We start from the raw sequence: 135,435 nt of genomic DNA, 5'->3' as shown, positions 1-135,435 counted from the left end.
TTTATCTTAACACCTATCCTCGCCTTACTAACAGAAAACCAGAATTAATACATATAAATATGATCCGAGGGTTTTTTTTATAAAAGGCTTGTTATTGCTGCCTCGGAACATAGACCTAATAATTTGGCCGCTCCTATCCTAAGGTTACATCTAATTGTCTCTTTAATACACAAACACGGACAGTGTCGTCTCATTAAATCCGTTTGGAGTTCTTGAGTTTCGGGACTGAATGAATTATTCCTCGCCTCTCAATATGACCGCGCACCCTTTGCCAGTTCAAAATGAGGGTATGGTTACATGCAGCCTATATTTCTACAAAGGGCTGAAGCAGCCAGACTTATGATGACAGTTTGCAACACAGAAACAACATTGTAATGGGTAATTGGCAACACAAAGACTAATCAAGCACGGGTGATTGCCGGTTTTTTTTTTTTTCTATCGCAGTGCTTGTATCAATTTGCAACTTAATGGAAAATCCATTTGCATTGGAATCGGTAATGTGTGCTTTCTCTCTTTCTCTATGGGTCAGTGGCGATCCCAAGGTCAGGGCTGGTTTTCAGCGCTGGGACTGAGGGAGTGGTAGTGTATAAAAATATAAAGGCCTTGCGCTTTGATTCCTGCGAGGACCGGTCAAGAATAACAATGCATTACAGCTCACAACAGACACTGAAAGTTGCCACATGTCGTAATATCCCACTGGAGACTCTCTGAGCTTCAGTGTAATAGCGCCCTCTATGGATCTTATTTATAAGTGCAATCAAATAAGAAACTGAGCCAAACCCTAAACTTTGAGAGCGGGGAGAATGTAAATTGTTTACACTGCATACATTAAAACGCAGATATAACAAAATATATATTATATACTTATAATAACAAATAAAACTACAGGTCAAGGGCAGGCAGACCTAGAGAAAGGAAAAGAAGAAAGTTTGTCCACTGCACTGGTGCAGGTGTTTGATGTCACAGCAGCTGGTGAGGTGGGCCACCTGTCTTCCGAACTCCTGCATCCCCCCCATCCTCTCTGCTGTCTCCATAGTGACAGATGGAGTCCAGAGGTTCTGATGTATTCTCAGCGCTCCTCCTCACGGTCTGGTCCATTCCAGCATGCTCATTTGGACTCGACAAGGTAGCAAAGGTTAACTGCTTACAGGAAGGGTCAAGACCGAATGAATGAACACAGAGACCCACACTTGAGCAATTAAGGAGCATAAATTGATTTATGGTCACGTCTAGCAAAGGGAAGAAATGTCTCCTTCACAGCATGTTTATAGCTGTTCTTTTCTATCGAGTAAAAACATCACTTCTTTTCCATACAATTTCTTTACTTTCTTTCAGGAGTAACATTTTAAATAAGGTTGATATATAAATTATGATTAGGAATGTGTTTTAGTTTATTCTTTCTCTTTCTGAATATGAGTAGATCCAAAATGCAGGCAGCATGTAGAAATCAATGTGTCGGTGGTCTTTTTTCTCCTGGGACTAATATGTGTGTCACAGTGCAGTAGACTTTACATCCTCAAAGCTGATTGGATTGTTGCTCGTCCTGAGGATGATCGGTCACAATCCTGTAAATCACTCAAATCCATGTATCCTATAGGATTTAATAACGTTAATTTACTGGTCTTCAACCAAAAACCGAAAAAACCTTATTGCATGTTCATTTGAACCCACCGCATTCATGTCGACTAATATCTACTAGCTCGACATGTGAGGGAAGACACTCAACAGCAGCCAGATGAACATCAATGACTGCTGCCTCTGTGGGGAGAAAACAAGTGCATACAGATGAGGCAATAGAAAGCCCTTAATAAACAAGGAAATAAATAAATAAATATCCAGGCAACCCTAAAGGGTCTGCGAGACCTACATCTGTCTCATTGTCACAAGTATCTCAGTTCAGCCCCGTTCCAGTTTTTTCCAAACGTGTTTGGAAGAGCCTTTGTTACCGATAGGTCTGAGTTATAACTAAGGCGGCCATCTTTGCAATGGCTATGGAACTGCTTCACTTCTCCTTGCGTCCATCAACACGGCTCCCCCCGGATCCAAAATGGCACATTAACCAATCCCCACCCGTCCTATAAAATAGAAATACTGCAGTACCGGCCGAAACAGCTAGACAATTTTTTCATAAGAGCTGTGGGTTTGCAGCCAAAAGCAGAATACCCTTAACCCCTTTATGACAATAAAACCAGATAGTCAGCCATTTTGGATCAAATGGATTCATGTTTACCAGGCTCGAACCGATTCAACTAGCTAAGATTCCCATTGTACGGAATGTCAGTCTGTGAGAATGGGAATGACCACAGGGCCTTACAGTCAAGGCCATATCTCCATGACAACAGTCAGTCGGGGCCACTGCAAGGCATGATGGGAGATCAGCATATGACTTGTTTTTAAAGGTTGAGAGAGATAGTTGGAGACCAGGATATCACGTACCTAAATCAAATTTCTACGGACGGTTCCAAAGCAACAACATAAACTAAAAAGTTACTGCGCATGCACACGTTTGTGGACAGAACTTAACTTCCGTTACACATCCGCCAACAATCGAGTGCTTGTAGATTATTTCTGATAAGCAAAAGAACCCGAGAAGAACCATTACTTGGCTAAACTTGCCTCTCCAATATTTTGAATTTAGACTGTGATACCAAGCTCATCCGTCACATATGGTTTCTTTAAATGCGACAAAGATACACGACCAAATCAACAAATAGTTTTTTTTAAATAAAATTAAACTACAACATAATTCAACAAATCGTTAATTTAAAACAATTATTATACAATAAAATAAAAATGTAAATTAATATTCATATAAATAAATTTAAATATAAATAGTTATAGTTATATTATTAGCTACTAGCCAGACCGATAAACAAACACAGATCAGAAGTTAAAGGGGTCATTTGACATGGCTAAAATGAATATTATCGTTTGTTTTAAATGTAATGCAATGTGTATACACGATTTAAGGTTTAAAAAATGCTGTATTTTCCACATAGCGTGCATGTTTGTACCTCCTCTTTGCCCCGCCTTTCTGAAACGGATTTTTACAAATCTCATCGCTCTGAAAAACGAGGTGTGCAATGATTGGCCAGTTAACCAGTGCGTAGTGATTGGTCGAATACTCCAAGTGTGAAGGAAATGTAAAATTCGTCATTGCTGTGAGATTGTGTCGAAAAAAAACATGCCAATGTATTTCTATGCATTCATACGATCTCATTATTATGTTTTGGTGCGATTTGCTATCACACGAGTGACGGTTATGTTTAGGGGTGGGGCTTTAGTGTTGCTTCTTCTAATTGTTACAAATTCATACGAATGAGCTACCTCGTAAAGAAGTTACGAACTTCGTGAGATCGGACTGGGTTTTTTCATGTTGCATGTTAACTTGAACACCGGTTGAACTTGACTTTGCAAAAAGTATGTGCACACCTAAACCAAACTAGTTGTTAAGCATTTAATTTCCAACTCATAGTGAAATGTTTGTCACCGTGGCTCTAAAATCGTTTAGGAAATGCTGTGCATGAAATCTATTTAAAATGGGGTGTCTACATACCTGTGCCCATTTAATCTAAATGGTGAACACAGAACTGCATAATACCTGTCAAAACGTACTGTACAATCACTCTTCAGCAGCCTTCTGAAATCAAATGCCAACAGTTCAGCGTTCCTGGCAAACCATTACTTAAAAAAACATCACAATCAACTGATTTAGAAAGAAACAAGTATGTTGTAATTATAAAGCTGGCAGAGACACTTTGTAACCACCGTCATTTCTGTTTTTTTTTTCTTTTTTTCCCCGTGTAAAGAGTCAGGGGACTCTCCCACACACCGACGAGTGTGTAATAAATCCACAGAGATAGTTTGGACAAATAATTGAACCGTTATCATTCACAACTTAATTACACGCTTAGGGAGTAACAGTGAGCGCAGAGAGAGAGAGAGAGAGAGAGAGAGAGAAAGTTTCATAGTCACTAAATATAATGCATGACAACGTAAGACATATGATCAGGCTATTTAAAAGCTCACAAACACACTTACTGGCAGACAGGATCAATTTCAGGTGAACTGTGAGTTTGTTAGCGGGCACCACACTCAGGTGAATGCAGGTGCACGGCATCGCTACAGCGTGACGCTAATCAGCTGTTGGCAACGCTGGCCAAACGGGTGGTCTGAGTCTGGCACGGCAGCATCTCAGGACTGCGGAGCTCGGTTTGAAGTTTAATGATGCCAGCTGCCGGCGCTGCCAGCCTAGAGGCACTAACGATCAGGCGGTGCCAGCGCAGAGGCACCTGGACGCTCGGCACCACGCAGCACGGACGGGGAGGCGGGGCCGTCACGAGCCCATGATGGGGCCGTACGGCGCAGAGGGGCCCGTGCGCTCTTTGAAGAGTAACCCCCCTCTCCATTTCCATATTTCATTACACGCAGCTGAGCGACAGAGCCCAAGCCAGATGTTCTATTTTGGGCTATTTAAATTTTGACTTGCTTTTCCCGACGTCTGTTTGTGAAGAAGAAAAAGATGGAGGCATTTCAATCAGCAACAACAGCACAGATGCCAAGTCACTTGGAAGGATGTTGGGGTGGATGACTATTTCTGTTTTTCACACAATCAAAGTTGATTTTAATCTAGGAACAGACTGACAAAGCAGAGAGAAATTTAACCCTGTTTAACTTTATCGGTCTGTTTCCCAAAGTCTGTGGAGGGGTGTTTTCACGTGTAACACACACACATTCATTTAGTAACTTATAAAGGATATCTCATAGATTGCAATGCAATACCATTTCTTTTTCCTCAGATCTAAACATAACCCTTTATGAGACATGTGAATAACAAGATGAGCTGATTAAGGAAAAATTGAAATATCAAAAATTCTCTCATAATTTACTCACCCTTATGCCATTTTAGCTGTACTGACTTGTGTTTTTCAACTCATCATTTTATATGAAAATGTTATTATGTAACTTCTTATATGGGATCCAAAACAATTGAAGCTACAAAAATCACATTGATCCATCATTAAAGGGACAGCTCACTCACAAATTGCTCACCCTCAGATTGTTCCAAACCTGTATAAATTTCTTTGTTCTGCTAAGGAAGATATTTGGAAGAATGTCAGTAACCAAACAGATCTCATCCCCCATTGAGTCCCATAGTATTTATTTTCCCTACTATGGCAGTTAATGGTGGATGATCAGCAGAACAAAGAAATGTATACAGGTTTGGAACAACCTGAGGGTGAGTAAATGATGACAGAATTTTCATTTTTGGGTGAACTATCCCTTTAATGTGTCAAATAATCCCAAATACTCCAATGGGTCAAACAATACATCTGTGAACGAAAGTAAACATATAAAACATATATTTAAACAAAAACACAGATCGGCATGACAGATACAGCAGACAGAATGATTTAACTTTGTCTTGAGACAATTTGATTAGAAATGTCTGAGGCACATTAGAGCACAGACATCGCTGAGATATCTCTAATGGAGACATAAGTGAGATTACTGGTATCTCCATCAATCCTGGAGAAACAACTTGGATATTAAGGAGATCTAATTTGTGAATCCTGTGGGAGTACAGGAAATACTCTCACTTACACCCTCCATTATCACATTAACACGTTACAAATACTCACTTCCTCTATTCCACAGGGACCTGTTCCTGTGCAATTCACAAAACAGCACATTCAAACACATAACACTGATTTCATTTCTCTCCAGGCTAATGCACTGACTCACCCAACTGCTATTAATATGGATTTGGTCCTGAGATCATGCAGTACCCAATACCGCTCTAAACTACAGGGACACGGCTGACCTTTGTTGGAGTGTGTCTAGGAAGACATGGAAGTAGCGGGGCAAAAAAAGAATAAAGGGGCGTGTTCTCATTTTCATGACTCATCGACATCATATAAAATAAGCAATTTCAAAACATTGTTTTCCTTCATGTTTAAGGTAAAACATCTTATCTGGACATAATCTAGACATATTCAGAGGCAGAGAAAACTGTGTGCCTGAAGCAGAGATAGGTGCTGTCAACACTTGAGGCCATCCATCACTGTAACCCAATCATCTTTAAGAGCTCGATTTAATCCAATCAACCACAAACTCACTCGGTTCATAATCCAATCGAAACAGGCCATTCCCCATCGACACTCCCCACCTGTCAGCACTACTGAGCATGTGCCAAATGAGATCTCATTGGTTTGTGGATTATTAGTGATTTTAGATTATCCAGAGGGGAGTGAAGGCCCTCATGAAACAGGTTGGGTCATAAAAGGTCATGTGCCTATCACAAGTAATGACTTGCATTAAAATTCAGACTCACAATGACAACACAAAAGAGATAAAAGAAAGCATATCATCTTTTAACCAAAATGTGGCAGGTTTTAATCTAAAAATAATGGATTGGATAAAAACATTTTTAAATCTTGAAATTATGCACGATAAATATTGGAAAGATAGATCTTTAAAGGAATATTTTTAACCTACTTTCAACCAAGACTGGTTGCCCACTGAAGCTAAGCAGGGCTGAGCCTGGTCAGTACCTGGATGGGAGACCTCCTGGGAAAGCTAGGTTGCTGCTGGAAGAGGTGTTAGTGAGACCCTGTGGTCTGTGTGGGTCCCAATGCCTCAGTATAGTGATGGGGACACTATACTGTGAAAAGTACCGTCCTTCGGATGAGATGTTAAACCGAGGTCCTGACTCCCTGTGGTCATTAAAGATCCCATGGCACTTCTCGTAAAGAGTAGGGGTGTAACCCCAGTGTCCTGGCCAGATTCCCTCCACTGGCCCTTGTCAATCTTGGCCTCCTAATAATCCCCACCCTCTGAATTGGCTCTATATCTCTCTCCTCTCCACATATAGCTGGTGTGTGGTGAGCGCACTGGCGCCTTTGTATATGCGGCTGCCATCACATCATTCAGGTGGATGCTGCACACTGGTGGTGGTTGAGGAGAGACCCACCTCATATGACTGTAAAGCGCTTTGGGTGTACAGCAATACACAAAGCGCTATATAAATGCCTCATTCATTCATTCATTCATTCAAGTTTGACCAATATAGAATTTATCTATAGAATAATCTTATCTAAAGAATTGTCTATAGAATAATTGACGGTTTCAAAGTAACAACATAAACAAACATTACTGCACATGCGTGCTTTTGTGGCCCAAACTTAACTTCCTGTACACATCCACAAAGAATACAGTCCCTGTAGATTATTTCTGATAACAAGCAAAAGAAATAACAAGTAAATTACATTAGCTAGCAAATTAAAAGTATGTCTAGACAGTATTATTTTGGGTTACCAATAGAAGAATCGTTACTTGGCTAAACTTAAATGCGACAAAGTTACACGACCCATGCAACAAATTGTTTATTTAAAGGTGCAGTTTGTAACTTTTTTGTCCAACTATTTGTAAATCATGATAAAATGGCAGTCACCTGTCAATGACATCATATCCGCGTTACGAAAGACAGATGGAAACCCTGCAACCTTCAGTGGAATGCAGGAAAGGAGACTAGAGGCTGTTATATGATTGGCTGAGGTGCCTCACGTGATTCATGTAAACCGCTATGCTTTCTCCAGACCTTGCATCTCCCTAATAACACTGGCGTTACCCTCGGTTTTCACTTTTACTGCCATAGAAACCATGACAACACAGTCTCGTGGACAAATGTGAAAGTATTAGTTTGTAGCTACTATCAAGCAACTCTCTTGTTTTGCGCAGTCGTCATGGAGCACAATTATTCTTTACCGTTTGCAGCTGGTTCTTTCAACAAAGACATACGAGTAAACCAAATGACCCAAGAAGAGTTTGGGACAAGAACATATAATCGAAAGAGATAAAACTAGGATCAATATCAGTGTGGCATTTCCTAAATAGAGAGAGCTAAATGGAGAGTTTTACTAGACAGGTGAGCCACTGTTTAGATTCCTTTACTGACATAAAACGTATTATTATTATTATATCGATCAACAAGGTTAGTCTTATTGTTTGAATGTCATTTTCTTAATTTAGCACGAGTGTCATGTACAGTATATATGTATTGAACAAGCAGTTATCGTTTTTAGATCGTCTGACTAAATATCAATTCATTTTATGAATTACATCTTATGCGTCTAAAATTCATTATAATGAAATAAAATCATGTCATCAAACGCAACATTCATAAAACTTTCTTACTTTACATCATCCATAAACATTATTTCCCATTCACGTCTGATTGATTATTAGCGGTGGAGTTGAAGACGACAGTTCCCATTACTCCACGCTCCTTCAGAGCGTCATCAAGCTACGCCGCCGTTGCCGTTTTGAACATATCTGTTTTGAATGTGCGCCCTCTAGCAGCAGATTTTACGAACTGCGCCGTTAATACAATTATTATACAATAAAATATTAATATAAATGAATATGATTATAATAATTTAAATACAATATAAATAGCTATATTACTAGCCACTAACCAGACCAATTAACAAACCGGAAGGGTAACTTCTGGCCAGGCTTGTGCATCCGGTGAATCCGTCTATATTAGATAGGTTTCAGGTTTACTGTGAACTGTCAGGAACGAGGAGGGAACAAGGACAGAGGACCCAAGCGCAGACAACGGGTAAGGGGTAAACAAGGACTTTAATAATAAATACAAACACGAAACAAAAACCCACGAGGAGGTAAAACAAAAGAACAGCAAGGTAAGAACAGGAAGGGTATACAGGAACATGGACCGACTACACTAAACTAGACAAGAATAAATACAACACTAGACATGACATCAAATAACTAAACTAGACTTACGTAGCAATACAAGACAAGGTGGGTCAAGGACAACATCACAAAATGATCCAGCACAAGACAGAAGACACAAGGGCATTAAGTAAGGGAACAAATCAAGAAGGACAGCTGCGGGCATAAAATAACTAATGAGTAATAATGAGGAGACGAGAGGGCAGGAACAGAGACCGGAGAGAGTGTATGGAAGGCCATACGGACAATAATGCCTCTCTCCACACAAAACATGAGGTTCTGTCAAGATCCTGCCACTAGACCACGAGAAACATGACATGATGCGGCAGAATCATGACAGTGAACACACTAAACTCAATATTTTGCTAAATTTTGGGGAGCCAACACAAATGGTGGCTAAATTGGATCATTATTGAAACTAAATTAAGAGAACGGTCACTAAAGAAGGTCTCCTTGGCATGCTCCTTGGCAAAAAGTTCAGACTCTCCTGTGCTTTAACAATAAACCCAATTTAATGGCTCTTAAAGGTACAGCTGTTTTAAAACTTCCTTAAACTAACAAAGCAATTGTGTTGCTAACTATAATGAACATGACCCAGCATGAGTAGTCTACTGTATGTCAACATTATGCTCATCAATAAAGCTAAAATAGATAAGAGATCATAACGACCTTAGTAACTAATCACAGTAAAGCATACTTGATGCAGATGTTTGTTTAATGAACAGTGCCTTTTAAACCCAACAGCATTTACTGATTACAAAGAAAATGAAACCCTGTCAATTCATCAAATTAAATCACGACTTCGCCTGCCCATCCAGTCTTAATAACGTAAACTAATTTGAAGGAAAGAAACAATGCTTATCTTAAGATAGCATTCTAGGCAATATAACAAGGTTTCTTTGTGTGAGCTCAGACAACAAAGAAAGCAAACACACTCTGTTCTCTGAGAGCTTACAGGGAGTGAACGTTTTTTAAACATCCAATATTTACCCACCAATCCCTTTTGCAGGCGTCCTTTCTCTCATCAAGACAATCCATAACCAACTCAAAGAATACACAAGCACAGAGTAATATAAAGTTAAGCAAAACAATGGCAATAAAACTTGTGAAACTTTTCAAATGGTGAGCAAACATTTAATAAGATTTGTGTGTTCTTTGTAAAAACGCGCCGCCCTGCACAAACCTAGGAGATACTCTACTCTCTCACCTTGCCACAACAAATATTACAATAATACACACACTCTTACCAGAGTCAAGAGCTCGGTGAATTAAAATGTACATGCACAAATGAAGATCAAAGTAGTATTACATTTTTCTGTACTAAGACACAGTTATTTCCCACCTAAGCTGCAATATGGGAGCATACATTTTGAGTTGTCAAAATGCCTACCGTTGGCAAAAATCGCAAATTGCACATAGCAGTATTGTTGACAGAGGTCATTGTCTGTGACCCCATGAAAACATTCAAAGAGAAGCTTTTTCATGAGCTAATACTTCTCTCTAAATGTGTATGTGACTGTGTGTTTCTGTTTCAGACCACGCTGATCTCTTGTCTGACCTGCACTAGATCATCTTCAACACTTTTTACCCTCACACACTCATTATACCTGCAGTTCGATCTGACACAAATGCCCATGTCCACAGCAAGGTCAGAGGTCAGGGAGATAGATGACTCATGAGACTGACCCCTTAGGGTGACAGACAGCCTGAATTTACTATCAGTCTGTTTTATAATCGTGTTGCTGTCACCCAAGTATGAGAATAATTTCTACGTGAGATTCTACAGTAAGGACCAGCTTGAAATGATTCTTCTGTGATTCTGTCTCTATTCAACATGTACTTTTGAAGTGCTGTAAGTGAGGTATAAATAGATATAATGTCATGCCCTACCTCCCACCGTATATCAACAAACATAACGTGTCCGATTTCTCTTAGCCGTTGTTGATGTTCAAATCACCAAAACAAACACACCCTTACCCCCATCTTTCGCTTTCTTCAGCGCTCGGCTAATCTCCGTCCTGTGCACTGTGCACCTTACTGCTGATTGGCTACAAGGTTGTTTTGGTACTCGGCCCGACTCAGTTGTCTAAAGCAGTGTTTCTCAACCGGGGGTACGTGGACCCCTAGTGGTCCGTGGGGTAATTGCAGGGGGTCCGTAGAACCCTTTAAAGGGGTCATATGACACGGCTAAATATAGCGTTAATATACCAAATATTATCGTTTGTTTTAGATATTAGTTTGTTTAGACGATCAGATCTCAGAAGTGTAACAGAGGCCTTCTAGTGTGTGAAAGTGCATGTGCAAACAACAATCTTTGTTAGATCACTCATCTGTTTCTGACACCGGACCGAATGGCATTGGCTTCTGGCGTGGTTTCGCGTCAGATCGGTTGTAAGGAATGCGTCAGGTCACAGGTATCGCACACTCACAGGTATCGCACACCAGAGTTCAAAGTCCACTCCTGATAGAAGTTTAAAACTTAAATTTTTATTGACCAATGGATAGCCTCTATATCACGTTGGTAAATCTGTTATCATTTTCTTGTTTTTAGTTATTTTCTATACATATCAAACATATAATGGTTACTTGCTGTATAACGGTAACTGATCAGTAATGGTTGGTGTAAGTCCTTGTTGACAAATTAATGTCAAAAGAATAAACTGCAGTAAAGCGTGTTTATACTGTTGGAGATATTGAAATGAGAATGTTTTGGCGACATAATTGTGATTATTGTGTAATTTAAATGCAACTGAAAACCATTAAATGGTCACATGGGATTTTAAGTTAGGCTTACATATATTGACTTAATTTTTTTTTACTTTACATCTTTTTATTTTCCTAATTTAGTGGAAATATGATGTTGTGCTGGGGAAAGAAAATGTGATGGGGTGTGAGCGCGGGGATTGGGGGTCCATGAGGATGGTTTGAGATATGATGGGGTCCAGTACTCCAAAAAGGTTGAGAACCACTGGTCTAAAGCGTAATTCAGAAATCGGTCACCCTGCCTTTAATAAATATTATTTTGCCGCTGTTGTCGGTACGCGATCCGGGATGCCTGCACGATCCGTTCTGCGCATGTGCGTAATTACGTAGTAAAACAAGGCCCGGTTTCCCTACACTATTGGTATCACGCATGCGATGAAACACTTGACGGCCCGGCGGCACAACTGGCGGCATATTTTTGTGGGCTACATGGTGTTTTTCATTTAACAGTTCACGGCGGGTCTATTTTCATGTTTTTAAATGTAGCTTACGCTATGCATTACCATGTGTTTACGTGGTTGCCAATCCAAAATAATAAAGGAGTTGTTACATGAACATACACGATTTTGGTTACATGTGGAATAAAGTCTGAGTCTTTCTGTCACTGCAAACCTTCAGTTTCCTCCATACTCCCCTTTGCGATTCATTGCTGCATGGCATTAGGCCTACTTAACTTGCCGTGTTTCGATCTGATGTCCGTAATATTGTCAAAGACGGTTTGTGTCGTTTTTTTATTAAAAGCTGCTAATATTAGTTAACTTTAAATGAAGTAATTTTGTATTAGTATGGGTCTATATAGGATAATATATCTATCTATATAATCTAAATGAGGAAAATAATCCCTTCAGTGGTGTTTACAGAAGACAATAAGGAACATAATATGCATTTCTGCCTAGACTATCTGCACTTACATGAAGAAAGAACTACAAACAAGTCTGGGGAAACGTTACAGAGTATTTAAAAATGACAATGGAAATGACTTGAAAGAACGCATAGTTTGCACACACAAGTGACATGAGACCAGAGGTGGACAGTAGTGAAAGTCGCGGTACAACGGTGCGCAAGCGTGGAACAGATCGTGCAGTGTCGTAAATCGTCACAAAACAGAATTATCATTTGCGCATGCGCGTTTTCTACTACGTCATTATGCGCATGCGTGGACGGATCGTGCAGCCATCCCGGATCGTGTACCGACAGCTGTCCAATATGGCGTGACGCGTCATTGACTGGAAAGCAACGAGGTCGGATAGAACGGATGTTCGTGACCTCAGTTTTCTCTTGAAAGAGGCAAAATTCTCACTATTCGTGACGGAGAAATATATTCTCACACCTCAAAAGTGTTTCTGCTACACAAAATACAAACGATGGTCGCTCAAACTGTATCGACCGCACCAACTGATTTCAGACGAGCTTGAGTCCGCGTGAAAGGATGGCGGCGGTTTAGCGGTAGTTAGTAAAACGGCTCAAATCGTTTACAGCACTTTTTACTGTCGTGATTTTTAGTCTTAGAAATCATTAAGTATGAACAAATCTCAGCAGCCATCACAATTCTTTCATTATCAGCGGAAAATGTGAAATAACCTTTGCGAAGGCGGGTGAAGTTTTAAAACTGCTTGCACGCGAAGGTCTCCTTGACATTTTGCAGCTCATCTTCTCACGCGCTTGTCTGCGGGAAGACATGTGCGCGCCCCCGTGACATTTGCCGATGTCATCAAGCATGGAAAAAAGAGCCTGTTCTCTTCAGAGTAGCGCTCATAGGAACACACAAGCATCCCAACGCCTTATCGAAGATGAAAAGCTTGGCTTATCGTATCCGAAAATTTTCAAACGCGAATGTTCATTATTGCTCTTTTCTTAGACATAACGCATTCATGAAAAGTATAAAGACAAAATCAAAAGCACAAAGCTTAACAGTTCATTTTAAATCCAAGGAAAACTATCTATCATTTAAACTACTATACATTTCTACATGTTTTTAGCAGTACGAATATGTTGTAGCATATGTCAAAGACAGAAAGTGTTTAGAAACGAAATATTATTTTTTAGTTTCAAAGCATTTGAAGTTAGCAGTCAATCAAAGTGTTCATGGTCTCCGACAGCTGCAGTCTCGTGTTCATCCGCTCAAGGGCGCTGCCGGGCGGCTGCAGTATTCAGACATCAGGAAAATACAGTGCATTTGATAATATAGTTTAAGTTCATTCTGAGAAAATAAAACTTTACTTTTTAGGTGATTTCACGATTAACTGTCTCCACATTAAAATCTGGTGGTGTGCTTCATAGATATATGGTGTGCTTTACAAATATCGTGACTACATGGCACAATCTTAGCAAACTGTGAAAAGCAATAGCCTAGTGGCTGAAACTTGCAGTTTTCCCCAATCCTACTCCTAAAGCATCCAAAATATGCAGCGCTGGGGATGCTTCCTTTTCTGACAATAGGTGGCAGTGTGTTTTTTAAAGGGGTCATATGACAGGGTTAAAACTAATATTATCGTTTGTTTTAGATGTAATGCAATGTGTATATACGATTTAAGGTTCAAAAACGCTGTATTTTCCACATACCGTGCATGTTTGTACCTCCTCTTTGCTCTGCCTCTCTGAAACGCGCTGATTTTTTACAAAGCTCGTCGCTCTGAAAAGCGAGGTGTGCTATGATTGGCCAGTTAACCAGTGCGTAGTAATTGGTCAAATACTGCAAGTGTGTGACAGAAATGTAACGCCTCTTACCATAATTGGAACATCAGGTTCCAAAGCAATTGCCCAAGTAGCAAGCACATTCGGTCCGATTCTGGCAGTAATGCGGCACTGTCGGCTCAATGTCAGCATCTGTGAGAAGGTAATGGGCCAGAGCTGTGCCGACTATCCACACCACTTCTGGCTGATAGACGGCTTTTCGTGTATGGGCAGGTCTTGGCTGAAAGCAGTTGAATTTGTCCATATTAGGTGCAGCTTTCGGCTTTAGTTTGTAATGTCACAGGTGGGCCGCTACTACAATTAAGGAACTCTCTCTCTCGCCATCTGATGGAACTACTACAGATCTCAACCCACTCAACTTCTCCTAGGGATCCATTTCTGATGCAAAACGTTTTTTATTTGTCCATTCTTTAGTGTAATGTGATGTTTCACATATAAAGAACACAATAGTTCTCTCATATACTTACAATAGATGTTTTGTGACAATAACATATTTCAATTACATCTGATATTTAATTAGAAACACAGCTGGGCTGTATCCCCTGTTGTTAGCCAATGAAATGCTTAAAATGGTACATTTCCCCAGTTTAAACATTCATCAATATGATTTCCTGTCATATTGTGCACAAAATATAGCATGAGTGTATGAGATTAGCAAAACATTGCATTCTGTTTTGATTTACATTTCACCTATCTAAAGTGTCCCAACTGCACAAAACTCTTATGACGCCACAGCTGTCCATGATTGGTAAGACTCACTGATGAAAACTATGACGTGTGTTTCATGTCACGCCTTCAGTTCCAATATTACTAATTTATCATGTTTTTATAACTGCTAAAACTGTTAATGTAATCATGATATGGAAGAAAATTATTTTCATCTGCCATTTAAAAAGGCAAACACAGTGTGACCGTCACTATGGGAAGCAGCAGGTAGGATCCTTTATTTAAATTTTGCTGATTGACCTGCACAGTGCTGCGCGAAGTAGAACACACTACAATAATGTTGTAAATTGAGGCTTGTAAATCGTAAACCTTTGGCAAGCAGGTGACCGGAGACTGCTCTCTGATTGGCTTGTATTAGGTTGTCCAGAAAGCTGCTCCCTGGACCCTCCAGAGGTGTAAAGAGTACCTGAAAACCATACTTAAGTAAAAGTACAGATACCTTGCAGTGAAAATTACTCCATTACAAGTTACAAGTCACCAATTCCAAAACAACTTCAGTAAAAGTCTTAGAGTATCTGATTTTAACAGTACTTGAGTATTTTACTCATACTGAATGTAGGCTCAAAGAAGCACTAGTCCTCAACACTTAAGAGACACTTCAGTGAAAAACTAGAAACAGTTGATTTGTGAGGTGAGCAATCACATTATTTTCTTAAATCATAATAAGACTGAACACCTCAAAATTGCAACAAATCATGGTCGACACCATAACCTACGTCATTACAAACACCCTAAGTCTCATTTAAGCTCAAGTGCTCATAAGTAAACTAAACTCATTCAAAAACGTCTCTTCAATATAACGGATAAATAAAATAATGTTAAGTAGAATTAAAAAGTCAAAGCCTTTTTGCACTGGACATGCTGGTTTGGGCCTCATCGCCAGCTGCAGTCATGTCCTCATTTCACATACACTGTTAGCCCTTACCTGCCATTTCTACAGTAATATATTGGCAACACTGTTGCCAGCTAGTTACTGTAGGTGTTTTACAGTAAACTACTGCAATGGCTGTTTGAAGATACATTATTAAAGAATCTATTAACGCACTTAAGTCACACAGTCTTAGATGAACAAGTGTAAATAACAGATGAACACAATAAATCTGTCAAGAGGAGGAGAGGAGAGGAGAATTAAACACAAACATCAATAACATCTTCACATATTACAGACACCACTTTCACTTTATTTCTGTCATCTGTGTAAGATCTTATTGAGATTGAACTCGAGTTCATAAGTCACCATTATGGCGATCAGTGTTTGCTTTGGTTGGACTCTTTGAATTTCTTGTAGCTTTAAAATGTACACTTATACAATAACACTGAAAGGGACTTTACAGGAACCGCAACTTTATGTTTGCTTAGTAACTGAAGATACATCTGAAAGAATTCAATCATTAAATAATAATAATATAGCATTTAAGATTTATTAAGATATGTTTGGTAAAGTGATTACATGTTATAATGGAAAGATCTCTGTCAGAAAATCTTTCTTTGCAATTGAGACACAGTTAGACACTTGACATACAAACCTCATCAATGGTGACAAACAATCATGAATGAGTTTTGTACTATGTACCCAGCATGCATTGCAGCATGAAGCTGTTCAGTTGATTGTCACCATTGTTGAGATTCATATGTGGATTGTTCATTTCTCTGTGTCCGACTCATTCTATAGGTTAATATTTTGTCTATATAGTGTGAGAGCACTTTTGAAAATTGAAATACTATACATTCTCTTTACTGGTTTACATCACTTCATGGCAATAGTCCCACCATATGGTCAAATTTTGAGCAAACATGTTTAGAGCACATTTAGGAAGAGTTAGTTTTAAAAATAAGAGCTTTTGTAGATGTGTGACCTACAGTAACTAGCTGGCAACAGTGTTGCCAATATATTACTGTAGAAATAGCGGGTAAGGGCTAACCGTGTGTAAACCGCCAGCGATTGACATCTACCTGATACTGCACTCATATTCATATAAAGAAGCCATGTTGACAAGTTTTTGTAAGTTATGGCAAAATCCACAAGATTGTAGTACCTTCATTGCCCTGTAAATGGCAATAGTAATTATAAGATAGTTGGCATGCAAAATGTAATGTGTAATTGCATTAGTCATTACAAATGTAGTGGAGTAAAGAGTAAATATACTTGTTCAAAAATGTAGTTAAGTAGAGAGTAAAAGTTGCTAATATCTTTAATACTCAGTACAACTACAAAGTAGCCAAAAAGATACTTAAGTAAAGTAACCAAGTACATTTACTCCAATACTTTACACCACTGGGACCCTCCCACTTTTGTTGATAGCGTATCAATATTGTATTAATCTTTTTGGCCTTGTGTGATTGGACGATTCTTGACCTTTCTCGACTAATCATTTTCTCCTGCAAAAACGTGTAGTCGATCCCGTAGTACGGTAGTTGTACTGGAAAACAAGGGTTTTCCAGGGTTTTGTTTGTGAAGGTACAGTTTAATTCTCTTTCATTTGTAGTTTACACCGGATCGACCCTGTTTATAACTTTACACCAGCAGCAAAATGATCAAGGACGAGCTTTGTCCTAATCAGACACGTCACAACGCCGCAAATGTTTATCCAATCCGGAGGTGGTTTATGGGCTAAACTGATCCATGCATGAATTCTTCTCCCCCTACACATAGCTTGCTTCAGACCGCGAAGGAGGACGGAAGAGGCGTGACAAGAAATGAAAGTTTAATGATTGTTGAAATTAAAAGTTTATTTATGCTGTTCTGTATGATTTGTTTTACTAATTTTCTGAATTGAGTTGAAATTTGAAAAATTGAATATGTTTATTACAAATAAAAAGTACTCAGTTTGAATTGTTTTCTTGGTTTGTTTAATTATAACAGCTTTTGTATGGTAAAAAATACAATGTGGTCCTGTTGCACCAATTTCCCCTTCAAACTGCACAATCATTTAATTAAAGTTGTTTGTGGACCAAATCTTAGTTCTGTGGTTTTCAGTGGTTGGGCCAGTCCTGTGCCCAGAACCCAGGCATGTACTTGGCCAGAACAAAGTACTTATGTGGCCCACATCTGGGTCACAGACATGCATGCATTGACTGTTCTCTGGGCCAAATCCGGGCCTCAATACATATATATACTTGCAGTGTAGTCTGGGCCATATCTGGCCCACATCCGTTAGTTCTAGTCTGTTTACAGTGCTTGGGCCAAATCTGGCCCACATCCATTAGTTCTGTGGTTTACAGTGCTTGGGCCAAATCAAAACAAAAACCCTTATGTGGCCCACAAATGGGAAAATATGACCCCTTTAAAAAGCTGACGAACTGATTATAATAATGTTTAGTTGTGACTATTTACTCATATTCAATTACAGTGTAGAGTGAACAATACAGCCTTCATTATTAAGTGAATACTGTATGAATAAAATATATTACTGAAATCAAGATACAGTAATAGTTCAGCTCCACAGTAAGATGTCATGATAAACTTGAGGCAAAATTTAGTTTTCCATTCAGTCACTCAAATTACTCTGACACAACCTAATTTAAAAACGAATGTAGATTTTAAATATTGACTTGCAAAATAAATAAATATAATGTAATGCACCATTTGCAAAATAACAGTGAACAGAAAACCCAAGAAATGTGTTTTGAAAAAACATGCCCACATCCAGCTTTCTTTAACCAGTGGAAGTCTGCTTTTGCAGCACTGAATAAAATCTGTTGCACACAAATACACACTCAAACACCCACATGATCATGACACATCAGCTCATTTTTCTCTGTATGTGGGAGAAAATCCCTTTTTATTAATTGTTCGACAACAAACATTGGAAAGAAAATACTAGTGACGTCATAGATCAAATATGTTCAGAAGGGATCCAGCAAGGATTTAGTCTCATTACATAAATTAACATGGGAAGAAGGGCCATGGAAGTGTGGACTTGTTGCTCTTTAGTTTTTGTTTTAAATCAAGCCTTTGGTCCAGCGCAATGTCTGGATTCCCTAGATGCATTTAGAAGTCAGGGCGGTCCTTCTTCAGTTTGTTGTAGTCCACGTTTACTGCGTAGAACTTTAAAAGGGGGAAAAACAGAAGTTGTAACTGATGAACTGAGAATACATGTTAAATAGTTTAACAAACAGCTAGCATAACACGCACTCCCCAAAATCCATTAACTCCGCTGCCTGTTTAAGTATTGAACTTGAACTCGACTCCACATCAAATTCACATTAAGACATGAGCTTGATTAGATTTGTGGCAACTAACGGAACACATAAAATGAGTTTACGGAGCGCTTAATGAATTAAACTCATTAAGATCTGAGATTAGGTCTTGATACGGTCCTTCAGTCACATTTCTTAATATGATCCCTCTAGGCACTTTGGAAACAATGGCGGCACTTTACTACACAAGCTGGTCAGTTAGCTTTGAAACTTAAAATCACTGTCACAGACGAACATCCAGAAGCCTGCTTTACCATCACATTAAAGGACTGTTCTCAGCGCAAAGATGTGAAGCTTATCAATTTCATTAACGGCATGGTCTTGAATCCCATCAGAAATAGTTTTGACTCGTTTCTAATTTTGTAAAAACAAGCAAAGATCAAACAAGAGGTCTACAGGGCAAGGCATTCTTGAAAGCATTAAGCAGAAATGTGCAACTGTTTTTGTTAAAGTGCTCACGTTATTGTATTTTTTGAGTTGTAAAGTTGTCAAAATAGCCATTTTTCCTGCATCAGAGTTCTTAAGTGGATTTCTCTCTGCTGTTTCTGCTTTTCTTAAGTGTATCATACAAAAGCATTTACCAGTTTAAAACTAAGATTGGATAATGTGGCACATACATAGTTTAGTAAGCAATGTTACAAATTGAATTAAATGATATTCAATTTTAATTATGTACATGTATCAAGATACATGTGAATCAAGATACATGTTAATACTGCTTTTATCTTATAGACTTTAAACACTGAAGGACATTTGATACCATACCTTGTACTGGTAAGTGGGCTCCAGTTTATTCCAGGGCTCTGGGTTGTTTTTCTTATCCCAGCTGTAGAGATGAATGAAATTAATTTCAAGCAAGCATGAAAAAACTAAACACAAAGATGTCTGACTGGGTCAAGGTATCAAAACTTTCTAGTAAATCTGTAAAGACTGATTCTTGATCAAAAGGCATTATTCTTCAAGTTAAGCGCAATAAAATGCAACAGGCCTGTTTTTTATTATCAATGGTGAGAGGCAGATTATTAATAGACTACTTTCAGCAGCAGAGATGCTTACCAGACATCTGGGTTACGGATGGCCAGGCGAGCCAGATATGTCAGGGACATGGCGCATCCACCACCAATGAAAATAAGTAGTGGGATCAGCTATAGTGAGAGATGAAGAAAAATATACAACGGCTGTAACAACTTGGTGTTGGCAAAATATTGGAGCTTGACAAACATGATTGTTATGAACGTTGCAGGAAAAACAGCAGCATGCTTCAACAACTATTTTGTGTTTAATGGAAAAAACATAAAGGCCCAGTTTACAGACTAGGTTTAAGGCTAGTCCCAGACTAAAATGAATGTGTGACCTGTCTTAACTCAATATAACTTGCCCAGAAATATCTTAAAATACATCAGTGCCATTGTTTTGTCTCAAGATGCACACCAGTAATGTATTCTTTATACATTACTGATGTAATGTATAATGTACTGTTCTAAGGCATTTTTATAAAAGCGACATAAATATCTTAATTCAACTAAGGGTTAGTCCTGGCTTAAGCGAAGCCGTGTCTGTGAAACCAGGCCAGAGGGTTGGAACAGCATGAATATAGTAAATAATGACACTTTCATTGTATTGCACTGAAATTATATTTATTTTGATTTGTAAATGAATATGATATGTTTGTATTAAAGCAATGTAAAGATTAAATAAGCCAACACTAGTGCCCGTTATTCTAGATTTGAGCCACCAGTCACTTAATACAATTTAGCAGTTTCTACTAAAGCAAGCATGTATGCGAGTTAAAACATGCAAACGTGTTGATATACTTGAGGTAAAGGAATAAAGAGATACGTCCTAACCAATATTCAAACTATCAAATAAAAACTGACAAGGAACGCAAAAAGAAATGGCTGTAGTTAGAAGTTGTCCTGTCTGCCATCCGTGTGCAACATGCACGTCCTTGAGCTTCAGATAGAAATACTGTTAAAAACCATTTAGTGCTAATAAAACTATTTTTACCTTCAGAAATAAATCTGCCATATTACAAATAACATAAAATTGCGAATACACAGGGTTTTAAAGCAATGAGAAAGTGCGTCACTTATTTTGAGGGTCAAGACTCATTTGACACTTCGACATGACTGAGTGACGTTAGTTGTCAACTTTATATCAAAACACTATTAAAACACGGCGTTCCATAATATTCATTTTATGGAGCTCGCGCTTAGATTTTCTAACATTTTAAAGCACAGAAAAGCCAACCTATGTAGATATTCTATCGGATTATAGTCCTGTAAATCACACTTTTAAGGAAGTCATATTTTGAAGCTTTGCATAAGCATAGCAACCCCGTGTTTTAGCGAACACTGTTTTCTGTTACAATACTTTGAGTAGAAAGTATTATGTGTTGAATCATTAGTATTCAGTATCTACAATAGTGGCGTCTTTAGCATTCCGTAGCAGACACGCTAACGGTAACGCTTCAAAAACGCGCTCCTGCCATTGAATTTTAGAGTTAAAACCGTCTCAAAATCATAAATAACTTACAGCAGGGTGGCTCTTGAGTTGCCGACTGACCGTACCCAGCATTGTGATGAATGAGATGAGTTTCAACTCCCAAAGTGTACAGAAGACAGGATTAACCAAGGCCTGTAAGCGACTTCTACCAGCCTCGTTCCAGCACTGAGACTGGACGACTCAGTCTGCGGGAGTTTACGGAGATTGCCTGATTGTTTTATTTTAAAGTTTGAATGATTACTATATTTTGTTATCTTGTTAAGGTTTTTAAATTATAATGACTGCAAAATATATTGAAATAATAGTTAATTTAAAGACGTGAAAGGTAGGAGTGATGGGAATATTACTAAATGTTTAGGTGTTTTGTAAAGGCGTTGCTTGGGCCACCCAATTGACGGCGCGCATCTCTTTCTATAATGATCGCTGAGCTGATCTAGAATCAGCTTGCGTGTTCCATGAGCTCTACATCGTGCTTATAGTGATTTCAGATATCTGATCCCAAGTCAAATACAGTGACGGAGTTGTGCGTGTTGTAGTTAAAGCTGTAGTGCGAATGTAAGATAAGGTCGTTCTAGGTCGTTTTATAGTATTACCTTTGAAGTAAATAGACGAAATTTGTTAATTTCATGAGTTTTAATTTGTTCAAATACACAGAAAGCATTTGCTTCACCTGAATTGTTAAGACGGGGAATCTCACAAAACCAAGGCAGGTCAATATACAGTATATTGAATAATAATTACACAAAAAAGGTCAATTTTAGAACATTTGATTTATTTAACAAATTATTCATAATTTACCAATACATTTATAACATATTAATGTATTATTTAAAGTTACTTATGAATTTATTTTTTATTAATCACTCGTTTATTTTGTAAGAATTTAGCAAGATGCTCTTATTCCTGTTAGGCCCATAATAATCCAACAAAAATACCTTTGTCATTATTGTAGCCTACATAATTGGGAAAACCAAAATAAATAATTCTAGTATTTGTCTTACTGAATTTATTAATGATGATTTGATTCACATGTTTGGAGTAATTGCATTATGTTCTTGTATTGCATTATTATAGCCTATTATACGTAGTATTTCAACCCAGTAAGAATTTAACTGAAATATTATGTATTTAAATTTAAAAGCAATATTTGTCCTTGGTTTAGGCCTATATATAAATGGTTACTTGCTGCATTTATTGCATGCATGTAAAACCACATGCATGCATGGACTAACAAGTCAATAATTCCACAGTAATAAATTCATATTATGGCTGCATCAAAAGACATCATTGCGGTTGGCCACTAATTTTGAACATCTTAAAAATGAGTATTAAAATAACAGAAAACAAGAAAAAATAAGTTCTTCATCATCCATTTGAGTCATGACACCCTGAAGGCAGCTTGATCAAATGGAGAGTGTGGAAATTTAGTTTAGCTTTGCTGCCAGTTCTCCTCTGCTGGCTCTTTTAATCAGATTGCCTTCTTGACATCCGGCCGTGTTTGTTTCCCTGCAATTTCATTTTCTGCTTTGAATTGCACATTAACCTTTCCTCCGTGTTCCTGTTAAGCAAACAGTGACTGTTCTCTATTGCGATCACAATTATGAGATGTGGAGTGTCAGGTACATTTGATCCAGTTTAAGTGCTCTAGTCCTTTCAAGTGAACCCGAGACAGGTGTCATCTACAACACTGATGTGTATTGTACCACCTGTATCTACTTAAACAAGTTCATGCACTTGTCTGGAAAAAAGTCACATTACAAAACCTTTCATGTCCAGGGTTGTGTGTTTAATGTCATTTGATTGTTTTTCTGTCCCCGAACAGAGCGAGAACATGACGCTGGCACAAATCCGAGAGGTTCTGGCAGACGTTCCCCAGTGACAGCTGGTCAACTGCATCTTCCAGCAACCTGATTGAGTTCTCTTTCATTTAAAAACCGAATTCCAAGTAGATCCTTGCATAGATGGACAGACTACAATTCATCTATAAAATATGATTTTTATTCTGACGTAAAGACACAGTATAATGAAGATGAGATCTATTTTTGGTGTTTAAAAAAAAATTAGACTTTCTAAACATTTGCTTCTTTGTGCAAATAAGACACATGAGCTGCATTACTCAGAATTTGAATATAAACATGGCTTTTCATACCAGATGTCATGTTTTGACAAAGAAAATCTATACAGGTCTGACTGTGAACTTTAGTTAACAGCCTCCCACCGTCTGTAAATGATGTTTGTGTATTTCATACACAATGTAAACACCACACACACACACACAAACAAACACTTCCTGGGGAATGCATTGACAATAACCAGACGTTAAACAGAATACGCTGCCTAAATTAAGACTAACGTTAAGGCAGAGCCCGCCTGTTTTATTTCTCATCTGACTGGGAGGTATATTTAAATGTGTCAAAAGAATCTGCGTACTTAAATATTCAGTGGTCGTCTCGCTGGGAGTGTTCCAGGAAGTAGAATCAAGCTGTGCCGTGTGCACTTTTCAAGCTACTGTTTCATAGAGGATCTTCATCCAACCCTTATCTATTTTGATTTTCTTCAAAATTTCAGCATGACAGATTATGATTAGACACAGACACAATGTAGTCTGCACTTTCTCTTTGTTACCATGGATACCATTTTGAGAGATGAAGGGCAAATATATCCCATAATTAAATGTTCAGAACATCAGCATAACAACAATATTTTGAGTGCTAAAAATGAAATCTCTGCAGTAAACCACTGATGAAATTAGAGCGGTAAAGTGTTTAGAGAATACATTTCTACGTTTGTGGGAGTCCTCGTGCAGACGGCCTTTAATGTGTTGTCTTCTTGGGAGTCTTTCCAAATTTGGCATCCAGTCCAAGACCTGGAAGACAGAGCAGAGTCATGGTCAGGCTTATTATAAATATCCACTCTCCATGTTCTCACAGCTCTGGACTGATTATTATCCATGTTGAGAACGTATCAACTTTAACAAGTATTGCCAGTCAAAAGTTTGGACACACTGAATCTGTCATGATTTCAGAAAGCCTTATCTAATGTCTTCAAATTAGCCAAATAAATCAGAAATTAATTTGCATGCACAATTTCTACTTTTTCAAATAAATGAGTTGGACCAGATAGTTTAAAGGGGTCATATGACACGGCTAAAACGAATATTATCGTTTGTTTTAGATGTAATGCAATGTGTATACACCATTTGAGGTTCCAAAACCTCAACCTTAAAAGGGGTTAAAAACATAATTCCAAACTTTGTAAAGTGAGAGAAAGAGTAAAGCAACACGATTTGAACATTTATACGTATAGAAATAGCTAATTCTAAGGTAATAAAAACATAACGCTTCATTATCTAAGGTCTTTATACACCTCTGAAGTCATAGTTATGTATATTATATTGCATTTCTGTCAATAGATCCTCCAAAAAATGACACACTGGACCTTTAATATACCGTACTACAAAGCAAAAATATATTGACTCACCTAGGAACACAAGTATAGTGCCAAACCACTGCATAGTGCTGATGACATTACCGAACAGCAGCACAGAACCCAGGATGGTGAAGAACTTCCGTGTTGTTGTGATTATAGAACAGGTGAGCGGTCCAAAATACACAACAGTCATAAAGATGAAGGTCTAGATGGGGAAAGACGAAAACAATTATATTATATAACTTTACTTATGCGTCACACTACATTGGATTATGTGTATGAAGGTGAAGTTCTATTGTCCACACAAAACAAACCTACCTGTCCAAGAGCACTGGTGAAACCAAACAGGAGGATATTAGAGACAATGCCAGGATACCGTTCAGTAAATGTCAAAAACTCCCACACTTCACCTGTCCACAGCACAGCTACAGAGAAAAAAAAGAGATTAAACATTGCAAGCAAAGGTTACAAGCAGGGTCCAGAATTTACTTCATGCCACGCTGTCCAAAGGTAATGCCTTGAGAAAATGTACTGGTCATAAACATTTCTAACGAGTAAAGAAATGCATTATTTTCCTAAAAATATATTCCCGTCCATGTGACTCTTTAGCCGTGTTGATGAGAAAATCTCATCAAAACTCTTTTATTTACTCGCCAAATCCAATTTGTCCTCACATTTGGCACTTGGCAAGTGATCATTTTGGATGTTGGTTACAAGCAATCCTTTTGTATTTGCATAGTTAGAACAGAAAGTTTCTGTAGAAAAACTTCATTATTTCTGATAACTTCAGAAAGCGCCACAGGAAAGCTCCTCTGGTTTCATAATGAGACGTTTGGAAGGAAGGAACTTTGCAGCATGTGTGATGAGATTAAAGATTAAAAGTGAGGAACAGATGCCATTCAGAGATGAAGCAGACAGACGAACAGCTGCTGGAGATCAGCAGGGCTGCTTCTGTCAAACCCTGCCTGCACAACAATGCTCATGTTAACCATAGAGCCAGAGCTCCCCCTACTGGAGGATGCATAGAGGAAATATTCTCAAAGCCACAAACCTGAAGATATTTTATGCATTTGCTCTGGAAAACACTAAAAGGGTGATTTTTATTCAACCAAGGCAACCTATAATTTCAACCAACCAGTCATAGTTGCTATAAAGACTTAACGTTGAAAGCTAAAAGCAAAATACAATGCAAATCTACTAAATAAAATACTTTTTTTAAATGATATTTTTCACTGAATGAACAAGAAATACTTATTAATATAATTATTTTATATTGCTATATACACATAACTATGTTTATAGTTTAACAAATGAATAAGAGTTGGAAATCTATTCATTAAAATTATAGCGATTCAACAAAATTAAAGAAATTCTTTTAACACCCCTGGTGTTTCTCAAAGTATGACATTTCCATTTCCATTTATGCATTTGGCAGACGCTTTTATCCAAAGCGACTTACATTGCATTGTATTTTACATTTGTTTATGACTATGTGCAATCCCCTGGGATCGAACCCATGACCTTGGCATTGCTAGTGCCATGCTCTAACCACTGAGCCACAGGAAAGCTGACATATGACATATGATATCGAGCACACTCTTTTATTAAACGTAACCCTCTTTAATGACTCACTTATTCCTAAGATTAGTGTGGACCAGAGGTTGACATTCAACATCATGTGATTGGCTCCGGTCTGGTACCGCACCCTCATGTGATCCTGAGAAACACCTGTCAGCCCATCCAGAGTTAAAGACAGCAGCTACCATCAAAAAGAGGATAACACGGGTCATTTTTATAAATTGAGGACCAAAAAAAATCTAGACACGGTCATGCTCTATGGGAAAATGTGGAATCGATAAAAGCGGAGACCAACCAGCAGCATTTCTCCAAAGCCAAATGTCTGCTCATCTGATGTGGTGGAGCCCTTATTGGGTTTGTAAAGGAAGAGGGCGACGCCAGTGACGATCAGAAACACACACAGATATTTCGCCATGGTATATTTTTTTCTCAGGATTGTGACACCTAGAATCATTACTGTGGAAAGGCAATGGAAACAACAATGGAAAAAAAACATTTGTACTAATTTTATGTGTACTACAGTCAAGCCAGTGCAGCATATTTAACAATCCTGACTGAAGCATAACATCTGTGTTTGTGAGATTAAAACAGATGCTATTCTCTTACCTGGGATTGGTTTACAAGATTTCCCCAACACCTGAAAAATATTAGACTCATGAGCGCTGTGTTTCAAGAGGGTAAGAGAGACATGAGAGTAATGAGTAGTACACACCTGTGTGGGGTAGTTGACATATTGCAGTGCAGAGTTACTGGACACCATGGCACCCAGGTAAGACAGAGAGCACAAGCCATAGAGCCAGCTTTTTGTATGGTCCTGCCTTGAGCCCTCAAAAAACAATATTACTACAAACAAACAAACAAACAAAGAGAATGAGAAATCACTTACAAGAAATGATGCAAGTTCCTTATTTTATACAAAAAAACCATAGAGGCAAAAAGAGGGTGCCATAACCTAAAACCACCATTGTTAAAAACTCAAAAGCTCTCTTATGTTTTTATATGTGGACTCACAGATTTTGGCGAAAGCAGCATTTATGATGCACTGGATGAAGACGAGTGTGGTGGCATAACGAAACTTCTCCTTCTTCCCTGCGTGACTGTAGTCTCCTCGCGTGCTGAAAATCACAAACACAAAAACTCAAACGTTAAATTTATAGGATACTTAGAGAATAGTTTTATAATTTATTTATTCTCATGTCAAGTAAAACCTGCATATGAAGATATTTTGAACTGGTCTCACAAAGCCTACCACAGTATACAGAGCTAAGTTAGTATTTTTATTTTGTTATATAGAAAGAGTAGAAAGTTAAGCTTCATGGATTTTGAACTAAGTGCTCTGAAGTATTTTACAACACTACACAGCCCTAGAGATAACAATGAATCTGATGTCCTGAGAAATGACACCTGTCTTTTTGACAGCCCCGTGTTCTGTAAACAAAAAGTCATGGGAGTGGCCCGCGCCTCCTTAGCCACTCAGAAACGCTCTTTGCCTGTCAATCATTTTAAACGTCTGGATGTGCTGACATTGGATTGGTTAACATTCTGTGGGGGCGGAGCTTTGAAGAGAAAGGGCATTTGGTCAAAGCAGGGTTTCGAGTGGTCTGGCACAAACTCGCAAAATGTAACTAGTTTTATTACCAGACTTTAGGGCCAATTTTTCGCGACAATCAAAGCCCTCTTACTTTGATAGTTAAGATAACGTTATCTTTTTACATCTACCGTACTACACTAAAAAATACGGACAGAAACAAGCGTGAAGGAGAAATACCTAAACGTCGTGTCCTCTCTCAACTAACTTAACTATTAAAGCATACAGACAAAGACCAGTTGTCGTGTTCTAGCAACAAAATGAAGATTCAAGGAAGATGAATGAGAGTTTTATCTTGTCATAGTATACAAAGAAAAACATAGAAAGACATGCATACTCTTCTCAAGGCAATGCTGCATTGTCTCTGTATACTTACATTGTCTCCTGCAGTATTCCATAGTAAAAGTAGCACACGAACACGCCAAAGAAACACACGATGAATCGGATCCGCTCGTTCTGCAAAAGAGACGCTTTGCTCTCCCCCTTGCCGGTGGCCATGCTATCGTCAAGCAGTCTTGGTATGGACACGGACACCGCTCCGCTCCCCGTACCGCGCGATCCTGCGTCCCGATCCACTCTACCGGCGACCAACGGCCCTAACGATTACGTGACTCTAGCTAACTTAAGTTACCCCTTCTTCTCTCGACTGATGACGAGACTCTCCTTCCTCGGATATTACATATAGCGTCGTACAACAACAACAATAAGTAAATCTCCCTAATGACCTGTTAGACAATATGATTATAATTAATGTATTTACAGACAGGAAAGTAGTGCCCGTGTGCCATGCACTAACGTTAGCTGTGTACGAACATCGGCATCTTCAATAAGGATGATGCTCGCTATTAGCTCGAGTGTACACGCAGCATTTATGTCTATTAATGACTATTAAATATTGTACTACTCGCGCTATATTAACCGTCTGTGTTGGACATTTAGAAAATGTAAGCGGTAAGTGCTGCTTGCACACACACTAATAAATGTTTTTATTGACGCGTCAGATGTGCTAGACGAAAAGGACCCGAGGATTTTCAACGAGTCTGTTTTGCATGCCTGTAACATCTGGTGATTTTACTCTTCGGAGAAATAACGATTTATAATAAAAAGACTTTAATATGTAACGTCATGTCCTTATTTCCTAAACCGCGACGACTTCTGTACGCTTAGTAGTCTTCTTTGTGTAATATTTAGATCCTTGTTTGATTAATGTGATGCAAAATGTAATGTTTGCAAAAACTCTTGTCTATTTCAGGAATACCTTTAGTCTTTGCACATATTAATTCGCACGTTTCTTTCCGTTTCAGCAGTGAGTGTAGTCAAACGCTTTTTCTTTTCAAGCTTTCTTCTAAATTATTAAAACAATGTACAATTGCAACATTTGATTTAGGCAATAGAAACGGGCTTCTATAAACAAATCTAAAGGGGCCTTTCTGTAAAACATGCGTGAGGTTTTGTACGTGTCTGTATGTGGATTATTTCGATTGGTCCAAATAAGCAAAGGCTGACGACATACAGCAAATGACAGGGCTGGATTCTTAGAAGGGCGGGCATTGACAAACAGCATTTGCACGACAGTCTTCTGCATGTAATATTAAAACACAAAATGACATTTAAAACCCTTCAGTTCAAGTTTAAATGTACAAGTATATTTATGCTTTTGTCAGGAAATGTCATTTTGTCTAGTTGAAGAATAGTATTGGATGGAATACTACACAATCACACCACTCATTCCTCAGAGCTTGTTTCTCATTTATGGCAAAACAAAATCGATAACAAATGCACAATTTAAATTTATGACAACATATTACGGGGCAACAGAAGACAATTAACAGAAAAAACAACACCCCATTGTAGAACAAAGTAATAGTAAACTCAGAACTTTAAAAAACTACAAGTAGATAATGTCAGACTAAGTCACAATACTGCTGTCTGCCCCTTTTATCCATGGAAATAAATGGGATTATAACAGTGCTTTAAACTTTAGGTGATGTCAGCAAACAACAATTTGCTTCGTCCCATTCTTTAACATATGTATTGTACCTCAATGCAAATTGGCTTGTCTGTGTATACAAGCTAAAGAGCGTAAATAATCAGCTCAGTGCCCAACTCGAACATTATGAACACTATTATTAAACATTAAACAGATAAAATACTATGTTCAGAAGAAATAGGAGATTTCAGGTGTGTAGCAAAATAAACCCTTTTAATAGGGTCTCGTTGGTGCTTATTTTACACTGAATTGTGTGAGATGCCCACAATAAACTACCATCAAATACCCCTTTGCTGCTTTGCCATTCTCTGTATTGTGTCTGGAATATCTACACAATTAAAGCCTAACATAGGAAAAAGTGACTGTCGAAGATGACTCTTCGTTGAACGGAGCTTGGATTATTTATGTATATAATATTATCTACTAAACAGACATGCAAAGCAAACCCAGCATTTGAAACCAGTGAAGATATCAGTTCTCATTATGAAATGCCACGTTCAGACATGAACGGCTCTTTAGAGGCCAAAGAGTAGACTTCATAGACGCTTTAGACTATGTGTGCCTTTTTCAGGTCAGAGAAAAAAGTCAGCATGAAATAATGACTTGCGTCTGTGAATACTGAATTAAAGAGTCTTGTGTTCAGAATGACCGTTACTGTTTCTGCTATCTTACGAGAGAGCTAAAAAATATATTTTTAGTCATCAATTTTGTATTATAGCAATATAGTTATTTATAGCAACAGACTATAAAATTAGAAGAAAATGATCAAGTGCCAACTGGAACGTCCTGAGGTCAACAAGTCGCCGGCACGTCATTGCTGGGAGTCCACCAAAGAGTTTTTGATATAGCCTCCATAGGTTGAAAGTTCTCCATTTCGTACATCCATTTTCCCCTCTGTCCCATTCAAAACAAATTTTCTTTTTCTTCAGACACTTAATGTCAAGTCTTTGATGAGGCAGTCACAAATTCCTGTCTTTTATTTCTTTTCCCATCATGAATGTCCTCTTTACAGAGAAGTTGTGGTTGAGTCTGGGAAAGGTCCGTTCATGTAACCACCTACAGCATGTGGGCCAGGACCTTGAGCTGAACAGCCTGTCACAGGTGAAACAGACAGGCCACGAAACAACAGGTCCATAGAGGGGAGGAGGGGCTTGAGGAGACTGACAGGGCAGAAGGCGGATCCTCCATGAGGTGTAAAATTCACCTTGTTAGGGTCAGGACAGGAGGGCTGGCGAGGGGGATTTCCACGACAGGAAAGTCTAAAACCAACAGAAGTTTTGGAAATAGTTGATGTTACTGTGAGTTCACCCAAAAATTCTGTTTTTTATTTGAGAAACAAACAAAAAATGTGATCAACCACACTACAGTATGTTTTTTGTCCTTGGAGCTTGACAGCAGTAGTCATTGTATTGAGTTGCTTAACATTGTTCACCATTCTTGTTGTAGGGTAACTTACATGTTTGGGGAACTAACCCTTCATATTCATCACATTCAGTACAGGTATGTATAACTTACATGGCCTCCTCAGACACACGCACTCTCTCGCATCCCTCCGGAGGCTCTCTCTGGAACACGTATGTTTTGTTGGGTCGAGGTGAGGAGGACGGTGGCTCAGACATACATAGAGGAGGAGATGCAGGAGGACCGACTGATCCACACACTACCATATCTAAACACAAAGAAATGGGCAAAGAAATGACTGAAATTATTATTTTTTTGGTCAAATTTGTATTTAACATTATTAAATCAGTTGTTTGGCAAATGGTTCCTTTAGTAAATAAATATGTTATACCAGCAATATGTCCAAATATAATGTGGTAATAGTTTGCATATGTCAAAGTGCACAGGAAAGTACCGGAACCTTTTTTCCCACTTCAAGCACTGGCGCTTTTCATATAGAGAGATTTTCATATAAATATATCATATAAAGATTTTTGAAAATGCAGGCGTAATGTGTACCGGGATTTGTTCCTCTGTGTGCATATACACATAAAGACACGTGACGTTAGGCTACTGTAATGTAATGTTGTATTTTTTAATCGTGAACGTAGCTGTCACTGTAAAGGAATTTCCCTTGCTTGTTTTAGGTGGCTCAATAGTGCGGTTTGGTTTTATTACAACTTTTCTTCTATTATTAGTGCCAAATACATCTAAATCAGCTCTGTTGATGGGTTATTATTATGTAGCATTTGTTGTTTATTAAATGTTTAAGTAAATCATTTTTATTTATTTATTGGTAAATGCAGAACAACGACCAACAATAAGAACAAAAGGTAGGCTTCTTTTCTCCTTTAATGAGAGAAGGATTAGCCTACATTCAGCCAGTTTATGCTACATATAAATATAAATATTAAAATAAATAAAAGCAAATCGTTTATGCGTTTGTAGTGCAATTTAAAACGGAACGCAGCAGAGTTCTAACTACAGTGAGGGAAATAAGTATTTGATCCCCTGCTGATTTTGTAAGTTTGCCTACTTACAAACAAATGAAGGGTCTATAATTTTTATGGTGGGTTTATTTTAACTGATAGACACAGAATATTAAAAAAAATCAGGGGGAAAAATTGTTATATAAAGGTTATAAATTGATTTGCATTTCAGTCAGTGAAATAAGTATTTGATCCCCGAGCAAAACATAACTTTGTACTTTGTGGAGAAACCCTTGTTGGCAAGCACAGAGGTCAGACATTTCTGATAGTTGGTCAGCAGGTTTGCACATGTGTCAGGATACATTTAGTCCACTCCTCTGTCAATCTTTAAGGTTTCGTGGCTGTCGCTCAGCAAATTGGAGTTTTAGCCTCCTTCACAGAGGTTCTATAGGACTAGGGTCTAGAGACTGGCTAGGACATTTAATGTGCTTCTCCTTAAGCCACTCTTTGGTTGTCTTGGCAATATGTTTTGCGTCTTTGTCATGTTAAAGGCTCATCCATGACCCATCTTCAGTGACCTAGTTAAGGGGAGGAGGTTCTCGTCCAAGATTTTACGGTACATGGGCCCGTCCCTCAGCCCCTCAATGCGGTGAAGTCATCCTGTATACCTGTAGCAGAGAAAAAGCCCTAAAGCAGAATGTTTCCAACACTGTGCTTCTCTGTAGACATGATGTTCTTGGGCTCATAGTCAGTATTTCTCTCCCTCCAAACACAGGAGTCCATTTTGGTCTCACAGCAGTGCCAGCACTTTCGCCAAAGCCTTTTCTGAATCATTTTTATGTTCATTGTCAAACTTAAGACGAGCCAGGCGGGCCTTCTTGGGCAGGAGGACCTTGCGGGTGCTTTAGGATTTCAGTCTACTGTGGCATAGCGTGTTACCAATGTGTTACCAATGTTTTGCTTGCTAACTGTGTTCCCAACTGTCTTGAAATCATTAACAGGCTTCTTCCGTGTAGTTCTGGGCTGATCTTTAACCTTTCTCATGATCATCTTTACCCCATTTGGGAAATCTTGCAGGGAGCTCCAGAACAAGGGCATTTGATTCCAAATAATCACACCAACAGTTGTCTCCTTCTCACCAAGCTTCTGTCTGTAGCCTATTCAAGGTTTGTGCAGGTCTACAATCTTGGCCCTGACATCCTTTGAAACCTATTTGGTCTGGACCATGGCGTTGGAGAGGTTGAAATGGAAGATACAGATTCTGTTGGCAGGCATCTTTTATATACATAAGCTGATTTAGGAGTACTTTCTTAAAGTGACAGGACTAATCTGTGGTCCATATAGGCACATAACCAATCTGTGGAGCCAGAATTCTTGCTAGTTGGTAGGGGATCAAATACTTATTTCACTGACTGAAATGCAAATCAATTTATAACCTTTATATAACATTTTTTTCCCCTGATTTTTTTAAATATTCTGTGTCTATCAGTTAAAATAAACCCACCATAAAAATTATAGACCCTTCATTTGTTTGTAAGTAGGCAAACTTACAAAATCAGCAGGGGATCAAATACTTATTTCCCTCACTGCAAGTACAAATTAGTATTTTTGCAACTACAATATAAAATGCACAGGATACAGCAGGGCACTTTTCAGTTTTGTGACGTACAAAAAATGTGAGCTCACAAATGACTTTAAAAAAATGACGTTTTTTAATCAAAGTTTGGGAAAGTTTTTTATTATTTAGATTATTTGAACAAGCTCTTGCAGACCGAACAAAAAACCCGTCAATAAAGCAGACTGGTAATGATATTACAAAGACCATACATAAACACTTAGGTCGGTATATGTTTATCATGTTTATGTTTTTTACAATGTTTTTATTAAGGAAAAAAATAGGTAAATGCTCGGGCAAGTGTTTATCCTGTTAAAAGTTAAGCAGGTATCTGCAGAGAAACTCAAGCTTCTCTGCTACGTGGAACAGCAAAGTGTTTTAGGTTTCTGAGCGATCATGTTTATTGAGGCGATTTGTATTTTTAGGTTGATCATTTTGATATTGTGATGAATTTAGATTTTGAGTAATTTCAAACTTTAAAACTGCATTTAAGCAGACAGCGCTATTTTCTCGTCTTGAGTTTCAGTTTGGTGATAGGACGTATCATACATGCATGATTTAGCTAAATACAAAGTTTTCGAATAACTGGCGAACTCGCTTAACTTAACAATATGGCAAACTGATCTCGAAATATCCGAATGCATGCGTTTTTTTCCTATTTGCACTATCGTGGGTCATATCCGATCTGTCACATTGGAGGAAAAAATCGGAATTGGGTCACATTTAACTGACAGTGTAAACGGGGCCAAATGGAATTTGTTTTAGGTTGGAACAGGTTCACTTTCCAGAGGTGTTAACCACACTGAATTTAAAATGTAATAACAACAACAACAACTAGATGTTTCAGTATTTGTATAGCCTGTGGATATGTATACAATATGTTTGTATAAGCTATGCAATATATTATGTATAAATAAAATATATTGTATAGCCTAAAATGTCAGAACCCCATCCACTCAGTTTAAGAAAAAGCTACTGACCAGCGTCTGTGATGGTGCAGGGTGAGTGTGAGGGAGACAGCTGGGCAGGAGAAGGGTCACTTTGTGAATTGCTGCTATGCCTCTGTGCAGGGACAGGTGCTCTGTGACCATCTGGAACATCGAGAATCTAAACACACACAGGTCATGTTAATAAAAATGTGGTAATGTCTGCATTTCAAATCTATAACTTTCTGTTAACTTTTTATTATACTTTAGAAATCACTTTGCCGTTTGAGAACGTATGGGGCAATTTTGATCCTTGAAAGTATTCTTAGTTCAAACACGCGGGCAGACACTAACTTTGTGAGGTTCCTTTGCCGTTTCTGACACGAAGACTCCCTCCAGCTCCAGGTTCAGTCCCTCCACGCTGCGTCTCAGTCTGGGAGCCAATCGGCTCAGTGGAATCAGAGGCATCGTCTGCGTACACGCACATAAATCAACAGATGACAGAGACAAGCTTAAAAAACAAGCTATAAACGTGTCTCGTAAGGGGTGAATCTGACCCAGCTGTAAACAAACATGTCAACATCAAATTACACCCCATAAGCAACACTTATACTGTATTGTATACCTATATAAATCTTCAACTGTACAAACACAAGTCCAGAGTGTGTGTGTGTGTGTGTGTGTGTGTGTCATATAACTGGCAGCAACTCGCTGGCATCATCCCCTAAGTAAAGCTGTTCTGTTTTTAAATCTCTGTTGCTAGTGAGAAGTGGGGTCATTCAAAAGGCTCAGCTTATAATCACAGCCCATAAACAATGCATGTCATATTCTCCCACCAATTGTTTTCTCTCCTCTGAGCATACCCGCATGCTGCAGAAGATCAATTCTAAAACTGTTCAAAGAGGCACATGCGTTTACCTGTGTACTTCCAGGTGTGTGCGTTTGGCTGGTGTGCATGTGTTGGTGTGCGTGTTCGCAGTCCATGGCAGGAGGCGCATGTCTGGAGCGTTTCTGTAGGGACTGCCGTAGCTTAGCGACCTGAATGAGAACAAGGTGAAAGTTACAGTATCAGATGTACTCATGCACAGAGGAGAGGTGGACTACAGATAAACATCTTACAGTATTATACAACTTTTATACTTTTATGTGTTATATCACATTCTATACAATTGCATTTCTATTGATATAGTGGTAAAATATCAATGAAGTACTACAGACTGCATCAGGAATAGCAACTTTACTTTAATTTGGTAAATTAAACCCAAACCTCGGGTGTCCAAAATCCCCTTTTCAGGAAATTGATTGCTTTTAAAACAATTAAATACAGCGTTGTCACAAGCACTTTTTAATACTTTTTATTAAAAGCAAATTTAGCAAAACCCATTAAGGGTGCCTACTAACAATGACTCGTGGCATAAAATAAAAATCCTGAAATATGAAGATACAAGGTTTCAGAAGGACAGCAGCGATATGATGGATCTATGGATAGATTCAAACTTCACACTTTCTACCCAACATCAGATACTGACCTCTCTGAGGTGCTCAGCGCTGCCCCACGATGCAGAGCGTTTGTGACCGCTGCCCCCTCTCCGCCCTCGTGTGTCTTCTCTCCAGGAACTGGGTGTCTAAGAGACAAGCAAACGTATATGATTTTCTTTACAGTCTTTTTCAAAGGTTTGCGACCACAAGGGATTCTCTGAGAGAGATCAAAGATCTAGCCGATTCAAGACATTCAAAACTGTACCTCCCTTTTTCAGACCCCAACAATTCCAAGCACCCTCACACTTTACATAAAGTAATCCATACCCTTCAAGCGAACAAAAAACTGTTAACACACCCTGAACTGTTGACAGCTTTCCGGTTGCGAGACAAGCACAATGCAAAGCGATGCTGCTCTTTCATGCACCAGTTCAAGTTAAAGCACCTGCTGTATTGAGCGCTGAGAGAGAGCATTGCTCTGCTAAAAATCTTGACCCATTTTTTTCTGTATTTTAACAAATGGAACTGAAAGCTGCTTCCGTGCCTCACCGAGTTTATTTGAATACGAGACACAAGATGTGACACACCTGCTAGACACACCTGGAACACAGAGACACGTCCAAACACACACAGCTGTGTGGAGACTTGCACGACAAAAACCACCGACATCTCTGCACTACATTCACAAGACGCGGAGGAAAAAAACACTGAGCGTGTGTCCCCAGGAGCACCCGCGTGCACGTACTGTCATGACGCCCGTGTATCCTTTTTTGCAGCTCCCTTGCTGAACATACTCTGCGGGGTGAAGTCGGAGGTCGGTTCAGATCACCTAGCTGCACTTGCACGCTCCACTAACCGAGAGCCACACGGTTTCTGTGAATGTGTGACTGATCTGAGCATGGCCATGAGAATATGTTTAATAAGAGGGGTGCTGCACATAGAGCACGAGGGGTGGGCGACACTGGGTACACAAAATGTGGGTAGAAATGTTAAACATCTTACTTTTGTAAGTGACAGAAGCAAACAAACAACTACCTCTTCCTCAACAACTATATGTAAATACAAAATAAGCATTAAACACAGTTAAATGATGACGGTCACATTCTTCATGATAGCAAATAAAACAAGTGTGTCTACGTTGATATAAATGGTCTTGTGCACCCAGGGGTCACTAAATACATCAGTATGTATAAATACAAAACAATATAAATAAATACAAAAATGACATTTGAGACAGAGGACAGGCCTAAGATGTAGTAAACGGAATTGTGCACACAAAATCCCCTATATGTATATCAAAAACAGTTTGTATATACATTTGCCGATTTTAAGTGTATGGGTCTGAGGGAAGCATGTTCACAAATGTTCACATTTACAGTGTGTATGGGAATCTCACGTCCGCATATGCAAACTTCATGGACTGAGATAATATCTACACCTGAAACCTGATGCTGACAGTTACTGGATCAGGTTGAAAACAAGTTTTCAGCATGCAACATCTCGCATTCACAGCGAGAATTAAATATCGTTCATAATCTGATGTGCCCCCCTTAAAGCTGAAACCTTAGAATCTGAATGTAAACTGACACATGCATGTGTAGGAGGTTTTGACGATGTTTTACTAAGGTTCTTAAGGCTGGTCTTGTGTATGAACACAAAAGAAGATATTTTGAAGAATGTTGGTAACCAAACAGCGGGGGTACCCATTGACTTCTATTGTATAGACACAAAACCAATGCAAGTCAATGGGTACCGCCGTTAGTCAGTTACCAACATTCTTCAAATTATCTTCTTTTGTGTTCTGCAGAAGAAAGTCACACAGGTTTGAAGTGACAAAAGAGTTGACGGATGATGACAGAATTTTAATTTTTGGGTGAACACTTCCTTTAATATATAAAAACATATAGCTAGCTTTATATTTTCGAAGGGGGGTCCCTCGCAAATGTTTGATTATATTTGGGGGTCCCCGGCATCCATTTGATTATAAAACGCCTAGTCTAGAAACTTTAGTCTAGATACTGAATTTCACTTCAGCTCTGTAGCCCTAGGTCAAACAGGGTATCGGCCAATCACTGCGCTCCGTCTCAGATCTTGCCATCACCCTTGTCTCTGCCAGAGGTCATGGATATCTTGTGCTGCTGGATGCTAATGTAACAACATGCCGCCGTATAAAACTGTGTCATCACTTCTCCTCCACCCCCCATAGTGCGAGATTGGGACTGACTGCGTCTGCTTAGTGACTGAAGGTTTCGCATGGCCGGGTGGGGGCAGGGGTGTGAATAGATTCGAATTTAAATTCGTCCCTTATGCCTTTCTGCCCGGACACTCGCCCACATCAGCCTGCTATGGGATTAGACCTATAAACGGACATTCAGCTCTGTATGCACAGCATGTTAGACGCTGGATAAAGTTTCAGAAGTTCCCCATTTGCACTCGACTGGACAGGAAGGGTGATCGGATGGGGGTGGGGTAGACCGTTCGGAGCGTCTTGAGCCTGTACAATTGTTAACCGTTGAAGGTCCACTGTGGTAGGGCTTTTACTGAAATTGTAGGTCGAGTTCATCCATTAATGAATGAATGGATTACATAAACTGGGGAGACAGTGCATGTATGTATTAAAGGCACGACTGAGGGTTCTGCCCATGCATTGTGTGTAGGGGGTATCACAAGGGTTGGGGGACGGTCAGTATGAAGGTCATGATGAACAAAACCATCTTTTTTTGGGTGACTGGTTAGCGGATCACCTGCTGAGAGACACAGGCAGCTTGAAACATCCTATACAGAATCCACAACCATCAAAACCGACAGACAAACCAGAGCGCAATACAAATGCAGCAAGGGACCAAATGTGTTACTTTTGTTACAGACTAAACTTTCTGAAGAAAATAGAAGTGGTCCATATATCAGAAAAAGTCAAGTAAAAAAAACAAAGGATATGCAATGGTAAAAGTGATGCAAATACTAATTTCTAATAATAATACTAACTTACTAACAATACCAACTTTCTCCTTTAAGATTAAAACATGAATCCAGGAGAGCACGAACAGCCACTGCATGAAGACTTTTACCTTTTGTGTATGACTGAATATGGTAAACCCGAGCAGGCATGTCAGCAGCACACCAGAACCCCATATGGAACCCATTTGGAAAACACAATATGGCTGCCATTCCCAGCTGAGGTCTCCTAAACTTCCTCCATTACCAGCCAAACTCTTTCCCCAAAGCCAAGATCTCTCTCATTAATAATCGCCTGACTTTAAACAAACAGGCTGTCCCCTCGGTCATTTAAGAAAGACCCTTTATAAACAATCATTAAAACAACAAGTATTGAAACGGCTCTAGCAATGTCTAACTCAAACAAAGGATTTGTTTTTTTACATCTCCAATCTTTATCCTGCACGGTTGGACAAGACCTTGTTGTTAATTTCACAGACTGGGCTAAAGAAATAGTTCACCCAAAACATTCCCTCATGTTGCTCCAAACCCATAACTATCTTTCATCCATGAAACACAAAAGCATATTTAAGCAGAATTTCCAAGGTGTTTCCAATGAAGGTAAATAAGGATAGACAACTACAGTTTTTGCAACTGCAAGCACGACATGATAAGTTCTACAGACTACTTTTATGATGTGTTTAAGGAGTCATATGACAGGGCTAAAACAAATATTATCGTTTGTTGTAGATGTAATGCAATGTGTATACACGATTTAAGGTTCAAAAACGCTGTATTTTCCACATAGCGTGTATGTTTGTATCTTCTCTTTGCCCCGCCTCCCTGAAACGTGCAGATTTTTACAAATCTCACCGCTCTGAAAAGCGAGGCGTGCTATGATTGGCCAGTTAACCAGTGCGTAGTGATTGGTCGAATACTGCAAGCGTGATGGAAAATGTAACGCCTCTTACCATTAGGGATGCATCGATATTTTTTGGCCGATAACCGATATATTGGCCGATACACAGTATCTAAATAATATAACGTTTTCTGAGACTGAAAATGATTTTTCCCGCCGAAAATCACGTACCAAGCCTACTTTACACTATTTAAAGATCCTTCAACTTTTAAACTTTTTGGGATATAATGTTTATTTAATAAACAAATTAAATATGTTCTTCCAGAGCAACCCAGAAAGGTGTTCTCAATAGCCACAAGTCTAACAGGTCTCAAGACAGAAAGCATTCAGACAGCAGTCGGCGTCAAACAATATGCTTTTGTTCCTATAATTTACACGTTCGTAAATATCTACATACTACATCAACAATGTTTTGCTAATAGCAGTAAGTGAATGATGACAGATCATGACAGAAAGACTGGATCTGGATTTTAACTGTGAGCAGCGTGCAGCTGAAGAAGTTTAACCAGAGGAAATGATTCATAATTTATCGGCTATAATATATCGGCCTAAATTATATTATCGGCCGATACCGATAACATTAAAAACGACTATTTATAGGCCAATACAGATATGGTCGATGATTTATCGTGCATCTCTACTTACCATATTTGGAACATCAGGTTCCAAAGCAATTGTACTGACAGGTACGCCCACCTTACTTCAAAGTCAAATCATACCACGAACTGACGTAGATTTGTGGGGGTGTGGTTACACGAGGCGTTTCAGGCAGGTCTGGTGAGCATTTGCTTTTCGATAAAATGCATCTTTTGTTCTGACACTTTAATTTTTGCCATTTTACGTGTCTAATACATGCATGGGCAACTTATAACACACCAAAGATGACGCCATATGACCCCTTTAGTCTTCTTATGCCATATGATCTCTAATAATACTTCACTCCACCATAACTCTGCCATTTAATTTGTGCTTCATCATATTCAATCTAGGCACGAGTTGCAAAACACCATAGATAAGCAATGTCGTTCCAATTTCAGTTTGGTCTGTTCCTCACAAAGCTATCTAAAAGTCTATCTAAAAGCTATCTAAAAGTTCCTCACAAAGCTAGCTAAAGTCATATGACTTTAGAAGACTTTAAGCACCATTGAGATTCTGCAAACCTTTTTTAGTTATAAAGCAACACGGGTGTATAAATGATGAACCATTTCTTTACCCCATCCTTTTTACATAGGACTTTTTACAAACAGAAAGTGTGTGCGAGTCCACTGAAGGTCCTCACCTGTGTGGCCTTATCATTGACGCAGGTAACGGGCTGACACTCTGGTTCCTTAGGCCAATGGCCTTGCAGGTACGGTCCCACTAAAGTATCCAAAGATAATGTCCGCCGCAAGGTTGGCTTCGGTGGACGGCCCTTCGTTCTACATTCAGCTAGAGAAACAGGACAGAAAACCACATGAGAGAATGACAAAGGTGAGATGATTTTTTATTTTTTTTGGTTTACGGGCTCAACTTGCATCCCTACTAGAACATGCATGCATCAACTACGCTGCTGTAGCTCAGACTGTCATGAAAGCATTTTTATAACTGTTTATGTATCATCATCTTTTCAGGTTTATCTCATGAGTCTGCACTTTCAGCCGCTCGTAAATCACACGAGACACATTCCATGAATGAAAGACACTTTATAAATAGCCGCTGTTGGCGTAATGGATGCTGATAATCCTGGTGCTTCATCAACACACTCTAGACAGGTTGGTCTTCAGGCTTTTTACCTAAAATACTTCACAGGATCATATTCACACAAGATCAGTTTCTTTCTTGTGAGCATTGATCACGTCACAGAAAGTAATAATGGAACATCCGTTCTCTAAACTTGTCAGATCCTTTCTGAATCCATTCAAACTCTGTCAGCCCTTGGGGTCTTTGCAGAGGGGCTTTTGATGGTGGAAGTTAACTGGCGGGTGCTAACTGAAGTGCGCTCATCTGTTATTTTGTGAGGGTGTGGTATCAAGCAGGTTGGGTGACTACAGTCTGTGTGCGACATGGTGACATTGAGGTGCTTGTATGCTTATTTAAGACTCTGACATGGTGTGTGCATTTCACGCTACGATCAAAAGAAAAACATCGCTTAAGCTTACATTTAGTGCGGTTAATGTGTTGTCACCAAACATTCTTGAATGGTTCATTTTTAGGGGAAAAATGTAAACCGTACAGGCTTTGTGAGACTCACCCACGCGTTTTATCAATGAAGCATGAAAACCGCCTGTGGATTACAGCTTTCAATAGTCAAACCCTCCTCCCGCAAGTGGGAAGCATACGGAACGGTTGGCATATGGACAGGAGTAACACACAACCAGGTGTGCTAACACACGTCTGCCATGACATTGTGTCAAACTGAATGATGGGTAAGAAGAATCTAAATATTTAGAGGGATCACATAAAGGTCAACCCTGACCAGACCAAGACTGAATCTGCCAAAATGTCCTCTTGAGCATTGTTAAACTCTGGGTGCACTCAAGGCCTCATTGTGATCCACTCGTTCTCCTAAAAGTATAGGTATAAGTATATCACGTTGATGAGGGAATCTTTAAATCTGTTGATATAAAATACCTGAGACAGTGTGACACCCACAAAAATGTCACACCAAGACCGAGGTTTGTTAAGAACCTTGACCTATTCTTCCATAAAACAACATGGGTTACACGAGGTTTAAACCCAAAACAATGCAAGACCTACAATCTGACATCTTGGTGTGAAGCAGCAGGTTATCGGAATGTGACAATGATCATTTGTTTTTCCTGCATGCAGACATTTAAGGTGAAGTAAAACAGACATCCTCAGCTCTGGCCACACAAACTGCCAAAACAAAACAAAAAAGGTTTATAAATCTTGCAGGCAAGCATCAACAACGAAAATCAAGATCAAAAGTGTCTTGAAACTTCAGGCTTAACATGTTTGTTTAATCTCGTGCTGTGTTTTGTGACAATATTGACCACGAAACACGGTGCGGTCGAGGTGGGGGTCGTTCAATGCGCTGAGAAACTTGTTGAACACTGCTGCACCGAAGCCAAGAGCAGATGCCACGAGAATGCAGCTAAACCACAAGACTGAGCAAATGATCCACTCACATTTACACGTTAAATACTCAGTATTATCCTGCCTAAGCAGCAGAGTTAGGATTGGGCACGTTACAAATCTTAACAGCGTGCATTTCTGGCGTGCTGTTGTGTGTTTATGCTCGGTTTTACCTGTTTTGGCTTCTTTGCAGCGTGGTGCGGTTCGGTTCTGCAGCTGGAACGGGACCGTGGCTCGGAGGGGCTGCAGTCCGGGATTACCCACCCGTGCCATTCCACTCCGACAAGACATTCACACCGTCGCTTTTGTGCTTTTCGGAGTCTGTAAAAGTTCACGAATCGCCTAAACTTCAGCGTTTACCTAAAGCTGAATCCTATCGTCTAACGTTAACTCAGTCGTCCAAAACAAAGCTCGCGTGCTATTATTCTAATAACAACGTTAGTGCAGTCGCTAGCTCTTCAGCTAGCTAGTTTCTTTTGTGATAACAGTTAAGTTTTTCTAAACTAATTACTCAAACAAAACACGTTATTTTCTCTCCGTGTGAAAAATCACGAAGAATAAGCTTGTATCCACCGTCCTAAACGGTTTATCACTCGTGACCTACTAAACATGTAGTTGGAGAACTAGTTGAAGACCAACTACATTGTATGGGCTGCTGCCAATTCTTCAGTCCACAATCTGACAACAGCCAACCTACACACTCGTGTCGGATTCACGCCACAGCGTAGCGTCTAAACACATGCTTCCGCTCCGATTGGCTGCTGAAAAATACTACTTTCATCACATTGGTTGCTGGCAGCATCGATCTGGTAGAGGCGGGTCTTCAACGTCGACTTGCACACCCATCTCATTAAAATTCATACTTTTAACTACCACCAGCAGTGAACAGCACAATGCATGCTGTTAACAAAAGTTCGGGGTGGTTTGGTTGAGAAAAAATATATGTTTTTAAATAAATAAAAAATAATTGTTAAATCACTAATGACAGCAAAAGTCATTACAGATATAGCACCATGCAACGATTCACTGGACACATCCACCCAAGACAGTGGTGGAGTTTGACTTTTCGTTCTTGTTGATATTTGTTGATATTTACATATTAAGCTTTTTTACAATTAATATCACTACACATTTCACTACCTATATAGGCTTATTTCAAAACTTTGCCTATTTAAAGTTTGCGTGGTTGGGTGCATTAGGGTGGGTTAAACTACAGTCATGACTCATGAGCCATTTAACAACAACCAGTAAAAAGGAAAGCCTTTCTCTCAACTTGTTTCTAAGTCATATTGAGTCATTTCTTCAGATCAGATCATTTATTTGGTAGCAAACTTTGTGTGCAGTGTCTACTAAACATTCTTTTCCTGTTTCCCTTAAAAACAAAACAAGACAAAGAATCTCCACTAGATGTCGGTTTCTCCCATGGAGTGATGCTATTGTTCTGACTGCAGTTTGTACACAAGCAAGCCTGAGTTGAGATAAAAGAATAGTTTATTACAATTCAAAACAGCAGAGCACTGCCACAAAATAGAGAATTATGTATACATAAAGAAACCTAAACGAAAATGATATAACAAAAGGTCCGGGTTTAGCTGACAACAGTTAATATACTTGCACTCACATCATATAACTTCAGAGGGGCAAGTAGAAGCATTTACAGCCTCAATAAAGCACTTTTCACATGCAAATACAGGTAGTCGCAACTGTCTCAACTCAACTGGTGTCTCTTTTTCTCAAATAATACTGCTAGGCATAGAAAAAAATGAGTGTTTCTGTGTGAATTAAAAACTACATTCAGTCATTTTCTTCTCATAAAACATTATTCAAACATTAATAGTATTTAAAGCAATGTTTAAAATCACTCACAGGAGACTCCAGTCATATCATTACCCTAATTAAAGCTTATTTAAAGTTTTATTTTAGTCTGAGCGGGTCGCCTCATGGGGCAGACATTTTGAGTTCATATGACCAGCTGAATACTGACATTATAGGACACTTTCGCAATTGGAAAATAAATTACATATAGAAGCATTTCAGAAATTGAAACCGTGTAATGCTACAATCACAGTATACAGTCAGTTTAAAGCCAAAAATCTTTCATGTTGACCAGCATAATAGACAACATAAACAAAAAAATACCTTTAGTATTAGAGTGTACCTTTAAGAAGAGTCTGTATAAGTTCAATATCTGCCAAGGCGTACTTTTTAATCACATTGCTCTGTTGTGTGCTGAGAAATGAAGGAACTTAAAAGGATAGTTCACCCCCAAAAAAATTCTGTCATCATTTACTCACCCTCGTGTTGTTCCAAATCAGCATACATTTCTTTGTTGAGTTGAACACAGTTTGAAGAAACTGTTTGCTTTTCTAAATTCCTCAAAATATATATTTTTATGTTCAACAGAACAAAAATATACACAATAATTTTTCCTACTGGTAGTCAATGGTGCCTCAAAAGGCCAGTTGCTAACATTCTTCCAAATATCTTTCTTTGTGTTCAACCAAGCAAAGAAATGTATATAGGTCTGGAACAACTAGAGGGTGAGTAAATCAAGACAGAATTTTCATTTTTGGGTGAACTGTTCTTTAAAAGCTTCATTAAAATAAACTGTTATGCCTGTTGTATTTAATACCAGAGGGAATAATACATTGATATAAGGCTGATGCATTGTTTCCTGGAGAAAAGTGCAGTTGGAAAAGAGGGCTCTGGTGCCCCCTAGCTGGGGGAGAGGGCAGGACTTGGCTCTGTGCTGATGTTGACCAAATACTCACTGGATTTAAGACTTGCCAAAGACTTACAGCTGGGTAGAGAAGCCAAGGAACCGCACAGACCCAGCATAGAAGGTGTGTTGTCTTTAGCTGGGAGAAGAAGGGGAAAACATGAAAGGTGTTGGCATTAAACACATTTCTTTGAATACAAACAATATCAATGAAATCTTTGTCCCGAGAAATCTGTGTACAACAGAGATAGGTTGGAAGCACGTGCACTTTCGCCAATTTAATCAACCAATATATCAGAAATGCTCTCTGCCTGTCAAACATATGAAACTGTCTTTGGAGGCGGGGCTTTGGAAAGAATGCGTGTTGTTAAATGTACGGCACAGTCTAATTTCGTCCTAATTTCTTACAGCGCCTAATCAATAATCCATGCAACTACACTGTTTGTACCTGCTGACCAGGCCGTGTCTCCATTTTGATTGCCATCTTCCTTCTGACAGTCAGAGTTCAAACTTACATCAGCTGAGAGGTCCAAACTGTGAAAGCTTCTCCTAAACACACACACACAATATGAAAAAAAGCAAATCAATGACTAGATTTTTATATTTCTTGATAAAATGTAGGTGTTGCTTGTGCAAAACTCAACGCCAAGGTGCCTCAAGGCTTGTTCCACGCAAACTGTGCTTACCTACGGAACAACTTTAAGTTTCCTTGGTCATTGGCAGCTTGTTCAGTTGTCCAATGATTGATGAATGGAATAGAAAGGCCTTTAACCAAATGAGACGATTCACGAGGAATGATGCCAGTTCTACACAACAAACCAGAATAGGGCCATTAGACAATGCATGTTTGGACAAATACAGTATTGTCTGTGCGTTGCGTAGTGTGTATGTACGCGTACAGTTGTGCTTGTAGCTCCAGTATAATGGCCTCTAGTTCTTTCTTCTCCTGTTGGCTCTGGATTTGTAGTTCCTCTAGGTTCGCATCTAGCCTCTTGCTCTCAGTTTCAACATTTTTCAGCTGGGACTCCCTCAGGCGCACCAACTCCTCTAAATAACCCTGAAAACAATAACACGTACAGAGAACTGTTACTAGACCTAAAGCACATGTTAAAGGTGGTGTGTGCAATCTTCGCGTCACCAGATAAAACTGATCCACAATTGTTTCCACATTCCAGAGCACAACATTTACTGGCTTTAACTGGGTCTGCCAACACTAGAGATCAAAAACCGCTTATTTAAACCTTTTGGGCGTAGACGATTTTGAATCTTTGCTCCATCTTCCGACACTTGTTACTCCAGGTCTCCTCATCAGTGACCAGAGGAATGTAAGGATGCTCAGCTACGCTCTCATCACTGGCACTGCTGTCCACACTGCGGCGGTCTTCTTCATCGCTCATGTAGTCATAACTGCGAAAGTCACAATATGCTTTCAACACTAACAATAACAGTAATATAAAAAATCCTGATTATAGATAGTGTATGCATATGATACAGCGTAAATAATTTAGCACCTATTTAGAGATTTGAGAAGAGCCACAGTGGTTACAAACTCTCTCCCAGTTGTATTTTAAGTATGATTTATTCAAAATAAACCAAATTAAGGAATGCCCTAGTAAACAAAATGAAGGATGCCCTACTACATTACAATTGTAATTAAATGAGGAAAATTCTCTGCTCAATATTGTGACCTCTCACCTCTGGGTGAACTTCAGGTAAGGTGTGTAGTCAATCACTGCAGGTGTTTTTCCATCTAAAACCTCTCCTTTTAGACAGAAACTGAAAGAACAAGAGAGAGAATGTTCAATACTAACCCTTGCAGTAAAACTAAAACATGTAGTTAGAAATGTCTGGCTAAACCGCTTAAACGACTACCATATTTAATCTGTTACAAGCGCACACGTGCTTGGGAAGTTGACATTTTAGAAGCAGTTTCAATAAAATATATTTTTTTGTAACTTTAAGTAGTCAGAACCATAGGCATGTGGACAGCACATCAGACATATAGCGCAGTTCGAGACCCCTATCACTTCCTGTCCTTTGAGAAATACAGCCAAAAAAGCCCCCAGGTGCTCTTACCTGAAGTCAATAGCGCTGAGACCAATGAGCATCCCCGTCAGTACAGTAGCCTCCTCTCTTAGCATTATAGCCCCATCATCATAAAATCTCCTGCAGCACAAACGTACATTTACAACATCAAGTGACACTGAAATGATAAGGGCACCGCTAAGACAGATGCATATACTGTGCAGAAGCTCGACCTGGTGGTTCGAGTGTCTCTTAATGCTGTGGCGACATATTCAGACAAACGCTTTTCCATCAGCGCCACACGAATCCAAGCTCGTCCCTGCAAAAGTACAATTAGAAAATGAGCACAGATAATACATAAATGCTACAAAGAGAAACATACAGGTAGAAAGAGTCTTGCCTTCGCTCGTGATGTGCTAATGTTCTCTATGCTCTCAATGCTACTGATACAGTTGTTGTGGACTTTACTGCAGGCCAGCCGAACATAGTCCCAAAAGCTCCTCTGGCCATCTGAACTGAACCAACCACCTGGACCTGATTAAAAAAAAATTCATCAATACATACAGTATTCACGAGCACCTACTGTCTACACATTACGTGTTATTCATGAAGCAGAGTGAATTTCGCTTTGAAATTGAATGCAACAGTTTATGTGATTGAGGATTTATGAACGGCTTATGAATTCATTTACTTTAGGTTTCTTGAATGAGGCATTGGCAAAAAAATCTGTGTGTAAGTGATTGGTTACATTGGCACGCGATTCTACCTTTGAAACGGTGACTGAGGATGTGCTCCAAAATTGCAGCAAAGTTGATAAACTCCTCAGACGAGTCATCAATGGGCTCGGCCGTGTACTTCTCCAGCAAAGTCTTTACAGAAAACCTATGGAGGAAAAAAAAGATAATGCAGAAAGTTGCTCTTTCACAGCTCAGGATATATTATGGAGTTAAATTTAAAAATAGTGTCACCCAATATAAAGAAGTAGGAATAGACACAAATGAGACAATTGTTGACATACAGTATGAGTACATGGCTATTCTATGCCTTCTATTTCCCAAGCTATTCTGAAACTTGTCTACAACACACATGAGATTGCTAGGTCTTTTTATAAGGAGAAACATCCTAATTTACGCAAGTGTCCATTTGATCTTCATTGAATCTCACTGCATGTCTATGAGTTACAACTGTACAACAATACAACAATATTAAAAAGATTGCATTTGTTGGGGATTGACAGAGAAAATGTTAAATATAGAAAGTAACGTAAAACATGAAAAGATGGACCACCATGAAGGACATAATATGATCAGCATCACAAAGACACATGAGCGGTAATCTCAGTGCAGGCCCTGCTCAAGGCTGCCTTTCTGACTGATGGAAAGACAGGCGGTTTTGGGAGCGAAGCCACAACGGAGTGCTGAGGTCAATCCCAATTGTCCTGTGTGCTAAACAATGCCCTTTTGATGGCATGTTCACGTTACCATTACTGCTATCACAATCGGTCCTTGTGCCCCTACCAACAGCGCAACGCTACTTGTCGGCGTGTCGACCTTTGTCCTCCCGCCCGGGTTCTATTCCAACCTCAGCGCCTTTTGTTTTTTTTAAGTATAGTGAGTGAATCTCCACCGTATCACTCACACGCTCACTTTCTCCTCCCACCCACTCACTCAGATGGTGGTGTGATCTATTTAGGGCTGTCCGGGATCTCTGTACAGTTTCTATAACCCGTGATCTCCTAGTGAAGTCAAACCTGCAAGGCTCCGGCATGCCGAGACTCTAACCCACACACAGACGACAGGAAACCCGGCACCCTACATGCCTCCATGGGGAACACTAGTTTTACGGAAGGGAAGACTGCCCTGTCTGTGGGCGGCTCTTCAATAGCCCGAGGCAAGACTTCCATCACCATGGGCAAGTCCTCCATCACCCGTGGTGTCACCACCACCTCGATGGGTGAATCCACCATTACCAGAGACAAGACCACCATCTCTTTGGGCAGAGCCAGCTTCAGCCGGGGCAAAACTTCCACCTCTTTCCGCAACGCCCTCATGCCCAAGCGCAGGACCAAGTAGATGGAAAGGAGAAGCACAAACGTTGACACCAGGGGAAAGACTTCAAAAGCAAGAACGACAGAGACAGATACACAGCAAGAGAGGCCAGAGGAGAGTTTCAAAGAGTCAAAGGGGAAGGGATTCCTGTTGTCGAGAAAAACCTGCTTCACAAAAGGGAAAATCAAACTGATGAAAAGCAAGAAGGCCATTTCGTGGGGGACGACGGCCATTTCCAGGACCAAAACCAAACTGAGGAAGGGAGAGACTGCATTTGTGGTGGGTACAACTACAATCACTCACAGGGAGACCACTAGTTCTTTGAGCAAGGCCACTTTGAGTCAAGGAGAGAAATCTGTGACTGTGGTCAAAACGTCCATCAAAAGAGGCAAGGAGTCTCAATGGAACCTCTACTGGGATTTTCATCTGTGACAAATGTAACCATAAACAGTAAATGTACGTGCTCAAAGACTTTGTTCTAGACCGTTCAAGCAGGTTTGTCGTTTTGTGTGATGCAAGTGTTTGGAAGTTTGCTCTAGAATTGTACACAGTGCATTCTAGAGGCAAAATGTAGATGTACTTTTAAATTGGTTTGGAAATGAGTATGACAACTTTGCCCCAGATATGGAATACGATTGAACATGATAACAGATTTGTCTAAGAGAGGATGGTTTTCATGTACTGAGCATGTAGAGAATATGCACGTGTGTGTGTGTGTGTGTGTGTGTGTGTGAGAGAAAGGGTGTGCCGCTCGCACACAGTTGTGTGTCATGAGTGATGTATGTTGGCACAGCTGGTGCGTCGCTCACATGCACAAGGCTGTTAGTTGGAAACGGATCCGGAATGCAAGACTGTGTTTGGAAAGAAAATTCTCAGTAAATAAAAAATGCTACTAATCTAAATCTACTAATCGTACAAGCATAGCCTGAAAATAACTGATACATTTTTTGCTTCTATTAATGTAGCATAAATAAACAAATATAACAAAGAAGTAAAAATGCTTGTCAATAAATAGATTACAAAAATCTTTGTGTTATCATTAGTCTTAAAAATATTTTAAAGCTTTGACCTTTAAACAGAAAAAAACAAATTTTCAACAAATAAAAACAGACATTTTTGTCTGATTTCTAAATCGACCACTCTTAATGTAGATCAAGTGATTTAACAAAACATATCCAATTTGTCATTTTGGGCTGATCTGACATGAAAATCACACAAGTAGACCACACCCTTGATTACCTGCCGTTTGTCTTAGGCTCACCTTTATCAAAAGCCATGTACAGTAGCTATTTCTCTAAAACACTTAGTACTTTCTCTCACAGTACTAAGGAGGCACAATACCACAAAACTAAGTGATGTCATCACTGATTGTGCCGATCAACAATGTATTCTTCAGTGTGTCCCACAGCCTTGCTTCGGCGACGGGACAATGAAATCTACTGTCCCCTCAACCCCCAGATAGAACTGAGGCCTCCTACGGCAGCCTCTGTTCATTCACGGCACACAGGGGAGATATGTGGCCTGGTGGAGCCCACGTTGCACAATTCAACAAGAGCTTTATGATGCTACATGAGGGTTGCTCTCACCACGCCTAGCATTCTGGTCCCATTCGACACTATCTGCTTGGACCAGACGCTGTCTGTGTACGTTGGGATGTGTTTTGCTGCCAGGACATGCGATGAGCCATCGTAACTTCATCCTGTAGAACCAGGAGAACAAAACATTCCAGAGGGGTGAAGCAGAGAAAGTTTAACCCTGAACGTGCTCCGGGTCTTCTAGGCTGGCCGCTGGAGGGGACCTCCAGGATCTTCTCCTCCACCATGGGTAACAGCAGCATCACCGAGGGCAAGACAGCCCTCAACCTGGGGAACACATCTATCAAAAGAGAAAAGTCCAAGATCATGTTGGGAAATTCCTCTATCTCTCGTGGGAAGAGCACAACATCCCTGGGCTCTTCCACCATCACCAGTGGCAAGACCAAGATCTCCATGGGTGGCGCCTTCTTTAGCCGAGGCACCAAGTCTACGTCCTTCCGAAAGGCATTTATGCCCAAGAGGAAGACTCTTTAACGGGGAGTAAGGCCAAATTGGGGGGGTAGGGTTGGTTTTGGGGGGAACAGGGTGCTGGGAGTGGGGTGGGGTGGGAGGGAGGAAGATTCAGGAAGCTTGGCAAGAAGATAAATATAAGCAAATATCACCAGAAGCTGAAGAAACACCATACCATCTGTGGAGATTATTTATTGGATTGTCCAATTTCATTTGTGAAAAAAAATCATTTTCCAAAACAAACAAAAACTTATATTTTAGGATCAAGCCTATTTTTCATTTTCCTGCATTTGGATTTAATCCTGAATACAGGTTAGTAGCTACTAAATCCAGCGGATATGCCAACAAGCGATGACAGTTTTTACCTTTTCACACATTTACCTTTTCTCAATGTTTTACGGTTTAGTAACATCATTGATCTTGTATCATTGTGACATTTTTTTAAATGTTGTAACTTGTGCCTCTGTAGTCTACTTTTCATTAGTCTACTCTCTTAAACTTGAACCATGACTTTAAGCTTTTTACTACACAAAGACCAAGTCTTTCTTCTAATTTAATACTGTAATAATAATCCTGTCAGACTTGTAATTCTTTAAACATCATAGACGGCTTGGATTCCTTCACAGATCTATGCTTGACCCAAGATTGGATAAGGTTTTCCACAATGGCAATCCCATGCATGCCTCAAGAAAAAGACTAATCGGGTGTAACACCCAAAACCATTCTTAATGTGAAAAATCAACCAAATTATTGCACATTATGCCACAGCATTCCTGAAAAACACAAGAATGATAATGTTTAATACATTTAGTAAATATGTGCCCAGTGCTTAGCCGGGCACAAATGCTAATGCAGAAATGTGGAAGTAAGACACTTGGTACGATATGACACTGAAAAACAAATGTGCAGCTACTTGACAAATGGCTTTTGTGTTCTGGTGCCGCCCACTTTGGCAACATGCAAAAAACAATTCTATAAAATATTATTTCACACCATTTGCTATTAGGACTCTCTATAACCTTTTCTGGATCTGTTACGGTTTTGTTGTCAGCATTTAAAGCTTACAGTCTATAGACTTTCATTGTTACTCGCTTTATTACTTTGATCCCTCTATCCTGTGCCTAATCTGTCAATCATGCCTGTTTCCCTTTCCTAACCCCGCCTCTTTTTAACATGACTAATCAAAATTTCACTAAATCTTACTACCATTGTATATTTTGAATGTACTTATATTGTTCTCCCTTCCTTTACCCCTCTTGTAGGCAGGACCAGGATATGTTGATTCCTATAAAATGTTCCACCCATTCATCCAATCAATCCAGACTGACTTCAGATTGGAAATACAAGACAAATTTAAATCTCAGTTGTTTACCACAGTTCGAGATCAAACATCCGCATTCATACAGTGGTGTCCAAATATCTGAGACCACATTGAAAATCTGGCATTCAAAATGCAACTTAAGCCGGTAAATCAACAAGAAGTTTCTGAATAAAAAAAAATGAAACATGCTTTCTGGAACACACTTGTCAGATCATGCTGGTAGAACATTTTATGTTGTCATTAAACCAAAATGGAGGCATACCAAAAAATAGAAAGGTATAATCTTGTGTAAACTTTCCAATTCAATTTACTCAAATTGTTACGCCACTAACTCATTTGTAGGCTAATTAAAAAGGTGAATTGCTTAGATATTTGTATTTGTATTCTATTCTCCCAAAAAGTAATCTCTCTAGTGGCCTCAGATGTTTGTAACCCAGTAGATATACAAATTAAAGATGGAGTTAATAAATGGATTTGGAACGTGTTATCAGTAAAGCTAAGTAGGTGATATGGAGGATTGGTGTACCAAGCACCGACATGTTTGGAAAAATAAATGTGCCTCTGGTTTGCTCTTCATGTCATCAGATGGTGAAAGAATTGCTCTGAATGAATGAACTGAATTTACAAAAAGTAATTTCTGACTCTCTCACCTTGATCTCCAAAACCTCCAAACAAAGCATCTCTAAAGTATGTAAATACACATGAACATTAAAAATCCTGCTGCTAACAACCTCCAAAGAACTATATGTACCATTTCAATTCTTTCTACACAACTCAACAGTGACTGTTTGTGTATCATTTCAGATCAAAATATCATACACAAAACAAAAGCTCGGTTCCGCTGATACGAAGACTGACTCAAAAGCTCATCCTTGCAGAATTCTTGAATCATTGGAGACCACGCTGTCACGTTATGTGAAGGACTTTCTTAAAGAGATGGCACTCCCGTGTTATTTGAAAGCCAAGCATAGGGGGCATCAACAAGAGCCTTTCTTTGACCGCTGGAACTCTTACCTCTCAACTGGGATGCATTATCATGCCCCATTATACATTTTCATTATGTTCCAAACCCCTAAACCTGCTCTCACAAAGATGCCACAGATCAACATTACTGTATCCCATTGTCTTACGTACTGTATTCTTGACTTGGATATCAAAACAATGTTACGTTTACACATTTGGAAGACAAGCCGCTAGAGAAGACCAACCAACAAACGCGTAAACGTTTTAAGTATATAGCCTTATAATGAATCTCTGGGATATTTAGTCCCCCTAAAATTGACATTTGTTTAGTCTGGGTTTACGTTTGTGTAAACTGTGTGACTGTTTAGTTCTATTATTTCAGTGATCCAGATCATATGTGTGTAACTATTGTAAAAGAAGCAACAGATAGCAATACCACTAATTTTAGCACAGAATGAACTCAGCTTTGAGATAAGAAATGGGTGTGGTTATTGGTTGTGTGCTTACAATGTGAATCTAACTATGTTTTCTGTTGGTCAGAACCCTTCTCCACAATGTCAGCTGCTCTCGTTTTAGATATAGATGGTTGATATACATTAAGTGGATTTGCCCTTATACACATATACTATTATTCAAGCTACATAAGAGCTCTGTGGGCCTTATCTGCTATTCTTCATTGAACATATACTATACTCATGTTGATTTAGGGTTACTGAAAATGTATTTGGTCACTAAAGACAAACCACTAGGATGATGCCACAGTAGCATTCCCACTAAAATAGAACATTTTAAAAGCTGTTATCGATGTGGGCCGAGAGACATGACAATGAGGATGAGGGTTTGGTGATTGAGAGTGAAGGAAATAAAACGTAATGGTCTCCTGATCTCAACATACCAGTGAACTACAGACAGCTGATAAAGACACGGGACATCGTGTCCTTATGAGCACAAAGTAATTTGAGCTAATTTATTTGATCCAATTTAATTGTGTATTATTTGAGATTTCTTTGCTAGCATCCGTCACTTAACATTCAAATTTGAATTCTTTATTTTTTTCTCGTCAAGTGTCCTGTGTGACTTGTCTTTAAATGTTACAACAGCTCTGTCAGGGCCAAACAAGGAATGTGGGTAGCAGATGAAGTGCCCCTGCCTTTTACAACAAAAGCGTCTTTGTGTCTGTAATAATCTGTGAGGTCTGAAGTCCTTTTTGTCATTCTATCACGTTTATTGTTTCCACACTGCATTAGCATAGTATGTGTTAGATGCGTTTAACAGCTTCTACGTTATGCCAGACAGATGGTAGAACTTTGGAAAGTTTGGTTCTGACCATGATGCTGTACGCCTAATAAATATGTGCTTACATTAAAGAAGTATGATTTATTGTCTTCTTATCAAAATATTGCAAGTAAGTGGTTACGTCTTCTTTCAGAGGTTTGATATTTTGCTTATCCACTGATTTCCTAATATTATCCAATCTACTGTAGTACTCATATTCTTAGATGCTCAAAGCAGAGAGGTGGGGTGATGATGTCACAGTAGCTTGCCCACCTCACAATCATCTCTTTGACTGCATTTCAACTATGACAAAACAATGCTAGTGCTGTCCCAACAACTGTGTTCTCTGTCCATTCAGCAACTGTACATGACCTACGGCTGGGGCGCCCCCAAACACCATGAATTATTCAACACCCACTTTATCTGCTGTATACCAAACAACCGGTTAAGTGCAGCTGTGGAGCAGTCCTACACACCCCTGGAGAGCAGAATGCAGTGATGGAATTCTGTTTAGCGTACACGATTCAGTAATGACTCACCAACGCATGTTGCATAGCACACCGGGACAAATGTTCACTTGCAAACATGGCAAGCACATGATGAAGGGATTGACACGTTAAAAGCTACGAATGTGGTGTAGTTCCCTAAACAAAAGTTTTTTTTGTATATATAAATTACTCAAGGACTTTTTCAAAATTATTAATCATCCGCCATGTGACATGTCCCTTAAAACAATACAAAACAGATTTGAAAAAAATAACTGCTTTCTCTCTCCCTCTTTCACTTCTCATATTGGCTCCTTAAGAAGAAGTATTGTCACTTTATTGTTTATTCTGTGAATTGTTATGGGAAAAAATAATCAAAGTTAAAGAAATTTAAGATAATGTGGTCCTCAGCATGAAATGGTCGGTCGGATGGATGGATGGAATGACGTCATGGATGCTGGGCTGTTGCGCTTCCGCTGGTATAAGATGATGAACCAGCATTCTTAAAGGTCTCCTCCTCCAATAATAAACCGCTTTTATATCAGCTCAGTCGTATGGAACGCGCTACTATGCCACAGTTAAACATGACAAAACAATACAGAAATATATTAATTAAATCTGACACTTGCACAGAACAAGAAGCTTTCTTAATAATGCATACAGTGAGAGATCACCTGAAGGTGAAAACCCAGCTCTTCTCTCATGTATGGCGATGTAAACAAATTCCTTAGACTGTAAACCTCCGCTACATTCCGAGATGCTGACAGTACGTATAACACAGGACTTACTATCACTTGTCATTGCTGTTATTGCCTGTGACGCCTGTATGTAACGCTGTATTCCGAGGGCTGTCAAAACACGAACATAACAATGACGCGTCTCCTTGTGCATGCAGAGGAGCTCAAATGCGCTGAGCGGTGGGCTTGATTTAATAACACTACCTGCAAACGGTGATGAGATTCTTGCGCTCCACGGCGATGTTTCTAGAAGAGGATTTTTTCGATGTATGACCCATAGCCATTGCGGTCTCGAGACAACGTGACATAATTCAGCGGACGGCGCATCGAGCCAGTAGGTGTGTGTTCGAAATGCATGCGGCGCTGCGCAGACCGATCGGCGTATGACATCAAAGAACCGCGAGAGCGCTTTTAAGAAGTCCACAAAGCATAAAATGTTGTAGAAATGCCTTATGACTGCAGCGTTTACAACTATTGGTAATACACAGTTATCCTAGTATATCACGAACTGCACTGTTCTGCCAAACGTACGTTGTCTAAACCAATGTATAGATCACAGGTCGAGTCTTCAGAGATTATGTAAAGATGCGTCATCCAGGAGGTATTCATAAATCTAACCAACAATTTTCTCAAATCCTGAATGTCTCTTCACCCTTATTCAAAAGTATTATTTAAGATTTATTAAAAAAAGTAAATGCATGTTGCGTAGTTGTGTTTGGAGTTTACTGAAGCTCGGCTTCTTTGAGAAGAATCCAAGGAGGCTTGGGCAAAAAAGACAACGCATGCACAAAGCTTGTTGAGTAAAGTCCCAAAAGAATGCCTGCTGTGGTTATTAAACAAAATATTAATAACCGGTAAAACTGTAGTATGTCATATGTCCTCAGAGCTTTTTGGCAATATTAGAATAAAGCCCCAAATGTCTGTTAAGTACAACAATAGACTTTTTTAAACAATGTCTTGAATAAATCCAGTGAGTTTAAACTCATTGAATCGGGTTCGAAAACTAATATTCATCCATAATGTAGATCTTCATCTTACAATAGATAATACTTGAAAAATCTGATGTCATTGGGGAATCTGCTACCATCACCTTGTGGGGAGTAGTTAGTTTCCTGTAGCCTCTGGGTTTCAACAAACAACAATACATGAAGTACACAGACAAAATGTTTAATTCTCAGAATAATCATTGGAAGTGCTCCCTGTCCACATAACTCTTGGTGATCAAGGCCATATGACCCTAGATCTGCCATTATCTGTGCTATCATGATCAAAAACATGCTGTTCTTGTTTGCTTTATTGATTTGCTTGTGTGATAGTCTTAAAATCATCCCAAAGATTTTGCATTAACTGGAGTGTGCGTGTTATCTGTATGCTGATGGTTGTCCAAACAGGAAATGGTGTTAATTAAGTGGTCATGTTTGTGCACGTGATAGTTGGCCAGTTATCGGCCAGTTATCTCTATAATCTGGTTGTGTCGGGTTCCCACGACACACACGCACATGCACACTTTTCATGTCATCTGAGCAAACTCTTGATCTGTCAGGTGAATGACCGCATGTGTGTGATCGAGTATAGCCGGCTCGCGGGGTTCAAAGCGTCAGATCACTCTGCTTCGGGCGCTGCATGCTGCGAAACGAGATCTTTTCTGGTGAAGTTTGGGATAACGGTACAAACAGCTGAACACGAGGATGACGGCAGTGACGCTTGCTCTCTGCGTCCACGCTGCGCGAGCGGCCATGCGGAGTTCCACGCGCACGAGTGTTTCATGCTTTTGGCGACACGGACAAGTGCGCAGCCGCAGCAGTAACGCAGGTCTGCAACATTGTTTTTTATAACCCAAGAGACAAGATTGTTGTATAATGTTTATTTTTTATAAATAACAAAAAACAGCTCTGTTTTTAAACGGTCTTATTAAGAACTTTCCGTATTAAGAATGCAGTAGGCCTACTACGATAAATTTCAAAGTAACAACTCAAAGTATTTTTGTAAAAGTTGTGGTCGTAAATTATAGGTATGTTAATATAAAACAAACGTTTCCAAAAGAAGGTTTTCATTTTCCATAAGCCATTGTGAGTGTGTTTGCATTGATCTTAACCCTTCACCTGGCCTTTAGCTCTGTATTCATGTTTTTGAGCAAGGTCCATACAATTCTTAAAAACACAATTTTTACAAATCCTTTTCAGTTTTTCCCATTATGATTACGATTTATGTTATAAATCACTTGACCCTAACTCTTTAAGTGTACATTAGGAGGCAGATTTTAAAGTTATAGTTTACATCATTAACTCACCCTCATGACTTATCAAACCTTTATGAGTTTTCTTCTGGAACACAAAGATATTTAGAAGAATTTGATAACCAAACAACACTGGCCCCCATTGACCTCCATTGTATGGACACAAAACCACTGAGACATATCTTAAAATGTCTTCTTTTGTGTTCCACAGAAAAAAGGCATATACATGTTTTGAATGACAGAATTTTCATTGTTGGGTGATCTCTCTCTTTAAAGGTCCAGTGTATGACATTTTAGCAGCATCTAGCGGTGAGGTTGCGAATTGCAAGCAACGGCTCACTCCACCCCTCCCTTTTCCATTAGAAGCACGGGCTGACACAGGACTGACATTGTCCATCTATTTAAAAAAATATTAAATATTAACATTGTAAGACTCATGAGACACTGAGGTGTTTGGTAGGGCTATCCACTGTTTATTGTTGAATACACTTGACTGTACTCTCGAATGATTGGATCCCCCTTTTTTAAATGATTGATGTATGTGGCTTAAAATAGTGATGCTATATAATATAAATATAATTAATAATAACATATTGCATTTCTGTCAATAGATCCTACAAAAATATACACACAGCACCTTTAAACTAGTCACATGTAATTGAATTTTGCATTGTAATGACATTACCTGGGGATGAGTTGATCCAGTCATTGGTTAACTGGGTTATTATGTGCTGTGAAAAACAGTTTGTTGACGAGTTCTGAATCCTGTTGAGATTTAACAAATATATGTGGTTAAACCGGAGAGGTCAATAAAATGTGTTTACAGTCCCAACTGTGTCTAAATGCCCTCCTCTTCATAGTGTGGCATGATTGGTCCATCAGTTAACCAATTAAGAGTTTTTTTATTGAATGCGTCTTGGCAGAGTAAGAGGGTAAAATCAAGAGCACATGAACCTATTTTATGTAGAACAGTTTAAATTTGATCAAGGAGTGAGTGAAGAATCTCGTGCCGGTCACGTTTGCTGGATTTACTTTTTTCAGTTGAATGTCTGAGGATTGGTTTCTGTTTTGCTTCTGACTGGTGATACCAAAAATGACCTTCAAATGTTACTGCAGTTACAAAATAACCCCCCCAAAAATGGCCCCAGCACAATCCCTAAGTGATGTGCAAGCCTCGTAAAAGATGGATGGGGCTGTATTTATGTACAGTATATATATTTTTACACACATTTTTACTTTTTCACTTTTGTTAAACAAATAAGTCATTAACAATAAATAAATGTTCTGTCACCACCAATGACAAATAAAAAAAACTCAGAAACATGTTAAATGGGCTTAGCGTTGATATTACAGATGCTGCGATTCTTGTATAACATTTTTACATTTATGCATTTGGCAGAAACTTTTTCAGATTGATTTATTAGTGGATTATCACAGCCTTGTCGTGAAATTTCACATGAATGTCTGTCCTGCACTTTCAACTTACAAAAAGTTGAAAACAGCATTTTTTTATTTGCCTTTCACTTTTTGAGCAGCCCAGATAGCAATAAGCTTTCTAGAAATATGAGCATTCGTTTTGCTTCCATTGCTTCTGACAACACTAAAGCAATGTGTTTCTGATTAAAATGCTCTTAACCGTACAGAGATAGGCATATCTCTGCTGAGAAAGACTTGGTGTCTCATTTTTTTAGGGAAACTCACATGTGGATGCTTTCCTCTTGAACTGTACCGCTATAGATTTTCCTGGCATAAAGGAACGAACTTTGGTAGCCGTCAAGCCAGATGGTGTTCAGAGACGTCTGATTGGTGAGATCATCAAACGCTTTGAGCAGCGAGGATTCCGATTGGTGGGTTTAAAGATGCTGCAGGTGAGTGACAACAATTTATTTTCTGCTTATGTATTTGTCATGTTTGCAAGACTTATGGAGGATGCATAGCTTGCTTTTATTCATTTGTTTAGTTGTATGACACCACGCTATTGGTTTTCATGTGTATTAAAGATACAATGCTGTATGTTTTTGAATATTATTCAGGCTCCTGAGAAGTTGTTAGCCCAGCATTATGTGTTGCTGCAGAAGAAACCCTTCTACTCAAGCCTGCTTCACTACATGACCTCTGGCCCTGTAGTTGCAATGGTGAGGACCAATCAAAAGCTGAGCTTCAGTAAGGGTGGGACCGTGTTAAAGACACCCTTCACAGTATGCAAATCTTTCAGGAGTTTGTGCTCCTGAAAGTTAAGATAATGTTCAGATGTTTCTCTCACTCGCACATTAAAATGTATTAGGTGAAATATCAAACATAAAATAAGTATACGAGTCTGATCTACTCTATCTGCGCTATTCTAAACAAAGTCACAAATTACTAAAAGAAACATGAAATTGCTACATAATTCATCTGACCGTTTGCAGGTGTGGGAGGGGCATAATGTAGTGAGGTCATCTCGCATGCTAGTGGGGGACACGGATCCAGCTGGGGCCGCACCTGGAACTATTCGAGGAGACTTTAGTGTGCACATCAGCAGGTATGAGCCCATATAGTGTAAATACAGCACTGCCACGGGCTATTAGTGTACTGTTTAATGCATGCTACACAGTAGACGGTCTTTATCTTTTAGGGAGGTGGAAGTGTACTGTATGTGATCACCATTTTTTTTATTCAGTAAGTGGAATCCTGTTATTTATACATACAGAACATTTACATGCTGTGCACTGCACACTAAACATAGCCCACTGCAAACAGCCATTCAAAACAAAATGTGTTTTAACAATGCAGAGTAATAAAACCAGTGCCTTGCACATGAGATGCATAGACGAAACAACATTCATGATTTCAACTGTATGTCTAGGAATGTTGTCCATGCGTCTGATTCAGTGCAAGGAGCAGAGAAAGAGATTTCCTTGTGGTTCCAGAGCGCAGAGCTCATCGATTTGGAGGGATGTGATCACAGCAACATTTACCATCTATAAAAGTGTCTGCATCCAGAAAGAAAACGCAAGACTGTTTTTAATTGTACTGTAGCACAAGTGATGTCATTACAAGTGACTACAAGTAATGTAAATATGAGATTAAAAGGTTAATTTTATTGTAACACTTAAATAAAGTTTAAAATTTCTGAAAACCTTTTAGAATATTTTTTTAAATAAAGGCAAGTCTTTTTGAGATGTACAACTCTTAGTCAAAGTGACTAATTCATTGTTTTAAAATGTAATGTTACGATGGTAAGAATGGATTGCTGTGTGAATATATTTACATGCCCTCTGAAACATTATCCTGAGTGCTCTTTGGTGTTGATAAGCTAACATCAGATGAATTCTAAAGAAAATTGCTTGCCTGTCTGCACTCTTGGCAATAAAGCTCTTTTTGATTTTGATTCATTGTACCATTATAAGGCAAAAGCATAGGTTGACCACCAGGGAGTGCTAAATCAGCTTTAGCACATTTGCTTCAATAGTCTCTACCTGCTAACACACATGCTGCTGAATCAGACTGATTCGATTCAGCGTTTTTGTACAGACAACGAAAATGCATTAAGATCTAAATGCCTCTTTAACGGTTTAGCCTACTTTTCAAAAATACAATAAATCAATGTGTTGTGGAATTACACAAAAATACACATTTTAAGAGGCTGTCTTGACACAATCAGAATTTAGAAATGCCAGGAAACAAATATAAACTATTATAAAATGCTGTAAATCTGTGATTTTTAACCCTTGTATAGTGTTCATGCTTTTGTTACCCGGAGGTCTAGTGGGCGCACAGCAATATTTGGTTTTAAAACAAAATTTACATATGTTTACTTTATTCCAATTACAACACAGACAGCATGTTAATATTTGCAATTTACCTCTGTTTGTTTGTGAAGGTCATTTGTTTCCTGTAAAAAATGTACTTAAAAGAAAAACGTCTGATGAAACATGTTGAATAAATATAAATTCTAAGGTTGCCAACAGGCCCGAACACCACACAAGATTAATGGATGATACTGGACTGGATTAATGGGAAGAGACAGTTTTTTCTTTCGGACCTTCTGGCCCCTACTGCCAAAATAAATAAATCAAGACCGTCACAGTGACAGCTTTAGTTTCTCAATATACATATTTCAGAGACACATTCAGGGCATTTTGTCAGGGCCGCATTAAGACTGTAAGGTGCCCCTGGGCTTTACCTCTTGAGGGGCCCTTCGTCCACCAGAATTACAGCCTACATTCACACAATCTTAATCACCACATTTATTTTGAAGAAATAAATGCCATTAACAAAATATCTAAACCAATAAGTCATGTAAAATATACACAAATATCACTGCATTAACTATGCACGTAGTCCTATAATAATACAGCTCCACAGAATTCCCTTGTGTTTATGTATAAAAAATAAATGATCTGATTGTCTGATAATTTTTTTATAGTTTTAAAATACTAATTACCCATATTATTTTGTTGGAAACATGATTTTAAAAATATAAAGAAAATAATAAACATTTTAACAATTTAACTTAAGGTTCCATAATTAATTATTGGCACTACGTTTAAATAGCAGTAGGTTCTGTTACACTAAGTGAAAATAGCAGCATTTCTTGGCGATATTGGGGCGGGATTTAGCTAAGTCTGCTGCAGGAGAGAGAGTTGGAAGAGGAGCGGTGAGGGTCAAGTGCAAATAACACACACCTGACTTGCTGCGGTGAGTGGCTTCGGGAGCCCGGTGAAAAGCAGCCAAAAAGCAGAAAGCTGAGAGAGAGAGAAACTGGTGTGAGGACTCGTGCACGTATGCTGAACATTGTGAGAGAGCTACGACCAACTGTCTTTATTTTTATGAATGTTTGTGGAAGCGCAGGTTTTGTTTTGAACTTATAAAGTTCAAAATAAATAAATGCACAAGCCCCAGTAAAGCCGAACGTGTCTTCCTTCCTTTCTTTGATATGCTTTACACAAAATAAAATTAATTATTAGTTAGATGCTATTGACAGCTTACGTATATATAGTGGTAGCTACTGTTTGCACCTCAGTATTGTTGTGCATTACACATTATGCAATAATAACAGAGCGTAAATCATTTCATTTATTAAAATTATTAAAATAGTGGTAAACGTATTGAGATAATAAAAAGCCCTACAACTAGCCCTAACTTTATCCTAAATGTTATGATTAAACACATTATTAAATACTAAATATTAAATACATTCTTAAGTTTGTTGAAAACAATTGTCTTCATGATCTGATATGTGATGGAAAAAGGCAAAATACCAAATTTGGAATCGAACCCGGGTCTCCGGCATCAATAAATAGTTTCTACCAACAAGTTGGGCTATTTGCACTCAGTATAAATTAAATAGACGTGTGTGTGGTATTAAAACAGCACACAGTTCTATCAACATATATAACAAAGTAAAGAATATGTTGGAATTAGGATGCTCAGTATTATTTCCATGGTGCTTAAAAACCTTTTCAGTGTTTAGGAAAAATGTTGAACACACATTGAAATAACTTTTCCTAGTCAGTGTTTGCAGCTCTTTCTCTCTCTCTCTCTCTCTCTCTCTGTCACGCACGCACGCACGCACGCACGCACGCACGCACGCACGCACGCACGCACGCACGCACACACACACACACGCACACACACACACACACACACACACACACACACACACCAAGCAGGTGGCACAGAGCTTTTGTGTCTGAATAAAAGGAGGTCAAACGCAGTACCACAGCAGGAGAGCAGAGTATATTTGAGCTGGGAGAATCAGAATTACAGAACAGTCTTCAGGCAACTACAGGAAAATAAGTCCACTCAGAAGAACATTTAAATGTGTATTCATATGTACATTCAGTCCAATAAATACATAAATAATTAGAATAAATAAACAGTTAGTATAAGTGTTGTGATGCCCTAGTGTGAAACAATCCAATGGTACTTTAAGAGTATGTTGAATGCAATATCTCTAAGGCTACATTGATGCCTTTGGGCATAAGCTCCAAGTGTAAATTCCCAAATTAAAATTGAGCAATAGAAACATGACTAATCTATTGTAAGACTTCAATCATAGTGGTCAAGAACTAAACCCTAGACTCACATCTGAGAGGATCTCTCTATGCACTGCCTCCAGGTGTCTCAAAACAGACGTGCGTGTTTGTTTAGCACCGCGCCTTGTGAGAATTCAGTGCAAGTTTCCCTGTGTTCAGAAACCAATAATACTGTTGAACATCAAGCTGACAGCCCCGTCTGTGAGTACAGCGCAACAGACAAGCAGGCCTAAGGGAAGAGTTGCTAAAAGATCATTCTTACACCGATGACACTAGGTGAGAATTAATTGATGACATCACACTTCATCAGTGTACCTTTGGCTGTTAGGACGTATTTGGACGTTAAGAATGATCTCACGGAAAAGGGTGGAGAATAAATGTGCAGCTACCAATTCAATGTGTCGATTACAATCACTTTAGTGGTAGCACAGAGTCTATTTAGTCGTGTGGAAATCTGCTGAAAGGACCGAGTACAAAACTCTACAGATCGATTGCCTGAGGTCTGTCCAAGTGTCTTGGCAAGTACAGCTTGGTATTCGAGTGCACACTTTTAACGTGCGTCTCGTTCCCTGCCTCCTCTGTCCAACGATCTTAAAAGGATTGGAGTAATGCAGTGCAGATATGCTAAAGCATTACCTCAGCAACATCCAAATCCTTTAAATGACCCCCCCCTCCTCCTTCATAACTGCTGATTCACTATCAAACTGCATGCAGCGGCTTCCATTTCGTTTTCAGTCGTGTGATAAGCGGCCGGAACAGGGAAAACAGGATGAGATGGAGAACTGGGAGAGCTGGCACCAGGCCAGTGACTCGGTGACTGAATAATAAAATAACTGCTGTTTTCCATAGCATGTGCGGCTTTGCATTTAACTGGATCTACCCATGAGGAATATAGCTAAAAAAATGATAAATTAACAGATTCTACAAAAGTCTAAAATAAATAGATCTATGAAGTTCAACATAAATATTAAAACATATGTACAAACTGGCCGAGAAATCGCTGTTCCCTTTTCCGCAACTGCAAAACAGACAAACGAAGAGTGGCAGAGAGACTCAAGAGAGGAAATGAGAAGTGATGTATGCATTTCCATCCGTCACTTATTTTCAAACACTGTTTCATATCCACACCTGTTTTTTCTAAAGCTTGTATGATAATGGTAATCTACAAATGATGCGATAACCCTGCAATGCAGTGGATCGGGTTTCCTCGAACAAAGGCGATCTGCATGTTTGCTTGGTGTGCAGGTTTGCTTGCAGGATTCTTAAGGAGAGGAAGAGGGTAAATAACGGACGCACACATCTTCACAGTTCATTTGTCTGTTGACTCCTCTCTTTACCGAGACTTTAATCTAAGAACCTTGTGCCTACCACCTCCCTCTATCTACCCCTCTCCTCAGTGCGAGTCGGTCTCTCTAGGGCTGTATCCGTTGGCAGGGGGCAGGAATGAAGTTTTAGGCTCAGAGTCCGTGCTGCTGGGGGCCCTTCTGTGGCGCGAGGCTCCGGTGAAGAGACGGAAGGCGCCCCTGCAGATGAGGGAAAACCAGTAGACCTGTGGGGCCATGAGCAGAGCTGCGCCAGCGTTACACTGCCAGGGCACAGACAGCGGCACCATGTAGAAGGGGATGGAGGCATACCTGTACACATGCACGAACCAATTTCAGCTCGCAGATTTATATTGAATAAATTATAATGTGGGTAACTCCTGCGGGCAAGATGTGGTTTACACATTTGACTCAAAAGGAGAAGCTGCTATGGTATCATTTCAAGAAACTTAAGGCAGTATAGAAGGAAATACAGAAATACAAGAGACAGTAACAGACTGAAGGATTTAGTATGTTAGACGGTGATCATACCTGCCATAGGCGTAGTAGAGGTAGGGGAAGAGAAGAACTCTGCAGATGAAGAAAGTGACCAGCATAAGAGCTCCATTGACTTTATGAAGGAGAGTGTGTTGCTGCTTGTACTGAGCCAAATAAACAACAAAGAGAGAGCAAGAAATAGACAGAACAAGAGTGTTAAACAGGTAGAAAATGTTAATAGGCAGAGCAGTGCACCCGGGTGACCACCCTTGATCCCATTAGTAATTTAACATTGAAAGACAGCTGAACAAGAGAACGCAAAAGAGTTGTTAAAGTAAACCAACTGAGTGAGATATCCTTTTAAATCATTCAGATCTGAGATTCAGATTTCGCATAAACTAGCAAGAGAGAGAGAAGCTGCAAATCTGCTTACCAAAGTCAATGAAAGTTAAAAATGAAAGGAGGTTTTTGTAGTACCTGGATGAGTATTTTTCCCAGGCAAACAGATGGAGTGCTGAGTTCTGCCATGAACATCACACCCTGGAAATAATCCCCCTTACCCTGTCTCCAGAACTACAGGAAGAGGAAAGGTAAAGAAACAAAAGAAAAAGAAAAACTTGTATTAGAGGAGAGAAATCTTAGCAGGTCTCTAGTATAAGAGCAGACGTGCTGCAGATGTTTTCTGGTCTTATCAGTCCAAAGCACTCACTGCCATACAGCTATGTACATGTCAAGCTGCTTGTTGCAGTCTCCATGGCTACAGATGGAGAGTGATGGAGAGCATAATGACAGGGTGAAAGTACACAGGCTCGTTCGGGACAATTTTGACTCAGCCACACTTCACGCCACCCACGGAGCACGATCCCATCCAATCACTATTAAACAGTCATGAAGCCAAAAGCACTATAACACACAGCCAGTTCTGCTCTGACTGGCCTCTGTGGTCATTTTAAAACTACATGTGAACTACATGTGTTTGATTACGGGAAGATGGTACATTAGTGTGTCCACATCACATAGCCCTCATCCTACTCACCACGGAGACAGGGAAACAGACGGTAACCATGACGACGTGGTGCAAGACCATAAGGAACTCTCTGCGCAGGTAGCCGCCGATGGCTGACTTCATTGGTTTGGTCTCGCTATCGTCCACGGGATCTTTGACCTGAAGCTTGTACCAGTGGCACATGAACATGGCGTAGATGTCATAGACAAAGTATGGGACAGCGAAGAGGATGTAGCTGCTGGTGAGCCAATGCCTGGATAGAGGGAAACAAATGTGTGCATGAGGGAATCACAGTGAGAAACTTTGAAATAGGGCTGAAACGATTCCTCGAGTAACTCGAGTTATTCGAATACAAAAAATCATCGAGGCAATTTTTGTTGCCTCGAAGCCTCGTTTAATCCATTTAACTACAGTACACACGGAGCACTGCGTTTCCCCACGGACCGTTATTACTGACGCACAGCCCGCTAAACTCTATTCATGTTACAGGGCACTCAAGTCACAAGCATTCACCGTGAGACACACGCATTTTAGTCTGTTCACACGCGTTTCTCATGCTGATAAATAACTGATAGCTTATAGGGCTGTGACGGTTGCCGTAACAACCGCACCACCGCGATGGTAAAGTGCCATGACGGTGGTGAACTGCCACCGGCGGTAGTGCACGTCACTCTGACAAATATAGGTGTAATAAATATGAGAGTTGCGATAACGATTGCTAGTTGTAGCCTTTCAGTTGTGGATGGTTTTATTTAAAAGATTTTAAATTAACAGAAATTATTGGCATACGTGTCCGTTGGTGCGTTCGAGCGCAGGCCTGCACGGCAAAACCCAGGTTATTCTGCGGGTTTTGCAATGGATCTTGTTGTGAAATGAACAGATACGTAAAATCAAAACTGGCTATGACCCGCTTGCTTAGTGTCGGAGCGCGCACAGGTTTTGCCGCGGTTGCGGAGAGACATCTATTCATTTGCGCTCCTGTGCACATCTTCTGAACGCGCATTTAGTGCAGCTGTACACATTTTAATCTGGACAATGTCAACAAGTAAATTTCATATCAACGAGTCAGAAAAAGTAAAGTTTTTATGGCAATCTGAACAGGAAAGCCAATGTAGTTTTAAACAGTTTGTTTCAAATGGAATTGTTAAGGACTGTAAGGGTTAATACGCCACTGACTGAAGTTAATGCAACAAGAGCTTTTTTATTTAGTATTTAGCTTTCTTATATCATTTAAGTTTTCATTATTTACTGATGTTTATTTAAATGTTTTATGTGCTGTAGTCTGCCGTTTCACTGATGGATTTGCGCGTTAAACATTGACGGATGTTTCATCCTCATTTATTTCAGATATCATATTTCAATTATTTAACAATTTCAAGTATTTAAATAAGGTCTATATTTCTCTTCCACTCGTCATGTGGTTGCTACACGCAAATATAATAATATAAATATTATTTATATAAATAATATATATTTCTCAACCACCGCACCACCGCGGTCGATTTGTCTATTACCACTGCGGTGGTAAAAAAACTGCCACCGTCACAGCCCTATAAATAGCTTATTGAAATGGTGAACTGATATTTTCGTCTATTTTGCGAGTGAAACTTGTTTTCCGGCTGCATTGAGTCCATCAAACTAGATGCGGACTAGTGGACGCCGAATCCTGTTAAAACACATTTCATCTGTCTGGTCTGCGTGACTGAGTGAATGAACTGCACAGTTTAACGTGCTACACGCGTGATGCTCATGAATTTGTCTGCGTCTGCGCTGAATGAGGACATGAACTTCACCTCCAGAGTTGCGCTGAGAGTTTATTTCACAAACATGTTATTGTTTGAGTGAAGAAACAGACATAGGCCTACTAAAAAATAAGCATCTGACAACCTGCAAAAATAAAAGTCATAGGCTATTGTTTGAAATTATTATTTCCATTTTTATTCATGTTTCTTATTTATATATTTGTATTATATTGCATTTTGAATTTAAAATGGCAATGGAATGTACTAAATGGGTTTAGTTTTCACAGATATTAATGTATGCTATTTCAGCAATAAAAACTAATTGTTCTAAAAAGGAAACAAATTAGTTGTTTTACTCATTTTAAGAGACCTGTCTTATTTTCTCTTGAATATTTAGTATTGCTTTTTAATAAAGAAAAAGTACTTATTATCCGAATACCCGATTAATCGATGGAAAAATCTGTAGAATACTCGATTAGTAAAAGAATCGATAGCTGCAGCCCTACTTTGAAACTACTATGAGACACAAGTCATTCGGAATTGTGTTTTGTCTATACCGTCCTTTACATTTGACTCTTCTCCGTTCATTTACATCGCAGGAAAAAACTACATTTTAAAAACATATTCTGCTGAATGTCTTTTGTTTTTTAAAGAGGAGAAAGTCAACATGAGGGTGAGTAAATGATGACAGAATTTTTGGTCGACTTTAAAATTTGACTTGCAAATCAAACACCATGTTGTAGAAAAGGCAGCAACACATGTTCAAAGGTGTTCACAAGACCAAAGGTTTTTTGTCTCGAATCATACGACAAATATGTGTGTGATAAAAGGTCTAATGACTTTTAACTACCAAAGACTAGCAAATAGGCCTAACTATTGTCAGATATTTATTGCGCTCAGCTAGACAAACTATGCGCATGTGAAACAAATGCTTTCCACACATATGTTAACCACAAAGCCTGAGCAAATCACAGGGTATTTTACATGCAAATACATTTTATGAATATGCAAATCAGGCTGTGATGGTATTAAACAATATCCAGGAACAATAAGGATTTCTTTTAGATATGAAAATATCTAACTGAATTACTTTACAAATCCATTACCACACCCATAAACATTCCAAACTAAAATAAGTTGTATATTGTAAAAATTCACAACCTGACTTGACTGAGACCTATAACAACCGCCATCTTTTGAAGATGGTTTTACAGTTCATAGCATTCCCATTGCTCCCCAACTGCTGCATTTATAAGAAAGGTAATCGGGTTTACTTGGTTAAAATCATTTACAAAACACCACTGCTCAAACCTCTTTCAGCTGCCGCTCTTTATTAACTTGAGTGTCTTCGAGTGAGGAAAATTACATTCATTTGGAACCAACGGCTTTCGACAAACCGTCTGCATAAAACCACATAAGATGAGTTTCAGATGAGCTTTACAGACCAAGAGTGTCATTTTTTCAGTGTTGAAAGACGTTCTCCTATCCCAGCTAAATATCCAGAGACTTTAAATGACCCATTCACAGACTGAACAGTGCAGAACTCTTAAAAAATGGAGATAAAATCATTCAGACCTGCCTGACAAGGCAAGATTAACTCAACCAATGGTATGACTTTTGGGTGTGACATACTTACATACTGTATATTACCTATGAATTACAAACTTGAAACCGCTGACTAAAGCCATCAGAAAAAAAACTAGAAAGTCACTATCAAGTGTTTCATAGCATCTTGTCAGTCTCTCTCTTTCCCTTCGGCTTGGTGTGCCACAGTGGGTTTACAGAAAGAAACTAATTAGGTTGAGAGCCTAATTAGATTACACTGACTCAAGGTGTGCATTGGAGAAATAGCACATTCTTAGAACCACTCAGACTGAAGGGAATACTTTTCACTCCTACACATCTGGGAACAATTCCATAAAATCAGAGAATTCTCAGCTGTATACTTAAATACAACACACACATAAAACCCAAGATGCGAGGAAGATACCCGCACAAGGGAAAACAGACATTGTGTGCCGTGCTGAACATACTGAAACCCTACATTGACATCAACGTCTATTTTTGACATCCAACAATAAACCAAGCTTTATTTACTCAATCATAGTCATGAAATATTACTTACTGGTCCTCGATGATGTCTTTACATGAATAGGCGATGATATAGCCAGCAGAGGATGCCATAATGGCTTGAATGGAGGATACCAGTCTGAAAGAGAAAAAGAGACACTGAAGACTATAGAAAAACAAAAATAAACGACGGGAGGCATTAAAAATGTAGAGCAGTTGACAACAGTTAATGGGCTCATCAAGCTGAATATTGCAAAGAAGTTTGCCTTGCCTAGCAGAAAAGCTCATCAATACATGAAATGTTACAGTGCAGTGGAACCAAAACCATATCTTACGTTAACTGTTGAATTTTCAACTTGTCAAAATAAACCATTCAAAGTGCAGTTATTAAACAAACCATTCAATCCTGGCAAATTAGGTATCTTGTGCCTGACAGCCTCTCTAAATACACTCCGCTTTCTGTGGGTCTTTTTCTTTACCTGGATGAGACGATGACGGCATCCTTCTCGCCCCACTTGAGCCCCTGTTTTAGGATTCGCTTGGACAGGAGAAAAAGGCCTGGGAAAAATATGGAGCCAGCTGCAAGGATGCTCAGCATAATCCCGGGAAATGTTGCTCAACTTCACTATCTGTCTAAACAGGGATAATTAATACGCATGTTAGTGATGTCACAATAGGGACGTCGCATCAAGTTTAAGAAACAGACTAAATACATATAGGCACATGACTATTCAAATTCAGATTATTGTTATTGACATATTCCGCAGATATTTTCTGACCACAAGGACTCCATCCCTTCAGCGGTCTACATTATTGCTTTGTAAGGAATCCTTCAATTATTCAGGACGACTGGAGTTTGAATTACATGCCCAATCCATATTTACATCGAAGCAGAAACTGGGACGGGGTGAGTTTCTGTATTAAAATAGACACGGAAAGGATTAGCAAGCCTGAGATTTAGAAAGATTACTGCAGGGGGAGAGGGAGGGGAGAGAAAGAAAGAAAGAAAGAGGGTGGAGGCGGTCATTCTGTGGTACAGCAGATAAAAGTGAGGGTAACCTCGTAGGAGGGGTAAAGCTAATGTATTCCTGCTAGTGCTAAAAGGTTCATAAAAGGCTATCACAGATGAAACATTTCCCTAAACGCTACATTAAAATGTGACGAACAGACAGAAAAACAAAACTGTGACAGATACTAGAAGTAACATGACCGGACATGCACAGAGCCAGAGGACAGGTTTTCTAGTTGAAGGCTTCTATTTATATATCTCTTAGGGAAATTAACCGTGTTTCTTCGTTCTTTTTATAGCAAAGGTGTAATGGCTATGTTTTGGGCGAACGGTTAAGTTACAAACATCATGGTAAACTCAAGGTTAATTTTTCGTAAGGGCATGCAACATGCATCTTATTCAACTACGCAAAGCACGAATTTATCCAGGTGACAAACGACAGATTCTCTTATGAAAACACAACACACATGCTTCTTTATAATCTCTAAAACGTTGCGTCTGCGTCAAATAAAGACTCGAGTCGAATCTCGCTCGCAACAATGTAACCGTGTTATGAAACCCTTCGTCATCTCAGGTCACGCAGCGTGCGTCCGATTTTTCTCCGTTCGTGGAAACTTAACCCAGACAACGACGAAGCAAACGTGTTCAATAACCTAACCCCAACGTTTCATTCCGTTGCAAACATGTCACATCGCTACCTTTTGAGCTAGCAGGATAGCGGCATCCATCCTATTGTCTCCTCGCCAGCGGTCCAGCAGCGCACGAGCCGGAGGAAATCTCGACAGGACCTTTAGCTAACAGGTTGCGGGCGATAGGCCCGATCGCGTTTATTACACCAGCCAGTAATAAATCGCTGTTCTTCCCCACATGGTTTGTGGAAAAAACCCGAGCGCTAAAACGGGGAGCCGCCCCACGACCCCCAACACGAGCGAGAATATGGGTGATCTTGAACTATGCTATTATTTTACAGCTTTAAATAGCGCGGCTCTGTCGCTTTAAGACAATGATAAATTAGGCTGGGCAATCAATGGGATTTTACACAAAGCTGGGACAGGTGGGGCAAAGCATAGGGTTATTTCGGAGAGGGGGAGAAGCAAGCCAACAAATAAAGGCAGGCAATTACATTGGGGTTGAGCAGTCCTGGTGTGGGGCAGGACGATCCCGTCACAGTCTTGCAGAAATCGGATCACGCGGTCCGAGTGGCATCTGTGAGACGGTCCTCATGATGTTGTCGATTCACCCTAAGCGTTTGATCCCAAAGTTCTTCACAGTGTGGTATGAGGCCGCCTGTCAGGAACACGCATGTACGTTCATATAAACACAAAATTCACGATCCACGAGAGCTGGAGGACAGCGTGACAGTCTGTTTACCAAGTCTAAACTAGCAATGCGTTTGTCTCTTGAGTTGTCTGTTCTCATCCGCCCGTCTGTCTGCCCCGTGACCGCGTTTTGGCACAGTGCATCCCCACATGCATATAAGAGTCCACCTGGTCTTCCCAAAGCTCTTTACGAAAGCTGATTCGGCAGCTCGAAAGCTGCAGTGGTCAGATGTGACTACACTCAAACATTAGCCTTGCAAATCACTTATTTAAATACAAAAATCTAGGTGACCCGTGGCCGAGAGCGGATACCTGTACTGCCAGATGGATGGGGAGAGAAGCAGGTATCTAGGCAACCACTTTGGTCCCCGGTTCTGCATCTCTGACCACCTCAACAGGATTAGACAAAACAAGTGGGGACTAGAGAAAGCTGGCTCATATTTGACTACAAAACGCGTGCAAATTCTGAACCAAATTGCGAAAGTTATCTAAATAATGGCGTTATTCGAATTCGCCTGTATGCAAACTGTGGCCCCGTGCGTCCGGAGAAAGAATCACGCTAGCTTGTAGGCTAGTGCTGTGCTAACATGACTCAGAGCATCGCTGAAAGGACAAATACAGCCGTTTTGTCCGTGTCCTCCCACATAATTGTTTGTTAATAAATAGAGAGAGGCGAGTATGTGTTGATTAAACAGGGAAAACAATTAATTTAACTTACCGTGCATCACGCTCGATTGAATATCGCGTCTTTTTTCTGTCCAAAATGTGTTGACGAGATTAATTTTACTTTTAAATCTGCACCGCGACTCTTGGTTACTCAACGGTGATTGGGTGTTTGAGGCGGACGCGACAGATTTTCCCTTCACTGATTGGGTTAAGGTTTGACTGATAGTGAATTTGACCAATGGCGAGTGAAAACAAAGTGACCTGATAGCGTGAGCCCACATTAACTATTGATGGTCCGACCGTGTTTTGTAGTCGGCAGTACAAATACGATTAAGATTTTGCTCATCTACCGATTCTTTATACATTACACACAGATAGAGTTGGGAGATATGAATTTTTTTATACATTAGATGTGGCCATTCCTTGAGATGCTATTTACAATAAACACGATTCTGTAATATTAAATAAAATGAACAATGGTATGAGCCATGGTTAAAATATTTGGCAATTTTAAAATAGAGAATATAAAAAGATGCAGAGCCAAAGTTTCCAGTGTCTGTCTCTTTAATATCCATTTTTACCCTAATTCACTTTTCTTTTTTTTCTTAAAAACTTCAAGTATTTGTTGGGAACACAAAAGTCCAAAAACTTTTTTCTTCTAAAATGCAAAGACAAAGAAAAAAATCTAATAAAACAGTGAACAAATAATAACCATCTTAAAACAACTGTTCAATCATATTATCAAAGCCATAATAGTCATTAACACGAATATCAAGTTTTCAGCATCTTAAATCGTCTAACATCTATCTTACAACTAAATGAATTCACCATTTACTTAAAATGTTCACTTTCTGCTTGGCAGTCGGTAAGACTAAAACGACTACACCAACCCATCGATATTCCTTCCTCTGTGTCTACTCTGCTAGATTTTCTACCAACACAATAGCAAAAGTGGTCATAAAACAATGTCAACAAAATTAAAGACAAAACCTAAAATTGGTCGCAATACATGAAAACAAAAACCTAAAAGAACCAAATATGTTCCTATAATAAAATTAAATAGCAACAGCACATTTAAAGTTTCTAAAATAAAACTCCTAATGTACTGCAATTGCAAACCCAAGTACAGTCTTTACATACATGCGTTCAGAGACATTATTAATGAGAAATCAACCTACGCGTTTGTTGCCACCTAGTGGTAGGAGACAGGCATTTACAGTCCTGGGCATTTGAGAATATTGAGCCGTCTACAACATATTCACAAAGAGCACCAGCAACTGCCCATATAAAATTACTCTGCCTGGATATAAGTATTGTGTCTACAGTCTAGTCCATATTATATAATACGAAACCTGAGCTCTAGACATTACTTTTACAAATGAGTCAGGGAGGTTTTGGAGGTATTAAGACAAAACAAACAGCAGCATTTCCCCAACAACTATCTAAAACGCATCGATCAGCCACTGTCTTGCCAATCCCTCACTCTAAAAAGGAGAAACGTAGACTGATGCAGAACTTCAAAAAAGGGAAAAACCGATGTAGAGAGAGACTGTAGATCCGCAGAGTGGCTCGATACACTTGACGTCATTCAACTATTACAGTACATTTTTGATAAAATGATTGGGTTCAGTCTATACACACCAGCCCATTGAACCGGTTGGGCCTGTTGAGGTAATGAAACATTTCAAAAGTACAACACTGCACGTTCCCTAAACTCTCCACGCACAAAATATACGCACAGACCAGATGTCTCGCTCATGCCTCCAAGAAACAGACACCCCCGGTCTTCCTAACAAACACAGAACAAGCTGGACAAGACAATAAATTAAAGAGAAAAAATAAATAAGATCCAACCAGAAAACTTGGGTATCTTTTCTGTTCACCCAATCAGAGAACAGGATACTGGTGTCAATCTTGTTTGGGCCTAAGTGTGGGACGAGACCTTTGGAAAGATGGTTCAGGTGGAGAGTCTTTGTAAACGACACAAATTTCTGTTCCACAGATACGTGTAAAAATCATGTACACTGAAGAAGAGTAGAATATTCTTCCGGACACAATCACCCATATACAGCATTCTAATACATCTCTAAAACACATTTTCTCAAGAATCATTTGCGCAGGAGATGCAAAGTTCTCTACAAGAAATATGAAGAGGTTAGAAAGAAGCCGTCAGAATAAAACCAAGTAAAACTCCAAACTAAAAAACTATTTAAGTACAAATTTTGAGTGTTGCTGAACAGAATGCTGGGAATGTTCAAATTGAAACAAAAATCAGAAGACTTAGGAACTTTTGGTTACCCGAAGATTAAGAATAAAACCCGCAAAAGGAACACAGTGATAAAAGTCTATAAACATAGTTTGGAGATACACTGGCACACTTCATATGGCCATGAGGGCGATGCAATGGACTCGTGGACCACGTCATCTCATCTGTGATACGGCGCATTAAAATCATCATCAGCAAAGTCTCGTCAGTTGCATTATTCCAGATATCTGTATTGCACAACATCGATGTTGACGCATTTAGTCAAAATTCTACAAGCCATAAGATTTTTTTTGTTGTGAATTTTTTTTTCCCGTAATCCTCTACCCCAATGTCAGTATAAAAATGTTCCCAGCAGCATCAGAAGCATAATTAATCAGTCCTGTGAAAATGGAATTGGAAAAAAGTTTTCTGTTTTTTGGAGAAATCCCCGTGTTCAAGAGCGCTGAAGATTCATTTAAAATCATGTCATCCCTCGAAAACCATCTTCAACCATCTCCAATACAAGCCTGCTCCACATTTCCTAGAATCCCATTTTATCTACCTCATCTCTCTTCTTTCCTTGATACTTTAGAGGAATGCCAGGCCGTAGATCTGATAAGGAAAAAAGAAAAAGTTTAATGAGACAGTTTGCTTAAAAATGTTTATGTTTGGTAAACGCCAAGACACATCAAAAAGGGCCTTGATATACTCAATCAGATCACAATTAGCCATTTTGAGATCACAAATCAATGTATCAAACGCAAATAAAATTAGCAGCTTCCAAACGGGCCAAATTATAGCAAATGACCAAAATCTTCTGTAAAATGCTAGTTTTATGTAAATGTGTGGTTTGGGTTCTTGTACTGACCTAATGAAGGTTTTGAAGGCAGCACTCTGGGGATTGATGCACAAAGGCACTCGTTTGCCTTGCTGGTGCTCTGTTATAAAACGATGGATGAGCTCTGAGACCAAAAGAGAAAGCAGGTCATTAAAACGTCCTTGACAAAAGAAAGAACATTTATCATGTTGCAGAAAGACGAGAGAGATGAAAAGCCAGTCACCTTTGCCCTGCCAGACAGAGTGCATGCTCTGCTCATAGTTGTGGCTAAAAGGGCGATCGGCAGGCGGCTCAAAGTCCCGGGTGTACACCCTACCGCTGGGCACCGAATAACAGCACTTACACATGCAGGTGTGGTACCTTAGACGACCTTCATCTAGGTACGGGTGAGACAGAGCGTCACTGCCTGAGATCCGCTTGGCCTGTAGATAGAGACAGACTGATTCATTGCTGGAGTGATAGCCCAAAATATTTAAAAACCAACCCCATACACAGAATTCTATTATGATGTCATACATACCGGATCAAACACAAGCATGCGACACAGAAGATGAACAGCTTCGTGTGTGGCCCCATCAGACAGCATGTACAGAACAGACAGTGATGGCTGAGGGAGACAGAACACAACTTAAATTTACAATACTGTCAATGAAAAGCAGCATCCCTGTGTGAACTACAGCTGAATAATAGTTTTGGCAGATCAGTCATTTTAAATCCTTGTAAGACAACCTGATTTGCCAAGTATTCAAAAGATATATTAATGAATGTGCAGCTTTTCATAACTCATGGTTTCATAAATACTAAAGGTTTTTTAAAAATAATTGTATGGATAAGACTGACAAAAAGTAACTTCTCGCCAATGAAATCTATAGAAATACAAATGACTTTTCATTATTTAATAGAAGGAAGGGTACAGAACTGGTTTGTGAGGTCCTCTTAAAATATGCGCTCGGGCTCCTTCACACGCAGATGACATGGCGGAGAGAGGAGGAGTTCCGAGTAGATCAGTGATCAGGTCCAACTGAGAGAGAGAGAGGGGACAGACAAGACACATAATGCAATATACAAAACAAACAAAAAAATTTGGGGGTGTGATTCCTCTTTACTATATGTCAGTACCTGTTGTATGGGGCTCTGAGCCTGGAAAAGAATGCGACGACCCAACAACTCCGCAAAGATGCAGCCTACAGACCAAACGTCTATAGATGATGTGTAATGCTGGCATCCCATCAGGACCTCCGGAGCGCGGTAATACTGCGTCACCACCTCCTGGGTCATGTGACGAGAAGGGTCTGGCTCCTCAACTCGTGCCAGACCGAAGTCACAAATCTAAATAAAAAAGGAGGGTAACATTTCTCACCTTCTCATTGGACCTTTATACCATTATTATTTGGGCGCATGTGGTACCTTAAGCAGACAGTTACTGTTGACCAGCAGGTTCCCTGGTTTGATGTCTCTGTGCAGAATGCCTGCTGAATGCAGGTACTTCAGTCCTGAGGAACAGAGAGACTCCGATTAGAGAAACAATTCTTTACTGTGGCACAAAACTGGTGCATTGTTCATTTGAAATATTTTGACATTCACATTTCGTGCTCTGCAAACTACATAGTGTTGAATGACTGTATTGAAATAATTTTATGGATACAATTAGTATCATCTTCGCATTCCCTTTAATGTACACAAACATGGTCTCGATTACAAAACTGGTTTGCACAAAATGCACACATACAACTAACCCCGATCTGTCCAGATACTCTAGATAGAAGGCCAATGGTTTCAACTAAAACCAGAAAACTTTTTATGCGTTTTGGCTGCTCGTTTACACAACAAGTGACAACAAACTGTGCAGAACTGTGAAAACGCTGATGTCATGCTCATGCATATCACGTGTTCAGTCTAGGCCTGTGCGAGTACCCCCAAAACAACAATGGCATGTTACAGCATAGCATTTACTCGTTTTCGTGGATCCGTGTGAACACACAACGCAATGACAATGTTGTCATGTGCATGTGTTACTTTTTTTAAAAAACTAACTTTTCTTCTACTCCATTGTTATCATGTAAAGAGTGATGCAGATGTGAACTCACCCCTGAGTATCTGGTAGAGGAACACTTTGATGTGATCTATGGTGAGAGGCTGTGGGGAAACGATGACTTTATGCAGGTCACTCTGCATGAGCTCAGTGATAACGTATCTACAACAGCTCCAGTCAAGCAGATAACAGATCATCGACACATCTACAAACTCAATATAAACCTCTACATTTAGAATAAACATTCTACAAAAATTAAGGGAAGGTGGTGTAACAAGTTCATTCTTCTTACGTGTTTTGCATTTTCTAGAATTTTTAGGAGTGCATAACATGGGCAGTCCCTCTAAGAGATTGCTATGCAAATACATGTATTTACAGCATAGCAACATCTACACTGGGTTTACGGTCATAGTGTAGTCCTGGAAACAATACAAGTACTTAATCATCTCATTACTGAGGCATTAGGATTCTCCTTGTGAGCATTTTCTCAAGAGAGAAATAAAACAGAAGGATACATCTCTTCAAAGCAGTCGATTTGTGGAGGCTGGAGAATGTCAAGGGCAGACAGCACCTGTCAAAGCAAATTTCCATTATTAAATCAAAACATGCCATCAAAAACACACCCGCTCATTCATTTGGAACCTACAAAAACACCGTTACACACTGCCACACATGCTTTTACTCCATTCTAAAACGTACGTTGTCATGTTTGAAGAAACACAGCATCCGGAGTTCCCTGAACACACGCTTGCAGGAGACCAGGTTCTGGAAGACATTTGGCATTTTCTTCAAAGCCACCTTGCGTCCATCTCGAGGGTCCGTCACAGACCTACAAAAGCCATACAAAATAGAGATAACCTATTACAATGTCCTCTTCCTTCAATGATCAGTTTTGTGGTTCGTCAAGAAAGCCTGATGGAACGTACATAGAAAAAACATTGCGGGACGACTTATGGATTGACGTTTACGAGCATAGCAACAATTACATTGAGCATTTGCACACAGCAACCAAAAATTTAGAATACATCATATGTACTTACCAGACCACGCCAAATGCACCGTAACCGATAGGTCGATCAGGCTCCATTTCTGCTGGACTTGGAACTTCACTTGCTGGGTTACTGTGAGGTTGCAGGATGGCCGCCCCTCCACCTGCGCTGCCTCCAAGAGATGCCGGGTGCCTGGGAGTCCCAGCTGGTGCGTTGGGTCCGGTCGGATTTGGCGTTGCGCTGAGCCCCGTTGAGGTAGTGCCGGCCGTGGTGCTGACGCAAAAATATTTATGGCCTAAATCTGATCCAGGGAACAAATTACCACATACTGTTGGCCGAGTGGACCCATGGAAAGCCATCCTGGATCAAAACAAGGATCAGTGGTTTTTAGGTAAAGCAATTGGTTACATGGGTACATCAAACGTATTCAACTCAAGTTGTAAAATTTGAATGTATAAGCTACAGGTCATGTGCTTGTGTCATAACTCCCCCAAAAAAGATCAAATTGATGATGCTTTTTTCCAAAGAATACAAAAAGAGAAGATATGAGGAAGATATATTTCTTTTATAATATGGCACCTTTAGACTGCACATGAACATAACATAATCCGCCGGTTTAAATACTGAAACATTTCAGACCTCTGAGGTGTTTTTCCTGGAGCCTGACAAGCATGCACATCTTCCAAAAAATATTTCTGCGTAACACAATACAAGTTTGGAAAGACATTAGAGAAAGCAAATGACAGAAACGATATTTTTGGGGAACTGTTGCTTTAAATAGCAAGCAATCAATTAAAATAAAACCTGTACAAACAAATCCACAATAAATAAGGTAACATACAAACATGTACAACAAGTTATGCAATACAACCAATTCCATCAGCCAGTGCCTGATTACAGAAGTCTATTTGCAGCCACATTGCCACAGTTTAACTCCCTCAGTAACCAGTGTTGGGTAAGTTATAGGGCTGTCACGATTCTGAAATTTGACTGACGATTAATTGTCTTATAAATCATCGCGATTATGACGATTAATTGTCTGTTTTAGGGCTTTGACATTTAATTCTCATATATTTTTGATTCAGCGATTGAAACGACCATATTGTTCTGAATACAAGACTGTTTTTATCTTGGAAATACATCGGAAAACATTGGGTCATCATATATTTAAGGTTTAGGCTTTTACCTGTCAATAATACAACCGCCAAATACTTGTAAGTTAAGTAAATTGATCAGGTGTGAATTGAAGCCACCATTAAAATGCTATCAGTCATAGAAAAGCTTCTAGTCTGTTTTTTTTTCTCACTTGCAAGACTACAATTAAATTTTACCTGTGTGTTAATGAAATTTTGGTAGACTGGTTTTCACACTGAGATTCGCTTAAATAATATTAAATTGTACTGCAGGTAATTTGTATATGTTTTAGTTTTTTTTAGTGATTGTGTTGTGGTGGTACATTTTACAAGTATTACCATGCTTTAATAACAATATATACACTAAAATATGCAATATGCAGATGCACTACAGCTCCCCCTAGTAGTGTTGTCAAAAGTACCGGTACTTCCGGTCCAAGTCGGTACCTAAAAATAAAAAAGTTGTCGGTACCTCATTTTCATAAGACCCGGTACCACCGACGTACCGGGTCAACCGGGTACTGATGCTCTGTCTGACAGGTTGTCAGTCGGAATCTTTTCATAGACGCAACAAGACGTGATGAGCGGATAAGCGCGGCTCCGATCCACAAGAGATGCGCGCAGAAATACGCGCAGAAGTTGTGAAAGGAGGAAACATCCGGATTTAAGTTAACAAGTTCAAGCGGTAAGTTTCAAATTCTGTTCGCGTTTGCATTATGAATGTTGTATCATATGTTAAATTAAAGGTTACGTTAAAATAAACGTCTCTGTTTGCGTGTTAATTTGTTAGCGCCAATGCTAATCCAGTCAAGTGTCTTTAGTAACCATTTAATGCTTTTATAACTGTAATGGGGTCAAATAAATGGGAGGACAGGATGGGGTTTACAGTACCTATTTTATATAGGCCTATCTGCAATCTATGTGCTAGAAAACTAGCATACTAACTGTATGACTAACAATGTGTATGTCTTGGATAGATAACTCTATTAGGTTTAAAAAGCCACATTTAAACTAAAGAAAAATACTGTATATCTGTTGCATTTATTATTTTAATGTACAGTTACCTTAATGTAAGTAATCTTGTGTAAATGCAGTATAAAAACTGATGTTTGATTTAATATTGCATTATGCATGTTTGTTCAGTCAGTTGACTTACTGAAGTTTATTCTATTTGTCTTCTACAGCAGCAGACTGAGGAGGATGTTCATCAGCATGAAAGACCCCAGTGAGCACACAACCGTTTCAGCAACAATTAACTTGTATACTTCATGTATACAAAATGGCATTGCTTTCTATACATTTATATTAATAATGATCTTTATTAATACAATTGTGTTTCAATTAGCATGTACTGGTGTTTTGCTTTGGTACCGAAATTGGTACCGAGAACCGTGGAATTTTACTGGTATTGGTACCGACTACTGAAATTTTGGTACCGTGACAACACTACCCCCTAGTGTCTTCTATAGAGATGTGCAATAATTGCGATGATCTGAAACCATTGCGATGAGGTCAAACAATCGCGATGAGACGATTATTTAATAATCGTGACAGCCCTAGTAAGTTACTCTAAAAAGTAATTAATTACTAGTTACTAATTACATATTTAATAGTGTAATTAGATTGCTGTACAAATGACTCTCTCCAAAAAGTATTTAATTACTTATTACTAATTACTTTCTTTATCCAACATCAACCTTAATTTGAATTGATTCAAGGATAGACATGAAAGGGCTCTTTTAATTCATTACATAACTGCATAGATTATTCTTATTGACCAAAGTATACAAATGTGAGAAGGATACATTAAAGCATACATTTTAAAGTTAGAATATATTACGCAGTATTTAGTTCAATTACATAAGAAGTAACTACAATAAAATTACAGAAAAAGAGTAATCCCTTACTTTACTTTTTCACGGGAAAAGTAATTACATTACCGTATCTAATTACTTAGCAACTACTAGTTACACGTGACCCAACACTGTCAGTAACAAACCCAAACCGAGTGTGTCAAAGGTCTAACGTTATGTACTTTAATCATGTGTTCAGTCTGTGCTGAAGTGTGTCAACACCTTTGTCTACAACGTCTGGACACCCTTCAAAAAGCTGAGGCATTATTGCAACATGTCTGGAGACGGACCAACAGCATTAAACAGCACTTTTAGTTCCTTATCTTTGTTCGCAGTGACCTCTTTCCTCTAACGTTATATATCCAAGCTAACAAGACACCCTGCAATGAGACGTTGCAACATTATTATTTAAGCTACGATACACAAACTCACTTTCTTTCATTTTTTCTCAGTTTGATACAATTTGAAGTCCTGTTGTAGCTAACGCGACCTCACCAGCTGTTACCCCTGGCTAAGCCATCTGCTCCATGACCTAAATATGGTGTTTATGTTCACAAATGATCTTATTTAGACCAAGCATCGGACATCAAGTATATATACTCTTTTCTAATGCATAATGAGGAAGAAAAGCCGAGCCGTAGTCAGTGTTAAATCGCGTTAATGTGTGTTTATTCGCTACAGATGTTTGTAAAGTTAGCTTTAGCACAGCGGCTAACCTCTCGGAGCTGATGGCAGAAGCGACGGAGCTCAAATCTGCATCGCGGATACTGGCGGTCCGCAGCGTTTTCTCTGCATTTTCACCCGCTTTAAATCTGCCGATGCCAAATCCGGACCGTCTTCGGACGTGTTCCTCTGTCAGATCTGGAAATCAGCTGTTGGAAATAGCGGTAGTGAAGGAGAAGAAGGAGGAGGAGTTGAGAGGGGGATGGAGATGAGGTGAAAGAAAGGAGGGATGAGCGGATGGGGGAGGGTAGGACCACCGGTGTAAACAATGCGATTTAACTGTTCACTCTCCTGTGTTAATACAGACGACTATACACTTTCCACGAAGAGGGTGTAAATAGGGTCTGGAACTATCAAAAAGTATTTTTTTATACTTTTCACCAAGTGGTAGGTGATTAAAGCATTGTTGACCGTCCCCAGCAGCTGAAATTAAAAATGATATTTCATAACAATTTCACAAACGTTAAAATGGTCCATATACATTTTTTATTATCATAAAGTATCCAGCTTAATTATAAACATTCATTTAATATCAACTTTATAATAGCCTATTAATACGCCATAATAGGTAACAGGTTGCAGATTAGCCTAAATTATTCATTCAGATAGGTTGGTGTTAGCGTGGGATCAAATGTAGAGATATCATTTTAATTGACCCATGGTTTTACTACAAATAAAACAGAAAGGTCGAGGTTACATTTTAATATAAAAAATGGTAATTAAATATCAAATATTTAATTGTCGGATCCAGCAAATAATTAAAATATTTTTAAGCTGTTTATTAGGGTTTGAAACAGAAAATTAAATAAGAAAGATAACCTACTTGGCTTCTTTAAATGCTTTAAAAGGGGTCTAAATGATGGAATGTTCATTTTTTACCGTATATAAAAAAACAGGTTAAAATCATGCAGTTACAAAGTTGTATGGGGACCCAGCTAAACGATGTTTTGAGGTCAAAGTAGTTAATTAGAAATGTTTTTAACAAAACAATGATATTGTGGTATGATTTTTAACAAGAAGATGAAAAATGGAATGGAAAAGGTAAAAACAACTACTTTTTAAATTATATTAATTTTGAAGTATGTAACAGTTTCTCTTACATAATACGTTTCACTACCAAAATATGTTTTTTTTTCTGTTATGCTTCATGAACAACAATTGGATACCAAAAAGTTTCCTATTCCTAAAAAGTGCCAGGCACCAGGTAACTAGACATACATAATAAAGAATATCCCAATAGATGAACAGAGTCTGCAGTTAGTTAAATGCAGTATAATTAGGTGCAAGATCGTTGTACAGAGATTCATTAGGATAAGAGTACAGCGACACCAACACATATTGGCGTAACAAGCATAAACACAAACAGAACTTGAAAATTCCTATGCAGCTTCATTAACTTTACAATTAACATCCTCACTTGAAAACAAAAGCTAGTAGATAAATCAAGATCAATGAGAACTGTGAAAATATCAGAGGGCATTAAACAATGTGCTTTTGCAGCTTTCACATATACCACATACATTACAAATATAAATATTTTGCCATGTTACGTTTGAAATCCTTACATCCCTTTGCATGGAGTAAAGAGAGGAATGGCACCATATTTGATCCCCTCGGACGTTCTGTATAGTGGTCAATTCATGTAAAGATCATTTATAATGGAATGATCTCTTACAACAGAGTATATTCATTTATAAAATGTTGCTTCTTCATTTTCAAGACCATAAGTTAATGTGAGCTAATATAAGGAAATGGTTAGGAGGCATAACGTGTCAATTCTTCTTACTTGTCTACATTCCTATGTGGAATATTTTCATAATGAACTGGGACAGCCAACATTTAAAACCAGAGTGATCTCTCCATGGGGAAATGACTGACACCCAAACCATTCATCCAGCAGATCGTCATAGAAACAAAGAGTTTTCTTCTTTGTCGGTCTGTCTGTGCATAAAAATGAATTTGAAGCAAGATGATGTTTCTTGAGGATATGTCACACTTTTGAAGAAAGTCATTAGTTCTAGCACAGTGTCAGGAAGATGGAAGGGGTTGGGCAATTTTTTTTGGCATTTCCATGGCAGCCTGGAGTGGGAATACAGTGAGGTTGGATTGGTAATGTTGATTTGCATTCACAATGGCTCCTCCTCTATGGAAATACCTCCATTAATAAACAAATTACACAAAACACGGGATAAGAGGAGGCTACGTTAAAAAACATGAGATAAATGTCTGGGTGTTATGGTTAAAACAAATATCTGCATATATTAATATACCTTATTCCTTTACATGCACACAACATAGTTATGAACAGTGATATATTTTGTTTTTAAACATTTTCAAGCATGTTAAATGCCATGAAGGGAATTCCATGTAAACTTTGAATGACAACACAAACTGAGATTTGAATTGATTCACAAAAATGAACTGATCTTTAAAAGTAATTTTTTTGCCAAGAGACGATGTAAAAAAAACTCTTTTAGGCAAAATTTTAGGCACACGTTACATCACATTAAAATGTGATATACACAATGATCTCTGAATCACAACTTTGTGAATGTTCAATATATCAGCTCTGCCTAGTTTACTTCGTTCCTCACCTGTCCAGGTTAGACCAATCCTCTCGTACAATAGTCTCTATTAATCCCCATTTCATCCAACCCCACCCCTCCCACTTTGTGGTGTGCTGTTGGCTAGCTGTGGCTCTGAGGAGCGATACTGGAGCAGTCAGTCACCAGCAGGCCAACCGTGACTGGAGGGTTGGAAACAGAAGTCGTTGCAGCCACAGTTGCAATTGAACTGCTGCTGATGGGGCAGGGAACATTGGGGTCTGTCTGGTTGGCATGTGTGGCCATGTGGCCCTGCAGCTGTGTGGGCGTCTTACAGTGCACCCCGCACAACTGGCACAATAGCACCCCCCCTGGACCGGATCCACGGCCGACCCCACCGTCCTTCCACTCTTGCCCGTGGTGCTTCTGAGCGTGGACACGCAGGTACGTCAGCGTGGTGAAACCTATGCGGAACAAAACTGTAGTCAATACAATTCCCTTGCTCATCAGTCCACAAATGAATGAATCAATGAAACTCACTGCGGTTGCAAATGTGGCAGACATGATGCTGTGACTGGTTATGGACCCTCATGTGATCAGTGATGTAAGCAGGGGAGAGAAGTTTGCCACATATGTGGCAGGGAACCTTGTCCTCGTGTCTGACCATGTGAGCTCGTAACCGGTCCTTGGTAGCGAACGCAGATTCGCACGTCTGCACAAACCAAAAACACGATTCGTCAAATGCTTTCAGAGTACGTACGTCGTCATTCTTTTTAATAGTCCAAACCTATTCCTATCTGACGCACACATTGTGACTCATCCTTGGCTCACACGCAAACAGACAAATATGGCTGCAGCACACGTACTCTCACATATGATTAGAAAAGCACTTGCTAGAATACATAAGCACTCGGTAACAATAAGTCACTGTAATACGCAGCATTACATTGTTGTAATGAGATACATTGCTGATGGACTTGGGTTTAATAATGAAATCAAGGGAGGATGACTCAAACGAATGTTCCAGATTTAATAGCACTTATTTCTATCCACATCATCTGTGACACTATGCTGTTGATAGTATCGAAAATTATTTACAAGCATCCACAAGGGAATATGCATACGTATGTACATTACGTCTAAATTTAAAACTATGAATTGTATTTGTTTATTTATTTGGTTTTTATGTAACTGACCATTACATCCATACACGCTCATTATACTGTATCACAAAAACATTAGGAATAAGACTCCAAAACAAAGACTGTAATGTATTGTTTGCTTATGGGCAGGCTATAAACATAAACAGTTATCACTCAGTATTCAAGTTGAGCCCAGAATCAGCACAAATGTGGTCTTTACCTTCAAATCTGCCATTAAAACAATGTTCTCATAACCCCTTATCAATCTGGTTAAAGACCGCTATCAAGACTAACAGATTGGACAGTGAGAAGACAGTAAAACAGTGGGTTTTGATTACCGGACATTTGAAGGGTCTTTCTGTGGAGTGCACCTGTCGCACATGACTGTTAAGATGGTCTGGCCTGCAGAAGACAGAGAGAGGGCTCAAACCCAGAATACAATACTTACAAATGACAATGAGCCTACAAAGTTGCACTCCATCTCTATGTGAACCAAAGTCAACAAGAGGCCGAAAACAGAACTGTAAACAGATTTCTTTCCATGTTCAAACGTTTAAGTGAACCTTTTTATTTATCATCGAGTTGTTACAAAATATTTGACTTTAAGTGATCTATAATGAAAACATACCTCTGACACTATAAAAAATATCTATTAAGAAAAAGCAAACTGTCTCATTCTGGCCAGTAAAAAAACAGTAACAGCTAAAATCTCAATTCAAAATGGCTTATTGTCAAAGCTAGAGAGATAATAGATACAGATACATATACACAAGATAGATAAATACAGACAGTCATAGAAGGTCACTAATTCCTCATCATACTAACCCACTTCAAGTCTCAAATTAGTAATTGGGGCATCTCTCTATAGCTTTATTAACAATATCATTCACAGTCCTCGTCCACTCTCAGAACTACAGTATAACGCTCACTGTTGCGACCTGCTGTGAATGAACCTTCTAAATAAATCATTAAAAATGCTATTTAAACATTGCTCATGTGTTTTTATGCAACTGATTGGAAATGTCCTGACTGTCATATACATGTGTACCTGTGCACAGGTAAGTGGAAGTAAATGTCTTACCGAGAGAACCCCTTGGCACAATGAGGACACACGTATGGTTTCTCTACCCCTCCCTGATGTGACCTGACATGATAACTCATGCGATCCTTTCTCTTAAACCTCTGCTGACAGATCGGACAGGAGTACGGCTTCTCATCGGAATGGGACAGTCGATGCCGGTTCAGATGGTACACGTCCCTGAACGCCTTTCCACAAGCCTCACAAGCATGGTTCTTCCTTACCGGATTGGGGTTTGGGTTGGGATTAGGATTGGGAGTTGCGTTTACTGGCAGAGGATTTGTTATGGGGATAGATATTTGGATCGGGGTGGGATTATTGAAGTTGTCGTCTGCATTGCTATTTGGTGCAGCCTGAAAAAGAAGGAAACATTTCAGGATTTGTGGCCTGGGCCAACTTATTTGGTTTGTGCCTATGGTGCTTTAAAGAAAGTAATTTAGTTCAATGCATATTATTTTCGAGGAAAGTGACCGATTTTTCTTTTCTGAGTAAAGCAAGAACAATGTTTGCTGACCTACTAACCAACTGACTACGCGTGTTCGATAAATGAGGTGAATGCAGGTATGAGACCTTGCTACACAACTGCTGACGCATTAGCCTCAATCTGAGTGACATTAGGGAATTGGTAGATAAGAGGTTTGAACGTATTTTAGTTTGTTACAGAACAGAGAGCATATGGAGAGGTAATAATAAAATAATAAATAGAGGCCACGCTGGGTTATACATCAAGGATAGGACAGCACGGGTATGCAAAGTATGCAAAAACAGACACAAACCAAACCAACCTGCACCATTGTCCCAGTAACCACCACTGCAGTAGGGAGGGGTTGGGTGACCGTCATGGCAACCGTTGCTGGGGTAATAGAGACAGAAACTGTCTGCTGATTTCCAATAGGGGAAGGATGGGCCATGGGGTCGACTGCTGTAGGTATAGAGGCAGGTATGGACAGATGAAGAAGGGAAAGCGGGATGGTCTGTCTCTCCGCACGTGCTCCAGCCTTCCCTCCATCAAATTTCTCTCTGGCAGCCCTGTCCTTCATCTTCACGCCGGTGTGGACCGACTGGTGACGCCGCAGGTTATAGCTGTTCTTAAACTGCTTGTTACATATGGAGCAGATGTGTGCGGGTCGGGCTGGTCGAGTAACTGGTTTCACTGGGAAAAAGATGTATAGATAGGAAGGTTTGATCATCTTGTTGTACTATGTTGCCTACCAATCCTATTTTTGATTCTGGCCCGAATGAAATGAACATGTTATACTGTTTCAGATTTCTTTTTGGGGGCATCCTGAAGCACATTTTAACCTTACCCAAGTCAAAAATGATCACATCTATATAATCTTTAAGTCACCAATGCCTCAACTCAATGCAACAGCCTAACCTCTCTCTCCTGTACTCCCCTCCCACCCTCCTCTTTCACCCCTCCCTCACCCAGTAGAGGCTCCTCGCTCAGCGCTGCCGTGTCCACCGTTGATGGAGGCGGGGGTATGTCTTCAGGAGGCGGGTCCTGAGCGGCATCCGTGAGCTCCGGCAAAAGATCTGATTGGAGGATCGCATCAGTTTGGGACTGTGAAGGCGGAGTCTGTGTTTGGAAGGGGCAAAATCACAAATTTGAAACATTCTTTTACTTTTGAAGGAAAGTGGCACAGTATTACTGAGCTATTGTTAATTAACACTTTAAAAAGCCGGTGACATTCTTTGAATGCTAACCCAAATAGAAAGCCTTATATTGCAACCTCAGAAATATTTTCTTACCTGAAAGAGGAAGTTGCTCCAAGCTGCATCCATCTTGAGGTGTGAAACTGGCCAGCTGCCGTCTGGACTAAACTAGTTTTTTTTCCTTGACAAGGTTCTTTCTGTATGTTTAAGTGTTAAGTATTTATATAACGACTTTGTTCCGTGCTTTTTATTGATGACAAGCCACTACATGCAAAACGACGCCACCACTAAAATCTAAAAAGTACACTGAAACGGTAATATGCAATTTAAGTCCTAAATATTAAAAGAGAGCACTGACACTCTCGATTATTTATGATGATGTAAATTTACAGCTGTCAATCTCTCAAAATAACAAGCGGATGCAACGCCCCATTGTCATATACCGGTGGCTCATCATGCTTTAGGATGCATAACATTTGTTTTACTGCGTGTAATGCTTTCTCGTTAATGACACCGCCATGTGAAACAACACATTTTTCATGCAAAATAATATCATTTTCAAAACAAATGGCATTTTATTGTTTGATTGCTATTAGCGACCTCATGGCGTAGATCAAATGAATGCTATCATTTTTATTATAATATTCTCCATCCAGGCCCCGAGCAGCGTCGATTCGAGCCTCGGCGTTGCGTTAAATCCCATTCCCGTCTAGCGTGCACTTTACCGGTCGTTGTCCATGGCTCCGCCTCGGCATTTCAATCGAGAGGATGACATTTTTCTTTTTTTCCCCTGCAATACTCTCACCCTCCCACCCTCGCTCTTTCTTCCTTTTCTTTTTTTATCCCGTCTTCTCTGCCCCGCTATCTCTCCCCCACCGCCGTGTCCTCCTTGTTTTAAAGGGATAGTATATTTTGAGAGAACACCCCCTCCGTGTCTTCGTCCCCTCCTCTACGCGATGTTCTCGAGCTCGGTGTCGTCCTCTCGCACCCCTCCGACGCGTGAGTTCGGCCGACGCAAATTACAACAATAATGTCGAGAGCAGATAAAAGAAAGCGTCAACGCGATGCTTTTTAAAAACACGGCCCGTTACACAAAAACCCTCGACGGTAGACAACCGTACGTACGTATGTAGGAAACGAGCTGTCTGGTGGACAAAAAAAAAACGTCGCAGGTCCTTAAAGGTAAAGACGTACGCAGACGCAGCGGCTGTAGATAATAAGCGACTCCAAATCACAGCCGATAATAATTGCACGCGCTCAATGGAATTAAATACATAGCAGAGGCGCTGACAGAACCTGAAAACGGTACACGGTGACAGTTTGATCGCCGTGTAACTTAAGGCTAAAATACATTACAAGACTTTTGCCCAGATTTTCAGTCTGGACTTGTTGCAGAAAGTCTGTACCAGTCTGCAGATTTCATCAGTTAGTGTTTCTATCTGAAACTTTCAAAAAGTCTGCAAGTGTATGGTGTCTAGTTTAAAAAAAATCTGTTCAGATTTTAAGTCTTTGTAGTGTATTCCGGCCATAAATAAATAAAAATTAAAAACACAAACAGCTGCATGTGGTGTCAGGTCTATTTATTGTCAACTCACCGTTTACGGTACACAAGGGTTTTCTTCACAGTCAACGCTCATTATATATACCCGAATACCCCAAAATTGTAAACTAATTTACAACAATAGCTTTTAGACTTCAGGGTATTCAGGTGCTCAAATACACCATAAAGTATATTTCTGCCCCCTGCCAAAACCCAGCAATACATTCAGAAACTGATACCACTTTTATATTAACAAATGCTTCAAGTCTTTAAACTTCTATTCAAACATATAAATATTTTGACATATCTGCAACAAAACATTTATGAGTCTAATCAAACAGTGCTGGACAGCCACAAAATCGGACAATAAGTATGATGCAGGTCTATAACAATTAAATATCACAATTAATGATAATCAATCGCCAAATACAATAATACTCAAGTGGCTTTAAGTTGAAGTGTGGAATGTGCCTGTATGTGTATTTGTAAAAAATGGTGGTGTGAAACACCAGAGCCATTCTAAAATATTTATGAATTGTTATTAAGATCAATGTTATCGTTATGAATCATTTCATTTTATAAACCGAAAACCCCAAACCAATGACATCTAAAAACCTAATGACACTCAAAAACATAAGCATGGTACACTCATACTGCAATTAATTCCAATAACAGCAACAAAATGCACAACTATAGGAATATGAATAAAAATATTTGCCCTGGTATATTAGCATTGATAATCTATTTTTAAATAAAATGAAATGCTTATACTGAGGCTTTGAAAGGTCCCATGATTCATTTCCATTTACTCATCCTACACTGACCTTCCGTATTTTTAGGACTACCAACAATATCACTGCTTTCTCTTAATATTGAAAAGAACCATCTCTCGCACATCTCCTTTTCTCTCTTTGTTTGCTTCTGCTCACTTTCTCTTTCTCTCTCTCTCTCTCTCTCTCTCTCTCTCTCTCTCTCTCTCTCATTGTGCTTTGCTTTTCACACTCTCACGGTCAGCCACATCGATGGCAGCCATATTGCGGGAGGCTGTGATGAGGTGCAGGAGACTTATGCCAGACTTCAGCAGACAGACTATACCGCACACTGCCAGCAGCCATTGCAGCCACACTGTGCAGAAAAGAAAGAGAACGATGGTTATTCTCTCAAAACTCCATGAGGATTCTTCATTGCCACATTTAAAAATACAAGATGCCAATTATTCTCAAATGAATAAATCTAACACAATATTGAAATGACAAAGCAACACAGTAAAACTGACTGATGGTACTCACCCTGGGGTTCCTCAATGTAGTACATTATATACAGCAGACAGAAGAACAGCTCATTCCCCATACACATGAAAAACAGCACAGGCTGTGGAAAAAAAACATTGAGCCATTTTATTATTAGGTATGCGTACATTAGATCAACTATTTAATGCAGCGTCCTACAAGAAAACTCAATAACAACTTAATTTACAGGAATGTCACTTAAAATCCCCAATTAGAAGACTGGTGTCCCTAGAGATGTTAAATACAGATGCGACCACATGCGCTGACTCCAGATTTATTAACAAATCAAAATTGGCTTGCAACAAAAATGTGCTTAAAATTGTGGGTGGGATACTGGGAATTTATGACTGTTTTGTTACCCTGGATGTGTAGTACAGCCTTAGGATGGGGTTGCCAGAGAGGTCAATGGCTTTGTGACTGGTGGCTCCCTTCATCATGGAACTAACAGAAACAGGAAGAATGAAACGGGTTATATACACAAATTTCATGAAAATCACACAGGTATGTCTCCTAAATTAAATTGTGCTCTGGGCCACTCGAAAATATCAATTAAAGGGATAGTTCACCCAAAATTGAAAATTCTGTCATCATTTACTCACCCTCTGGTTGATCCAAACCTGTATAAATGTCTTTGTTCTGCTAAACACCAAGGAATGAGATTTGTTTGGTTACTGACATTCCTCCAAATATCTTCCTTTGTGTTTAGCAGAACAAATACATGTATACAGGTTTGGAACAATCTGAGGGTGAGTGAATGATGACAGAATTGTCAATTTTGGGTGAACTGTTCCTTTAATGAGGTATCATGAAAAAACATTTGGTTTAAGTAGAGAAGCCAATCCAATCACATTTTGATTCAGTGGTGAATCGAGGATTTTGTTAGTTTAACAAACCTGTGCAGGTGCAGCCAGTGGCTGGCCACATCCAGACACATGCTGAGCTGAAACAGGAAAGTGTAGGACGGGTACAACAGTGCCAGATTCACCAACAAACACATGGTAGCACAACGATCTGTCAACATGTCCAGCATGGCACCAAACTTCGTACCTAAGTGAAGGATAAAAAGAGTGAGACAACAGAAATAAAGACAACATATAAAACATGGGTCTATAGATAACTACCTTGATTGAGAGCACGGGCTGCGTGTCCATCAAAGGCATCCAACAGCGCACTCAGTAGATAACAGAATACTGCTGGACCTGGGCAGCAGGGCATCAAGTAGAAGGATAGCAGAGCCAGTACAATACGTGCATATCCTAAAGAGGAGGAAAAACGATAGAACTCGAGTATTGATGCTGTGGGATGGCTTGAGCTGAAAGCACACTAGCTTTTAAGAACTATTATTGTGTGACAGAATATGAATATTCCTTAATGCATTTCACAGTATGGGATTACAGTGACAACCATGCTGGAAAAAAGAATCACAAAAATTCTAATAGATTTAATGGTTATTTTATTGGTTTAAACAGAAACTATACTGGTCTCTGCTGGTCATATTTGGGGTTTACTGGTGGGATGTTATCTGATGAATGGGAACCACTGGAATTAAATCCTACTATACTACATCCCAACATAGACAGCAAAAACGATTTTTGTAATGGCTTTACTGATAGAGAGCAGGAGGTTTATACTGGGATTTGTCATGGAAACTATGAGAACTTGTATTGTTTTCATCAGCAAGCAACACATCACCCATATCCAAAAGAAGAACATTCATAAACAAAACGCTGAATGCTTAAATGCTCAATAAAATAAAAGCTGCGGTTAAATGAAGCTCACCGCGCTGATCTCTACGAGCAGCTTCCGATAACTTAGTCAGACCGGAAACGATGGTTTTACACTCACCTATCAGATTCGGGACAAAAAGAAAGATGTTTTCTTCGGTCATGGTGATGTTTTTATTTGGACGGAGCCGTCTGAGAGCTGAAATGTGTTTTCTAGACTTCTACTTCCCTCTTCGACCCCTCCACTCCGCTGGCTGGAGGACTGTAGGGAAAGTAGCGCCTGACGTCATGTTTCCTGTGTGAGCGCACGCTGTTAAAGGAATCCTCCCCTTTAACTAGCACGCGCTTTTCGTCGGTGCCTAAAAACGCACCACATAGCTGATCCGAAATCAGCTGGTGCGTAACTGACAATGGGGGATGTGTTTGGATATTTTCTATATATTAATTATCTATTTAACTTGTTTCTGTTGATTAAGGCATCTATTAATGTATTATAGGGAATCGACAAAAAGCTTTGGGAGGCGGACATCCACCGTCCTACTTCGTGACATATCTTAAAGGGATAGTTCACCCAAAAGTGAAAATTCTGCCATCATTAACTCGCCCTCAAGTTGTTGCAAACCTGTATAAATGTCTTTCTTATGCTGAACACAAAGGAAGATATTTGGAAGAATGCTAGCAATTTTCAATTCTGGAACATCATTGACTACCATAGTAGGGAAAATTAAAATGGCAATCAGATGTGCCACATAAACAGTTAGTTTTCCTAAATTCTCAAAGTAACTTATTTTGTGTTTAACAAAAAAAGTACATTACGGTTTTCTACTATGGTAGGCTAGTGAATGATATGCCAGAATCGAAAATTGCTAACATTCTTCCAATCCAAATACATTTTTATTATCAGAACAAAGAAATTGATACGGATTTGGAACAACTTGAGGGTCAGTAAATAGTGACAGACTTTTCATTTTTGGGTGAACTATCCCTTTTAGCCCAATTTATTTTAAATGCATATTTAAATAAATTTACAATTTATTTAGCCAATTTTTGTATACATTCTATGCACGAAGGACTATTTAAAATAAAATTTGATTAAAAACGTAATAAAAACCCAAGATAAATTAAAAAACACTTTACATAAACATATTCTTTACAAAAACATATTCTTTACAAATTAACGTAAATTTTAGGTATGTCCCTCAATTGTTTTCATGACAAGCACACATTCAAGCAAAAAATATTTTCTGACATTTGTATAAAGGAGTGTTTTGGTATTCGTCACAAATTAGCTTACATTTGATTAGTGATCCAGTAATTGTGCACACATTCATATTTGCCAGTGTCCATTTCTCCAGAAACCTTACTACTTTCAACTTCAATCCATAAAAATAGAATACACCATTAAAATAATATTTTTATAGAATTTCCAACTTGGAAATGATCTTTGATCATGATCAAAATTGCCATCGCAATGCTCTGTGATCAAGACAAAGCAGGATACTGTGCCATATAACAAATGATAAATACTCCGGAGGCTTTTGAGACTGGATCCAAAAATAGCCCTCCAACAGACCCAACATGTGCTTTTGGCAAGCAATGGCTAATTTCCACTTAGTGTTGCCTCTGTCTCTATGGAAACTGTCTTTTTTTCAGATAGTATCACAGTGGTGATGGCAGATACAAGATGTGCATTTTTTGCCATTCACAAAACCGGTCACAGGGATTCAAAACACAACACGTGCAGAACACACAGGAGATCATTTTTTGTATCCTTTTTAATAACTTGTTAATCATTTACTGTACAAGTTCTTTAGCCCATGAGTTTTCCTGTACTCGTTTCACCTGAATGTAATTTGGCCTTTTTCTGAGCCTACAGCTCTGAACAACCACTCTCTCCATCAGCTTTCAAACATCACAAATCAATTTTGCAATACATTGCAGCACAGTGGATACAGACACACTCGGATATCTGTGATCACAGTTTCACCTCCATCCTCATGGCTCTCTCAAACACTGCAGGATGACAACAATTTCATATCTCTACCACAAGTCTCTACCAAAAGATATTGAAACAACCCCTCTTAAGAAGATACACCAATAAGAATCCAGCATGTTTTGCTGTTAACACATCACATGGTGGCCCAGAGCTACAGGTGGGCCGAGGTGTATATTTCCCCCTACTCGGTCCATAAATGTGAGCAAGCAATTATGGACACGTAACAAGGCTGTAAATGGGGGTGAAAAAAGAAAAGGTGTGCAAGAATGATTGAGGAAGAGAACACTGAAATGGAGTAAGAGGTTATTGGCCAGGCACAGGGAAATGAGGTACTCATCTTCTTGGATAAGAAGAGCGATAAAGACGGTCCTAGTGAACGCTGGTGTTTCAATAGAGCTGGCAGTGTGGGAACACGTAAGAGTTTTCCCTGGGGAATACATCATCATTGGCAACATCTGCCTTTATTACCGTATATGAATATGAATACACTGGAGATTTTGGTTGGAAACAGCTTGCGTTGCCTTGTCCGTTTTGTTGTAAATAAAAATTGAATATGCGATCGAAGCAATGCATTCCGGCATAAAATGAGAGGAGGAAAACGTGCTGGATTGGAGGGGGTTGTTTGAGACACTTGCCTAGAAATTTTCTATTCAGCTAAAATGTTCTCTGTACAAGTTTAATAATACTGGCTCTAAAATACTACTCTCCTGACAAATCACTGCACAATAGACTCCTACCCTGAGATGCAACAAGGAATGCTGGGATAGGTAGTCTTTGAATCTTTTCTTTTCTAAAATGAGACTTAAGGTTCTTACTGTGACACTGCCAACATTTCTTGCCTAATTGTAAGCATTGATTAAACAAAAACGTTTTAAAAAGTAGAAAAAAATTAGTGTACAACACAAATATTACAGCGGCAGTAGTAGGTGTAATAACAACAACATTTTCTATTCTCCATCTCTTCAATTCACATAGCAAAATTACTATTACGCTATACAGGAGTTAGTGCTTGTATATACACACAGATTGTATAAGTACAATATAGATCAAAAGTGTTGAACAGGGAACAATCGTATGACTTTCCTGTAAAACCTTTGACAGGTGATTATACACATATTTACTCAAGTCATATATAAACGTCTGTCGTGTATGTTTGTATACAAATGGTCTCTGTACATAAGTCTCATGCACGGATCTGTAACCTCGACTCGCCTATGGACATGTACATCATATTTACACAGTCTGCATTTATAGAGAATCAAGGAGATGGCTTGTTCCCTAGCCGGGTTCAATCTCTTAAGAAGTCATCACACTTATCACTAAAAACTGACATTGAATTACAGCCCAGTTAAAACTAAATGGCGGCTTCCCCTTAGAAGGACAGTGGACGAGTCGCCGTAGGTCAGCCGAGCCTCGAGGTGGCAGTACGACGTGTCACATCGTTTAAAAAAAGAAACAGAATACAAAATAATTGCAAAATAAAAAACTGCCTCCTGTCTTTGACTCGATCACAAATGTACAGTTTAAAACCCCTTAGTGATGGATGTTCTTTTAGTATTGTTTTAGTACTATATACATAATTACAACAACAAAAAACTTTGCGGTTTCCTCAGTTTACATCTCTTCTCCCTGAAACAAGTTTCTGCACATGCTACAGCACATTTCTATTGCATCCGACTCGAATCTCGCTGCTCTCATTGCAGTAAATCTGACATTAGGACTCATCATCTCTTGGCTCACAGATACTGCAGATTATAGGAAAGGTTAGCTAAAAATGAAGATTCGGTCATTATTGACTCACACCCACATGCGATTTCTTGCCATGCAGCGTAAAAGAAAACATTCCGAATCTGTACCAAACAACATAACTGGTCACTGTATGAAGCTCCAAACAGCATTATAAAACATTGCATGTTGTCATTTGTGACCCCATGAGCTTTATTTCAAGTCTTCTGAAGCCATACAAAGGATGTAACCAAAATGAAGAAACAGTATAAATGTAAAAAAAATGGCACGCTCATGGCAGGTTTGATATAATTGACACAGAAACAGTGCGACGAAAATGCTGGAAAGAAATGTATAAGCTTCAGCAGATGGGAATCTACTCTAATGTTCTAACTAATGTTTTCCCTTAAAGTGACTCAAAAATAAACATTTTGTCATCCTTTGCTCGCCCTCGTCATTTCAAACCTGTTTGAATTTCTTTCGTCTGCAGAACACGAAAGAAGATATTTGAAAGAATGTTGTTAACTGGCACCCTTTCACTTGCATTGGTTTTGTGCCCATACAATAGAAGTGAATGGGTGTCGGCACTGTTCGGTTACCAATTTTTTTCAAAGTATCTTTTTTGTTCTGCGGAAGAAAGAAAGTCAAAGGTTTGAAATGACAAGAGGGTGAGTAAATGATGACAGAATTTTCAAATGGCTTCAAAAGACTCAAAATATATAGTGCAGATGGACGACAGCTAATGTAAACATGAACTCGTTTCAAGATTGGGAGTAAATAATTTAAAAAATATTTGGGGGTAAACAATTCCTTTCTGGAAGAAAACAAATAAATTCAAATTGCACTGAATTAGGCTTCATGTGATCCAGCCAAATCCTCATATAATAGCTGGAAGCAGCCTTACAGTGTTGAAATCCAAATGAAAAGCCATTTGACGTGAAGGCAATTATCTTAAAAGTGCAAAACTTAATGGATTTGTTTGGCAGTTTCAACATAAAGTAAAAGCAAAATGAACCAGCAGATAATGAGCCCGATCTACAGTATTGGCACCACTCATGTTATTTCAATCCCTTCACTCCAATACACTCAATAGTAAACCTTTCTGCACATTCACAGTACAAAATCTTCCTCTCTTTTCTGCTCCTGATGTAAACCCTGAGCCCTCCTGAATCCCAATCCCGTGGTCACCCTGAGATCGTTCTTCTTGTAAGTACAGGTGTTCCCATCTAAGTTTAAAGTGGTCCACTCTGGTAAATGCTTTAATGACCTAAAATGAAGGTCTTTCTTCTCGTAATGCTAACAAATACACCTCTCTTTCATTCTCTGGAGGTGAACACTTAAAACTCTATTACCCCCTCCGAAACACATTGAACTGCACCATCTGAACTCCCTGCCTGCCCCTCTACGAGTAAGACAGGTGGGATCCGTTGGAGATGTGGGACGTCACCGAAGTACTCCGACTCAAGCCTCCATCCCCACCCGGCCCACCGCCTCCGCCCGAGGCGGTCCTCCGAAGGGGCCCTGGACTGTTCCTAAGAGCCATCAGACTGGGGCCCCTCACAGCCAGCCCTTCGCCCCTTCCTCCATAGCCACCCTGAGAGGAGGAAGACGAGGAGGAGGAGGGTGGAGAGGACGAGGAGAGCAAAATGGGCGGAGGAGGTGGTGGTGGAGGAAGAAGGGCAAGGGATTGGGATGAGGCATGAGAGGAGAAGTGATGCGAGTGCCCATGAGAGGAGGATGATGATGAGTGGTAACTCCCACCCCCTCCACCTCCACCCCCCCAATCTCTCTCTCGGTTGTCGCGGTACAATTGAGGTGTGCTATGGTGGTGGAACTGCTGCGGCACGTAACGAAGTTGATGGTGTGCGGACGAGGATGACGACGACGCAGAGGAGCGTGAGCCTGGGTGGCCACGGGCACCCATTCCATCCAAATCCCTCTCTCGATCTCGCTCACGAATGGAGACTTGTTCCACTCGGCTGAACCCGGCTGTGCTGTTCTGACTTCGCCAGGAGGGCGGCGCCACTGAGTTTTGGACCCCGTGGCTCCACTGGCTGCCCGAGCGTGGCACGGGACGGGACGGCCAGCCACCAGGCCCTGAGGAGGGAGGGTTGGGGTAACCTTGATTGTAAGCCTCGGCAGGTATTCCGCTCAAAGCCATGTTGCTGAAGCCCTGACGCATGCTTTCGGAGTCAAAGGACTCGATTTCTCGAGCTTGATGCTCAAGGAGAGCACGGATCCGCTCGGAACGCTCGTTCTGTAGAGACAACATTTCCTCCTCGATCTAAAGAGAGGATCACAAAAATGAGTAAAGAAAAGCAAAAATGTATCTACATGCACACACTCGCAACAATCTTTCTTTTGTTCTTTTACCCTCTGTTCCAGAAGAGCTCTTCGTATAGACACCCTCTGCTCCAGGTCTTTGGCCTCTCTCTCGTGTTGTGTGTCTGTGTGCATCTTGATTTTACTTTGATATGCGTTTAGCAGTTCCAACTCCTGCTGCAGCTGCATGCGCAGCGCTCGGTACTCGTCCTCCTGCGTCTCATCCAATCGCAACTGTTGGGCAAGCGAAGAAGTGGTGCATCAGTAGAGAAGCAGTTAGTTAAGGTGTTCAGCTGTAATGTGGAGGCTTTGTGATGTGCAGAAAATCCTGGTGAAATATCACCCAAACAATGAAAGTGTATTTAATGAGTTAAAAAAACAACAGCAGCCTGGTTTTGGAGAACTCTTTAGATGTCTGGTATTGTAACAGTATTTACTCCAATAATCCAATTCCCATTTCTATAAGAAAATGCTTAAGGTTACAGCAAATTGTCCAGTAATTTAAAACTTATTGTATTGGAAATTTGGGTATAGCTTAGCAAACCCTTTTTCTTGGCTCGCTGACAAAATGATAATGCGCTCTAATTTGTAAGCATCTGCTAAATAATAAATGTTATGTAAATGGGTAACACACATGCTTGTGCCAAGAAAACATAAGAATACAAAAAGACCCTCTGCGGTGAAAATCAACTTTTTATGTTATTTATGTTTATGGGGTGTTTTTAATGTGCTTAAGACAAACCATGTGCAAATTTATCATTTTAAACCAATGTTGAGTATTTTCTTCATTAAACTGCAGTCCACCAAAGACAGTTAAAAAATTGTGGTTTGAAACTGCCCCATTTAATGACATTATAAACCAGTAACCCGTCACATCAACTCATTTGACGCCTGTAGATCAGCAGTTTAAAGCATAAATATGCAAACATGGCGTATCGATTCAGGCTGAATCAATTTCTGCACTGCTGTATCAGTTCTCAGTTTCACTTTCAGTTTTAGTAGCATCTGAACTGCAGAGTGCGATTGAGTGGAGGCGGGGCTAATTTACTTTTGCATATCTGCGTATACTTAATTATGCTGAGGTGTAGAGTTACATTTAAGATATTTTAATGTTTAAATATGTCACTTTTATGGTCAAAGATTAGTTTTAAGAGATAAAATTATCGACCACAGGGGGACTTTAATCATTGCAAAAAAATGTCTTTATGCAGATATAACTTAAGTTTTGATTTTAGAGCGAAACGTGGCCTGGACAACCTCAATGAGATTCACCCAGAAATACCCCTACATACAGTACATGCATTAAACAGTGCATATTTAAAGTACATCATATTGAAAGTGTGTCGTTGAATGTGAAACAAAGCATTAAAAATAGTCTCTCCTTGCCTTACTCACAGCCTGTGTGGACAGCATGTCTTTGATGGAGTGGTCGTACTGCTCGGCCAAGATGGCCAGTTTACGCGTTTGCTCCTCTTTGAGTCTCTTCAGTACGGTTTTATGCTCTGATTTAGGCGTGGTCTCCAGCAGGTGGTTCCTCAGGGCTTTGTACTGCCTGGTCTGAATCTTACAAGTGTCTTGGAACTGCCGTTTGATCTGGAGTTCTTTCGTCTGGAAGAATAAAAGCTAAACGACTGAAACTGCATGTTTGGCAAACATCTGGCTTACATTTGCATCTATGGAACGTTTGTGCAGGTGTACGGTCATGAATAAAACGGACAAGTTCTTACAAACTCTTTTCACTTCTTTTTTCCCTAAACAAACATCCGTCAACATACAATGAAATAAAGAGGTTTGGAACGCCCCCTCGCACCTTTAGGCTTTTGGGTTGCTGGCGAACCTCCACGCCGTGTTTCTGGCGGAGCTCCTGCTCGCGACGCTTATTGTACTCCATCTGATTGGCTAGCTCGCTCTGATGCTGAGTGCGAATCAGTTCGGCCCGAGTGTGTTGGACCAGCGCCAGCTGCCTGAACTCAAGCTCCTGAGTGGACTCGTGATGTCTCAGTAACATTGCGCACTCCAGATCTTTCTGCGTCTGACGCTTGTTCAGGTCCTACAGGTACAGATAAAGACAGAGATGGAGTTGAGCAAGAAGTGAAAAGGTAGAAAGGCTAAACTTAACGGAAACATTTAATATAGTAAATACTATAAAGCAGTGGTTGACAAATGTTGGGTTTTTCAATGGCAGATATTAACATACAGAGTAAACCTGGTTGATGTACTGTGTCACAGACTGTGGGGTAGAAGTCTAGACCAAAATGGGCACCATTTGTGGCAGGCCCTCACATCCGTCTCACCTCTCTGAGCAGGTCTTGTTCCAGATTGTGTCTCGCCAGAAGCATCTTCCTCTTGTACTGTCGGCACTGGAGCTCGTAATACTGCCTCTGTCGCCGTAACAAACCCGCCTCCTCCTCGGCCTGGATCTGCTGCATGCACTCCTTCTGACGCACTAACCACTCCTGCTTCTCTCGCTTCGGCGTGGACTGGTTCTCATTCAGCTCCTGTTGCCATGGGGAAGGAGTTTGGGGTCACCAAAGTGTTATGAATGTGTGATATGATGGAAGAAATGACAAGTCAACCCACATATTCGCAGTGTTTTGACCCGTTTATAATTAACTGCTTTACTGACTCTGAATTCATTATGAATGTCTGAGAGGAGGATTTGCGCGCACACCTCTTTCAGCTGCTCCTTGCGCTGTCTGTACTGTCGTTTCTGAGAATCTAGCAAGCTGTTGAGTTCCTTCTTCTGCTGGTTCAGAATGTGCTGCTGAAACTTCTTCTCTTCGGTCTGAGCGGCTTTGATCTGAAAACATGCATCAGATCAATACAGAGCCACATAAACACCCGCATACACAATGAATCCACATTTCGGTCAATCATGGTTTATTTTAGTAACAAGTAGCACAGCACTAGCAACACAAGGGTATGGGTTTGAATACCAGGGATGTTCAGTAAATGTTGCATTATAGAAGTGTGCTGAAGAACTTTGAACACTCTCACCTCTTTTTCCAGGATGGCCTGATGTTTCTTACTTAGCTTGTCAGCTTCACTGCCAAAGTTATTTCTCTGCGTCTCTAGCTCCTTGTCCAGTCTGAGCTGGTGTTCGTCCATCTCAGACTTCAGCTTGTTCTCTAGAGCCAGCAGCTGTTTCTGATGTTGCCTCCTCATGCGCTTGTATCCAGACATCTGCTCTCTCAGAGCCGAGCCCTGTTCATGCTCCTGTATCTGACGGGTCACCTGTGCAGAAAGAGGGAGATCACTGTCCATCCCAAGTCCACATCAGAAGAGAAATGTCAAATAATTAAATACAAGGATGCTACATCTCTTAAAGCAGTGGTTCTCAACCAGGGGGGCTCGGAGGTACTGCAGGTGGGCTGCGACAGTTCCCCGAAACCCCAACCTTTGGAACTCGATCGCGAATGCACGGGGGAACGCGATAGCAAATTGACGGAGGGCAATGTTCCGTTTGAAGCTGAGCTTGTGAGCGGCCGCGCAGACTCATTGTAGGTCCTGTGCAGCGCAATTTTAGGCTGCACACAAAAGCTTAATATCTACAAAATAGGCAAACTTCCAACAGCAATTACCTCTACATCATCTTAAGAAACAGGTTGATCATATAAGTATTTTTGTCTTTCAGACTGTCATTTCAGAATAAGCGCAAGTCTCTCTCTCTCTCCCGATGAGTTTAGAGTGTGCGTGAAGGGAGTGGCGTGTAAATAAAGTGTCTTTTCATATATTTCTGAACTTGGACGGCTGTTTAAAGCTGTTGACAGTTATTAAAGATACAAAGCGCTATTTTCGACACAACGCGTCTGTATTATAAACTGCAAATAAACTCTCGCCCGTGTTAAAATCAATGAAACGCGCACTGTTCTCCTGATTTGGCAGATGAATAATTTTGGAATAATGCCCAAAACACTACAATTTTGGAATGGTTTTAATGCAAAAAGCTAATGGTTCACAACGGTATTTTAATGGAAACCATCAATTTCTGTAATGGTTTCTTTTGTTTTCATCAGCAGGGTTGTTACATTTATAATCTGATCACTTGAGATCAATCGGTCATATCCAGGTATTTTTTGCTATATATAAACTATATCTAACATAGTTTACACATTATCTTATCTATCCTCAATGTGCAGTATGGGGGGGGGGTGCCAGGGCCCGGTTGCATAAAGCACCTTAAGTGTAATTTTCCCTTAAGTGTGTCCTTAAGTATACCTTAAGTTTTACTTAAGTTATTCTCCTATTGTCTTTGGTAAAGGAAAATCACCCCTTAAGTGTCATACTTAAGGGAAAAACTTAAGGTGCTTTATGCAACCGGGCCCAGTTCTTTAAATGGGTTTACAGGGGGGCGCGACCATGAAAAGGTTGAGAACCACTGTCTTAAAGAAAGACTGGGAGTGAAACAGCATCACCCTAAAATCCCACAGGAGTTAAATGATGGTTTGCTGAAATTATGCGGTCAGCTGCTTACCAGAGAGGCTGTGCGAATGGTTGCAAAATGGTCTCGGTTCCGGTGAACCCTTCTCCGAGCGGCCGATGACGGCTGCTGTTGTTGCGACTCCATCTCGGGTTGATACGGGTCATCGTAGATGTTGTCGCGAGCCTGCTGGACAAATGTACGAGATAAAGTGTTGTCGGACCACAGTGGGGGACAAAAGTTAATTTCTCAAGATTTCGATCTCTCTACGTACAGTGGGACGGTGAATGATAGAGCTGTTGGAGGTAACGGTTTGTTCTCCCTCCTGCATCATGGCCATCTCCGTGCTGTCGTCTGAACCGTCAGCAAGGCTGTTGACCGATGAACTCTGGGAGCTGGCGCTGATGGACATGGATGGCACAGACTGAGAGCTTTCCATACTGTTCACTGTGCCCGTCTGCAATATGTATTGCTCTGCCTCCTAAACATACACAAAAACACACACAAACTAAGAACTACAAACTTACTTCAAAATTATGATGTCTCAATATGCAAAGAAACCAACGTCACCTCTTCCTCCTCTCCTCCCTCCTGTGTGGGGCCGTTGTGAGTTTCCTGAAAGAGGATCTTCTTCATTTTCCTGTACTGCAAGTTGTCCAGCTCTCGCACGGCATCTTTGGTGCGCGTGATCAGGTCCATCACTACAGAATGGGGGCGCTCTCGGCACAGGAAATGGTGCTGCGGAGAGATTGTGATACATGAGGAACATGTTTTCACATCTTAATCTCTAGAACCTTAGGGTGTGTAAAGATGAATGAGAAACAACATAGACAATTGACACTTTGGTGACGAATAATTGTCATAAAAATATCAAATAAATGAATTTGTCTAAAATTGTTCGTGCCCGTGTGAACATGAGTGTCTGCACATGCTCTGACATGTGAAAGATGATTGAATTTAATATCGTTCAAATTGATTTTGCATACTTAAAGCATTATCGTATTGTGTATCACATTACGAAAAGATGACTGAATTGATGACACCTACATCAAATTTGAACCCTTTCAAGAAACTGATGTGTTATTTCATCCACTGTTTTATAAGATGTCTTTAAAGATACATATAAGAAAAAATGAAGAGACCATTCCAAATGTTCATTTAATCAGCATTTCTAGATGCATCGTGGCCATTCCAGTCCAGTGTCTGTTGTACTTTAACAAAATCAAACCTCAGGAGTGACAAAGTCATCCAACAGCAATGTGAAAGACTGACAGCATGATAAGACACATACATGTACAAATATTACTGTTGCATTGCTTAAAAGTGAATATGAACTTTTCTTTGCAGTATTAGAGGTCTGAAAAAAATACAGAACATCTTTCTGTTTTTTTGACCATTTTCTCCAGTTTTCGTTTTCTGGAAATAAAAAGCCTTTTTTTTAATTTGGGAGAAATATTGTTAGTGGTTCACAGAACGAAACAAAAATTATAATTTACCTAAACGCATACCTATAAATCAGTAAAACAGGCTCTAAAATGGTCTCTTAAATTTTTCTGCAGCTGTATCCTTGTTTTGTATTCTACTGCCATGTAAATGTAAAACGCATTAACTACAAATTCTGTAAAACTTGAGTTATGACCAAAATCATGATCTTTCCTGTGACAGACAGGTATGAATCAACTACACACAGACTTAGAGACAGAGGAGCGTGATATCAAATCAATCAGAATCTTTAGAAGCATTTTCTCAGTGTCATTGGGGGGGGTACAGTGATTGTGTCTTGCCTTGGTGCATCATCGAGTCGTGATCATGTGATTATGTAACCACAACAGTGTAGCTAGAATACGAAGCGATATATGTGAAAAGCGAGAGTGTGCGTTCATATCTTACATTGAGCAGCACATCTGAGGTAGGCCTGTCCTGAGGGATCTTTTGAAGACAAGAATCCACAAAGTTCCGGAAGTAGTCTGACCTGCATTTAAAAGAGAGAGTGTTATTCAACACAAATAAACATGTATATAGGTACACCACAACAAGAAAAGAAGACGACAAAAATAGACAAGAGGAATACAAGGAAAAAAGGTGGACAAAACAAAAAACTAGACCAAAGTTCTCACCAGTGGTTTGATGCCAGGACAGGGCTTTCGTTTTGCGCAATATGGTATAAGGCACTCATAGCATTCATATTGAACAAGGGTGGCTTCCTTTCAGCTGTGGAAAGAGAGACAAAAAGAGATATAAACCCAGAGCAAACAGACAGAAAGAGAATGAAGTACAAACGAATGAATGGACACGAATAAATGCTATGACAAAAACAAGAGTGGGGAGATGAAATGTCAGGAGAGTGACATCAACAAAAAGAGAGGGTGGAACAGGAAGCAAAGACAACATACAACTCAAAGCAGCGAAGACAATAAACCCAAATCCCCTTCCACAACACAAACTCACAGGCCGGCCTAAATAAACCTCCTTAATACCAGAGACAACCTAAAGATTCAAGGGTCAGTCGCAGGTGGAATGTCAGGGGTCAATATCACAAACCTAGTTCAATGCAGGTGATGCCTAGAGACCAGACGTCCACCTTCCCGTCATACTGCCCCTCATCCATGGCTAGGATCACTTCTGGGGCCATCCTACACACAAGACGGGACATGATACGGTAAACAGGACCGTTCTTACTCTTTGATAAGATGTAAAGATATACTTTACAAAAAAAATCGGTCATTCAGAATGAGTGATATCTTTTTTTATCTATTAAGTAAAAGCTACGTGTAGATAACAGACAGTATTGTTTGTTACTATGTATGAACATACAAACAACTCAACATTTCTTGTTTTCTCAGACTAAATTAAATCAAGTTTAAACTTGATTTTATGGCATTTTACTTCATGCATAAAACGCTAAAATCTACATCTGTATGGTTAAAATCCTGTTTCAACCACATCTTACCAGTATGGTGTGCCCACAAAAGAGTTGGCAGGAGAAACGATAGAGGCGGAGCCAAAATCTCCAAGCTTCACCTGACCAGGCTCAGTCAGCAGAATATTACCCGCCTTCACATCTCTAAACAAACACATACACACACACCGAATTACATAGATATTTGTTCATCTTACAGCATTGAACAAAAAAATCCACCGACAACGAACATGAAAATTTAGAATTTTAAAGTTTTACTTAATTAATATTGCATATAGGAATTTATTATCTGTTATATTTGACCTGTGCTTCTCTCTCCTTTATCCTAAATGTGTGCTCTCACTGAGCGTGTGTGTGTGTGCGTACTTGTCTGTGTACGTACGTGTGTGTGTGTGTGTGTGTGTGTGTGTGTGTGTGCGTTGTGTGTGTGTGCGTGCGCATCCGTGTGTGTGTGTGTGTGTCTTTGTGTCTGTGTGTGTTGGTGCGTGTTGTGTGTGTGGAGTGTTTTGTGTGTGGGTGTGTCTGTCTTCTGTGTTTCAACCTTTTCTTGTTTTTGCAGGTACAACTTTGATTGTTTTGCTTGTAGTCAATGTGTCTCATGTGCAGCTGCTTTGTAACAATGAAAATTGTAAAAGCGCTTTATAAATAAAGTTGAGTTGAGAAAATGAAACGCTTGTGGTCTTACCTGTGTATCATGTTATGAGAGTGAAGATACGCGAGGCCCTGTAGTGCACCATGGGTAATAGCAGCTATTTCCACCTCCTGCAGAGGCTTCTTATGCACTGTGGGATTAAAACAAGTGAAATTTTTCACTGTGGGAAAACAACCCCTTCCAGAACTCAGCAGAGTACATTATTTACACCAAACCTGCACGTATCCTTATCAACAGATGACGAGGCCTAAAAAAACAACAAACACAGCAAAAACGAATGGAGTCGAACAGGGCAGCTGGGGGACCTGATTTGGGAAGAAGGGAGGATGTGGGCAGACATGAACTACTCACCCTCTAAAAGATCAGAGGCTGATCCTAAACAGTATTCCATCACCAGCTAGATCATCACAGGAGAGACAGACAGACAACATTAGCAAACACATCACATCAGACAAACGTCAGCATCGCTCTCATGTGCACTTACCCATGCCGTGTGCTCTCTGAGGTAGCACCCTTTGTATTCGATAGTATTGGGGTGTCTGAGCTTCTGTAAGAACTTCACCTCCTTGATGATGTCCTGCCATTTCTGGGGGTCAAGAGAAAACGTTACATCAAAAGCTTTATGTTAAAAAAAAACAAAGAAATGCATGCATGAGCGAATAAACACATGAATAGAGAGCCTAAAGAAACCCCTTTTTTTAGCTATATCACCCAGTGCATGTTATGTAAGAATGGTGATGCAGACCTCATTGGACTGTTTGCCGCTGAACGACATCTTTTTGATGGCCACCACTTCATTGGAACGCACATCATGAGCCTGAAAAACAGAGCGTACCGTCATACAGAGCACCAAAACACACAAACCAATGCAGCCGCGTACATGATCCAGGGGCTCGGTTTCCTCCCAGAGAAGACGCTCTTGGCTCACTTACGAAGTATACGGCTCCGAAGCTGCCGTGACCGATTTCTCTGAGATCAGCGAAGAGCTTCTCAGGATCATCTCTGTAGAAGAGCTCAGACACCTCGGAGTCCTTCAGGGTTCCGGTACGCACACTGGCTGGCATGACTGGATCCTGAGAAAGAAAGAGAGAAAAACTATAACTTTCCATGTGCATTTGGTAAAGACGTTGGAAGTGTTTTTACAAAGATTAAACGAATTTAATAAAAAAATAAGATGATAAAACCAGGCTTTTCACTAGTGGTGCAACAGATCACAAAACTCACGGTTCGGATCATTTGACGGATTTTGGTTCACGGATCGGATCATTTCTCGGATCAGCTATTGTAAATGCTCATTTTATTATAATATGAGCAGTTTATAGAATTTTATAAAATTAAGTTGTAGGTGTAGTTCACTTTCAAAATGAAAATTCGGTCATCATTACACGTCCTCTTGTCATTTCAAACCTGTATGATTTTCTTTCTTCTGCAGAACACACAAGAAGATATTTTAAAAATGTTGGTAACAGAACAGCTAATGTAACCAAGTCAATGGGGGGCTGTTAACAACATTTTTCAAAATATCTTTTGTATTCTGCGGAAGAAAGAAGGTCATACAGGTTTGAAATGACAAGAGGGTGAGTAAAAAGAATCTTGTTTCTAAACAGTGTTATTATTTATATACTAGGCTATGTCATACAGTAAGCATGCATTATTAAAGTGGCCGTATCTTAGACAGATCTCATGTTAATCTTGCGCACCCTTCAAATATCTGTAGAGTCTTTAGTTTGATCACATTTATAAAAGACAGATACAGCTGTATGATTATTTCCGGAGACATACAACGCAGGGCGGAACTAAAGCAAGTGCGCACCCATTGCCAACAAAACACAGACAAATGACTTAGTTTTCACTAACAGCGTGCAGTTCATGTCCGGCATCTTTTAGCACTGGGACTGCGCCATCTATCAGTTTCAAACTATCTCCAAATCCAGCGTTATATCCACCGTTTATATAGCATCATCACTGAAATGCCATGAACAAACAAATACACCTCCACTTCTCTCACTATCGCAAGAGTAACGAGCTGCAGTGGCAGGCCCACAGCGCAGCCAATCTTCCCGCAGCGCAGCCAATCTTGATGGTAGGCGGGTCCTCCTATCTCGTCGGTTGATGCGTGGGCGGGCTATTTCTTTCGATTTTCCGGGAGAAATGCCCAAAAAGGAAGTAAAGGGACTAAGAAACATTGTTACGAAACGGATTTTCATGTACGAAAAAAACTTTCGAAACCTATACGAATGCTGGGGGAGTGTATCGAGCACAGAAATACTACGTCATACTTCCAACTGGTTTTTTGACAAGTTGTCAAGCATGCGAAGACAGGACGTTTAACATTGTAAATAAGTCAGAATGCATGAAACACCGTTGCACGGCCGCTTTGAAAAAATGACAATATGCATGACAAATAAATTTGATATAAACTTGCAGTCAGAGTAAACAGCTGACAAATGGATTTTTAGAGATCAGATTATGATCTGTTATGACGTGGCGATCATGGAGTATCCCGACTGACTTTCTCATGTCTTCACAAATGCGTTACTGAATTATGAATGGGCGGCGCGTTAAAATTGCTGAAGTTGTACGCGTATGCGCGTTGATCGCCTCAGAGTCCTTTGAGCCATGACTCAACACAATTACTTTAACTTTACATTTAGCATCCGGAGCGGTTTAAGTTAAGATATACGCGATAATGCACTTTCACATTGTGCTCGTTAAGATACTGGAAAGGGAACGAGAACTTGTGCGCCCTAAAACTTCATTTGACTGAATGATGAATAAACTTACAGAAATCTGTGGGTCACATGCATTCCGAACCGTAGGCAGTGTTTCCCATAGGATTTTGACAGACTTGTGGAGCTGGTGAAGTCACAAACTAATTAGCATATTTGTGATGCCATCACGTCGAATTAGTGTTAGCACTTTTTTTGACAAGAAAAAGTTGACAAAAAAACACTCACAGCGTTTGGTTACAAATAGCAGCCAAACGACATAACTTTGCGCACGAAGGAAGTCCAGAGAAACATTGGCATCGTAACAGAAGTCTATTTGAATTATAAACAGAGATCGTCTTTGCAATAACTAATCACATACAGTATTTAAAAACAACAATACTAATTTCTCGATAGAAATCCAATCCGAAGTTTTTGAAAGTGAAAATTAAATTTACATTGAGCCTTCTCAACCAATCACATTACTCGCATGTTGTTATGGAAACGACAGGTCTCTGTCATTGGTTAGCTGTGAAAAAGGAGCTTGACGTAGGGCGTTTTTTTTCAGAAAAGTTGAACTTTTTTCAACCTCAAAAGACGCTCTGAGCTGCAGAAAAAGACGCCGGCGCTGGCGTTTGAAAAAGCGCCCAGGACGTTTTTTTTAAAACACGGGTTCTTCCATAGGATTATAATGTAAAACAGACGCTAGCAGCTTCAAAAAAGAAGTCAAGTCTGTATTTTACAACGGGATGCCACCAGCAGTCACTTTAACTTTGATTTATAAACGCAACATCTTCGGACAAAATCACAATATAGTACATCTACATTTAGATTACAAGTTTTAAATGCAAGTGACAGTTAAATACGAGAGGCTGAGGGCTCGCGCACATACATGGAGCTCATCGGAAGAGAGAGTGCATGTGAACACGGAAGATGCGTGCACGCGCGTGGCCAGGCTCCACTCACACCAAACAAGTCAGGAAGGAGAGAAGACGCGCAAGCGCTGCTTATCCACTAGTTATTCGATCACAGATACTATCATTAGCACGGACGGATAAAAAAATGTAACGCCAAATATACTTACAAATACTTAATATACGGACCGCCCAAGTAAATGCATTGTATCGGGAAACGCTGGTAGGCACGATCCGTACTGATCAACCGCGATCCGTTTCACCATTACTTTTCACAGTGTTGATAATACAAGGTGCTGACTCAATTTGGTACCCGCATGCTGTCTGGTTGAAACCTGGCAACTTGTTTTGGCACTTTTAGTATTATTGTCTCCCTATCATGAATTGCTTAATATAAATGCAATGCATGCATGTCTGCTCAACAGCATATTTGTTTTTGCTGCAGTATCAACACTACAGGAAATAATGAAATTTTGTTGGTATTGACCACTGAACCCTAGAGCTCTGAGAACGTGAGCCACACTAAAAGCTTTCACACTAATCTTGTGGTGTAAGTCCAACTCTGATATAAGAGTTCAGCTTGGTCAGTGTGAAAGTAGTGTGCACATGGTGAACAACAACACACTGAGCAACACACTATATGACACTGGTTTGACTAATATAATGCAGCAATCTGGCAAGACCCAGAAGTCTGTGACCCACTTAGAAGTTGTCAGACTTGGCACTAGGCATTAATAATGAAGATGCTGTAATCTGCCCTGGTTGGATGATGCTGTTTCGAAATCAGACCAATATCTACTTCTTTTTGAATTACATGTATATAATATGTGTTGGTATGGTCATATCCTGCTCGCTGCATAATGCATGTGGATCATTTATATCCAAACACCTAATCCACAATGTACACACTTCAATAGAAATGTAAAGAACATGTTGGCCTCTGTTCTGTTTGCATATTTGTTTCAGATTCAGGAAATGCAAATATATGTATTTAACCTTTAGAATGATTGAGGGGTCTGGGCTCTAGACTACCATTTGAGAGAGGTGGCACTGGTGCTACCAAGTTATTCAGTTGGTGGCACCAGCCCTTAATTTGGTAGCACCAGACTCAGTCATGGGGTGAGGTAAGAAAAAAGAATCACTATAACTTAATTCAAATGTGTTTAAAACATTAATAAATCAATCAGAAATTAATACAAATCATGTTTATTAAGGGTGCTCCGATCAGGATTTTTGGGGCCGATCACCGATACGATCACAGGATCTATATGAAGCCTTCTATTTATCATGTAGAATTATTTATTTAACAATTTCAAAGAACAGTGTATATTACCTAATGAATTGAGAGATGAAAGGAATCATAAATTGACAACTTGCAAACAACATATTCCTACGATCCGGCCATCGTATGCCATAGAGGATATGCATTGACGTCACTTTCCCACGTGCACATGTCGGGATACGCCCCGGGACACGCTCCCCTGGGTGGCAAAACACCCAGCAAAATGGCTGAGGAGAAAAGGAGAAACAAAGAAACCGGGACTAAAACACACAATTATTTGCTGAAATTATAAGCAGGTGGACTCGACGGTGATCCTTACGACTTCCCTATGACTTACAGCTATATGAGAACTATTTGAATAAAGGTTTGAAGCAATCTATAAATCAGGTGTTCCTGGACACTGAAATGTTGCGCAAAATTGCGTTTCCTGATATTGTAAGCAGTCATTTTGCTGAGTGTTTTTCACACTCAGAGAGGTAAGAGGAATTCACGACACGTGGTAAAGTGACGACACGTCCATACCCTCTATTGAGTACAGCACATTCAGAGCTTTTTATTTTCATGTATTTTCAGTTTTACCTTGTAGGGCTATATGCTTTTGATAGAAGTAAACAATTAAAAGGAATACAACAGCTTTGTGATTTTGCAATGGGCTTTCTGAGTTAAATTTCGCCAATAACAGGACCATCCACGCTTCCCATTGTGAAGAATGATTATGCCAATGGAATGTTCTTTTTGTAACAGAAACATTTGACCGTAAACTGCTGCAAATGTTTCTGTATTCTACCTATTGGTTGATGTCTCTCACGTAGATACGTTGCGCCAATATGCTTTCTATTGTAGTATTAAAAACAACCTGAGTAAATCTTTTCTGTGGTGTTTTTTATGTGGCAAGTATGTTTTAACATGGACGACGTTATCCGACCACGCTCTCGTTTAACTTTCACTTTCTCCTCATCTGTTCTTTACTTTCCTTGTCCATAAAACTACACCATTTTTACACGTCTCTTCATTTTTTGTTTGGTTTAGGGCTTATTTGTGTTTTGTTATTATTCGTTTATGAAAGGTGATTAGAAAGTTGAATTGCGTTAAAGTGTATCTGTTAAAACCACCTGATTAAAATAATCCTGTGAATAATTATCATGTATTTTGTTATATCTGTGAGTTAAAAAAAAACATTTAAGCAATATATAATATTGTAAAGGGCAAATATACATATAAAACACAAACGTAAATAAACTGCTGAAAATAAACTCAATATTAATGCTTCGTATTTAAATTCTATGAATTAAAACTATGCACAATACAAAACACGGCCAATTTAAGAACAAAGCAAGGTCAATGTTAATGTTACATTAGCTTTACAATAATTAACAACATGTCTAATTGTACATGAAAGTCGGCTGAGACTGTTTTGCGGGCTGTGCGTGGTATTCTGTCCCGTGGGCTCATGGGATATAGGTCCGTGTATCTTTTGGTCATTTGTTTTTCAGTTTGAATTTGAACAAACAGGAGTGAGAAAATGGCGCCATCTCTGTTTTTCGTTCATCCAAAAAACGGAAAAACGAGAATTCGGCTTGATTTTTCGTCTTTAACTTCAGGGGTAAAAAACGAATACACAGCTTGAAAAATCGATTTCCACATGTGGGCGGTTTGAAACGCCCCCTTCCATTGATTGGCCAACCAAAGATCAGTAAGCGACGTCTTCGGTTCGTCCCTCGGTTCCGTCAATGAACAGAATAACCCTTACGATGTTTTTTTTTTGTGGTACAAGTGTAGTAACCATGGTTTTTTGGTGCATTTTTGGTGGTGTTTTGGTGAGATTCCTGTATTGTTTTCTTGGCACTCTCACTGGCTTTTGAGACTTAAGCTTATATGTGCATGTTTAGTTATTTTGATATAATAAATTCATTGGTCAATTAACAAGTGTTAACAAAAGTCTAGTCTTATATATTAAAACGATACCGTAACAAAAAAAGATATTAGCATTATGGACTTGTATTATAAATCACATTTAATTGCAAATGAATGAAAACCCATATGTGAGACTTAAAAATTCACATAAAATGCTGATTGCAATTTGCAACCCTTTTGACATCAGTAATCTGACATATGTTACTGTATTTGCCTGGAGAAATAAAGTGTAGGCTGTAAATTCATTTTATTCATTGATAATTCATTAGATTGAAAAGTGTGAGTTTTATAACAGAATATATAGCAATAATATATTAAAGAGAATTATAAGAGAATAAAGCAAGTTATTACATTTAAAGAAAAGATCAAGACAGCATTATTCTTCGTGGTTGTAATTACATGTGCAGTAAATGGTGCCTAATACCAGAAACAAGTATGAACAAACCAAGTATGAACAAAACAAGTCAATTAAAAAATCATGTTGACTTAAAACATGTGAAAGTACACATGAGGAACACATCAGATCTGCGTAGCTAACAAACATATGCCGAGACACAGCTCGGAAAACAATTCAGGAAGAGACACTGCGACTGAAATATAATATCTTTACCATACACTCCAATACAATAGACACACAGCAGCAGCTCCATCAAACCCCATAGGAAAATCACTGCATGAAATATCAACCTGATCTAAATTTCAAAAATCCACAATGAACTATTTAAATAAAGGTTTGAAGCAATCTATAAAATCCGAATGCTTTTTCTTGAAACACACAGAATACATTTCATAAGTCCTGATAACAGGGTGGGGTAATGGTCTATGGAACAAGAGAAGTCTAATTCACATTTCCTGTTTAAAAGAGGGAGGTTTCCCCGAGATCTGAAGAAAATCCACAGCCGCAAACCATCCCTCGAAACCTGTACCCAACCTAAGCATATTACTGTGTTATTTACAGCAAATCATAAGCTTATTACAAAGTATTGATGATGTTTTTCATGCCCTTCTGTTTGTTACAGTCCACTAACGTTACACAATACGTATCATATATTGATTACACTCGCAGGCACTAATGTGCCATTATTGTGCTTCAAAACTTAAATGGCACCAGTAATGTTTCTTCCACCCACTGAGTGCACTTAAGGCCATAATGTGTATGTACAGTGCACACTTTCACAACCTTTCCTGTGCACTTTTGCTGGCTGGTTACCACTTTTGTTGGCCTCAGGACTGAAGGTATTTTCAAGTGTAGTTATAAAGTGTAAAGATTTGCATACTATTGTATAAATGCTAATGATGACTGTGGGCACCATCAGTATCCGGTGTTCTGCAAGAAAAGGGAAACTACACAATAGGCCTATGCACAGAAACACACTGTCTGTCTCTATACCCCATAGTGACTTGTTAACCAGAATTTTTAACCCAAAATTGCAGTTAAATATAAAACGGTGTCTTTATCACCACAATAGGTTTTGAGTCCCAGTCACTCATTTGACGATTACAGTACCACGGATGATATATTGTTATTATGGAAGATACCCCGACAGTTCATGACAGGCTTAAGATAAACGTCTGTCAACAACAGAAAGCCTGGCTAAAAAACCCTCATCCAGCTACAGACGTCTAACAAACATTAAACCATTCCAAGCCTAAATGATCCAAGATAAACAAGCCGTCTTACCGTGGCGTGCCGCGATTCTCCTCTTTATTCCCTGCGAATAAACAGTTATCCGGCTTTCTCCGCAAATAACCGCGCCGTTTGTTGTCGTTGCCCGCTGCGACGTTTCAGACCAAAACGCCGTCCATATTTCTATCGACGTCCCGTGTGCAACAGAACTAAAAATGACAACTACGAATGTCTTAAAACTCATGCATGTCTATGAACTCTTTATGCCTCGCTAACGGTTCGTTAGCGAGTTAGCCAACTATTTGCAATTCGAATACGGGCCGCGGCTGGTGTACCTGCTCGCCCGCTCCCGCCTCTATCATATTGCAGTGTTACATCCGAGTTTAAGATTATCTGTACGGTTTGTTGACCTAAAAATCAATGATGTTCCTGGTTGTCTTTCTATCTAACCCCCTTTTTTGTCCAGGAAACGCAAAATGGCTACGTGGGGCGGGAGCCAACCGGAAAGAAGGTCAAAATTCTGTGCCGTGTGCTTCCGGCGAAGAGCGGACCGAGGAGTCCGCCATTTTGAGAAGGATATGTGGACTTTGGCTACCACCGTTATGGCTAGAAGGGATACAGCAACCTCCACTGGGCATGCGCACTTCAATACCGCATATTTTTTGACAACAGTTAATTACTATTTTTTATTATTGTAAGGTTAGGTTTAGGGTTGGGGTAGGTGTAAGCGTTAGCTAATGCATTTATTATAATTTTATGGCGAGATTTTGCATCACATCCGGCCGTAGCAACCACAACCGGTTAGCACAGGGTGTTGTGTCTAGAAGGGATACAGCTACGGCCGGAAGTGATGCGTACATCTGAAACATTTAAAGTGGAAATGAACCATCCAGTCAAGTTAACATTATTTATTAAATAGGTTTCCACTTCAATCAAAAATGATATAGTAAACCAGATTAGTGTGACCACTTAAAAGAAAAAAGGATGCCTTTGTATAGGTTTTGTAGCAAGGGCGCCGCCATCTTGCAGTACCGCTGACGGTGACGTCACCGGGTTGGTTGGCTTCCCCGAGTTCGTCAGACACAATGGGAGAGACACTGTTAAATACAGGACAGTGGAGGACATAGGCTATAGGGATAACATATAGGATAGATAACAGTTGAGGACGTGAAACATGGAAACTGTAAAGCCACGGGATTATCAGAGGAGAGAAATTAATAAAAATTGAAAAGCGTTATTGTCTTTTATAGAAGTTGTCTATGTTGGTAAACTTCTATAAAAGACACTTTAAATCTTTTGAGGAAATTGAATCTTAATGGAATTGAATTATAATACAATAAAATGCAGTTTAAGGTCGTTTGAGCTGAAATTTGTAGTAGCATGTCACACCAACTGGACACATAAAAGTATTAGCCTACAATATTTCAACTAATTGGCACATTGTTTCTTGTAGTTAAATCCTCACATGCTAGCTTTTACAAAAAATGCAAACCATTTAACGTTACATGATGTTATCTTGCTTGTTAATGCCGATCATTGTTGGTTAGCTGGATATATGCTGGAAGATGCGATTCATTGTCCTTTGCGATTGGTAAAGAAGTTTACAAAGAATATAATGAAAAATATGTCTGCACTAATATAAATGTAACAGGAAGCATTTACATTGGAGAACAGTATGTGACCACAACGTGGGAAAAACTATATGTAGTATACAACTGGGCTAAAGGCACACCTTAAGAAAAAATGTGCTTTTCACTAGACCCATAATGTATAATTGCAGAATGTTTGAATTGAACATTTATGGAGCAACAGATTTTGTGTGAAAATAAATCATAAGTGTATAATTTTGTTTAGAAATATTATAAACATGAGGTGGCGAGGGGGGAGTTGTAAAGCTTTTCAGGGTAAAAAGCTTACCAGCATAGGGTAAAAGGCACACAGTATTGATATAAATACTTTAGATAAAATAATATGGTTTTCATAATGTTTAAGCAAATGCTTGTTCAAAACAATCACTTAGCAAAGTTTGTACTATTTTTTGTTTATTTCGATGAATAAAATAATTCAATAAATATTCTGTCATTAAAATATGTCAATATCACAATATATAAACTAATATAAAATAGTTACTTTATTTTAATCTTCATGTGCCCATTTCTGAGGAATATGTACCGAAAATGTCACTTACCTGACTATGGAAAATCATGCACTAAAAATAAAACAAATGGTTTAAAAACTTTAAAAGAGAGACCTCAGGGTATTTGAGCTACCCAATGTTTATATCTGTGCTGTTAAAACTAAATTTTTTCATGGTAAGTTTGACATTTTCACGGAATTGCCCAATTATATATATTTATTGTGGATTGACTGGGATGGATGAATTGTTCACCACAAAACTAATGGAAGCTAACAAAATAAATATGGATCCATTTTGATGTCACGGGGACTTTCATCCAAAGATGAATTCTTTCATCATTTATTTACCCTCATGTCATTCCAAATCCATGTAACTTTCTTTTGCAGAACACAAAAGATAGTGTGAAAAATGTTGGTATTGTGTGGACTCAAAACCATCGACACATTTCTTAAAATATCTTCTATTGTATTACACAGAAGAAAGAGTCATAGGCGGATTTGTATGACGAGGGAATAAATGATGACAGAAAACCTTTAGGGTTTTTTTACTTGAAATGAGATTTCACATCCAACCAAGTAAAATCTGCTTGCTGGTTTCCCTAGAGTCACAGGACTGGTATAACCAGAGCACTTCCTGCATTTATAGGATAAACTACACACACTTGTTAAAAATAGTATCCTTTACATGCACACCCTTATGGTATTTACAGAAGAAACAAACAAACTCATAAAACATACGCAAGAGAATCGCATCTACGTGTGAAAATATGGTTACATATTTATACTTCATTACTTACTGATGTTATCGTCATACAAAAATACATATATGAGAAAGAAAGAGGTAAATGTTTAGCTGCCTTTCTGCATCCAGAACGTGAGAATGTTGAAACTATTTCTTGTGCTTTGTCAAGTTTTTCAGTTTATTTTTGTGGATTCTCAGGAAACATACATAATGATAATAAGTCACTTTGAAATAAAGCGCCTGCCTAAATGTAAATATTCTCTGTGTGTAGTTCTGAGAGTTTTTGGTGGTAGCAATAATCAAAAGTTATAGTACTAAAACTGTTCTCCATAATAATAAAACAGGTAAGAGATGTAATTTGTTTGTGTAATGGAAATTTGTATGAGGAGGGGACTTGGATATGTTATTGGATATGTTTATTATTTCTTCATCACTAAGCAAGAGGCAGATGGCAAGGTTTATCATATAAGAAAAAAAGCAGGACATACAATTGCATGGATACACTAACAAGCTAAAGCCAGGCCAGCATGTAAAAGAATTCTTGTGACATTCAATAAAAATTGACCTGGAATTCTAAGCACTAGTGAAATGTTAATGAGGTAAACAGGTGTGTACTGTTCTCCAGCAGCCACAATAAAAGACATCTCAGACAAGGTGAGCCAAATATAAACATTGAAGTGGGGTGGGGGCATAAGGACTTTTGATGAAGCTGTGAGTACTTACCTTCTTATGTCAATAGATACTTGACAGTGGAGGACACAAGAGACGGATAACACACAAGAAAATGAACTGTTACACTGTGCTGTGTTGGGCTGCTGGGGCCATACTTCTTAATATAGCAGGTAAGATTAACAAATATACATTTTTTAACATGACAAAATTAGATTGATTTTTATTAATAATAATAGAATTTTCATTGCGAAGGTCATTCGTAACATGCTCAAACTACCTTATACCTAAAGCTTCTGTTATAGTTTGGACATACACAACTGTATTTATGTTTTTCATGATTGTAAAATCTAAAAGCCTGCTTAAATGCCTAAATATGGTTTAAGCAAAATAAGAAAAAAAACGTGCCTGTAATTTAAATACTGTTAATTTTGGCAACACTTTACAATAATTGTTATTTGTTAAGATTAGTTCATTACAGCATGAACTAACAATAAACAATACTTTACAGCATTTATTAATCTTAGTTAAGGTTTTACATTAACAAAGATGAATAAATGCTGTAAATTACAATGGTTATTGTTAGTTTATGTCAGCTAATCTAATGTTAACATAGAAACTTATTTTTTTTACCTAAGATATACTCTTCATTAATTTATTTTTGTTGCAACTGACAAGTCAAACATACATGGAAACTTTAATAGTTTTTTACTATTTCAATATTATTACTATTTATCAATACTATTTAAAGAGGATGCATGCTTCTTTACATTAATTTGTGTTAGTTTATAGTTTTTTTTATAGTTAGACAATGATAAAGCATGATTAGGTGTGTACGCTCAAAATTAACAATATGATAAATGTAATTAGAGTAAATTTTAGTCTTAAATTTAGATTGTTTTTGTAGCTTCATTGTTATTTCTTTCAATATGTTATTGACAAATATACCATACATGTGTCCTATGGTGTGACATAACAACTACTGTGGAACGATTTGTTTATCTAAATGTAATAAATACTGTATATAAAAAACATAATAGCTTGTTTTTGTAACAAAGGTCACTGAAGTGACAGTGACAGTGGGACAATTTTATCTTGTGTTTTTTGGTAATGCCTAATTCCAAATAGTATCTACAGTATCTGTCAAAACAATGATTGCAAACTAAACAAACCTGTATATCAACTCTGGCAGTTTCAATACCATACAGTTCTCTCTCTGTCTATTTACAGGCTCACTTTGCCAGTCAGATGGTAAGTGCTTACACTCACAATGGCCTCATTATTTGTTCCACACCGAATGCTTTTCTATACTTTAATACGATTTTCTTCTTTCATCAGTGTGCGGCCAGGCCCCACTTAACACCAAAATTGTTGGAGGACAGGATGCAACTTCAGGCTCTTGGCCCTGGCAAGTAAGCGTAACCACCACCAGTGCAGGTCATTTCTGTGGCGGGGGCCTGATCAGTAAAAATTGGGTTTTGTCAGCAGCTCACTGCTTTAAGAGGTATGAAGCTTACACATGCCAAAGACTTCATCATTCAAAAATGATCACATAATAATGAAAATTGACGTTTGCCAATTTACAGCACTATTACGAGTTCCATCATACTGTACTTTGGACGTCAAAGCAATACGGGTTCGAACCCAAATCAAGTGTCCAGCAGAGTGCGTCTAGTTATCAAACATCCTTCCTATGACGAGTCTACAGAAAACAACGACATAGCTCTACTCGAGCTCTCGTCCCCTGTGGAGTTCACAAATTATATTTGGCCGATTTGCCTGGCGGCTACAGGTAGCACATTTGGTGCGGGTACTAAGAGCTGGATCACAGGATGGGGACTACTTATAGCTAATTGTGAGTGAGCACACATTAAATACACAGCAAGTTTTCTAACCTCAGCACACAATTGTCTATTAAAAAGTACTTAAACAATGAAGTTTTCCTGATCTATATGTTACAGCCAACCAACTCCCTGACATTCTGCAGGAAGTGGAGATACCAATTGTGAGCGACACAGATTGCAAAAATGCTTATAAAGGAGCAAGTGTTGTCACAGACAATATGATATGTGCTGGATTATTAAATCAGGGAGGGAAAGATTCATGTCAGGTAAATTATTAGTCATTCTTCTCTTTACATCCAAAACACTCTTTATTCTCTGCACAGCTTCACTATAAAAAACATTTATTTGTTTTATATATTTATTTATATACTTAAATTATTTGTATATTATATTTATATAAATATATTACTTAAATTGTCACGGTCTGCCACGACCGGGGGGTGTGGCAGCGAGGTGGAAGAACCCAGATGCAGGCAAACGTGAAGGGGTTAACAAGATACAACAGGACGTAGACTAACTGACACTGGGCTAAATACAAACTAGACAAGAACTAACACTTACTAAAATGAACGGGAAGTAATCCACAGCAACAAGCACAAGGTACATACGTAGAACACAGTACAATCCACAAGCACAGGACAAAGAAACAAGAGGGAATATATAGGCAAGACAAACGAGGGATAACGACACGGGGCAGGTGTGGGTAATCAAACACTCAGGGAAAGATAACAAGGAAATGAGAGGAGCGGGGCCAATGACGAGACACTGGAGAGAACGTATATTATTGTCAAAAGGACAATAATATGTTTCTCTCCACACATAACCAAAAGCTTTGCCATGGCTCTGCTACAGGACCAAGAAAAACATGACTAAATGAAGCAGAGCCATGACAGAAGCCCCTACTTTAATGAGCACCTCCAGGTGCTCACCAAGGGGTAGACGGACGAGACAAGACCGACTGAGACAGTGACATGAACAGACCAAACATGGAGAACAAAATCAGTGGCAGACAAGACAAAATAACAATGGGGTTGGGGTGCGACAATAAAAATAACAAACATGGGAGGGGGGGTTGGGCAAAACACGAGTTCATGGGGGGTAAATCAAACGGATTGGGAAAACAAGTCTTAGTCCCCGGCTCGCTCGAGGGCGCGGAGTCCTGGGGACTTAGGGGAAGTCCTGGGGGGACAGTCTTTGACCCTGGGAGTTTCCCAGGGGCCGGCTTGGCTGCTGGACTGGGTATCGGCTGGAAGGCCGGCTGGACAGGGCTGGACGCCGGCTGGAAGGCCCGCTGGACAGGGCTGGACGCCGGCTGGAAGGCCGGCTGGAAGGCCGGCTGGACAGGGCTTGACGCCGGCTGGAAGGCCGGCTGGACAGGGCTTGACGCCGGTTGGAAGGGCGGCTGGACAGGGCTTGACGCCGGCTGGACAGGGCTTGACGCCGGCTGGAAGGCCGGCTGGACAGGGCTTGACGCCGACTGGAAGGCCGGCTGGACAGGGCTGGACGCCGACTGGAAGGCCGGCTGGACAGGGCTGGACGCCGACTGGAAGGCCGGCTGGACAGGGCTGGACGCCGGCTGGATCGCCGGCTGGATCACCGGACTGGACGCCGGCTCCACCGGACTGGATACCGGCTGCACCGGACGGGACACAGGGCTGGACACAAGACTGGACACCGGACTGGACACAAGACTGGACGCCAACTGGATTACCGGACTGGACACCGGCAGGGAGGGAAGTCCGCGCTGCCCGCCGCTGCCTCTTTCTCTTCAGCCGAGCCACCCGCCTGGAGGTCGACTGAAGGAGAGAGGCAAAGGGTGCGGCTGGCTGAGGCTGGGACTCCTCAGACGTGGAGCCCCAGGACTCACGTCTCCCCCGCTTCCCACCGAGGCTTGCTGGCAGCGGAGAGGACGGTGTGGCGATGCCCACAACCCCGATCCGCAAGGGACCGTCCTCGGGGATAGCCGCCAGCCCCGTGAGAGGCTCCGCCATGGACATTCCCCTGGGCTCCTCACGATTCATCGCGAGTTCGATCTGGTCCGCGAAGCCCAGGTGTATCAACCGGCGCATCTCAGCTGGCTCGAAGGGTTCATCGAGGCAGCTGTTGAAGATTACCTTCAACTCTGCCTCGGTGAACCCTGAGTAGCGCGCGGTGGACAGGAAGTCCATGGCAAAGTCCTTCACAGGGGTCCCCCTCTGGCGGAAGCCGAACAGGACGTGAGCCTGGCGGCTCCTGTACGCCTCGTCCGACTCCATGCCTGCTGGGTTCGGTGGTAGCTTGTGGATTCTGTCACGGTCTGCCACGACCGGGGGGTGTGGCAGCGAGGTGGAAGAACCCAGATGCAGGCAAACGTGAAGGGGTTAACAAGATATATATTTATTTTAAACAATAAACAAAAGTACAAAACAAAACACCCTCGATGGGGGAAAACAAAAGGTCACAAAAAAATAAAACAAACAACAGGACGTAGACTAACTGACACTGGGCTAAATACAAACTAGACAAAAACTAACACTTACTAAGACGAACAGGGAGTAATCCACAGCAACAAGCACAAGGTACATACGTAGAACACAGTACAATCCACAAGCACAGGACAAAGAAACAAGAGGGAATATATAGGCAAGACAAACGAGGGATAACGACACGGGGCAGGTGTGGGTAATCAAACACTCAGGGAAAGATAACAAGGAAACGAGAGGAGCGGGGCCAATGACGAGACACTGGAGAGAACGTATATTATTGTCAAAAGGACAATAATATGTTTCTCTCCACACATAACCAAAAGCTTTGCCATGGCTCTGCTACAGGACCAAGAAAAACATGATAAATGAAGCAGAGCCATGACAATAAATAACATATAGATTTATTTTATTTATATTTAGCTTAAGTAATGTCAATATTTCCAACATTCTTTGCCATTGACTATTAATATATAAGACAATTATATATTATCAAAATACCTAAGACTTAGTAAGACTTCGTAGAGGTGTAAATGTTGAATGTTTGTTTATGCAGGGTGATTCTGGAGGGCCATTGGTCAGTAAGAAGGACGCCCAGTGGGTTCAGTCTGGAATTGTGAGTTGGGGTCAAGGCTGTGCCGACCCTGGCTTTCCCGGTGTGTACGCAAAAGTGTCTCGCTACCAGGACTGGATCACATCTTACACAAGCAGTGACCCGCCTGGATTTGTTCAATTCATCTCCAATGACAACACCAGCGGCTCACCCGAGCGCTTCATATTCACTCTGTCTCTCACATATTCTATTATTCCACTCATTTTCTCCCTCTATCTTTTTTCTTAAACATTGTTTGACGTACACTTGAATTTTCAGGGTTATTTTTGTCACTATATGTTTATATACATTTCTTTATTTTAGCTTGATACATGTATTTAAATGATAAGCTATTACAATAGTAAAGGTCAGCAAGTTTCTGCACTATAGATTAAGAATGTATGATGTACATACTGTACATCAAACTGATATTTGTTGGTATGTTAGGATATGAAAACCCATAGCCTTCAAATCAGAACTGATATTTTTTGACATACAGATTGTTGACAGGGACCAATGCAAATGCACTGAAGCCACTTTTGTTTTACTTCATCTCTTCAAAATGATCAACGTCTACAATACAGACATCTAGTTTGTCAAAATGTATTCAACTTATTCACTTAAACAGAGTAAATATCATGACTACAGAAAAAAGGAATCAGCTTGAAACGTGTTTTAACTTTGTCTATACTAAATAATCGGCTTAAATGTTCTGCAGAACATGGTATCAGATGACATGGGCATACATGATAGCATCTATGAAATATAATGGCGTCTTCACAAAGGCGAGTTAAGGCGTCTCTGTGGCGGATTAAATTTCTGTGTAAAGACGCAATGCCGCATGAAAGCCGATCTAAAATATGTCGGCTCTGACCCTCCTCAGAGCCTAGTATCAAAGGCGACTCTGATGCGGCTCAGGATTAGTGTAGGCCTAAATGAAGGTGCATTAAAGCCGCTCTAAACTACGTCATTGTCATGTCAGCAGAAAGCGAGAGAGTGAAGATGAAGCCAAAAAACACAGCGACATTTGTTATAGGCTATTAATAACAACGCAGATTTTTCAAATAATTCAAACATACATTTTGATGCTGAGAAAACGAGCTTTTCCAACTGAATGAAAGCTGTGCACCTTTTGTGGACAAAAGGGGTCTGAAATTCGCTAAATATAGTGGCAAAGTCACTAAATTGTCACCGGAATGTGCGTGACTGTGTGTGACACGGGACCTGAATGGCAAGGATCAGTGGCCAATTGTGGCCATTAATGTTAACATTAAGGGCTCAGCATGCTACATTCGAAATCGAAAAACGACCATCTGTGACCTGATTTCGAACCAAATCTGGTCCAAACGACAATTCGTTTCACTAGTTCGCAGCAGCAAACCTTTAGACACCAAGATTGCTTGGCTAGGTCAAATAATGAGTTAGGATATTTTAAGGGCTTCCTGCCCATCTTGGACGCCATCTTGAAAATTATACATTTCTAGTGGTCAAACTTTGGTAAACTTTTAGTATGTTATTAAGGACACCTAATACTACAAAAAAACAGCTGAGAAACCTTTTGTTAGAATTTGTTTAGGGTTAGGTGGGTTTTTTTCATATATGCAGCCGCCTAGTTTTCGAGCTACGTTTTACCCCAAAACGCAGAACGAAAGCGCAATTTGCCTGGACTATGCTGAGCCCTTTATGCCGACCGACCGTCTAATCTAACGTCTTAAACTTTGAGCGTCTAACGGTGCGGGTGACCCACGTGACGTCAACATCTCCAAATTAGCGGTTGTTTTAAACCAGTGTCTATTAACACAACCAACCAATAGGCTGCCCAGTGGCGTATGGTGTAAGGTCTGTATTGCCTAGCACAGGATATCGGGGTTCTAATCCACCTCTCGTTGCAGACACACTTTAATCTTATTCTATTACCTTTAAGATCATAAAGGCTTTTGTTTTCAATGAAATTGATTTAACACTTAAAATTCATTTTTATTCATACAGTTTACGTTTAGGGGTTGGTGTAGGCCTTTAATATCTCAATTGAGTTGCCATCATTTTAATAATTTTTATAAATATAATAATTTACACTCTGTTATAATTGCATAATGTTTAATACACAACAATACTGAGGTGCAAATAGAAACGTTAACTTAATCCAAAGAAAATACAGCTATTTTATGTTAGTGTAAATAGCAAATCGCTAAGAAATACTGCTATTTTCACTTCTACTGCTTTTTCAATACTTTGCATATTGCCATTTACAGGCCGCTGCCTGTTTTTAAACAGGTGAAGAACCACGCAGTTGTTTAAAGATTATACAGTACATTGACATTACAAGCATTAAATACAGATATTTTATATTTGTACAACAATACAATTTTCCTCCTGCTCTTAGCTAAACAAGCTTTAAGAGACAGGTGTTGTATGCTATTCCAAGCTGATGTATTAGTGATTACCTTAAAACCTATCACCCATTTACTTGCATTACTTTATTCCATGACAGCAGGTTCTACAGTATTTTTATTTTTTAAATGTAACGTGGAACTTTCAAAGAGCAGACATACCGTACACATAATACTGTTACATATAATATTATAATACTTTATAATAATTATATTTTGTATTTTGTATTTATATATTACATTTGATATATTTTTACTTGTTGTTTGGTAATTGTAAAACAGATGAATTTTATGTTGTGTGCTATATTGATCCAGACATTGTTATAGTTTTAACTTCAACATTTAACTCAATTCAAAATTTGCATTGTTGCAAAGCAGCTTCAGAAAAATTTAGTAAAAATAGATAAAATAAGTATATAGCATAGATATAAAGAAAAACGAGGCAGGGTCTGTTGGCATCATCAGTCCATGGCAGTGCAGGGATGAGCATCAGTCTGGAATGGAGCTGGCCTGCGGGCCCCGGTCCCCTCGACAGTGCATGGAAGAACATTTAATACATCAGGCTGGGTTGGAGCTGGTCTGCAGCCACAGGAGTCCCCATGAATCCAGGGATGTGACATGAGGGACAAACAAACTGGTATTAGTGTACAGGCCATACAACTTAATATAAAGGATGAATAGTAAATCAAACCTATGTTTCGTTCAGATTAAACTAATTATTCTGGCATAAATTTATTTGGGCAGTTAATTAGGTATATGCTTAGTTTAAGAGATATTTTATTCTAGACTTAAAATGATTGAATGGTTCTGAATGAGGTGCTAATCCATTTAATGCCTTATAGCGGGGCAGGCAACAACGGTCCTGGAGTGCTGCTGTGCTGCAGATTTTAGCTCCAACCCTGGAAAAAAGTCTCCTGCCTGTGGGTTTGGTAATCCTGAAGACACAGATTAGCTTGTTCAGGTGTGTTTGATTGGGGTTGGATCTTAAATCTTCTGTGCAGCAGCACTCCAGGACCGACTTCGCCTATCCCTGCTTTATAGGTCATTAACTGGATTTTTAACTTTACACAGACCTCAGCACGCACTGGAGCTGGGTACATTGGATTCAGGAACCTCCAGTGGTGCATGGCATAACGTCGGGTTGGAGCTGGGCATGTTGGCACCACGTGTCCACCACAGTATGTGTCAGGATGAGCAGTGTCAACGAACCCCATCAAAACACTGAATACTGTGCATTGCATCACATCTATGTCTATGGCTATATGTAGGCTGCAGCAGGTGAATAAATTGCACGAAAACAGTGTGAAACAGAAAATGTTTAAATGACAAATTAAATTATTCAATCTTCGATCAATCAATGTTCAATCTATTTCATAGATTTTTTCAAATGCACATTCTGCCTGTCTGAAAATGAAGACGGGTTTCAATTGCAGATGTGATATTTACTAGCACACAAACAGGCAGGAGAAAGAGGACTGGTCAAGGGCAGTGGGCAAAACAGAAACAACACATAGGCTGATGTGGACCAATAGCTTCTGGATCCAGAGAGAAAAGAAGTGCAATGAGCGGCCATGCTTATGGGGCCACAGGCAGCACATCTAAAAGAAGAAAAGAGCAGAGAGAATGGAGTATTTCCTTATACACATACTGTATGAGCGCCAAGTAAAACATCTGTCTACAGACACCATTAAAACTAAAGGAATATTTCCTTATCTACATGAATGTTAGAAGATACCCTGCATACTTCGGCACTTCAATTACTGATTCAGCTGAAATATTACATTTATAGTTTGCAGTTTTAAAAACAAAACAGAAAATGTACTTGCCCCACAGTTAGGGTGTAACTGGAAAGGCTTAAGAATTATGGTGGCAGCCATATGGAGAAAAGGAGAGTGTAATTCATCTGTCCAGCATGAACATAATATTTTGAGATCTGGAACCTTTGTCTAAACCTTCTGTCTTTATTGGAACACTGAAAGAACAATTCTACCACGACAAAAAAAAAAAAACATTGTAGCTGGATGATTGGAGACATCTGCTGAGCTGTCTCTCTTCTAAGTTGCTTTCATAAGTATTAAAATGCATAAGCTATTAAGAAAATTACTGTGGGAATATTTTTCAGATAAAAGTATGATTTAAATATCAATATAATCAATAAGTGTTTTCTTTCATTAAATCATTAAGCTGTGTGATTTTGTCATGTGCTTGCTATCTTACTCAGTAAAATAGTTACTGTGGCAAATGGGGGTTGGAGCCATAAATTATCTAGAATGTGTATTGTGCATGTGCGCGCGATGTACAACTGTTGTGTGTTCGCGTGAGTGTCTGTGTTCTGTAAGTAGTCTTTTGCATTATGTGAGTGTGCACACAGCAGTGGTACATAGAAGTGCTGTTCTACCCTATTTGAAATGATACTAGGATAAAATGAGATTATGATGTTGAGTAAATGCTCTCTACACTAGTATGCGTTACTCAAACAATTTAGCTTCAAAACCCACTAAATACCACACTTTGTCCGCTCTGAAATATCCGGTATTAATGAAGCAACAGCAATATGAAAGACTGAGAGCATGATAATAAGCTCATTTTAGAAATAATACGTGTACAAACATTAGTTTTGTGTTGTTTAAAACTGAATAATTACTTGTTTTTTTGCGATGTTTCAGTTTAAAAAAGGCAGATAATCTTTTCTGTTGGTTTAGGGGCTGTGTACACCGAGACGCATTTACGCGGCTGAAAACGGCAGGAGCTCGGCTGAAAACGCCTGCTGCAGGCGCAGCGTTCTGCCCAAGGTTGAGCATTTTTCAACTCTGGGCGCCCGATCATAAACGCCGGTGCTGATCGTGGGAAAAACGCATAGCACCAGCGCTGAGCTCGGAAAAAAACCGTCAGCTAATGGCTTTTTTAAAAGCGCGGCGTTTCCATAGGAAACAATTGAAAAAACACGTCAGCCGCGGGCGTAAACGCCTCGGTGGACACAGCCTCTTCACCTGTTTTCTCCAGTTCTTTTTTTGCAAATAAATGCAAATAATTAAAACAAATTTTTATATACAATTTGGGAAATCTGCAGCTGAATATGTGTGATTGGGGTATATGCCCACCCATGATATCTGCTAGCCCACCCTTCTGCACCTGGTGGGCCTGCACCCAATCAAATTGTATACTAGTTATTAAATAATATGTATGATTTAACAACGAAAATACACTAGCATATTCCCGTAGCAGTATAAAACAAACAGGTAAAATGATTTTATAGCGCAAAAAAATGACGCAACATTGATGTGCTCATGCCTGGTAGGATAATCTGACGGGTAGGATGAACACCTGCACATAGCCGCGGGAAGTGGGGGTGCTGCGGGGGCTGCAGCACCCCCTGGCGTCGAGCGAAAGAAAAACTGAAACAGTGTGAAAGATACATAAATTCACTCAATGCATGGAGTGCTGCCTACGTATTTCCGGTAAAATCTCAGGGGGCGGGAAAGCTTCCGGGTTGTATTCACCTATAGCAAATGTGCTTTACCAGCGCTCGTTTTGGGGGGAATTAACGTGTAATATAGATTAGTGAAATACATCGTATTGTTAAAATACTATATATTAACCATGTAATGGGTGCTATAATACAAAACTTTAGTTTAGTCATGACCTGCAGCGTTTAAATACACACGTGACTGTGGTTCCGTCAGGCATGGCTGTGTCCCGTTTTATGAAGCTTCACAGAGATTTAATAATGTTCCGAGCATGGATTTACTTTATTACACGTAAGGATTTAAACCTTAACTGCTACTACAGTTTGTTGTCATCACGTTAAGAGTGCAGATGTGATTGAGCCACAGCACGTCAGCTACTGAAGAACATAATGGTTTATTGGTGAAAGCGCTAGCGTTAGCTAATGCTAAAGAATAAACGTAACACTGGATACATTCATTTGGTTTTATTTGTACAAATTGTAATGTAAATAAAAATAACGTAAATATATAGGCTACTTATGACATTTCTGTACTGTACGTAATATGCATTATATGTGCTTGTGCAGTCATCCATATCTTAGTTCTTAGTGTGTGCTTTTTTGTGTGCAACTAAAATGTCTTTGTATGCAGCTGTGACATGACAATAAAGATATTCTATTTTCAAAATGTGATCCATTAATGTAAGCTTGTATATAATAACTGATACACAGAAATTGTCAGGTAAAATGCAAATACGAAAACTATTAAATACGTCAAAAAAGAATGCTTTTGATTTAAATAAGGCTTAATATTGGAATATTGTAAAGTAAAATATTTAAAATGATTAAAATGAATGGACTATGAAATTCTCACAATACACAGTAAAATGCTCACTACTATTTCAAAAGATGTCCCTGTTCTTCTCTGTTATCCAGGTGTTGTGCCTATTTTCGACCCCCGGCTGGAGACTACCCCCCTTCGCGTGCACGCGGAGACTAACGTCGTGTCTCCTGTAGATGGCAGTAAAAACCTTCCTCGGACGAAAACTTGCGCAATTTCCTGTAGATGGCAGTAAGAAATCATAAATGCGATTCCTGGTTCTCGAACCAAATCGTAAATGAGACTAGCAATGTTCGTGGCTTCTGTTTAGGTGACGCGTGTTAGGCTTTACTATGGCAAGCCGAATTAGCTTTTGCTCAACAACAATAGCTTTAAACAGAATAGCTTTAGTATTTTGTAATTGAAAAATACTAAAGGGTTTATTTTTACCCACACGCCTGGATTCTACCCCCCGTTTCTTCTGTGTGAATACACAAAGAGTGCTCACATGGATCTGATGAACCTACACAAGTAATGCGTATGTAAAATGTGACAATTATTCTAGAAACATGACAGCTTTAGTATTTTGGGGGGGGATATTATTTGAGCAGGTCATTTTTACCCACACGCCTGGATTCTACCCCCCTGTTTCTTCTGTGTGAATACACAAAGAGTGCTCACATGGATCTGATGAACCTACACAAGTAATGCTGTATGTAAATGTGACACATTATTCAGAAACATGGACAGCTTTAGTATTTTGGTGGGGGGGTATTATTTGAGCAGGTTCATTTTTACCCACACGCCTGGATTCTACCCCCTGTTTCTTCTGTGTGAATACACAAATATATATACACATATATATACACACACACACACACACACACACACCACACCACACACACACACAAATATATATTACAGGTGCTGGTCATATAATTAGAATATCATCAAAAAGTTGATTTATTTCACTAATTCCATTCAAAAAGTGAAACTTGTATATTATATTCATTCATTACACACAGACTGATATATTTCAAATGTTTATTTCTTTTAATTTGATGATTATAACTGACAACTAATGAAAATCCCAAATTCAGTATCTCAGAAAATTAGAATATTACTTAAGACCAATACAAAGAAAGGATTTTTAGAAATCTTGGCCAACTGAAAAGTATGAACATGAAAAGTATGAGCATGTACAGCACTCAATACTTAGTTGGGGCTCCTTTTGCCTGAATTACTGCAGCAATGCGGCGTGGCATGGAGTCGATCAGTCTGTGGCACTGCTCAGGTGTTATGAGAGCCCAGGTTGCTCTGATAGTGGCCTTCAGCTCTTCTGCATTGTTGGGTCTGGCATATCGCATCTTCCTCTTCACAATACCCCATAGATTTTCTATGGGGTTAAGGTCAGGCGAGTTTGCTGGCCAATTAAGAACAGGGATACCATGGTCCTTAAACCAGGTACTGGTAGCTTTGGCACTGTGTGCAGGTGCCAAGTCCTGTTGGAAAATGAAATCTGCATCTCCATAAAGTTGGTCCAAGGCAAGCAGAAGCAGAACTATCTTAAAATGTAACCATTTGAAAGATATCAATAATAAAAGTATAATTTAATTATAAATATAATCAATAAGTGTTTTCTTTCATTAAATCATTAAGCTGTGTGCTTTTTCATGTGCTTCTATTTTACTCAGTGAAAAGTTACTGTGGCAACGGAGTGAGACAGGATAAGTGGGGGTTGGAACCATAAATTTAACTAAGTCAACACACACACACACACACACACACACACACACAAAGAGTCACACAGAAAAGAAATGTTATGAATCAATCCACTGCATTTGTTTTAAGTATAATCATGAGTTGTGATGTGTTTTAATGAATCATAGGATTAAGAAACAACGCTACATAATTAAAAGCATTAGATGATTGAGTGTTTTCTTTTTACTAAAAGAATGTTAAGAATGTTGGTATGTTGTCCGGCCACAAGAAACTGTCTCTAGGAACACTCCCCAAAAGAAACTGTCTCTAGGGAACA

At 39.5% G+C, this 135,435-nt stretch overlaps 11 protein-coding genes and 1 long non-coding RNA gene across 26 annotated transcripts; 3 read left to right on the top strand and 9 right to left on the bottom strand.

Annotated features, from left to right (window-relative positions):
• Positions 1-17,771: 17,771 nt before the first annotated feature.
• On the bottom strand, positions 17,772-21,832 carry ndufa4a (NDUFA4 mitochondrial complex associated a). Its single transcript, XM_057346872.1, has 4 exons — positions 21,676-21,832; positions 20,197-20,285; positions 19,906-19,966; positions 17,772-18,988 (listed from the first exon to the last, which is right to left on the bottom strand). The coding sequence occupies exons 1-4, from the start codon at positions 21,715-21,717 to the stop codon at positions 18,932-18,934; spliced, it is 249 nt and encodes an 82-aa protein (XP_057202855.1). The 5' UTR covers positions 21,718-21,832; the 3' UTR covers positions 17,772-18,931.
• A 682-nt stretch (positions 21,833-22,514) lies between these two features.
• Positions 22,515-29,272, bottom strand: slc35b1 (solute carrier family 35 member B1). Its single transcript, XM_057346831.1, has 9 exons — positions 28,617-29,272; positions 27,664-27,767; positions 27,365-27,495; positions 27,259-27,289; positions 26,948-27,108; positions 26,707-26,833; positions 25,393-25,499; positions 25,126-25,279; positions 22,515-24,511 (listed from the first exon to the last, which is right to left on the bottom strand). Exons 1-9 carry the CDS (start codon positions 28,736-28,738, stop codon positions 24,459-24,461), a joined length of 990 nt encoding a protein of 329 aa, XP_057202814.1. The 5' UTR covers positions 28,739-29,272; the 3' UTR covers positions 22,515-24,458.
• A 684-nt stretch (positions 29,273-29,956) lies between these two features.
• Positions 29,957-44,214, bottom strand: fam117aa (family with sequence similarity 117 member Aa). Of its 2 annotated transcripts, XM_057346813.1 has the most exons (8): positions 43,721-44,214; positions 41,752-41,900; positions 36,670-36,765; positions 36,059-36,178; positions 35,495-35,611; positions 35,195-35,321; positions 31,746-31,899; positions 29,957-31,489 (listed from the first exon to the last, which is right to left on the bottom strand). In XM_057346813.1, exons 1-8 carry the CDS (start codon positions 43,836-43,838, stop codon positions 31,237-31,239), a joined length of 1,134 nt encoding a protein of 377 aa, XP_057202796.1. In that variant the 5' UTR covers positions 43,839-44,214; the 3' UTR covers positions 29,957-31,236. The 2 variants fall into 2 exon arrangements, with proteins under 2 accessions (XP_057202796.1, XP_057202797.1); XM_057346814.1 differs by lacking the exons at positions 41,752-41,900; positions 43,721-44,214 and adding an exon at positions 39,688-39,786.
• Positions 44,215-44,956: 742 nt separating this feature from the next.
• On the bottom strand, positions 44,957-57,519 carry rundc3aa (RUN domain containing 3Aa). Its single transcript, XM_057346808.1, has 11 exons — positions 57,370-57,519; positions 49,058-49,173; positions 48,692-48,825; positions 48,525-48,610; positions 48,343-48,432; positions 47,962-48,042; positions 47,508-47,673; positions 47,166-47,323; positions 46,953-47,072; positions 46,715-46,815; positions 44,957-46,405 (listed from the first exon to the last, which is right to left on the bottom strand). Exons 1-11 carry the CDS (start codon positions 57,471-57,473, stop codon positions 46,263-46,265), a joined length of 1,299 nt encoding a protein of 432 aa, XP_057202791.1. The 5' UTR covers positions 57,474-57,519; the 3' UTR covers positions 44,957-46,262.
• LOC130562070 (uncharacterized) lies at positions 50,365-56,057 on the top strand. Of its 6 annotated transcripts, none has more exons than XR_008963889.1 (4): positions 50,365-50,834; positions 53,647-53,850; positions 54,291-54,392; positions 54,510-56,057. It is a non-coding gene; the product is annotated as an uncharacterized LOC130562070 (long non-coding RNA). The 6 variants fall into 6 exon arrangements; XR_008963885.1 differs by having other exon boundaries at positions 53,647-53,981; XR_008963886.1 differs by lacking the exon at positions 54,291-54,392 and having other exon boundaries at positions 53,647-53,981.
• Positions 57,520-58,690: 1,171 nt separating the features above from the next.
• On the top strand, positions 58,691-65,003 carry nme4 (NME/NM23 nucleoside diphosphate kinase 4). Of its 2 annotated transcripts, XM_057346859.1 has the most exons (6): positions 58,691-58,977; positions 61,139-61,269; positions 61,435-61,536; positions 61,810-61,922; positions 62,016-62,059; positions 62,247-62,350. In XM_057346859.1, exons 1-5 carry the CDS (start codon positions 58,854-58,856, stop codon positions 62,038-62,040), a joined length of 495 nt encoding a protein of 164 aa, XP_057202842.1. In that variant the 5' UTR covers positions 58,691-58,853; the 3' UTR covers positions 62,041-62,059; positions 62,247-62,350. The 2 variants fall into 2 exon arrangements, with proteins under 2 accessions (XP_057202842.1, XP_057202841.1); XM_057346858.1 differs by lacking the exon at positions 62,016-62,059 and having other exon boundaries at positions 62,247-65,003.
• A 100-nt stretch (positions 65,004-65,103) lies between these two features.
• Positions 65,104-75,208, bottom strand: tlcd3ba (TLC domain containing 3Ba). Of its 4 annotated transcripts, none has more exons than XM_057346843.1 (8): positions 75,085-75,208; positions 74,171-74,334; positions 72,518-72,671; positions 72,094-72,177; positions 68,257-68,479; positions 67,698-67,793; positions 67,275-67,384; positions 65,104-67,055 (listed from the first exon to the last, which is right to left on the bottom strand). In XM_057346843.1, the coding sequence occupies exons 3-8, from the start codon at positions 72,634-72,636 to the stop codon at positions 66,815-66,817; spliced, it is 873 nt and encodes a 290-aa protein (XP_057202826.1). In that variant the 5' UTR covers positions 72,637-72,671; positions 74,171-74,334; positions 75,085-75,208; the 3' UTR covers positions 65,104-66,814. The 4 variants fall into 4 exon arrangements, with proteins under 4 accessions (XP_057202826.1, XP_057202828.1, XP_057202829.1 ...); XM_057346845.1 differs by having other exon boundaries at positions 72,518-72,667; XM_057346846.1 differs by lacking the exon at positions 74,171-74,334 and having other exon boundaries at positions 75,085-75,195.
• A 343-nt stretch (positions 75,209-75,551) lies between these two features.
• Positions 75,552-85,055, bottom strand: nlk1 (nemo-like kinase, type 1). Its single transcript, XM_057346802.1, has 12 exons — positions 84,839-85,055; positions 81,188-81,496; positions 80,847-80,976; positions 80,663-80,718; positions 80,203-80,309; positions 79,523-79,608; positions 79,235-79,444; positions 79,035-79,136; positions 78,636-78,722; positions 78,339-78,537; positions 78,146-78,239; positions 75,552-77,889 (listed from the first exon to the last, which is right to left on the bottom strand). The coding sequence occupies exons 2-12, from the start codon at positions 81,493-81,495 to the stop codon at positions 77,841-77,843; spliced, it is 1,428 nt and encodes a 475-aa protein (XP_057202785.1). The 5' UTR covers position 81,496; positions 84,839-85,055; the 3' UTR covers positions 75,552-77,840.
• Positions 85,056-85,312: 257 nt separating this feature from the next.
• On the bottom strand, positions 85,313-92,428 carry LOC130562016 (vascular endothelial zinc finger 1). Its single transcript, XM_057346800.1, has 7 exons — positions 91,361-92,428; positions 91,037-91,187; positions 90,394-90,761; positions 89,612-89,961; positions 88,869-88,932; positions 87,929-88,100; positions 85,313-87,852 (listed from the first exon to the last, which is right to left on the bottom strand). Exons 1-7 carry the CDS (start codon positions 91,391-91,393, stop codon positions 87,533-87,535), a joined length of 1,458 nt encoding a protein of 485 aa, XP_057202783.1. The 5' UTR covers positions 91,394-92,428; the 3' UTR covers positions 85,313-87,532.
• Positions 92,429-93,728: 1,300 nt separating this feature from the next.
• On the bottom strand, positions 93,729-96,106 carry cdipt (CDP-diacylglycerol--inositol 3-phosphatidyltransferase (phosphatidylinositol synthase)). The gene is made up of 6 exons (XM_057346856.1): positions 95,939-96,106; positions 95,215-95,349; positions 94,987-95,140; positions 94,453-94,534; positions 94,094-94,175; positions 93,729-93,929 (listed from the first exon to the last, which is right to left on the bottom strand). Exons 1-6 carry the CDS (start codon positions 95,979-95,981, stop codon positions 93,784-93,786), a joined length of 642 nt encoding a protein of 213 aa, XP_057202839.1. The 5' UTR covers positions 95,982-96,106; the 3' UTR covers positions 93,729-93,783.
• A 767-nt stretch (positions 96,107-96,873) lies between these two features.
• taok2a (TAO kinase 2a) lies at positions 96,874-118,787 on the bottom strand. Of its 4 annotated transcripts, none has more exons than XM_057346751.1 (20): positions 118,352-118,787; positions 110,785-110,925; positions 110,598-110,669; positions 110,337-110,438; positions 110,204-110,249; positions 109,886-109,982; positions 109,231-109,344; positions 108,822-108,913; positions 108,398-108,491; positions 108,171-108,252; positions 106,851-107,018; positions 106,555-106,761; positions 106,335-106,469; positions 104,858-105,094; positions 104,532-104,660; positions 104,155-104,358; positions 103,671-103,910; positions 103,247-103,468; positions 101,912-102,094; positions 96,874-101,822 (listed from the first exon to the last, which is right to left on the bottom strand). In XM_057346751.1, the coding sequence occupies exons 2-20, from the start codon at positions 110,914-110,916 to the stop codon at positions 100,941-100,943; spliced, it is 3,438 nt and encodes a 1,145-aa protein (XP_057202734.1). In that variant the 5' UTR covers positions 110,917-110,925; positions 118,352-118,787; the 3' UTR covers positions 96,874-100,940. The 4 variants fall into 4 exon arrangements, with proteins under 4 accessions (XP_057202734.1, XP_057202736.1, XP_057202735.1 ...); XM_057346753.1 differs by having other exon boundaries at positions 103,256-103,468; XM_057346752.1 differs by having other exon boundaries at positions 96,875-101,822; positions 106,335-106,466.
• A 3,078-nt stretch (positions 118,788-121,865) lies between these two features.
• On the top strand, positions 121,866-131,395 carry LOC130562042 (trypsin II-P29-like). Of its 2 annotated transcripts, XR_008963882.1 has the most exons (7): positions 121,866-122,017; positions 123,075-123,095; positions 123,183-123,348; positions 123,431-123,699; positions 123,806-123,954; positions 126,707-129,769; positions 129,975-131,395. XR_008963882.1 is itself a non-coding variant. In XM_057346836.1 (6 exons), the coding sequence occupies exons 1-6, from the start codon at positions 121,960-121,962 to the stop codon at positions 126,989-126,991; spliced, it is 948 nt and encodes a 315-aa protein (XP_057202819.1). In that variant the 5' UTR covers positions 121,866-121,959; the 3' UTR covers positions 126,992-131,395. The 2 variants fall into 2 exon arrangements, 1 of the variants encoding a protein (XP_057202819.1); XM_057346836.1 differs by having other exon boundaries at positions 126,707-131,395.
• Positions 131,396-135,435: the final 4,040 nt, after the last annotated feature.

This window comes from Triplophysa rosa, linkage group LG11 (genome assembly GCF_024868665.1).
Source record: "Triplophysa rosa linkage group LG11, Trosa_1v2, whole genome shotgun sequence".
In the NCBI taxonomy this organism is placed as follows: Eukaryota; Metazoa; Chordata; class Actinopteri; order Cypriniformes; family Nemacheilidae; genus Triplophysa; species Triplophysa rosa.
Note: the sequence above shows the minus strand (reverse complement) of the source record. Positions and strands in the feature narration are given on the sequence as shown.

Bases quoted from the DNA above. Each gene is read 5' to 3' on its own strand.
- LOC130562042 (XM_057346836.1), top strand. From the start codon at position 121,960: ATGAACTGTTACACTGTGCTGTGTTGGGCTGCTGGGGCCATACTTCTT. The intron at 123,700-123,805 runs GTGAGTGAGCAC...TATATGTTACAG, and splicing joins GGGACTACTTATAGCTAATT to CCAACCAACTCCCTGACATT. The intron at 123,955-126,706 runs GTAAATTATTAG...TTGTTTATGCAG, and splicing joins GAGGGAAAGATTCATGTCAG to GGTGATTCTGGAGGGCCATT.
- taok2a (XM_057346751.1), bottom strand. From the start codon at position 110,916: ATGCCAGCCAGTGTGCGTACCGGAACCCTGAAGGACTCCGAGGTGTCT. The intron at 108,253-108,397 runs GTGAGAACTTTG...TTTTAAATGCAG, and splicing joins GTCCTGGCATCAAACCACTG to GTCAGACTACTTCCGGAACT. The intron at 106,762-106,850 runs GTGACGTTGGTT...GTGTATGTTTAG, and splicing joins AGGGAGGAGAGGAGGAAGAG to GAGGCAGAGCAATACATATT.
- LOC130562016 (XM_057346800.1), bottom strand. From the start codon at position 91,393: ATGGATGCAGCTTGGAGCAACTTCCTCTTTCAG. The intron at 89,962-90,393 runs GTTGGTTTGGTT...CTTCTTTTTCAG, and splicing joins TTACTGGGACAATGGTGCAG to GCTGCACCAAATAGCAATGC. The intron at 87,853-87,928 runs GTGAGTTTCATT...TGTTCCGCATAG, and splicing joins CTGCCACATTTGCAACCGCA to GTTTCACCACGCTGACGTAC.
- nlk1 (XM_057346802.1), bottom strand. From the start codon at position 81,495: ATGGCTTTCCATGGGTCCACTCGGCCAACAGTATGTGGTAATTTGTTC. The intron at 79,609-80,202 runs GTGAGTTCACAT...TCTGTTCCTCAG, and splicing joins CCTCTACCAGATACTCAGGG to GACTGAAGTACCTGCATTCA. The intron at 78,723-79,034 runs GTTCTGTACCCT...TGTCTCCCTCAG, and splicing joins TAAGAGGACCTCACAAACCA to CCATCACTGTCTGTTCTGTA.
- nme4 (XM_057346858.1), top strand. From the start codon at position 58,854: ATGACGGCAGTGACGCTTGCTCTCTGCGTCCACGCTGCGCGAGCGGCC. The intron at 61,270-61,434 runs GTGAGTGACAAC...AATATTATTCAG, and splicing joins TGGGTTTAAAGATGCTGCAG to GCTCCTGAGAAGTTGTTAGC. The intron at 61,923-62,246 runs GTATGAGCCCAT...CTGTATGTCTAG, and splicing joins TTTAGTGTGCACATCAGCAG to GAATGTTGTCCATGCGTCTG.
- tlcd3ba (XM_057346843.1), bottom strand. From the start codon at position 72,636: ATGCTGAGCATCCTTGCAGCTGGCTCCATATTTTTCCCAGGCCTTTTT. The intron at 67,385-67,697 runs GTACTACAAAAA...TATTTGGCTCAG, and splicing joins TGGGAAAAATACTCATCCAG to TACAAGCAGCAACACACTCT. The intron at 67,056-67,274 runs GTATGATCACCG...GCATGTGTACAG, and splicing joins CTCTACTACGCCTATGGCAG to GTATGCCTCCATCCCCTTCT.
- rundc3aa (XM_057346808.1), bottom strand. From the start codon at position 57,473: ATGTCACGTTGTCTCGAGACCGCAATGGCTATGGGTCATACATCGAAA. The intron at 48,433-48,524 runs GTCGAGCTTCTG...TTTGTGCTGCAG, and splicing joins AGAGACACTCGAACCACCAG to GAGATTTTATGATGATGGGG. The intron at 46,406-46,714 runs GTACAAACAGTG...TTCTTCTCCCAG, and splicing joins AGACACGGCCTGGTCAGCAG to CTAAAGACAACACACCTTCT.
- ndufa4a (XM_057346872.1), bottom strand. From the start codon at position 21,717: ATGCTGGGTACGGTCAGTCGGCAACTCAAGAGCCACCCTGCT. The intron at 19,967-20,196 runs GTAAGCATCTCT...TCATCTCTACAG, and splicing joins ATCCGTAACCCAGATGTCTG to CTGGGATAAGAAAAACAACC. The intron at 18,989-19,905 runs GTATGGTATCAA...CCCCTTTTAAAG, and splicing joins AGCCCACTTACCAGTACAAG to TTCTACGCAGTAAACGTGGA.
- slc35b1 (XM_057346831.1), bottom strand. From the start codon at position 28,738: ATGGCCACCGGCAAGGGGGAGAGCAAAGCGTCTCTTTTGCAGAACGAG. The intron at 26,834-26,947 runs GTTGGTCTCCGC...TTTTGATGGTAG, and splicing joins GCTTTGGAGAAATGCTGCTG to CTGCTGTCTTTAACTCTGGA. The intron at 24,512-25,125 runs GTGAGTCAATAT...TCTGTCTTCCAG, and splicing joins CACTATACTTGTGTTCCTAG to GTCTTGGACTGGATGCCAAA.
- fam117aa (XM_057346813.1), bottom strand. From the start codon at position 43,838: ATGTCTTGTCGGAGTGGAATGGCACGGGTGGGTAATCCCGGACTGCAG. The intron at 41,901-43,720 runs GTAAAACCGAGC...CTGTTTCTCTAG, and splicing joins CTGCAAAGAAGCCAAAACAG to CTGAATGTAGAACGAAGGGC. The intron at 36,766-41,751 runs GTGAGGACCTTC...CTTGTCTCTTAG, and splicing joins TCAATGATAAGGCCACACAG to ACACCCAGTTCCTGGAGAGA.
- cdipt (XM_057346856.1), bottom strand. From the start codon at position 95,981: ATGACCGAAGAAAACATCTTTCTTTTTGTCCCGAATCTGATAG. The intron at 95,141-95,214 runs GTAGTTATCTAT...TCCTTCACTTAG, and splicing joins AGCCCGTGCTCTCAATCAAG to GTACGAAGTTTGGTGCCATG. The intron at 93,930-94,093 runs GTGAGTACCATC...TTTTCTGCACAG, and splicing joins CTACATTGAGGAACCCCAGG to TGTGGCTGCAATGGCTGCTG.